General features: G+C 46.2%; 1 protein-coding gene across 1 annotated transcript; it reads right to left on the reverse strand.

The window, feature by feature from the left end:
• Window positions 1–43,848: 43,848 nt before the first annotated feature.
• LOC149461829 (uncharacterized) lies at window positions 43,849–109,621 on the reverse strand. The gene is made up of 3 exons (XM_089677694.1): window positions 108,169–109,621; window positions 91,683–93,053; window positions 43,849–45,726 (listed from the first exon to the last, which is right to left on the reverse strand). Exons 1-3 carry the CDS (start codon window positions 109,561–109,563, stop codon window positions 44,401–44,403), a joined length of 4,092 nt encoding a protein of 1,363 aa, XP_089533820.1. The 5' UTR covers window positions 109,564–109,621; the 3' UTR covers window positions 43,849–44,400.
• Window positions 109,622–144,179: the final 34,558 nt, after the last annotated feature.

Raw genomic sequence — 144,179 nt, forward strand, 5'->3', positions numbered from 1 at the left:
CGGCCTCCAACCGAGGACCGTGACAGTGAGACTCTCCCCTGTGGAAGTCATTGAATTATATTTTGTGGATACAAGGAAGTGAATTATGTTACTGTTTACACAAGGAGTAGGCAAATGTTTAAGCTCCTCCCACTGTGATTTTGCCACACCCACAATTCACTGCTGTGCCCCTCCTATTTATTCTCCTTTGGGTACCAAAGGATTAAATTCCCCCAGGAACAGACATAACTTTGGCCCTGTACTGTACTTCCTGGAGACCATTGGAGGATCTGATTGGACAGTAGAGATGTGAGGCCAGAAATCTGCTTCCTGATTGGACATGATATGGATCCTTCCTGGTTCTGGAAATCTCTGATCTCACCAGTCCGGTACCAGAGGATCGGCAAACACGAGGATTAGATATTTTACAGACATGGCCAATGGTGGGAATTTCCAAACACCAAATTATGATGTTCAGGGAAACCTTCCCCAACCTTCCTCCAATGGTGGAATCATTTGCCCCAGAGACCAGCAGGACCTTCTGGAACATTCTGGTGAAGAATAAGTGTGCTGTCAGACACCGTCACAGGAGGAGCTTTCCAAATTACCACTGGATGGCCCCCACAGACCCCCCGCCATGTATGTCAGGCTCTGCTATCACACCTTTGTGCCCAGCACTCACATAGTGGGTGCCACTGGGTAGAGGGGGAAGATCATAGAACAACCAATCGCTGATCACCCCTAGAAGTGATGTGTATTCAGCCACTTCCGGGGTCAGTGCCATCATTCCTGACCACTGTGACCGGAGAAGCTGTGAATGGAGCTCAATCTGCTCTCCATTATCTTCAGTGGAGGGCAGGAGACACATGAGGGGTCTGATAGACACCATGGAGGGCGGGAGACACACGAGGGGTCTGATAGACACCATGGAGGGCAGGAGACACACGAAGGGTCTGATAGACACCATGGAGGGCAGGAGACACATGAGGGGTCTGATAGACACCATGGAGGGCGGGAGACACACGAGGGGTCTGATAGATATCATGGAGGACAGGAGAAACACGAGGGGTCTGATAGACATCATGGAGGGTGGGAGACACACGAGGGGTCTGATAGACACCATGGAGGGCAGGAGACACATGAGGGGTCTGATAGACATCATGGAGGGTGGGAGACACACGAGGGGTCTGATAGACACCATGGAGGGCGGGAGACACATGAGGGGTCTGATAGACACCATGGAGGGCGGGAGACACACGAGGGGTCTGATAGACACCATAGAGGGCAGGAGACACATGAGGGGTCTGATAGACACCATGGAGGGCGGGAGACACATGAGGGGTCTGATAGACATCATGGAGGGTGGGAGACACACGAGGGGTCTGATAGACACCATGGAGGGCGGGAGACACATGAGGGGTCTGATAGACACCATGGAGGGCGGGAGACACACGAGGGGTCTGATAGACACCATGGAGGGCGGAAGACACACAAGAGGTCTGATAGACACCATAGAGGGCAGGAGACACATGAGGGGTCTGATAGACACCATGGAGGGCAGGGGACACATGAGGGGTCTGATAGACACCATGGAGGGCAGGAGACACATGAGGGGTCTGATAGACACCATGGAGGGCAGGAGACACACGAGGGGTCTAATAGACACCATGGAGGGCGGGAGACACACGAGGGGTCTGATAGATATCATGGAGGACAGGAGACACACGAGGGGTCTGATAGACACCATGGAGGGCAGGAGACACACGAGGGGTCTGATAGACACCATGGAGGGCAGGAGACACACGAGGGGTCTGATAGACACCATGGAGGGCGGGAGACACACGAAAAGTCTGATAGACACCATGGAGGGCGGGAGACACACGAGGGGTCTGATAGACATCATGGAGGGCAGGAGACACACGAGGGGTATGATAGACACCATGGAGGGCAGGAGACACACGAGGGGTCTGATAGACATCATGGAGGGCGGGAGACACACGAGGGGTCTGATAGATAGATAGGCACAGAAATACTGACATAATCAGACCGCTAGGGAGGTTAAAGAGAACCCGTCACCACAAAATGCGATCATATGGGGGCTATTGGTTCCTTATATGTTGGCATTATAGTGAAAAAATGAAAGGTGCACCCAAACACCTAAAACCCCGCCCCCTAATCATTGAGTTCCCACATACATACGAACCAATATTCCACCTGTGCCTACATACAAGATCATGGATTGCCCCACACATTACATCACGCCATGCATGCCGGAGTGAGAGCAATCATTCTCCATCCATGATTCAGGGTCACCTCTACACTGAGGACCTGGAAAGGCTTTTATAGCGCCCCCTAGGGGCCATTTCTGAGGACAAAGTTTGTGATGGTTTCATCATCACACCATTGTAGGGCTGGGCGTGTTGGGTATCTAGTTACTCAGCACAACCTCCTTTGTTTCCTGTTTTTGGGTAAAATATTACATTTGTTCACTAGATGACACTAATTCCTATAAAACGTTGTGCCATCTAATGGTGGAATGCACATTTTCAGCTGTAAATGAATGGTTGGTTTATTATTGCTGCTTGGATGACCTTCTATCCTTCAGTGTGTTCTGTACTCACAAGTGATGAGGATGACCTCAGTGATGGAGATGAATCCATGCCTGATGAAGGGAACTAAGGGCTCCACTTATAGACCATTCATTGGACGGAAGAGACAAGTGTCCATCCAGACATGACAAATTCTGGACCTATGTGATTTACAGTGATTTCCTTTGATTGTCGGCTCCATCTAGTGGTCATAATGCAGTATTTTCCTGAAATACCTCCATCAGTAAAAGTCGCGGAATATGAAATGATGGTCCCTATTTGGAGTCAATGATCACATGAAAAAAAATGTGGCCAAAAGATGTCACAGCCGGGTGAATGCCGGTCACATTTATTAAATAAAAGTTTAATAGATCTAAAAGTGTTTGTGAAATCTCCCACCACAAAATGTACTCAGCCAATCACAGGGCAGGACTCCATTTTTATTCTTCTCCTGCCATCAATGGCCGAACCGGTCCCACACTTCATCCATGTGTTTGGGGACCTCTGATCTCCTCATGAACTGTTTCTTCCATGATGAAGATCAGCCATGGAGTATATCTGAGGTGTATATCAGGGTGTGCTTCTTCTCCACATGAGAGCTGGGATGTCCAGCAACATTCATCTAGAAGACATTTCCCGCACTCAAGGCACTAATACACCTCCAGGGTTGTGTGGGATCCCTGATGTACAGGAAGACAGGACTTCAGTGAGGAACATTTCCCTCACTCAGGACAGGAAAGTGGCTTCTTCCCCGTGTGAGATCTCTGATGTCTTGAACGACTGAACTTGTCTGAAAAACATTTCCCGCACTCAGGACAGGAATATGGCTTCTCCCCCGTGTGAGATCTCTGATGTTTGGAAAGATGGGACTTCTGTGAAAAACATTTCCCGCACTCAGGACAGGAATAAGGCTTCTCCCCCGTGTGAGTTCTCTGATGTGTGTCAAGTTTTGATTTTCGTACAAAACATTTCCCACACTCAGGACAGCAATAAGGCTTGTCGCCTGTGTGAGATCTCTGATGTCTATGAAGATTGGACTTATATGAAAAACATTTCCCGCACTCAGAACAAGAATACGGCTTCTCCCCCGTGTGACATCTCTGATGACTGAAAAGATGGGACATCTGTGAAAAACATTTCCCGCACTCAGGACAGGAAAAAGGCTTCTCCCCCGTGTGAGATCTTTGATGTATGTAAAGACTGGACTTGACTGAATAACATTTCCCGCACTCAGGACATGAATATGGATTCTCCCCCGTGTGAGATCTTTTATGAACATTAAGTTTGTATTTAGAACAGAAACTCTTCCCGCACTTAGTACAGGAGAATATCTTCCCTGTTGGAAGGCCGGCCCGGTCCCGCACAGTCTGAGGTTCCTCAGGATACGAGGAATCCGATGGTCCATCTACACTGGGTGGTGCCGGATGGACATTGGAGGGAGCCGGGTTTTCTCCTGGACTATACTGTGTGATGTCCTCATCTTCTACTTTCCAGTCTGGAGACAAAGTGAGACAATCCTCGGAGGTTTTCCTCATCTCCCGGCCATGGACTAAAATACAAAGACAAAGAGGATTACTAGACAGGAGCCGATTGGTTCCCCCAAACCAGGACTCCGCCCACATCACGCAGCTTGGTCTCTGAGGAGCTTACAATTCCACCCTCAAGGGAACTAGGAAATGGCTCCTCTGATCTCCTACCAGGTCATTTCTTTATTCATGGACCTTAGTCAGAGAGTGAGGAAACAACCAGAACTGTCTTTTATAGGAGGGACAGTGATGAGGGGATTATAGGACGAGGGTCCCCACCCCCTCTATCACTCATCGCCATCTTCCCAACACAAGAAGTACTGCACTTCCTTATTTAGTCCATGATTTAGTCATGAAGAACAGCGGGGCTGAGCCCCACCAGAGGTCAGAGAGTGAGGATGGGGGAAGAACAACCAAGATGAAGACTGGACTGATCCTGAAGACCACCATCATTGGGGTATTGACTCCTCCCTCATTATCACTTTCTGTTTAAGGGTCCAAAGTTGGAGGATGTTATCACATTATTATCACCATGTAAAAGTCTGTGCTCCAATCACATCATCCGATATAAAATGTCCAGCTGGGAGGAAATGGGGGGAACAAAAGAGAATCCATATTATGTGTATATATAGCAGTGGGGGGAGGGGGGAGAGCAGAAGTCAGGACTATGTAATGTACAACATAGAGTATATAGTGCAGGGGTCAGGAGTATGTAATGTACAACATAGAGTATATAGTGCAGGGGTCAGGAGTATGTAATGTACAACATAGAGTATATAGTGCAGGGGTCAGGAGTATGTAATGTACAACATAGAGTATGTAGTGCAGGGGTCAGGAGTATGGAATGTACAACATAGAGTCTATAGTGCAGGGGTCAGGACTATGGAATGTACAACATATAGTATATAGTGCAGGGGTCAGGACTATGGAATGTACAACATAGAGTCTATAGTGCAGGGGTCAGGACTATGGAATGTACAACATATAGTATATAGTGCAGGGGTCAGGAGTATGTAATGTACAACAGAGTATATAGTGCAGGGGTCAGGAGTATGTAATGTACAACATAGAGTATATAGAGCAGGGGTCAGGAGGATGTAATGTACAACAGAGTATATAGTGCAGGGGTCAGGAGGATGTAATGTACAACATAGAGTATATAGTGCAGGGGTCAGGAGTATGTAATGTACAACATAGAGTATATAGTGCAGGGGTCAGGAGTATGTAATGTACAACATAGAGTATATAGTGCAGGGGTCAGGAGTATGTAATGTACAACATAGAGTATATAGTGCAGAGGTCAGGAGGATGTAATGTACAACATAGAGTATATAGTGCAGGGGTCAGGAGTATGTAATGTACAACATGGAGTATATAGTGCAGGGGTCAGGAGTATGTAATGTACAACATAGAGTATATAGTGCAGGGGTCAGGGGTATGTAATGTACAACATAGAGTATATAGTGCAGAGGTCAGGAGGATGTAATGTACAACATAGAGTATATAGTGCAGGGGTCAGGAGTATGTAATGTAAAACAGAGTATATAGTGCAGGGGTCAGGAGTATGTAATGTACAACATAGAGTATATAGTGCAGGGGTCAGGAGGATGTAATGTACAACATAGAGTATATAGTGCAGGGGTCAGGAGGATGTAATGTACAACATAGAGTATATAGTGCAGAGGTCAGGAGGATGTAATGTACAACATAGAGTATATAGTGCAGGGGTCAGGAGTATGTAATGTACAACATGGAGTATATAGTGCAGGGGTCAGGAGTATGTAATGTACAACATAGAGTATATAGTGCAGGGGTCAGGGGTATGTAATGTACAACATAGAGTATATAGTGCAGAGGTCAGGAGGATGTAATGTACAACATAGAGTATATAGTGCAGGGGTCAGGAGTATGTAATGTACAACAGAGAGTATATAGTGCAGGGGTCAGGAGGATGTAATGTACAACATAGAGTATATAGTGCAGGGGTCAGGAGGATGTAATGTACAACATAGAGTATATAGTGCAGGGGTCAGGAGTATGTAATGTACAACATAGAGTATATAGTGCAGGGGTCAGGAGTATGTAATGTACAACAGAGTATATAGTGCAGGGGTCAGGAGGATGTAATGTACAACATAGAGTATATAGTGCAGGGGTCAGGAGTATGTAATGTACAACATAGAGTATATAGTGCAGGGGTCAGGAGTATGTAATGTACAACATAGAGTATATAGTGCAGGGGTCAGGAGGATGTAATGTACAACATAGAGTATATAGTGCAGGGGTCAGGAGTATGTTTTGTACAACATACAGTATATAGTGCAGGGGTCAGGAGTATGTAATGTACAACATAGAGTATATAGTGCTGGGGTCAGGAGTATGTTTTGTACAACATACAGTATATAGTGCAGGGGTCAGGAGTATGTAATGTACAACATAGAGTATATAGTGCAGGGGTCAGGAGTATGTAATGTAAAACATAGAGTATATAGTGCAGGGGTCAGGAGTATGTAATGTACAACATAGAGTATATAGTGCAGGGGTCAGGACTATGGAATGTACAACAGAGTATATAGTGCAGGGGTCAGGAGTATGTAATGTACAACACAGAGTATATAGTGCAAGGGTCAGGAGTATGTAATGTACAACAGAGTATATAGTGCAGGGGTCAGGAGTATGTAATGTACAACAGAGTATATGGTCCATGGGTCAGGAGTATGTAATGTACAACATAGAGTATATAGTGCAGGGGTCAGGAGTATGTAATGTATAACATAGAGTATATAGTGCAGGGGTCAGGAGTATGTAATGTACAACATAGAGAATATAGTGCAGGGGTCAGGAGTGTGTAAAGTACAACATAGAGTATATAGTGCAGGGGTCAGGAGTATGTAATGTACAACATAGAATATATAGTGCAGGGGTCAGGAGTATGTCATGTACAACATAGAGTATATAGTGCAGGGGTCAGGAGTATGTAATGTACAACATAGAGTATATAGTGCAGGGGTGAGGAGTATGTAATGTACAACATAGAGTATATAGTGCAGAAGTCAGGAGTATGTAATGTACAACACAGAGTATATAGTGCAGGGGTCAAGAGTATGTAATGTACAACATAGAGTATATAGTGCAGGGGTCAGGTGTATGTAATGTACAACATAGAGTATATAGTGCAGGGGTCAGGAGTATGTAATGTACAACATAGAGTATATAGTGCAGGGATCAGGAGTATGTAATGTACAACATAGAGTATATAGTGCAGGGGTCAGGAGGATGTAATGTACAACATATAGTATATAGTGCAGGGATCAGGAGTATGTAATGTACAACATAGAGTATATAGTGCAGGGGGTCAGGAGTATGTAATGTGCAACATAGAGTATATAGTGCAGGGGTCAGGAGTATGTAATGTACAATATAAATTATATAGTGCAGGGGTCAGGTGTATGTAATGTACAACATAGAGTATATAGTGCAGGGGTCAGGAGTATGTAATGTACAGCATAGAGTATATAGTGCAGGGGTCAGGAGTATGGAATGTACAACAGAGTATATAGAGCAGGGGTCAGGAGGATGTAATGTACAACAGAGTATATAGTGCAGGGGTCAGGAGGATGTAATGTACAACATAGAGTATATAGTGCAGGGGTCAGGAGTATGTAATGTACAACAGAGTATATAGTGCAGGGGTCAAGAGGATGTAATGTACAACATAGAGTATATAGTGCAGGGGTCAGGAGTATGTAATGTACAACATAGAGTATATAGTGCAGGGGTCAGGACTATGGAATGTACAACATAGAGTATATAGTGCAGGGGTTGGAAGGATGTAATGTACAACATAGAGTATATAGAGCAGGGGTCAGGAGTATGTAATGTACAACATAGAGTATATAGTGCAGGGGTAAGGAATATGTAATGTACAACAGAGTATATAGTGCAGGGGTCAGGACTATGGAATGTACAACATAGAGTATATAGTGCAGGGGTCAGGAGGATGTAATATACAACATAGAGTATATAGTGCAGGGGTCAGGAGTATGTAATGTACAACAGAGTATATAGTGCAGGGGTCAGGAGTATGTAATGTACAACATAGAGTATATAGAGCAGGGGTCAGGAGGATGTAATGTACAACAGAGTATATAGTGCAGGGGTCAGGAGGATGTAATGTACAACATAGAGTATATAGTGCAGGGGTCAGGAGTATGTAATGTACAACATAGAGTATATAGTGCAGGGGTCAGGAGTATGTAATGTACAACATAGAGTATATAGTGCAGAGGTCAGGAGGATGTAATGTACAACATAGAGTATATAGTGCAGGGGTCAGGAGTATGTAATGTACAACATGGAGTATATAGTGCAGGGGTCAGGAGTATGTAATGTACAACATAGAGTATATAGTGCAGGGGTCAGGGGTATGTAATGTACAACATAGAGTATATAGTGCAGAGGTCAGGAGGATGTAATGTACAACATAGAGTATATAGTGCAGGGGTCAGGAGTATGTAATGTAAAACAGAGTATATAGTGCAGGGGTCAGGAGTATGTAATGTACAACATAGAGTATATAGTGCAGGGGTCAGGAGGATGTAATGTACAACATAGAGTATATAGTGCAGGGGTCAGGAGGATGTAATGTACAACATAGAGTATATAGTGCAGAGGTCAGGAGGATGTAATGTACAACATAGAGTATATAGTGCAGGGGTCAGGAGTATGTAATGTACAACATGGAGTATATAGTGCAGGGGTCAGGAGTATGTAATGTACAACATAGAGTATATAGTGCAGGGGTCAGGGGTATGTAATGTACAACATAGAGTATATAGTGCAGAGGTCAGGAGGATGTAATGTACAACATAGAGTATATAGTGCAGGGGTCAGGAGTATGTAATGTACAACAGAGAGTATATAGTGCAGGGGTCAGGAGGATGTAATGTACAACATAGAGTATATAGTGCAGGGGTCAGGAGGATGTAATGTACAACATAGAGTATATAGTGCAGGGGTCAGGAGTATGTAATGTACAACATAGAGTATATAGTGCAGGGGTCAGGAGTATGTAATGTACAACAGAGTATATAGTGCAGGGGTCAGGAGGATGTAATGTACAACATAGAGTATATAGTGCAGGGGTCAGGAGTATGTAATGTACAACATAGAGTATATAGTGCAGGGGTCAGGAGTATGTAATGTACAACATAGAGTATATAGTGCAGGGGTCAGGAGGATGTAATGTACAACATAGAGTATATAGTGCAGGGGTCAGGAGTATGTTTTGTACAACATACAGTATATAGTGCAGGGGTCAGGAGTATGTAATGTACAACATAGAGTATATAGTGCTGGGGTCAGGAGTATGTTTTGTACAACATACAGTATATAGTGCAGGGGTCAGGAGTATGTAATGTACAACATAGAGTATATAGTGCAGGGGTCAGGAGTATGTAATGTAAAACATAGAGTATATAGTGCAGGGGTCAGGAGTATGTAATGTACAACATAGAGTATATAGTGCAGGGGTCAGGACTATGGAATGTACAACAGAGTATATAGTGCAGGGGTCAGGAGTATGTAATGTACAACACAGAGTATATAGTGCAAGGGTCAGGAGTATGTAATGTACAACAGAGTATATAGTGCAGGGGTCAGGAGTATGTAATGTACAACAGAGTATATGGTCCATGGGTCAGGAGTATGTAATGTACAACATAGAGTATATAGTGCAGGGGTCAGGAGTATGTAATGTATAACATAGAGTATATAGTGCAGGGGTCAGGAGTATGTAATGTACAACATAGAGAATATAGTGCAGGGGTCAGGAGTGTGTAATGTACAACATAGAGTATATAGTGCAGGGGTCAGGAGTATGTAATGTACAACATAGAATATATAGTGCAGGGGTCAGGAGTATGTCATGTACAACATAGAGTATATAGTGCAGGGGTCAGGAGTATGTAATGTACAACATAGAGTATATAGTGCAGGGGTGAGGAGTATGTAATGTACAACATAGAGTATATAGTGCAGAAGTCAGGAGTATGTAATGTACAACACAGAGTATATAGTGCAGGGGTCAAGAGTATGTAATGTACAACATAGAGTATATAGTGCAGGGGTCAGGTGTATGTAATGTACAACATAGAGTATATAGTGCAGGGGTCAGGAGTATGTAATGTACAACATAGAGTATATAGTGCAGGGATCAGGAGTATGTAATGTACAACATAGAGTATATAGTGCAGGGGTCAGGAGGATGTAATGTACAACATATAGTATATAGTGCAGGGATCAGGAGTATGTAATGTACAACATAGAGTATATAGTGCAGGGGGTCAGGAGTATGTAATGTGCAACATAGAGTATATAGTGCAGGGGTCAGGAGTATGTAATGTACAATATAAATTATATAGTGCAGGGGTCAGGTGTATGTAATGTACAACATAGAGTATATAGTGCAGGGGTCAGGAGTATGTAATGTACAGCATAGAGTATATAGTGCAGGGGTCAGGAGTATGGAATGTACAACAGAGTATATAGAGCAGGGGTCAGGAGGATGTAATGTACAACAGAGTATATAGTGCAGGGGTCAGGAGGATGTAATGTACAACATAGAGTATATAGTGCAGGGGTCAGGAGTATGTAATGTACAACAGAGTATATAGTGCAGGGGTCAGGAGGATGTAATGTACAACATAGAGTATATAGTGCAGGGGTCAGGAGTATGTAATGTACAACATAGAGTATATAGTGCAGGGGTCAGGAGTATGTAATGTACAACACAGTATATAGTGCAGGGGTCAGGAGGATGTAATGTACAACATAGAGTATATAGTGCAGGGGTCAGGAGGATGTAATGTACAACATAGAGTATATAGTGCAGGGGTCAGGAGGATGTAATGTACAACATAGAGTATATAGTGCAGGGGTCAGGAGTATGTAATGTACAACATAGAGTATATAGTGCAGGGGTCAAGAGTATGTAATGTACAACATAGAGAATATAGTGCAGGGGTCAGGAGGATGTAATGTACAACATAGAGTATATAGTGCAGGGGTCAGGAGGATGTAATGTACAACATAGAGTATATAGTGCAGGGGTCAGGAGTATGTAATGTACAACATAAAGTATATAGCGCAGGGGTCAGGAGTATGTAATGTACAACATAGTGTATATAGTACAGGGGTCAGGAGTATGTAATGTATACTATAGAGTATATAGTGCAGGGGTCAGGAGTACGTAATGTACAACATAGAGTATATAGTGCAGGGGTCAGGAGGATGTAATGTACAACATAGAGTATATAGTGCAGGAGTCAGGAGTATGTAATGTACAACATAGAGTATATAGTGCAGGGGTCAGGAGTATGTAATCTACAACATAGAGTATATAGTGCAGGGGTCAGGAGTATGTAATGTACAACATAGAGTATATAGTGCAGGGGTCAGGAGTATGTAATGTACAACATAGAGTATATAGTGCAGGGGTCAAGAGAATGTAATGTACAACATAGAGTATATAGTGCAGGGGTCAGGAGTATGTAATGTACAACACAGAGTATATAGTGCAGGGGTCAGGAGAATGTAATGTACAACATAGAGTATATAGTGCAGGGGTCAGGAGAATGTAATGTACAACATAGAGTATATAGTGCAGGGGTCAGGAGTATGTAATGTACAACATAGAGTATATAGTGCAGGGGTCAGGTGTATGTAATGTACAACATAGAGTATATAGTGCAGGGGTCAGGAGGATGTAATGTATAACACAGAGTATATAGTGCAGGGGTCAGGAGTATGTAATGTATAACACAGAGTATATAGTGCAGGGGTCAGGAGTATGTAATGTACAACATAGAGTATATAGTGCAGGGGTCAGGAGTATGTAATGTACAACATAGAGTATATAGTGCAGGGGCCAGGAGTATGTAATGTACAACATAGAGTATATAGTGCAGGGGTCAGGAGTATGTAATGTACAACATAGAGTATATAGTGCAGGGGTCAGGAGTATGTAATGTACAACACAGAGTATATAGTGCAGGGGTCAGGAGTATGTAATGTACAACATAGAGTATATAGTGCAGGGGTCAGGAGTATGTAATGTACAACACAGAGTATATAGTGTAATGGTCAGGACTCATATTGTTATTCAGTAATTAAAGGTTCTTAACCACTTGCCGCACAGCCACTGTACATATACGGCGGCAGGGCGGCACTCACAGGCAAAACCACGTTTTAAAACGTGTGTTTTGTAAACAAATAGGGGGCACGCGCTAGGCGCCCCACTGCCCTATTTGTCCCACCGATCTCCGCCGCAGATGTCAGTCGCCGGGTCACAGCCGCTCCTTAGCAGCTATTTCCCAGCGATCGGCGGCAAACAGTGACAGAGAGCACAGCTGCAGTAGCTGTGCTGTCTGTCACTTCCCTGTCAGCTCGAGGATGAGCTGATCGAGAAAAAGAACAGTTTTTCTTTCTCGATCAGCCTTGTCCCGCCCAGTACACACCCCGCCCCCTAGTAAAACACTCCCCTCACTCCTATAACCCTTCCCTGCAAAGTAAAGTTAACCTCTTCCTCCCCAGTGCCATTAGTAGTGTCAGTGTTTTTTTTTTTGGACTGATCACTGTATTGGTGTCACTGGGGATGTCAGTGATCCCAAGTTAGTACCCCCCAATGTCAGAATGTCCGCCGCAGTCCCACCATAATTCGCTGATCGCCGCCATTATTAGTATAAAAAAACCCTAAAAATCCCAGTATCTTTCCCGCCATTTGTAAACGCTATAACTTTCACATAAACCAATTAATTTACACGTATTGGGTTTTTTTTTAGCAAAGACATGGAGCAGAATACATTTTGGCAGAAATTTATGACTAAATTTTATTTTTGCATTTTTTTTTTACTGGAAATGTTTTATAGCAAAAAGTCCAAAATATTGTTTTTTTTTCCTCAAAATTGTCAGCTTTTTTTTTTTATAGTGCAAAAAATAAAAACCACACAGGCGATCAAATACCACCGAAAGAAAGCTCAATTTGTGGGGAAAAAAAGATGTAAATTTAATTTATGTACCGTATTGCATGACCGCGCAATTGTCTGTTAAACTAGCGCAGTGCTGTATAGCAACAAAATGGCGTAAATTGCAGTATCTCTCCCATAGTTTGTAGACGCTATAACTATCACACAAAGCAATCAATATACACTTATTGGGATTTTTTTTACCAAAAACATGGAGCAGAATGCATTTTGGCCTAAATTTATAACCGACTTTGAGTTTACTATATATTTTTTATAGCTGAAAGTAAAAAATATTGTTTTTCTTCCAAATTTTTGGCCTTTTTTTGTTTATAGCATGAAAAATAAAAAACGCACAGGTGATCAAATACCACCGAAAGAAAGCTCTATTTGTGTAAAAAAAGGACATAAATTTTGTATGGGTGCAGCATTGCATGACTGCGCAATTATCAGTTGAATTAGTGCAGCGCCGAGTAGCAAAAAGAGGCCTGGTCATTAAGGGGGGTAAATTCTCAGGAGGGCAAGTGGTTAAAGGGTTGCTTGCCTCCCATCTCCTGAGACTGCACTCAGTGACTTGGGTCTGAGACACTACAGACATATCCCTCCACCCGGCACAGCCAGCAGACCACAGAGAAGGTCCCCTGGAAGAGTCAGGCACAAGGCAGGAGACCCCAGTCACATGTCCTGGGTGCCTACATTATGCAATGCTTAGATTAAAAAAATCAGAATTTTGCTTCCAGCTGAACCCCAGAACCTCCATAAATCCAGTCTAGAGACATAAATTGTGTCTGCAGCACAGAGAAGGAAGATTATCCGAGAGAAATCCAGGAATACAGGACGGGGAACACAGCTCAGGAAAGTGACCAGGGGATTACAGGCTGATATCACCCAGTCCCCGCCCTACTCTGGACCAATCAGTGAGCAGTATGGGTGGAGGAATGGATTTAGTGTTCATGACCCACCTGTGCTGATCTCTGTAGGAGTGTCCTCCTCTATAAATGTCCCCGTTATTCCATCCTCCTCCATAGACTGCTGATCATCCCTCACATACGCCTCTTCTTCTTCTGCTTTCACCTCAAATTCTATATCGATTGGATCTCCACTCTAAACCAAGGAAATGAGAGAAAATATCACATAAAAAAATTCACACATCTTTACAAGTCCATGTTCTAGATGCTCCGTCCCACCAACCTTGTAATAGTGAGGGATGGTGTGACCTTCCTGTGTGGAATCCCGGGAATACAGAGGACGGGGACATCTCTCTGGTGGGTTCCTGGTATTAGGTGGCTCCATCATATCCTTGTGTCCTTCTGAAAACTCCTCCATCACTCCATACTCCTCATCCTCCTCTTTATACTCTTCTTTAACATCAATATTCTCATCCCCGAGGATTCCACTCTGAAAGATATAATAAAACATTCATTGTAACAAACATGCTGTGTATAAATCACAACTACCAATAATTGTCATCACCTACCTGATGATGGTGAGGGATGGTGTGACCTTCCTGTGTGGAATCCCGGGAATACAGAGGACGGGGACATCTCTCTGGTGGGTTCCCATGACTGGATCCATCTGTAGGAAACACACACACTGAGTGAATCCATTGTTTCTATGTGTTTATCAGATGATGGGGGATCTAGGTGGATCCTCCGTACTGCTCTCTCCTTTACAATAAAGTCTCCTCTTACCCGGTGATGTGAGGGGCGGCTGATTGTCCATCATGACCTCCTTGTAGAGATCCTTGTGTCCTTCTAAATACTCCCACTCCTCCATGGAGAAATAGACAGTGACACCCTGACACCTTATAGGAACCTGACACACACAATGATACAGTCACCATCCAGACACATCCCTTGTCTGTTACTGGAGAATGTCCCAGAATTCCCGGCACCGCTCACCTCTCCTGTCAGCAGCTCAGTGATCTCTCTGGTGACTTCTAGAATCTTCTTCTTCTTTCTCTCTTCTATCAGGGAGGGAGGTGGAGGCAATGTGATGTCATATGATCTCCAGACTTCACAGGAGGAAAACTCTACATCTGAACACAAATAGTCACATCAAATGATATTCCCAGAATCCTCCTCACCTCTCCATTCAGGTCTCCATTTTATTAAAGCCCCACTTCAGGCCGAGGTATAATTTCCCCCCACAGGACCCCCACACTACGCAGGGTATAGGCTTGTTGCAGCATTCTGATGTCATTACATACAACGCAGGACCAATAGAACAAAAGCCAGATGGAGGGACATTGGGAGGAGGAGCTGTGTGGTCAGTGTGATGTCATAGGATTCTCTGACTCTGAATGGAGGAACATTGGGAGGAGGAGCTGTGAGGTCAGTGTGATGTCATAGGATTCTCTGACTCTGGATGGAGGAACATTGGGAGGAGGAGCTGTGAGGTCAGTGTGATGTCATAGGATTCTCTGACTGTGGATGGAGGGACATTGGGAGGAGGAGCTGTGAGGTCAGTGTGATGTCATAGGATTCTCTGAGTCTGGATGGAGGGACATTGGGAGGAGGGGCTGTGAGGTCAGTGTGATGTCATAGGACATATAGACTCTGGATGGAGGGACATTTGGATGGGGAGATTTGAGGGGTCCTCTATATGAGGCTCCCATGCAAACCAAATCCTTGTTCCTGGGTGCGTCCTACCTCTCCTAAACTGAAGAGTGAACTTTGACCTTTACCATCCAGAAATCTGTCCGGAATCTGTGGAAGTAAGCTGTCATGTGATCAGGTGACGTGCGGAGGAACGGAGTGTAAATAGCAGACAATTGTCTCCAGAGCCCCTAATGGTGGGGATGGATTTGGCGGCGTGCTGGTGCCAAGTTTCCTCCCCCCAGGGTCACTGCAGGTGTGGAGAAAAGCTGTGTAAGAGGATATGGAGGAGAGATGAGGAGGAGATCCAGGAATCAGGAGAAAGGTCAGGGCAAGCAACAGACGAGCGCATCCAAGAGACCAAGCCGGGGTCACTACACAGAAAATCAATCCAAGGAAACAACAGGCAGGACGAGGAATAGCAAGAAGGAGCTGAGAGACAAATGAGAATATTGCTCAGCCAATGGGAGATGATCTCAGCATGACTTCCATCATGAAGGAGATGAGGGGGAGGGGAGGAAGTCACTGAAGGTGACCATAGATCCATGGAAATTCAGCTGGTTCAGCAGGGATCGCTCACATTTCCATCCATGTGTGGCCACTGCCGGATAAAAGCCACTCCCCCAGCGGCTGCAGCCAATAGCTTCAGTGCTGATCCGTGTATTCTGAGAGCGGAGGAGTCCCCCCATTGTCAGAATACAAGAGTGCAGTGGGGAGGATTCCCCCATCCACCTCCAATGTGTGGATGGGGGAATCACTTTAGTTTTTATGGTCATCCCGCTGGCTGAACGATAAAACTGAACCATGTAGGCCAGCTTTGGGAGCAAATATATTATCATCAACTCCTCCCCCTGAAGGGGTTCATTTACATATTACCTCCTCTGCTGCCAGATCCAGGAATGACTTCTCTTTACTTCCTCATTCATGGAACTTCCTGTCTGTTCCTGACATCACTTCCTGTCTGTTCCTGACATCACTTCCTGTCTGTCTTCCATAGAGACTTCCTGTCTGGGTAGTAGTGAGATCCCCACCTTGTGGAGCTCAGAGGAACTGCAGCCCCGAGAAGCGTCTGGTAGTGTGACCCCGGCCTTGTGCTGGGTGTGTATGGACTGTAGATCCTTATAGAGGGGTCACCTCCACTCCCACCAAGGGGGACAGAAATATATGACTGCTCGGGGGAGGGGTTTTGGCCCCTTTGATTTTGCAGTAACATTGATTGCAGATTTAGTCCTGTAGAACATCTGGTATATGGATACAAAGCCCCCCAGCTGGGAGTAAAGGGTGGAAATGGCTGGTGACCCCCAGATTTGGGCAATGATGTCATCACTATAAATGGATAAAACCCGCGCTATGTGTAACAACTCCAAACCTACAAAAACCTTCTAGCGGACTGCTGCTGTAACAAAGGGAAGGATTCCCTGTCATCTAGAAGAGCATTATGTGTCACAGCGCTGTCCTATTGTGTGTGCACAGAAATCATCACAAATACACTACAAATATGTGGAGACATTCAGAGATAAAGAGCTCGGGGCTCCAAATCCTATTCTCTGCACATCCACTGCTTCCACTTTACACCCACTTCATTGGTCTTATGGGGTTTATCAATAAATGAAGGAAACTGAACCGTGTGCAAATCCATCCACAACATAAAGTGCTTTGTGCTCAAGATGCTGCTCCCTGCAGATCCACTGCTTCCACTTTACACCCACTTCATTCATCTCATCAGATTTGCTGCTATAGGAAATCATCTCAAATCCTGTGCAAATCCAAGGAGACCGACAATATTGTGTGCTCAGTATAGTGTTCTCTGCAAGTCCACCGCTTCCACTTTGCATCTACTTCAATCCACTTATTTTACTCCAAAAATCCAGCAATCAGTGAAAAGTTGATAAGGTGTGAAAGTGCTCCGCCCTCCAAACTGTGTCAGCTGTAGTGTAGCCCCGCCTTCTTCCACCTCTTGTACACGGGATGGTGAGGGCGCCCCCTAGTAGTGCTTCCCCCTCACCACACCAATAGGACTCCCAGCTTTTCAGCTCCCAGAGTCACAAACATCCTTCACACTCTCCTCATCTCCGATGGTAAAGGAACCGGATCCTCCTCGCTCACTCCTGCAAGTCTGCTGCGGGTTCTGTCAGTCTCCCTCCTAGACTCCGCCTCTGACCGCCATTCCAGCAGGAGCTCCGCCTCTAAATACACACTCAGGGAAGAGAGAAAGGGGAACCTGACATCATGTGACACCTTTTATTACATGGAAATACGAAAATCAACGGGACTAAAGGAATCACATTTACTGCAAAATCAGAGGGGCCAAAATGTGTCCCCCGAGCAGTCAGGCTGCAGGAGATCTGCTGAGACATAGAAAGGGAAATGGGAGCTAATAGGCTGCAGGAGATCCGCTGAGACATAGAAAGGGAAATGGGTGCTAATAGGCTGCAGGAGATCCGCTGAGACATAGAAAGGGAAATGGGAGCTAATAGGCTGCAGGAGATCCGCTGAGACATAGAGAGGGAAATGGGAGCTAATAGGCTGCAGGAGATCCGCTGAGACATAGAGAGGGAAATGGGAGCTAATAGGCTGCAGGAGATCCGCTGAGACATAGAGAGGGAAATGGGAGCTAATAGGCTGCAGGAGATCTGCCGAGACATAGAAAGGGAAATGGGAGCTAATAGGCTGCAGGGGATCTGCTGAGACATAGAAAGGGAAATGGGAGCTAATAGGCTGCAGGGGATCTGCCGAGACATAGAAAGGGAAATGGGAGCTAATAGGCTGCAGGGGATCTGCTGAGACATAGAAAGGGAAATGGGAGCTAATAGGCTGCGGGAGATCCGCTGAGACATAGCGAGGGAAATGGGAGCTAATAGGCTGCAGGAGATCTGCTGAGACAGAGAGAGGGAAATGGGAGCTAATAGGCTGCAGGAGATCTGCTGAGACATGAAATGTGTATGGAATGGATGGATGTGCAGACACTCCCAGAAGATGATGTCATTATGAGTGGATTGATATATATTTTGCATTGTCCCCCCAGAAGGATCAGGTTTGGCGGGATCGCTCTCATTAGCTATACATTTGTATTTTGTGTTCTGTGTTTGTAAGACTTTTCTATATGTAATAAGAGATGTTTGTTGAACAGTTGGTTACATAAGAGTTACATTTATTTCTTCTTCCTTTATTCAGTAATGTTTCATCTCCCGTAGTATCCCTGTAAGGTACATATTATACAGGAAGGGGGATTATGGGATGGATCTCGGGGCTGCAGTTCCTCTGAACTCCACAAGGTGCTGATCTCACCTATACTCACACAGGAAGTCTCTATGGAATGCAGACAGGAAGGGATGTCAGGTGCAGACAGGAAGCAGAGAGGAGACATTGGTGGAAGTGGCAGCAGAGGAGGTAATAAGATGTTATGTTCTATTTACACACAGTAACCCCCCATCATGTCCATCCTCTTCCTCCTTAGTCAAGTCCGTCCTCTTCCTCCACAGTCACGTCCGTCCTCTCCCTCCACAGTCACGTCCGTTCTTTCCCTCCACAGCCACGTCCGTCCTCTCCCTCCATAGTCACGTCCGTCCTCTTCCTCCATAGTCACGTCCGTCCTCTTCCTCCATAGTCACGTCCGTCCTCTTCCTCCATAGTCACGTCCGGCCTCTTCCTCCATAGTCACGTCCGTCCTCTTCCTCCATAGTCACGTCCGTCCTCCTCCTCCATAGTCACGTCCGTCCTCTTTCTCCATAGTCACGTCCATCCTCTTCCTCCATAGTCACGTCCGTCCTCTTTCTCCATAGTCACGTCCGTCCTCTTCCTCCATAGTCACGTCCGTCCTCTTTCTCCATAGTCACGTCCATCCTCTTCCTCCATAGTCACGTCCATCCTCTTCCTCCATAGTCACGTCTGTCCTCTTCCTCCATAGTCACGTCCGTCCTCTTCCTCCATAGTCACGTCCGTCCTCTTCCTCCATAGTCACGTCCGGCCTCTTCCTCCATAGTCACGTCCGTCCTCTTCCTCCATAGTCACGTCCGTCCTCCTCCTCCATAGTCACGTCCGTCCTCTTTCTCCATAGTCACGTCCATCCTCTTCCTCCATAGTCACGTCCGTCCTCTTTCTCCATAGTCACGTCCGTCCTCTTCCTCCATAGTCACGTCCGTCCTCTTTCTCCATAGTCACGTCCATCCTCTTCCTCCATAGTCACGTCCATCCTCTTCCTCCATAGTCACGTCTGTCCTCTTCCTCCATAGTCACGTCCGTCCTCTTCCTCCATAGTCATGTCCGTCCTCTTCCTCCATAGTCATGTCCGTCCTCTTCCTCCATAGTCACTGTGACGTCTTTTATCTCCAGCAGATGATGATACACACATATATAGTGTGGGAACCCAGATGAACCCCTTCAGGGGCAGAACATTTCCCCCACTTCCGGGGCCGGAACATTCTCCTCATTGTGGAGATAAATTCTAGTAATATGGTCCTCTAAACAAACAGCACTGACAATAAATAGACAAGACAAGGACCATCCTGACCATACATGGCCTACAAAGGGCAATGATGACTCTACACAGGCAGCCAATGGGCAATCATTACACTATGCAGCCAACACAATGATGGAGTGCCGGGGTCAGGAGTATGGAGCATAGAGCCCCTTACATTGCTGGGCAGGAGGAAGGAAACATTCCTTTGTAACAGAAAATGTATATAAATCTGAGGTGTTTATAGGAATGTCCGGGGGGGGGTAAAGAATGAAAGGAGCTTTATAGGGACTAAAACATTTCATATGTGTAACTTTGTGCTGTTTATCTCCTCTTCCCCTCCCCCGCCGGTCTCCAGAACCGCACCCGGGGACTAGCAGGGAGGGGAGAGACCTTGCAGTGTAATGAGAACCGATTGGCTGCTCCTCAGGAAAGGGGAGTGTCCTGCTTATCCTTTCTGCCTTTCACTCCCAGAGCTGTTTTTGCATTTTTTGCACGTTTAAAAATCATTTTAGGCCTGAAGATGACACAAAACCCCCAAAATATTGATTTTCTGAAAGTAGAGACTTTAGAGAATAAAATAGCAGCAGTTCTAATTTTTTATGTCACAAAATATTATCACAAAGTCTAGGAAATGCCAAATTTCAGTAAAAAATACACTTAAGTTAATTTCAGGGCACAAAAAAGCAATAAATGACCCATTTACAGTCAGGTCCATAAATATTGGGACATCAACACAATTCTAACATTTTTGGCTCTATACACCACAATGGATTTGAAATGAAACAAACAAGATGTGCTTTAACTGCAGACTGTCAGCTTTAATTTGAGGGTATTTACATCCAAATCAGGTGAACGGTGTAGGAATTACAACAGTTTGCTTATGTGCCTCCCACTTATTAAGGGACCAAAAGTAATGGGACAATTGGCTTCTCAGCCGTTCCATGGCCAGGTGTGTGTTATTTCCTCATTATCCCAATTACAATGAGCAGATAAAAGGTCCAGAGTTCATTTCAAGTGTGCTATTTGCATTTGTAATCTGTTGCTGTCAACTCTCAAGATGAGATCCAAAGAGCTGTCACTATCAGTGAAGCCATCATTAGGCTGAAAAAACAAAACAAACCCATCAGAGAGATAGCAAAAAATATTAGGCGTGGCCAAAACAACTGTTTGGAACATTCTTAAAAAGAAGGAACGCACCGGTGAGCTCAGCAACACCAAAAGACCCGGAAGACCACGGAAAACAACTGTGGTGGATGACCGAAGAATTCTTTCCCTGGTGAAGAAAACACCCTTCACAACAGTTGGCCAGATCAAGAACACTCTCCAGGAGGTAGGTGTATGTGTGTCAAAGTCAACAATCAAGAGAAGACTTCACCAGAGTGAATACAGAGGGTTCACCACAAGATGGAAACCATTGGTGAGCCTCAAAAACAGGAAGGCCAGATTAGAGTTTGCCAAACGACATCTAAAAAAGCCTTCACAGTTCTGGAACAACATCCTATGGACAGATGAGACCGACATCAACTTGTACCAGAGTGATGGGAAGAGAAGAGTATGGAGAAGGAAAGGAACTGCTCATGGTCCTCAGCATACCACCTCATCAGTGATCATGGTGGTGGTAGTGTCATGGCGTGGGCATGTATGGCTGCCAATGGAACTGCTTCTCTTGTATTTATTGATGATGTGACTGCTGACAGAAGCAGCCGGATGAATTCTGAAGTGTCTTGGGCAATATTATCTGCTCATATTCAGCCAAATGCTTCACAACTCATTGGACGCTTCACAGTGCAGATGGACAATGACCCAAAGCAGACTGCAAAAGCAACCAAAGAGTTTTTTAAGGGAAAGAAGTGGAATGTTATGCAATGGCCAAGTCAATCACCTGACCTGAATCCGATGGAGCATTTCACTTGCTGAAGACAAAACTGAAGGGAAAATGCCCCAAGAACAAGCAGGAACTGAAGACAGTTGCAGTAGAGGCCTGGCAGAGCATCACCAGGGATGACACCCAGCGTCTGGTGATGTCTCTGCGTTCCACACTTCAGGCTGTAATTGACTGCAAAGGATTTGCAACCAAGTATTAAAAAGTGAAAGTTTGATTTATGATTATTATTCTGTCCCATTACTTTTGGTTCCTTAATAAGTGGGAGGCACACATGCAAACTGTTGTAATTCCTACACCGTTCACCTGATTTGGATGTAAATACCCTCAAAAAAAAGCTGACAGTCTGCAGTTAAAGCACATCTTATTTGTTTCATTTCAAATCCATTGTGGTGGTGTATAGAGCCAAAAATGTTAGAATTGTGTCGATGTCCCAATATTTATGGACCTGACTGTATATGTAAAAATATAAAAGCCGAGGTTGCAGCGAGTAAATAGATATCCAACATGTCAAACCTTAAGTTGTGTGTGCTGAAATGGTGACAACCTTTAGTCCCCGGTATTATCTATAGGGGACACATTTATAGCCCCTTCTAGGTCATCAGTATAGAGTACGGAGGAGGTCTGCTCCTAGAATTATCCTCTCATTCTGGTGTGACCGGCGATATGTAACGTGTATCACAATCAATGTTATCACGTGTAGGAGCTCCAGCGTGTGCTCTTATGTTTGGGTGTGCATATATGTGGGGGTGGGGGGGAAGAGTTATGTACTTGGGTGTAACTTTCATTCTTTACAATTAAAAAAAACATTTTTACTTAAGGGGACAAAGTCCTCTATGAGATGACTTTTGATGACAGGTTCTCTTTATTGGGACATCCAGGGTCTAAAAGACCCCCAATGTCTCCCCTGTACTCCATTGGATGTAATGTAGAGCACATCGCACCACATTACATTCTTTGCCGGCCTCGATGGTCTGGAAATCTGTCATAACGTCATTTCTGGGTCAGGACTAGAAGGGAGTGAATGTGTCTGTTCTCCTTTGTTGTCACGTACCTGGTGTGAGAGGCCAGTGGAGAGAGGGCTTCCCTTGCAGTTAAGTTCCAGACTCCCCTGAGAGTGGGACAGCAGGAGTCAGGCCCAAAGTGGCACAGGTCACCTGTAGGAGTGCTTGTTGGTGGTCCACCCAGGAGCACAGCTGATGCACTGAGATGAGGTCTGCAGACAGGAGGTGCCTGTGCGAGGTATGCAAGCCCTTCCGGGGAACAGAGGATTACTGGATAGCCAGTTCAAAGCCAAGGTCCGGTACTGGGTGGAGATCAGAAGAGACGTAGTCAGATGGGATAACCAAGGTCATACACAGAGGGGCGAGAGAGAATATCCGATAGCCAAGCCGAAATCAGGTCAGGGTTTAAGCAGAGAAGACAGGTCCAGGAGCAAGCCGAGTCGGTAACAGGAAATCACAGATCACAGTAGCACAGGAACAGGAAATCACAGATCACAGTAGCACAGGAACAAGGTACCGGGGAGCCAGAGATCAACAGCACCTGAGAGTAGTGCAGGGCTACCTTATAAAGGCCGTTTGCTGCCAAATTTGAGCCAATGTGAACTGTAGCCATGCAAGGTACTGGCAGGGGTGTCAGGTCTCCTAACACCTCTGCCAAGGACATAGCCCTGACAGTGCCCCCCCCAAAGGGCAGCCTCCAGATGCCTACTTGGGCCATCTTGTCTGGATATTTGGAGTAGAACTCCTGGAGAAGTCTTGGGGCATGTATGTTGTCTTTGGTTCCCAGGAGCCTTCTTCAGGAGTTACCCCTTCCATTTGATCAAGAACTGAATCTGCCTTCCTCGCTTCTTGCAGTCCAGGATTGATTCTATCTCGTATTCTGCATCCTCCCCAACTGTTATTGGTGGCGGAGGAGGTTCTACTCTTCCCAGAAATGGATCATGAACTGCTGGCTTGAGCAGAAAAACATGGAAGACTGGGTGAATCCCATATGATTCGGGAAGAGATAGCTCATATGCCACTGGATTGATTACTCGTTTGATCTGAAAGGGCCCAATGTATCTTGGTCCCAACTTCCGCGATGGGCAAGGAAGTTTTAGGTTGGCTGTTGATAACCAAGCCTGGTCTCCAACCTACAGAGAAGGATTTCTCCTCCGTTTCTTGTCATAGTATCTTTTGTAGTCAGTTTGCAATCTTTGTACGGATTCCTGGAGAGCTCAATAGTTGTCCTGTATCCTGCTGATTCTGTCCTGAACTGCAGGTACCAATGTTTCGAGTATGGTATCTGGCAGGCATGAAGGGTGGAATCCGTAATTAGCCCAAAATTACTACTGATTCGTAGCGGAATGGACGGAATTATTGTATGCAAATTCTGCTAATGGAAGTAGAGATGTCCAGTCATCCTGGGAAAAGGCGGAGAGACATCGTAGATATTGTTCTAACGTTTGGTTAGTTTGTTCAGTTTGTCCATTACTTTGAGGGTGGTAGGCCGATGATAGGCAGAGTTCCACTTTCAGGGTTTTACATAAGGCTCTCCAGAACCTGGAGGTAAATTGAACCCCTCGGTCAGACACGATATTGCTGGGCAGTTCGTGTAGCCTAACGATTTCCTTAATAAAAATATGTGCCGTCTCAGGCGCCAACGGAGTTCCTATCATTGGCAGAAAGTGGGCCATCTTGGATAGCCGATCTATCACTACTAGGATGGTAGCAAACCCCTCAGAGGGCAGCAAGTCTACAATAAAGTCCATTGTGATAATTCCCCAGGGATGATTAGGAATGGATTGGGGCCTCAGAAACCCCCATGCCTTGGCTTTGTCTCCCTTGCTACGTAGACATACTGTGCAGGATTTTACTTAAGTTCTGCAGTCCTGACTTAAGTTGGGCCACCAAAATGATCGCTGGATCAGGTCCATTGTTTTTCAGCCAGTTGATGGTCGTGGAATGTCTTGAAAACTTGGGATCTTACCTCCTGGGGTACAAAGATCTTATCCTGGTGCCACAGAAAGCCATCCTGCCTTCTTAATGAGTTCTACTCAGGTTCAGCACACCGTGCAGATGCCTGTTCAATCAAAAGCTTCAGACTGGGCTGAATCAACAAAAAATTTTGGGCCGACAGGATGGTATCGGGGGCAAAGTTTCAACTGAATCTGGGAACATACGTGATAGAGCATCTGCTTTCCCATTCTTGGATCCTGAGCGGTAGGTCATGTGAAAATTGAAGATTGAGAAATATAGGACCCATCTAGCTTGCTGCGGTCTTAGGCGCTTGGCAGATCTTAAATATTCTCGATTCTTATGAACTGTGAAGATCATGATTGAGTGACTAGCTCCTTCCAAAAGGTACCTCTATTCTTTGAATGCCATTTTGATCTCCAAAAGTTCCCTGTTGCCTATGTCGTAGTGCCTTTCAGCTTGGCTTAGTTTCTTAGAGCAAAACGCTACCAGATGGAGCAGAGCTTTTGGGCCTTGGCTCCTGTAGCCACCTCTGATGCTTCCACCTCCAGGATGAAGGGAAGTGTTGGCTCTGGGTGTTGTAATACAGGAGCAGAAGTGAACTGCTTTTTTAACTGCTCAAAGGCTGTCTGTGCTTCTTGGCTCCAGAGAAAATGTGTATGCTGGCTAGTGAGTTAGGTAATGGGGGATATAATGGTTGAGAAGCCCTTGATGAACTTCTGATAAACGTTGGCAAATGTTGGCTGCCCCTGGAAGCTGCTCAATAGGACAATAATATGATTGATGAGATGGTAAAATGTCAGCTTTCTTTTTATCAAATACATCAAGGAAATGGTGGTAGGCAGGGGGAACGGATTGACTGGCATCTGATGTAGGCTGAACTGAGAGGCACACAGGGAAATTGGTGGGTGTGGGAGTGCCACAGTGCTGAATACAGTAATTTGATGTGGAGGTGACTTCTTTCTTGAGCCAGTTGATTTGTGGATTGTGAGCTTGCAACCAAGGTATTCCTAGGATGGCTGGAAACATGGGAGATCTCAGGATGTCAAAGCAGATGAATTCCTGATGGACAGAGTCAGTTGTGGCTAGGATGGGAATGGTTTCTTGGGTAACGGGTCCTGAGCTAGGAGCGGTGCCATCTGCTAGGAGTACATTAAACCTTTGTGTTTTAGGATGAAGAGGAATACCTAGGTTCTGGGCAAGGTTGATGTCCAAGAAAAAACTACAGGCTCCCGAATCAATGATTGCCCACAACTTGACTTCCTTTCCAGCCACCTGTAATGACATGGGTAGAACGACATGGGTGGTTAAGGTTCTGGATAACTGGAGATATGAAGGATGAGGCTGGCTGGACTTACTTGGTCGCACTGGGCAGTTGCCTAAGAAATGGCCCATGGCCCTGTGACATAAATGTAAGATTTGAGTAGTTGAGATGTGATCAGTAGAAATATGTCATTGTAAATTTTAGTTTCAGTCCATGTTATTAAAGATAAGTGTTCAGTATTCAGTAAGAGACATATGTTCACCAATTAGCATCTGAAAGGACAGAGCATGTCAATAAAACATTGTCACCTATGTAGCCAGAGATTGCCACCTTCTTGAAATCTAAAAGAAGAGCTCCAACCATTTCAGCTTCGGGAAGCAGCAGGAGACCAGGAGAGGGCTCCGCTTTGTCTGCTAGCTGTGATTTATATCCACAGATCAGAGGAATATATTTCATCTCTCATAAAAGATACAATATTAGTTGCAGAGAGATGAAAATACTTCCTTCTGATTGGACACACTGTAAGCTACATCTGCATGTAAAACTGTATTTATAGCCTCTGTAGAATCCCAGAGAAATGCATAAAACAGTTATATGGCACCTGATTGCAACAGCTGAACAGTGATTGGTACTGTCGCGATCAGATTGATGCGCTGGTGTCGGAAATTCTATCCCTGACTTGGTGATTCAAACCGTTCCTGGTCCAATCGACTTTGGGTACTTCAGTACCCAGAACGTCCTGTGGGCTGGTACAGGGTTGATTGGCCAAGGGCTAATGTCCAGCCTATGTCCATATTTCAATAAATTGAGGGCCATTTCTATTTTACTGGCGAATCGCGGACTTTCTCTAACTTGCTCCAGTCACAGGATAACTCTTAGCAAAAGTTTTATTTCTGTTTTTATTCCCTTTTATTTTATAGTCAATAGCCAATTGTGTGTCTTTTTGTATTTTCTGTATTATTTGTAACTTTTTATACTTTGTACATATTCTATGCACAGCCCACTTTCAGGATATTAAATCATAAAGTTAATAAGTGACTTCTGGATACTTAAGCTCGGGCTCATATCTCCGGAGAGATTATTGTATTACAGTGTCTATGTGCTCGGTCTAAGTTCATTGCCAATCTGTATGCAATTGCACTGTGTGTTGGCAAATTGCATGCAGATTGTAAAGTAGCAGATCTGCCAGACAGAGATCTGTGTGTGTGGTGGCCCAGCAGACCAGTCTGCCGACAAACTGTTGGATGGTGGCAAGCTACCGTTTGTTGTGTGACTGGTGTGGGGGGGTGTGGACAGTGGAATCGTCATTCACTCCGGGGTTCTAGCTTGTAGGATAGCTGGAGGAATGCTAGAAGTGTGTGCCAATTGCTAGACTGCTCCCCAACCCTAAGATTGCACCAGATTGTATATAAGATTTGTATCTGCCTGTGTGTGGTCAGCCAGCTGGATTGGAGTGGAGTCTCCCTCTAGTAGTGGCCAGATGCAGTGCGGGCTGTGAATGCGTATCATGGCCAGTCTTATATGCTCAAAGTAAGACCCCCTCATTCCCTCTTTATCCCAAGTCATGGCCGGAAGTGCATGCCCCAGTTAGCTAGGCGCCGTGGGCATGTGTGTGCGGTGTGGATCCATGACAGCCCCGCAGTAAAGGCATAGGTTGCCTTGCCGTCTGCGTAATCTTTCCTCTGGAGATAAGGCAGGTCAGAGAAGGCCAATTAGCATGGGTTCTACTTCAGGAGTGCTGATAGGCGGAGAAATAGGGACAGAATCCACTGGTCTTGGAACCCTTGGCAAAACCCTTGGCAAAGGGTCTGGGTATGTTCAGAATGTCTCTCCTGTAGCCGTTGATCCAATTAGGTAGCGAGTTGAATTAGATTCTCCAAGGAGGAGGGAGCCTCCACCCTAGCTAATTCGTCCTTGAGGGACTCAGACAGACCTAGATGGAACTGGTATTTTAGGGCTGTGTCATTCAACCCGGTATTGGCGGACCATTTGCAGAATTTCACAATGTAGTCCTCCACATGCCGTCGGCCTTGTTGTAGAGCATGAAGGGTGGATTCAGCAGTAGAGGTCCTCTGGGGGTCATCATAAAGAGCTGCCATGGCTTCAAAGAATGTGATCACTGAGTTTAGCGCTGGTTCTTTTTGTTCCAGTAAGCTGTGTGCCCATGATTGAGGTTCGTCAGATATGACAGAAATGATGAACCCCACTTTAACTGCCTCAAGTGAGAAGGTCCTGGGTTGCGGTGCAAAATACAACTCACAAGCATTCTTGAAGGCTCGGAATTTACGTCGGTCCCCAGGAAGCGTTCTGGAATGGTAACCCTGAGTAGTACCACAGCGGGTGTAACAGTGGAAAGTGAACTGGCTGGTGCCACTGTAGGGATAGGACTAGGCAATGGATTCTGGTCTGCAGAAGTCGCAGCAGTAGTGAGCGAATAAAGATGTCCCTCCAGCTGAAAATATTCCTCCTGCAGATCCATGACCACTTGCGTAAGTGCCGTCATCTGTTGGCACAAGGCCTCTAATGCAGAAGCACCTCTCTCGGCCTCAGACATATTGGCTGATTGATACTGTCACGTACCTGGTGAGAGATGCCAATGGAGAGAGGGCTTCCCTTGCGGCTAAGTTCCAGACTCCCCTGAGAGTGGGACAGCAAGGAGTCAGGACCAAAGTGGCACAGGTCACCTGTAGGAGTGCTTATTGGTGGTCCACCCAGGAGCACAGCTGATGCACTGAGATGAGGTCTGCAGACAGGTGGTGCCTGTGTGAGGTATGAAAGCCCTTCCGGGGAACAGGATTACTGGATAGCCGGTTGAAAGCCAAGGTCTGGTACTGGGTGGAGATCAGAACAGACATAGTCAGATGGGATAGCCGAGGTCAGGCACAGAGGAGCAAGAGAGAATATCCGTTAGCCAGCAGAGGTCAAGTCAGGGTTTAAGCAGAGAAGACAGGTCCAGGAGCAAGCCGAGTCAGGAACAGGAAATCACAGTAGCACAGGAACAGGAAATCACAGTAGAACAGGAACAAGGTACTGGGGAGCCAAAGATCAACCAGCACTTGAGAGTAGTGCAGGGCTTCCTTATAAAGGCCGTTTGCCACCAAATTTGAGCCAATGTGAACTTCTGCGGCCATGCAAGGTACTGGCAGGGTTGCCAGGTCTCCTAACACCTCTGCCAAGGACAGAGCCCTGACATCTGTCCCCTCTACCCTCTGGCACCCGCTGAACTGTGCCCACAGATGGGCAAGCAGAGCCGGAGAAGCATAGTAGGTACAGGGGAGGTTCACACACACGGGGTGGCAGAGGCTGGCACCTGAAAGGAGAGCCCTGTGGCTTGCCCACAGCAGGAATAAAGAATAAAAACAATACTTGCCCGGCCCCCAGAACTACATGTCCCGGGCGTCGGGTGATGTAAAGTGACCATCCCTGCATGATGAGCCAACATTGACCTCACAGCACTGCCTCAGAGCAAACTAGTCATAGGAAGGATCAGATTTATCATTCCTTGTCTGCAGATCTAAAGCTCATCAAAACCAGTTCAGAGACCAAACAAACCCAACAGAGAAAATGGGTCCCGGACCCCAAAATTGTAGTAAACACTAAACAGTCCAAACAAAATGTCATCCCATGGGGGGAGTAGTTCTTCAATGTCCAGCAACCCTCCTATTCCCCCCTCACATCCACATCCTATTATTGTGTGACCAATACCATCCAAATCATTCTTACTTTCATTTCCCAAAGTTATCCGTCTACAAGGAGACCTGTATAGATCACATGATGGCACCAATGAGGATGGAGGAGGACCGGAGTCACATGACTGAGAAGATACTAAATCTCACCCTGGAGATCATCTACCTGCTGACCGGAGAGGTGAGGAGGATTCTGGGAGGTCACATGACATCACTCTCATCTCTATTATTAAAACACAGACCTGACCGGAGAGGTGAGGAGGATTCTGGGAGGTCACATGACATCACTCTTATCTCTATTAATAAAACACAGACCTGACCGGAGAGGTGAGGAGGATTCTGGGATTCTAACATGATATTCCTATTGGTTCCTCAATACAGAGATTTCCTCTTCTGAAGTCAGGTGATCATATGACCATCACAGTGCCTCCATGTGACTCCCTAAACCCTGAGAGACACAACATGCAGAAGATTCTAGAAGTCACCAAGAAGATGATGGAGCTGCTGACAGGAGTGGTGAGCAATGCTGGGAATTCTGGGACATTCTCCAATCACTGATCATTATCAGTATCATTAGGATCTGTACATTATCTGCATTGTTATCATTGATGTCAGTTTTATTATATATTCAGAGTGGAAACCTGAGAGATCCTAAAGTTGAGGTTAAAGGAGAGATAAAAGAGGAGGAGGATGAGGATGGGGGGATGGAGGAGTCAGAGCTTCTAAGAGAACACAAAGATCTGTACCAGGACACCATGGTGGAGTCATCCAGCTACAGGAACCCACCAGAGAGATGTCCCCGTCCTCTGTATTCCCGGGATTCCACACAGGAAGGTCACACCATCCCTCACCATCATCAGGTAGATGAGGAACAATCACTGATAGTATCATTAGGATCTGTACATTATCTGCATTGTTACCATTGATAGGATTTGTATTATGCATTCAGAGTGGAATCCTCGGGGATGAGAATATTGTTGTTAAAGAAGAGTATAAAGAGGAGGATGAGGAGTATGGAGTGATGGAGGAGTTTTCAGAAGGACACAAGGATATGATGGAGCCACCTAATACCAGGAACCCACCAGAGAGATATCCCCGTTCTCTGTATTCCCGGGATTCCACACAGGAAGGTCACACCATCCCTCACCATTACAAGGTTGGTGGGATGGAGCATCTAGAACATGGACTTGTGGAGATAATATTTGGATTTTTCATGTTAACTTATATTTATATATTATGTGAAATTTCTAATTTTCTTGGTTTAGGGTGAAGATCTGATAGATATAAAAGTTGAGATTAAAGCAGAAGAAGAGGCGTATGTGAGGGATGATCAGCAGTCTATGGAGGAGGATGGAATAACGGGGACATTTATAGAGGAGGACACTCCTACAGAGATCAGCACAGGTGGGTCATGAACACTAAATACACTATATACTCTATGTTGTACATTACATACTCCTGACCCCTGCACTATATACTCCATGTTGTACATTAAACACTCCTGACCCCTGCACTATATACTCTATGTTGTACATTACATACTCCTGACCCCTGCACTATATACTCTATGTTGTACATTACATACTCCTGACCCCTGCACTATATACTCTATGTTGTACATTACATACTCCTGACCCCTGCACTATATACTCTATGTTGTACATTACATACTCCTGACCCCTGCACTATATACTCTATGTTGTACATTACATACTCCTGACCCCTGCACTATATACTCCATGTTGTACATTACATACTCCTGACCCCTGCACTATATACTCTATGTTGTACATTACATACTCCTGACCCCTGCACTATATACTCTATGTTGTACATTACATACTCCTGACCCCTGCACTATATACTCTGTGTTGTACATTACATACTCCTGACCCCTGCACTATATACTCTATGTTGTACATTACATACTCCTGACCCCTGCACTATATACTCTGTTGTACATTCCATAGTCCAGACTCCTGCTTTCCCCCCTCCCCCCACTGCTATATATACACATAATATGGATTCTCTTTTGTTACACCCATTTCCTCCCAGCTGGACATTTTATATCGGATGATGTGATTGGAGCACAGACTTTTACATGGTGATAATAATGTGATAACATCCTCCAACTTTGGACCCTTAAACAGAAAGTGATAATGAGGGAGGAGTCAATACCCCAATGATGGTGGTCTTCAGGATCAGTCCAGTCTTCATCTTGGTTTTTCTACCCCCTTCCTCACTCTCTGACCTCTGGTGGGGCTCAGCCCCGCTGTTCTTCATGACTAAATCATGGACTAAATAAGGAAGTGCAGTACTTCTTGTGTTAGGAAGATGGCGATGAGTGATAGAGGGGGTGGGGACCCTCGTCCTATAATCCCCTCATCACTGTCCCTCCTATAAAAGACAGTTCTGGTTGTTTCCTCACTCTCTGACTAAGGTCCATGAATAAAGAAATGACCTGGTAGGAGATCAGAGGAGCCATTTCCTAGTTCTCTTGAGGGTGGAATTGTAAGCTCCTCAGAGACCAAGCTGCCTGATGTGGGTGGAGTCCTGGTTTGGGGGAACCAATCAGCTCCTGTCTAGTAATCCTCTTTGTCTTTGTATTTTAGTCCATGGCCGGGAGATGAGGAAAACCTCCGAGGATTGTCTCACTTTGTCTCCAGACTGGAAAGTAGAAGATGAGGACATCACACAGTATAGTCCAGGAGAAAACCCGGCTCCCTCCAATGTCCATCCGGCACCACCCAGTGTAGATGGACCATCGGATTCCTCGTATCCTGAGGAACCTCAGACTGTGCGGGACCGGGCCGACCTTCCAACAGGGAAGAGCTTCTCCTGTACTGAGTGCGGGAAATGTTTCCAATCTAAATCTGATCTTAATGTGCATAAAAGATCTCACATGGGGGAAAAGCCATATTCCTGTCCTGAGTGTGGGAAATGTTTTTCACGGAAGTCCAATCTTCACACACATCAGAGATCTCACACGGGGGAAAAGTCATATTCCTGTCCAGAGTGTTGGAAATGTTTTTCAGTGAAGTCCAATCTTTACACACATCAAAGATCTCACACGGGCGAGAAGCCATATTCCTGTCCTGAGTGCGGGAAATGTTTTTCAGAGAAGTCTGGTCTTCATAAACATCAGAGATCTCACACAGGGGAGAAGCCATATTCCTGTCTTGAGTGCGGACAATGTTTTTCAGAGAAGTCCAGTCTTCATAAACATCAGAGATCTCACACGGGGGAGAAGCCGTATTCTTGTCCTGAGTGCGGGAAATGTTTTTCACAGAAGTCCAGTCTTCCTAAACATCAGAGATCTCACACGGGGGAGAAGCCGTATTCCTGTCCTGAGTGTGGAAAATGTTTTTCAGATAAGTCCAATCTTCACAGACATGAGAGATTACACACGGGGGAGAAGCCATTTTCCTGTCCTGAGTGAGGGAAATGTTCCTCGCTGAAGTCCTGTCTTCCTGTACATCAGGGGTCCCACAAAACCCTGGAGGTATATTAGTGCCTTGAGTGCGGGAAATGTCTTCTAGATGAATGTTGCTGGACATCCCAGCTCTCATGTGGGGAAGAAGCACACCCTGATATACACATCAGATATATTCCATGGCTGATCTTCATCATGGAAGACACAGTTCATAAGGAGATCAGAGGTCCCCAAAGACATGGATGAAGTGTGGGACCGGGTTGACCATTGATTGCAGGAGAAGAATAAAAATGGAGTCCTGACTTAGAGCACTGGGCTGACTTTTGGGGTGCAGCCTACAGTGAAGGAAATGTGTATTTGCTCCCCTGCTGATGTTGAATGTTCGCCCCTCACACAGAAATGATCGGTCTAACAATGGAATGTTCGGTGTAACACTGAGAGACAGAATACAACAACAAATTCAGCAGAAATGCGTCTAACAAATGATGACGGATCTGCATGTTCATGAGGGAAAGAAGGATTTGATCCCCTATCATTCAGCAGGATTTCTGGCTCCCAGGTGTCTTTCATACAGGTAACAAGCTGAGATTAGAAGCAGTCTCTTAAAGGGAGTGATGCTAATCTCATTGTGTTACCTGTATAAAAGACACCTGTCCACAGGAGCCATCAAACCATCAGATTCCAAACTCTCCACCATGGCAAAGACCAAAGAGCTGTCCAAGGATGTCAGGGACAAGATTGTAGACCTACACAAGGCTGGACTGGGCTACCAAACTATGGCCAAGCAGCTTGGTGAGAAGGTGACAACAGTTGGTGCAATCATTCACAAATGGAAGAAACACAAAACAAGTGTCAGTCTCCCTAGGTCTGGTGCACTATGCAAGATCTCACCTCGTGGAGTGTCAATGATCATGAGAACAGTGAGGAATTATCCCAGAAGTACACGTGAGGATCTTGTCAATGATCTCCAGGCAGCTGGGACCACAGTCACCAAGAAAACAATTGGTAACACACTACGCCGACAAGGACTGAAATCCTGCAGTGCCCGCAAGGTCCCTCTGCTCAAGAAAGCCCATGTCCAGGCCAGTCTGAAGTCTGCCACTGAACATCTGAATGATGCAGAGGAGGACTGGTGGGAAGTGTTGTGGTCAGATGAGACCAAAATCCACCTCTTTGGCATCAACTCAACTCGCCGTGTTTGGAGGAGGAGGAATGCTGCCTATGACCCCAAGAACACCATCCCAACTGTGAAACATGGTGGTGGAAACATTCTGCTTTGGGGGTATTTTTCTGCTAAGAGGACAGGACAACTGCACCACATCAAGGGGACGATGGATGGGGCAATGTACCATCAAATCTTGGGTGAGAACCTTCTTCCCTCAGCCAAGGCATTGAAAATGGGTGGTGGATGGGTGTTCCAGCATGACAATGACCAAAAACACACGGCCAAGGCAACAAAGGAGCGGCTCAAGAAGAAGCACATTAAGGTCCTGGAGTGGCCTAGCCAGTCTCCAGACCTTAATCCCATTGAAAAATCTGTAGAGGGAGCTGAAAGTTCGAGTTGCCAAACGTCAGCCACCAAACCTTAATGACTTGGAGAGGATCTGCCAAGAGGAGTGGGCCAAAATCCCTTCTGAGATGTGTGCGAACCTGGGGGCCAACTCCAGGATACATCTGACCTGATTGCCAACAAGGGATTGGCCACCAAGTACTAAGTCATGTTTTGCGAAGGGGATCAAATCCTTCTTTCCCTCATGAACATGCAGATCAGTCATCATTTGTTAGACGCATTTCTGCTGAATTTGTTGTTGTATTCTGTCTCTCAGTGTTACACCGAACATTCCATTGTTAGACCGATCAGTTCTGTGTGAGGGGCGAACATTCAGCATCAGCAGGGGAGCAAATACGCATTTCCTTCACTGTATATGCTAGAGATGGTCTGCATATAAATGGAAGGGGGTCTGCTGTGCTGGGGGAGGGGTTTATGGGAAGGCTGGATGAGTATATAAACTAGGATGGAGGGGGGAGGGAGAATTCAGTTTTAACGGGGTAGACAGATCAGACGGGGTCAGTACTTGTTGGTGTTACAACCAGTGGAATTGGTACCATTTGTATGAAAATAAAAAATACACAAAATCCGTGTGAACAAGGTGTCAGTGAATGGACAAGTTGTCCGTGAATGTACAAGGTGTCGGTGAATGAACAAGGTGGCGGTGAATGAACAAGGTGTCAGTGAATGAAAGTGTTTGTTCCCCAATGCCAGAAGTGTGCCCAGCACAATAGGTGAGTTGGAAGGTTTGGTGCATGAAGAGAACTAGGATTGAATTGGTATTGCTGAATCTTGGCTTCATTCCTCACATGACTGGGCCATTCATATTCCTGGCTAGGTTCTCTTTCGGAGAGACGGGGGAAATAGGAAAGGTGGTGGTGTCTGTCTCTATGTGAGAAGTGATCTCAGAGCGAGTGTGAAAGAGGACCTAGTTGATGGAGAGTGTGATGAGGCTGAAGTATTACGGGTGGAACTGCACATGGGGGGCGGTACTACAAAGGTCATCATTGGAGTTTGCTATAGGCCTCCCAGTGTTAATGAGGAGGTGGAGACTCAGCTCCTCCCACAGATGGAAAGGACTGCAAGGGCTGGGACAGTGATAATAATGGGGGGTGGTAACAACCCGGAAAGTGACTGGAGTACTGGTACTGCCGGTGTAAACACAAAACAACCCCTCCTGCCCTCTATGGCCCAGAACAAGGGTGGATAGATGGACCCGGAACTTGAAGAAATTCCCCACCAAGGCATCAAAGGTTGTGCGGCTCTAAACAAGGCTGGGGAAGTCCCACCAATACTGGAAAGTGAAACAAAAAGCGCACCAACCTTGTGCATTACCTCAGTAAAATGTGATTTTATTGGATGTGAAAATATCCTCACAAACAGAGAAGTATAACAAGCGTGTAAAGTCCTTAGTGAGACTTGACCAATCAGAGACCAGCCGAGTCTAAACACGAGGGAAGGTTCTCAGAGTCAGGCTGACGCGTTTCGAGTCCCTTCTTCATCAGAGCTGACTTGGCAATGACAGCCCTCTTCTATATATACCCTGGGACAGAGGTTGGACCCTCCCACTTGGGTTGGGCAGTCATGGAAAAGGAGGCGGGACAAAGGTGACATCACAACATGCTCACACAAGCAACAATACATTACACATCAAGAGGTATAGTAAGAGACATTAGAAACATTCACCGGCATTAAAGCTGTAAGAAACGCAGGGCAGTGTAATATATACATGAGGAGGTCATATAGTCTGTGTATATATATATATCCCCATATAATAAATAATGACATATTGGGAATGCTGCATTGGGGTTCATGGGGATAATATTGTTGGATCAGCAGAATGTATAAAAAGGAAAAATGAATGAATTGAATCCATAATTCCTTTGGATAAAAGCCTGCTGGTCCTCAATTGTTGGCTTCTTTCCATGGAGATAAATGTGAACACAAAGTAGGTATACACATACATTTCAATGGCAGCCAGAATGTCCTTGCTTTGTGTGGGCTGTCAGTGGGGTCATTGGGCAGATCGTTGTCTTTAGATGTATGGAGTATTCATGAGTAGTGTTACTATACTGGCAGCAGAGGGAGATCAAGTGCTGCCATTGCCAAATATGGCTTCTGGAGGTGAATTGGAATGCACGCCAATAGGTGCGTGGCTGTGGGGGCGCATGAGCAATGAGGCGGTGGCACGCTGGAGTAGTCATGGAGATGGGCCTCCGATGGGCTATCGCATACACGCAGTGAGGCGGCGGCACGCTGGAGTAGTCATGGAGACGGGCCTCCGACGGGCTATCGCACATGCGCAGTGAGGTGACGGCACGCTGGAGTAGTCATGGTAATGGGCCTCCAACGGGCTATCGCACATGTGCAGTGAGGAGACGGCACGATGGAGTAGTCATGGGGATGGGCCTCCAATGGGCTATCGTACATGTGCAGTGAGGAGACGGCAGGCTGGAGTAGTCATGGAGATGGGCCTCCGACGGGCTATCGCACATGCGCAGTGAGGAGACGGCACGATGGAGTAGTCATGGAGATGGGCTATCGCACATGCGCAGTGAGGAGACGGCACGATGGAGTAGTCATGGAGATGGGCCTCCGACGGGCTATCGCACATGCACGCCAAAGTCGGCTTATCATTTACCTAGTGGAGTGCACTCCGGACATCCCAGAAGGACGGCTGTGAGATGTGTTCCAGCCGTGACTGTAAAGTTGGACCTCTCCCTACAACTCTTAGAACAATTAGCCTGCATGTGACCTCGCTGTCTTCATCTACAGCATCAAGTCTGGGGTGCGCTTCCTTTATGTCTCCACCTGTTTTCCAAACCAAGAGATCCTCCCCTAAATCTTGGGGTGTTGGTGGGATTGACCTGAACCTTTACATAGTTAACAGGGTAGATCCTTGATGAATTTGCATCTTGCATCACGCCTGTCCCAGATTTGTGTTCTACTCCTAGCGCTCTGGGTCACACTCCTTAGAAACAGACTATTAAATTCTCACAGGTCATTCCTTTGGAGAATGTCAAAAGAAAGTCCTGCCATTACCCCAACAGAAGAAATTCCCTGTAGAATTCACCTCACAGGGATCAATGATGGTCAGGAAAGCACCTGTATCACAGAATCTAAGGACTTTTTGTACATCTATGCAGAGCTCCTGTAACTGCTGCTGCCTTACCTTGGGGTAAGTGGCTGGACTCCATAAACTCCTAGAAGGGCACCAGTTGTTGTTGGAAGCATCAATTCACTTTAAGATGGTGAAAGGCTCTTTCCTTCTGGCACCAGAGTTACACTGGGATCAGGGCAGGTGTTTTGAGGCTGGGGAGGGTGGAAGTTCCTTGGGCATCTAGCCTGGAGATGCCTGGGTTGTCCATATCCGTAGCATGGGTGGTCCAAGGGTGACCAGAGGGCTGGGGTTGGAGTGGCATTTCTTCAGAAGCTTGGTACATATCCACATAGTGCACCAGCTTGGGAGAGGTGGACCTGAGAGTCTTTTTCTAACAGGGCAGCTGGCCTGGCAGTGACCGGTTTGTCCGCAGCCAAAGCAGAGTCTCTCTGTAGAGATAATGTTAGTGGATCAAATTATCCTCCCAGCACAAGTGTGTCCCTAAGCCAACCGCTTCCATACCCCAAAGTGATGTCCTGCTGGAAAGAGCTTTAATAACCATGTGGCCCTCAGATGAAAAGCCATCCCATGGATACTTTTGTAGTTTTGCTGCTGAACTGGGACATGTACCTTGCAGAGGCATGTTGAGGCCTCTTGCTGGTACATGTTTGGAAGGGGCAGGGGTTGTAACAAAGGGCACAAATATTTTTTTGTGTTGTTTGTTGAAGCACAGACAGCATTGTGTCCTGTAGCTGGATAAATCCAGATGTGTCAGCAGCAGGTTTGGATGCTTAAGGCTTGGCTGAATTCAAAGGACAATATAATAACCCTATGCTGGCAGAAAGGGTCAGACGTTTCTGAGATTACTTCTGTGATGGACACACCGGACTGAGGGCTGCATGTCTTCCTAGAAAGAGGTTACCTGGTGCACAGAATTGCTGAGACAGATAGCTTCCTGGACACTGGGACTCTGCTCTACTCTCTGATCTTCTGGCAACTTCTGTCTGTGTGGCCCAAATGCTGCGGCAGGACACAGCCTTCTGAGGACCCGTGATGTGCATATGAAGAACCTCTGCCCACCAGACCTCCTGTTCCCTGCCAAGCTGCCTGGACTTCTGTTGACTGGTGAGTCCCTGAACCTATGTTGTGTCTATTGCTTCTCATCCCTCATAGTGTCTGGACTCTGGACTAAGTGGCTGCTGGATCTGATTGCTGCAGTTTGCCAGTCTATACCCTTGATGTGCCATACCATGCTGCCCTGGTCTCTGCCCTGTGCTTGAATCACCCCACTTGTCTGTCCAGTTCCCTATACTGTGCTGACTTAGTCCCTTGTCTGTCCAGATCGCTGCCCTGTGCTGGACTCAACCACTTGTCTGCCCGGATCCCTGCCCTGTGCTGGACTCAACCACTTGTCTGCCCGGATCCCTGCCCTGTGCTGGACTCAACCACTTGTCTGCCCAGATCCCTGCCCTGTGCTGGACTCAACCACTTGTCTGCCCGGATCCCTGCCCTGTGCTGGACTCAACCACTTGTCTGCCCGGATCCCTGCCCTGTGCTGGACTCAACCACTTGTCTGCCCAGATTCCTGCCCTGTGCTGGACTCAACCACATGTCTTCCCAGATCCCTACCCTTTGCTGGACTCAACCACTTGTCTGCCCGGATCCCTGCTGTATCAGCTGGATTTGACCCTTGCTACATCCTACCCTGGTCCGCGTAGATCCCTGCCTAGTGTGCTGGACTTAACCACTGCTATGCTGTATTCACCCTGTGGGCTGGGTACATTCCCCTTGCCATACCGTCCGGTGGCCTGGTGTACTGGTTCTCCATTTTGCTTGGCCATCCTACATGGACTATCTATGTGGTATTACATTGCTATCTGGTGGACTATTTTGTTGTGCTTTGTCTTGTTATCCATACTGTGTCCTCACATTCCCCAATATACTCCCGTATGTCGGGTTTTGTGTGATCTGCTCTGTGTGCTCTCTCTCTGCACTTCTAGTGTATCACTAGTGATGGGCTGAACACCCCCCGGTTCAGTTCATGGTAGAACATTTGAACAGACCAAAAGTTCGCAGCCAACATCGAACCTATGGGACTCAAACTTGAAAATTCAAAAATGCCCATTTAGAAGGATGATATGCTAGGTGTTAGCAATAAAAGTGGTATGGGGACTCGGGATCTGCCCTGATGGACATGAATCAGTGGAAAAAAAATTCTAATAGTACAGTTTTTAAAGGGGCAGTCATTTCTCATTGCTTAAAGTAAAAAAAAAAATATTAATTTAAATATCATGCCTGGGGGTCCCTTAAACTACCCGCAAAGTTGCACATCTGTACAATGTATAGAACCTGCTACAGCAGGACTGACACCGTAACCCTTCAGAGTTATTCTTGACAAGTGCAGGATTGGACCCGGCTCTAAAATGTCTAATTATATGTAATGCACCTCTCATACAGGTGTAGAAAAATGTGGCCTTCAGTGTTGATGGTGCCTGAACACTGTGTCCCCTCACAGTTACTATTGCTGGGTGCAGTCATGGGCCCTGCAGTTGAGAACTGTTAAAAATTATAGAAAAATTATCCAGGATTGATTCTTGTTGATAAATGCCAGCTGGTCAGCGGAGTGACGCACTCTTATCCGTCACAAAACCTCCAGCAGCACTGAATGTCCGTTCAGAAAGCACGCTGGATGCAGGACAGGTCAGTACCTTGATGGCATATTGAGCAAGTTCTGGCCAGTGATCCATCCTCAAGACCCAGTAACCCAGTGGATGATCAGTTGGAAAGGTCTCCAAGTCTACTCTTGCCCCTAGATAATCCTGCACCATATGATGCAGACCCTGCCGATGGGTGCTTAAACCTAACAGCCCCGAGTGCTGATAACTAAAGAACTGTTTAATCGGTCAGCTGACCGCCTTCTCCACCGCTCTTCCTTTGACAGAATGAAGCCTCAGAAACACGTTGTCCAGGAAATGGTGACCTCCCAGTGTCTGGAAAGGTGTTACACAATTTCAAGGCATCCTCAGGATGTTTCATCCTCTGCTCCCTCTGGGAAGACTGGATGAGCTCTGCACCTTGACCCTTGTAACGTGGATCAAGGAGGGTTGCCAACCAGTAAAGATCTCGCAGACACTTTGAGGAAATCTTGAAAATGAAAGATGTACACACAGTGCGCTGGTTATGCAGCAAAGTCGAGGCCTTGTGTGCTTTTCTGCAACACTGGAAGACAGTAGGGAGCCATTCTGAGCAGATATCATCTGAGGGATCATGTGACTGCTAAAGTTAAAGGCATCCTGAAAGACCTGAAACAGATGACGTTTGTGAAACTTTTGCATTTCCTATTCGATTTTTCTAGCAAGCTGAAACCTTTGTCAGAGAGTCTTCAGAACAAGGAACTTATGATCTGTCAGGTAAAAAACAAACTAGAACAAGCAGTTAAAACTCTTCAGGATCTTTCTGATGGGAAAGGAAAAAACAAACTTGAATTTCTTAGTAAGTTTACAGAAGATGGAAAACGACATGGACTGCAGCTGACCAACCTTCAAGGTGGTGACAGAATTTCAGTCTATACACCAATCTGTATTGGGCAAAGCAGAAAGAGATTTCATTTTGAGGCTTTCCTCGTTCTCCTCAGATATTGTACAATCTGTCCATATATTGAACAGCGTGTCTTGGCCAGACAAAGCTCACATCCCCAACTTTGGATGGACTGCGTTGCACAGAATTGCAAAACATGTTTTTGATAATCAGTTTGAAGACAAAATTGAGCTGTTAGAAGCAGAGTGGGCTGACCTCAAACTCTCCATTCAAAATGGACTCTTTTATTGAGACTCTGAAAAGACTGAATCAGCAGAAAGAAAGATTCAGCAACATACTCCCTCTGGTCAACTTCTGTGCCGTACTTCCCCCAACAACCGCCTCATGTGAACGTGGCTATAGCTACCAAATCAGAATAAAGACGGTCTATCGTTCATCACTGACACGGGAGACTTTGGATGATCTTCTGATGATTGCTGTTAATGGACCACCACTAAAAGATTACAATCCACACACAGCCATTGGAGTGGTATTTTGTATCAGAAAGGGGACGTTACACAAGTCTTGGTCCTGCTGTACAATGAAAACCATAGCAAATCTTGATGTGAAACTGGCTTCCTACTGCTTTTTGGCATCCAAATAATCATTTTTTTGGTGTTTTTTTTTTCTTAATTGAATAGAATGCAATCCACACACAGCCACTGAAGTGGTATTTTGCATCAGAAAAAGGGTATTACACAAGTCTTGGTCCTGCTGTACAACACAATCCATGGCTGCTCTATGTTACAATGGTTACTATTGTTATGCCCTGTTTTTTGGCATCTAAATAAGCACTTCTTTGTTTTTTCTTAATGCACTACTTCTCTAAGCTCTCTTTTAATAAGATGCTGGAGATAAAAAATGCAAAATGTTTACTATTGTTATTTATGTTTTTTGGCCATCAAAAGAGGCACTTTTTCTTTTTTCTTAATGCCGCACTTCTCTAAGGTCTCTGCTGGAGATAAAAAATACAACATGTTTACAGTAATTATTATTCCATGTTTTTTGGCATCAAAATAAGCACTTTTTCTTATGCTATACTTCTATAAACTAAACTTACATCTTTTAAAAGAGACTTTACTGCAGTTACTGAAGATGCAGGAGATAAACAAAAGAAATACAAAATGTTCACTGCAGGTTTAAAGCTGTAAAACTTGATGTTTTGATTGCACCCGATTGCTATTAAGCTATTGCTGTGATGTTTAAATTGACATAATAAAGTTATAATTGCAGTTTTTTTATATTTTGGACTCTTTATTCTAAAGAAAAATGTAATTTCATAAGCTTTAAGGGGGTGTGGTTGGGGGCAGGGCTAGGGACAGGGTTGGGGGATGGGCTGGGGGTGGGGTTGGAGGTGGACCTGGGCAAGGTTGGGTGGGGCAACTGGTGGAGAGTAAGGATTGTGCCTGGCTAGTAGGTCTAGACTCAAAATGGTTTATCCGGATGTATACAGTATATATATGACAAGGCAGACTACTTCATGTAACATTACATCTTCATCTCAGATTGTAAGCGGATTGGATTGGCCTGTGTATGGGATTCCAGATCAAGTCATGGCAAGGTACACGTTGAGCGTTGAATATCTGGGTGTAGAGAGATCACGGGGGGGATTTGTATATCTGTTGTCACATGTTGCTGAGTTACTGATTTCTTACACGACATTTCCAGACAGTTGGATGTAATTCATTAATATTTGGCAGTAATTGCTGGCTTGTATTTCTCCCCATTATTGTGGATTAGATCATTGTACTGTTATCTTGTATTGTTTATTATTTATCATCACCTATTATATTTCATCCCCATTTTGTACTGATTTATATTATTAATAAATATATATTTTTGCACATTATTGCGTTTTATTTTGTCTTCCAATTATCACAAATACAGAACTGGGATGTCGGTTACTTTGTGAGAATTAGTAGGGAATCTCCTTCATTCCAGATCCCGCCTGTTTCCATGAATTGTATACGGATTATTTCCTGACAGATAAAGTTCTGACAATTTGTACCGTTCTGGTGTTTTTGGTCCTCAGAAATGAGATCTGCCGTCATCAGACATGATGGATTTTCAGACATCTATCCCATAGTTTGTAGACTCTATAACTCTCCTACACACTGAATCATAGACACTGATTGGGGTTATTGTACCCAAGAAATGGCGCAGAATACACCTTTGTCTACATTTATAAGGAAAGACCATTTATTTGTAAAAACAAGAAACAAGAAAAAATGGTAAAAAGTGGTGTTTAATACCACCAAAATAAGTATCTATTTGTGTGAAAAAATTACAAAAATATAATTTGGGTACAATGTTGCATGACTGTGTAATTGTCATTCAAAGTGTGAGAGCGCTGATAGTTACCAGTCGGCCTGGGCAGGAAGGGGGGGAAGTGTCCGGTATACAGGAGGTAGAAATATTTATTTTTAAAACAAACCTCTAAGTGTTTGTGAAATCTCCCACCACAAAATGTACTCAGCCAATCACAGGTCAGGACTCCATTTTTATTCTTCTCCTGCCATCAATGGTCAACCCAGTCCCACACTTCATCCATGTCTTTGGTGACCTCTGATCTCCTTATGAACTGTTTCTTCCATGATGAAGATCAGCCATGGAGTATATCTGAGGTGTATATCAGGGTGTGCTTCTTCCCCACGAGAGCTGGGATGTCCAGCAACATTCATCTAGAAGACATTTCCCGCACTCAAGGCACTAATACACCTCCAGGGTTGTGTGGGATCCCTGATGTACAGCAAGAAAGGACTTCAGTGAGGAACATTTCCCTCACTCAGGACAGGAAACTTGCTTCTCTCCCATGTGAGATCTTTGATGTTTATGAAGACTGGACTTCTGTGAAAAACATTTCCCGCACTCAGGACAGCAATACGGCTTCTCCCCTGTGTGAGATCGCTGGTGTGTGTAAAGATTGGAAGTCTTTGTAAAACATTTCCCACACTCAGGACAGGAATAAGGCTTCTCTCCTGTGTGAGATCTCTGATGTGTGTAAAGATGGGACTTCACTGAAAAACATTTCCCGCACTCAGGACAAGAATACGGCTTCTCCCCCGTGTGAGATCTCTGATGTCTGTAAAGATTAGACTTATGTGAAAAACATTTTCCACACTCAGGACAGGAATATGGCTTCTCCCCCGTGTGAGATCTCTGATGTGTGTAAAGACTGGACTTATCTGAAAAACACTTTCCACACTCAGGACAGGAATATGGCTTCTCCCCAGTGTGAGATCTTTGATGTGTGTAAAGACTGGGCTTCTCTGAAAAACATTTCCCACACACATGACAGGAATGTGGCTTCTCCCCCGTGTGAGATCTCTGATGTGTGTAAAGACTGGACTTCTGTGAAAAACTTTTCCCACACTCAGGACAGGAATACGGCTTATCTCCCGTGTGAGATCTCTGATGTGTGTAAAGACTGGACTTCTGTGAAAAACTTTTCCCACACTCAGGACAGGAATGCAGCTTTTCTCCTGTGTGAGATCTCTGATGTGTGTAAAGATGGGACTTCCTTGAAAAACATTTCCCGCACTCAGGACAGGAATACGGCTTCTTCCCCGTGTGAGTTCTCTGATGTGTGTAAAAACTGGACTTCTGTGAAAAACATTTCCCGCACTCAGGACAGGAATACGGCTTCTCTCCCGTGTGAGATCTCTGATGTCTGTAAAGAAGGGACTTCCTTGAAAAACATTTCCCACACTCAGGACAGGAATACGGCTTCTCCCCCGTGTGAGATCTCTGATGTCTGTAAAGATGGGACTTCCTTGAAAAACATTTCCCGCACTCAGGACAGGAATACGGCTTCTCCCCCGTGTGAGATCTTTTATGCACATTAAGTTTGGATTTAGAACAGAAACCCTTCCCACACTCAGTACAGGAGAACCTCTTCTCTGTTGGAAGGCCGGCCCGGTCCCGCACAGTTTGAGGTTCCCCAGGATACGAGGAATCCGATGGTCCATCTACACTGGGTGGTGCTGGATGGACATTGGAGGGAGCCGGGTTTTCTCCTGGACTATACTGTGTGATGTCCTCATCTTCTACTTTCCAGTCTGGAGACAAAGTGAGACAATCCTCGGAGGTTTTCCTCATCTCCCGGCCATGGACTAAAATACAAAGACAAAGAGGATTACTAGACAGGAGCTGATTGGTTCCCCCAAACCAGGACTCCGCCCACATCAGGCAGCTTGGTCTCTGAGGAGCTTACAATTCCACCCTCAAGGGAACTAGGAAATGGCTCCTCTGATCTCCTACCAGGTCATTTCTTTATTCATGGACCTTAGTCAGAGAGTGAGGAAACAACCAGAACTGTCTTTTATAGGAGGGACAGTGATGAGGGGATTATAGGACGAGGGTCCCCACCCCCTCTATCACTCATCATCACAGAGGCATGCCTGTGTTAGCAACATCACGGGAACATAAGCCCAGCAATCGTCTTTGCAGTCATGGATTTTCTCCTGTTGCCCCTTTACTACACTTTCCAGTTTGGAACATTTTTCTTGGTAGGCTATAGCGGCCTCCATGTTTGGGTCAGATTTTTCTGTGCTGGTCAGAGCTCAGGCTCAGAGACCAGTATTTATAGCAGAAGACCAACCAACAGGATAGGTATACAGGCAGGTCACCCTGACAGATGACATGGGCTCACCTGAGGTGCGGGGTCTAAGCACTAACCATTATCACCAGAGCTCCAGATGGTGGGTATGGGTTTTGCTGCATGTTAGTACCAGGTCACAGTAGTAGTAGTCAATAAACAAGCCAAGGGTCAGTAACAAGTGGTTCCAGGTCAGTAGTGAAGGTACAGAAGGTAGCAGGAGAGACAAGGGCAAGATATTGGATGGAGAAGGCACAATAATCTGCCAACCAGGAAGTGCAGAGAAATGGCTTAAATCAGGAAGTTCATGGGAGGAGCAAAGAGTTCAAGGTTCAGCAGAAAACACAGCAATGGATTAAGCAAAGTGCCGTCCATTATATCAGGTAGCTCAGTGAGAAGAGTTACTACCACACACAGTAGACGTCCTGGGTTCAAGTCTAGGCTCTGACAGGTGTCTACGTTGAGCAGAGGCAATGAATTAATATTTAGCTTCCAGCTGAACCCCAGAACCTCCATAAATCCAGTCTAGATACATAAATTGTGTCTGCAGCACAGAGAAGGAAGATTATCCGAGAGAAATCCAGGAATACAGGACGGGGAACACAGCTCAGGAAAGTGACCAGGGGATTACAGGCTGATATCACCCAGTCCCCGCCCTACTCTGGACCAATCAGTGAGCAGTATGGGTGGAGGAATGGATTTAGTGTTCATGACCCACCTGTGCTGATCTCTGTAGGAGTGTCCTCCTCTATAAATGTCCCCGTTATTCCATCCTCCTCCATAGACTGCTGATCATCCCTCACATACGCCTCTTCTTCTTCTGCTTTCACCTCAAATTCTATATCGATTGGATCTCCACTCTAAATCAAGGAAATGAGAGAAAATATCATCTGTAAAATATAAGGTCACATACGCTTCCACATATCATCTCCACAAGTCCATGTTCTAGATGCTCCATCCCACCAACCTTGCAACAATGAGGGATGGTGTGACCTTCCTGTGTGGAATCCCGGGAATACAGAGGACGGGGACATCTCTCTGGTGGGTTCCCATGACTGGATCCATCTGTAGGAAACACACACACTGACTGAATCCATTGTTTCTATGTGTTTATCAGATGATGGGGGATCTAGGTGGATCCTCCGTACTGCTCTCTCCTTTACAATAAAGTCTCCTCTTACCCGGTGATGTGAGGGGCGGCTGATTGTCCATCATGACGTCCTTGTAGAGATCCTTGTGTCCTTCTAAATACTCCCACTCCTCCATGGAGAAATAGACAGTGACACCCTGACACCTTATAGGAACCTGACACACACAATGATACAGTCACCATCCAGACACATCCCTTGTCTGTTACTGGAGAATGTCCCAGAATTCCCGGCACCGCTCACCTCTCCTGTCAGCAGCTCCATCATCTTCTTGGTGACTTCTAGAATCTTCTGTGTCTTCTGTCTTGTAGGGATCAGGGATGGAGGTGGGGGGATGGTGATGGGATTCTGGATTCTCGAGGATCTTGTGGTCATACGATGAGATCTCCTTCTGGTGTCATTGTCGGTAGATTTCTTCATGACTCCTGTACAGTTCTGTGTGATACAAAGATAAATCTCACTCTCCCATAATCCCTCACTTCTATGGTCAGCTCTAGATTTATTCTCCAGGGATTGGCCACAATGTGCCGACTCAGCAAAGGACAGACATCTCCATCCAATGATATGATGACAATGGGGTCAGATTTATAGCTCCTTCTAGAAGTCATATAATAGAGTCACTAATGGTTTACTAGTAAGGCTCACTGACCCACCAGGAAATGTCACCCATGGATTTAGTGGTCAGTGGGCGTGGCATGCTGGTAATCATGGGTCTCTCTGATTGGACTAAAGCTGAGATTGTTCTCTTCTATAACCAATGCCGCCATCTTGTGCTATAACCAAATCTCATAGAGTCCGGACACTTTATGTATTCATAGTACTTGTGTGGATGTCGTTATTGATTACAGAACATCAGAAGACTTCAAGTGACTCTGAATACCCCCCAGTGTACAGCCGAGTCAGATTTAACCCCTTCATTACACTCACCTCTCCAGTCAGCAGGCTGAGGATCTCCAGGGTGAGCTTCAATATCGTCTCATTCTGGGAAAATTCCTTCCTTACAATCTTCACAAAACCCAAAGTCTGCTGATTGTCCATCATGACGTCCTTGTAGAGGTCCTTGTGTCCTTCTAAATACTCCCACTCCTCCATGGAGAAATAGACAGTGACACCCTGACACCTTATAGGAACCTGACACACACAATGATACAGTCACCATCCAGACACATCCCTTGTCTGTTACTGGAGAATGTCCCAGAATTCCCGGCACCGCTCACCTCTCCTGTCAGCTGATGGACCATCATGGTGGTCAGTTCCAGAATCTTCTGCTCTTTCTCCCTCTCAGGTATCAGAGAATGAGATGGAGGCACCATGGTGAGGCTCTGGGTTCTGCTCCATCCTCCTGAGATTGGCTCCCCACTAGACTTCTTCTTTACAACATAATCCTACAGATCAGGAGAAAAATAAAACAATATCAACCACCTGACATCATCTAAATGTGTGCAAAAATAAAATGGTCTATTGACCAGAATAGACAAGAGTGATGTCATGTGACCTCCCAGAATCCTCCTCACCTCTCCGGTCAGGTCTGTGTTTTATTAATAGAGATGAGAGTGACGTCATGTGACCTCCCAGAATCCTCACCTCTCCAATCAGGTCTGTGTTTTATTAATAGAGATAAGAGTGATGTCATGTGACCTCCCAGAATCCTCCTCACCTCTCCAGTCAGGTCTGTGTCTTATTAATAGAGATGAGAGTGATGTCATGTGACCTCCCAGAATCCTCCTCACCTCTCCGGTCAGGTCTGTGTTTTATTAATAGAGATAAGAGTGATGTCATGTGACCTCCCAGAATCCTCCTCACCTCTCTGGTCAGGTCTGTGTTTTATTAATACAGATCAGAGTGATGTCATGTGACCTCCCAGAATCCTCCTCACCTCTCCGGTCAGCAGGTAGATGATCTCCAGGGTGAGGTTTAGTATCTTCTCAGTCATGTGACTCCGGTCCTCCTCCATCCTCATTGGTGCCATCATGTGATCTATACAGGTCTCCTTGTAGACGGATAACTTTGGGAAATGAAAGTAAGAATGATTTGGATGGTATTGGTCACACAATAATAGGATGTGGATGTGAGGGGGGAATAGGAGGGTTGCTGGACATTGAAGAACTACTCCCCCCATGGGAAGACATTTAGCTTGGACTGTTTAGTGTTTACTACAATTTTGAGGTCCGGGGCCCCTTTTCTCTGTTGGGTTTGTTTGGTCTCTGAACTGGTTTTGATGAGTTTTAGATCTGCAGACAAGGAATGATAAATCTGATCCTTCCTATGACTAGTTTGCTCTGAGGCAGTGCTGTGAGGTCAATGTCGGCTCATCATGCAGGGATGGTCACTTTACATCGCCCGACGCCCGGGACATGTAGTTCTGGGGGCCGGGCAAGTATTGTGTTTAATCTTTATCCCTGCTGAGGGCAAGCCGCAGGGCTCTCCTTTCAGGTGCCAGCCTCTGCCACCCCGTGTGTGTGAACCTCTCCTGTACCTACTATGCTTCCCCGGCTCTGCTTGCCCATCTGTGGGTCCGGGTCAGCGGGTGTCGGAGGGTAGAGGGGGCGGAGGAGAGCGGACATGTTCACTCCCTTCTTGTCCTGACCCAGAAGTGACGTTATGACAGATTTCCCGACCATCGAGGCCAGCAAAGAATGTAATGCGGTGCGATGTGCTCTACATTACATCCAATGGAGTACAGGGGAACATTGGGGGTCTTTTAGACCCTGGATGTCTCAATAAAGAGAACCTGTCATCAAAAGTCATCACATAGAGGACTTTGTCCCCTTAAGTAAAAATGTTTTTTTTAATTGTAAAGAATTAAAGTTACACCCAAGTACATAACTCCTCCCCTTAAAACATGTTGAGGCTCCCCCACCCCACATATATGCGCACCCAAACATAAGAGCACACGCTGGAGGGCCTACACGTGATAACATTGATTGTGATACACGTTACATATCGCCGGTCACACCAGAATGAGAGGATAATTCTAGGAGCAGACCTCCTCCGTACTCTATACTGATGACCTAGAAGGGGCTATAAATGTGTCCCCTATAGATAATACCGGGGACTAAAGGTTGTCACCATTTCAGCACACACAACTTAAGGTTTGACATGTTGGATATCTATTTACTCGCTGCAACCTCGGCTTTTATATTATTACACATAAATGGGTCATTTATTGCTTTTTGTGCCCTGAAATCAGCTTAAGTGTATTTTTTACTGAAATTTGGCATTTCCTAGACTTTGTGATAATATTTTGTGACATAAAAAATTAGAACTGCCACTATTTTATTCTCTAAAGTCTCTACTTTCAGAAAATCGATAGTTTGGGGGTTTTGTGTCATCTTCAGGATAAAATGATTTTTTTAATGTGTGCAAAAAATGGCTCTGGGAGTGAAAGGGAGAAAGGATAAGCTGGACACTTCCCTTTCCTGAGGAGCAGCCAATCGGTTCTCATTACACTGCAAAGTCTCTCCCCTCCCTGCTAGTCCCCGGGTGCGGTGCTGGAGACAGGCGGGGGAGGGGAGGAGGAGATAAACAGAACAATGTTACACATATTACACATTTAAGTTGCTATAAAGCCCCTTTCATTTTTTTAAAGCCGAAAACATTCCTAAAAGAGCCTCAGATTTATATACATTTGTTGTAAATAGGAAATAACATCTTATTACCTCCTCTGCTGCCACTTTCACCAACGTCTCCTCTATACTTCTTCCTACCTCAACTCTCATCTGGAACTTTCTGTCTGTCCCTGACATCACTTCCTGTCTGTGCCTGACATCACTTCCTGTCTGCATTCCAGAGAGACTTCCTGTCTGGGTAGAAGTGAGATCCCCACCTTGTGGAGCTCAGAGGAACTGCAGCCCCGAGATCCAACCCATAATCCCCATTCCCGTATATTATGTACCTTACAGGGATACTACGGGAGATGAAACATTACTGAATAAAGGAAGAAGAAATAAATGTAACTCTTATATAACCAACTGTTCAACAAACATCTCTTATTACATATATTATTTTTACAGTATTTATAAAGCACCAATAGTTCGCTCAGCGCTGTACATTACAAAGGGGGACAGAACATGTGACAGAACAATACCAATACAATGCAAAACATGAGGGGTTTGAGGGCCCTGCTCTTTCGCGCTTACAATCTAGGAGGGAGGGGATGGAGGTACAGGAGGAGATAGCTGTGGGGGATGGAGTGGTAGGAAGAGCGGAGGAGATCGGCAAGTTAGCAGGGGGTGGGGTAGGCTTCCCTGAAGAGGTGGGTTTTCAGGGTGCGCCTAAAGGAGAGGAGAGTAGGTGATAGTCTGATGGGTTGGGGTAGGGAGTTCCAGAGGATGGGTAACACCCTGGAGAAGTCCTGGAGGCGGGCATGGGAGGAGGAGACCAGGGAACTAGAGAGAAGGAGGTCTTGTGAGGATTGGAGTGTGCGTGTTGGGTGGTACTTGGATATTAGGTCGGTGATGTAGTTCGGGGCAGTATGGTGGACAGCTTTGTACGTCAGTGTTAGGATTTTGAATTTGATACGTTGCGCAATCGGAAGCCAGTGGAGGGATTGGCAGAGGAGGGTGGCGGAAACGGAGCGGTTGGAAAGGTGAATGAGTCTGGCAAACGTGTTCAGGATCGACTGAAGCGGGGATAGCCAGCGGTGAGGAAGACCAGTGAGGAGGGAGTTGCAGTAATTGAGTCGTGATATGATGAGGGAGTGGATGAGCTGTTTAGTGGTTTCTGGGGTTAGGAACGTGCAAATTTTGGCGAGGTGGAGTCTGCATGAGTTACTTAATGATTGGACTTGGGGCTGGAAGAATAGGTTGGAGTCCAGAATGACACCAACTACTCTGGCCTGCGGGGCGGGTTTGATGGTGGCATTGTTGGATGTGATTGAGAAGTCAATGGGAGGTGGTGTCCAGGCTGGGGGGAAGACAAGAAACTCGGTTTTGGAGAGGTTCAGTTTAAGGAAGTGGAGCGACATCCAGTCTGATATGTCGCTCAGTAGGTGTGTGATTCGGGCAGAGACCGAGGGGGTGAGGTGGGGGGTTGAGAGATAGATTTGTGTGTCGTCAGCATAGAGGTGGTAGTTGAAGCCGTGAGAGTGTATGAGTTGGCCAAGGGAGGAGGTGTAGATGGAGAAGAGAAGGGGCCCGAGGACAGAGCCTTGAGGGACTCCAACAGAGAGGGGGAGTGAGGGGGAGGTGGTAGCATTATAGGTAACACTGAAAGAGCGTTGTGACAGGTAGGATGAGAGCCAGGAGAGAGCAGAATCTCTGAGGCCGAGGGAGTGTAGTTTTTTGAGGAAGAAGGGGAGTGGTGGACGGTGTCGAAGGCCGCAGAGAGGTCAAGGAGTAGGAGCACTGAATAGTGGCCATTAGCTTTGGCGATTAGCAGGTCGTTGGAGAGTTTGAGTAAGGCAGTTTCGGTGAAGTGTAGGGGACGGAAGCCAGACTGTAGGGGATCGAGGAGGTTGTTGTCATTGAGGTGAGAGCTTAGGTGGGTGTAGACTAAGCGCTGAAGGAGTTTGGATGTGAATGGGAGCAGGGAGATGGGTCTGAGGTTGTTCGGGTCATTGGGGTCCAGGGAGGGCTTTTTAAGTATGGGGGTGATGTGTGCATGCTTCAGAGGGGAGGGGAAAGTGCCGGAGGAGAGGGAGAGATTAAAGATGTGGGTGAAGGAGCGTAGGATAGAGGGGGAGGGAGGTCGTAGGAGTTGTGAGGGGATAGGGTTGAGGGGGCAGGTGGTGAGGTGGGCATCAGAGAGGACCTTGGAGACTTGCTCGATGGTAGTAAGGTCGAAGGTGTGGAGTGTTGAGAGGGCTTCAATATGAGGAATGTTGGGTGGGGTGGAAGTGGAGGTCAGAGCAGTGGTGGGGCTGTGGAAGAGGGGTGATGAGGGGGTAGCTGTGTGAGAGGGGACGGGGTTGGAGGGAGTTTGAGCAGTGATGAAGTCCCTGTGGGTTGTGTCGAGGGGTGATGAGGGGGTAGCTGTGTGAGAGGGGATGGGGTTGGAGGGAGTTTGAGCAGTGATGAAGTCCCTGTGGGTTGTGTCGAGGGAGAGGGGTGATGAGGGGGTAGCTCATATAGAAAAGTTTTACAAACACAAAATACAAATGTATAGCTAATGAGACAGATCCCACCAAACCTGATCCTTCCAGGGAAGAAAATGCAAAAATACATCCTAAAGTATAAAAATATATATCAATCCACTCATAATGAACATCATCTTCTGGAAGTGTCTGCAAATCCATCCATTTCATACACATTTAATTTTTCATTTTCTCAGCAGATCTCCTGCAGCTTATTAGCTCCCATTTCCCTTTCTATGTCTCAGCGGATCTCCTGCATCCTATTAGTACCCATTTCCAATTTCATACTAAAGTCAATAACCTCCAATAGGTACAGGTAGCATCCTAGCAACTGACAGATTAATATTCAGAATTATATTCCAAATGCAAAGATACCAAACATGGCAAACCCTTGTCACCCAGGAGGAAAGAGACTGCTTCTTCTGTCTTGTAGGCACTAACATAGTGATGTAAGGTCTTGTGTGACACATATTAAAATGATCTATACGAATATATACTTCATATTAATGTGCCCAGTTCCTGCTGAAGTTTATGAATTGTATGAAAAATGACTTGTGGAATGTACGTTTTATGGCACGCTCTATCTCTTATATCCTAACAGGTCATGACTGAGTTATTGTTTTGTGATCAGGCAGAGGAAAGTGGTTTTCCAGCAGACCCCCTGGAACCAGACTAATTAATGGTTTACAGCCCTGGAGATGATCTATCTGTGTTTTATTTACGATAAGAGATCCTGTTGACCTCCGTTCGACATACAGCTATGCATTCCATGGACAAAGGGAGGACAGGAGAGAATATGGCTGAGAACGAACAAGATGGCTGTCATGTACAACGTCCGTGTCTCTATTGCACACAATCATCACAGAAGGAGGTCCTGATTTCTCTATATAAATCTATTTTTCACTAGATGGGTCCACAGAAGGAGGAAGGAGGTCCTGATTCCTCTATATAGATCTTTATATCAATAGAGGGGTCCCCGTCAGGAGGAATGAGGTCCTGATTCCTATATATAGATTGTTATATCACTAGAGGGTCACCGGCGGGAGGAAGGAGGTCCTGATTCCTCTATATAGATCTACATATCACTAGAGGGGTCACTGGCGAGAGGAAGGAGGTCCTGATTCCTCCACAAAGATCTATATATCACTAGAGGGGTTACCAGCAGGAGGAAGGAGGTCCCGATTCCTCTATATAGATCTTAATATCACTAGAGGGGTCACCGGCAGGAGGAAAGAAATCCTGATTCCTCTATATACAGTTGCAAGAAAAAGTATGTGAACCCCTTGGGATTACGTGGAGTTTTGCATGAATTGGGCATAAAATGTGCTCTGAACGTCATCTAAGTCACAACAATAGAAGAACACAGTCTGCTGAACATAATACTACACAAACATTAGATGTTGCCATGGTTTAATTGCACATAACATGTAAACATTCACAGTGCAGGGAGGAAAAAGTATGTGAACCTTTGGACTTAATAACTGGTTGACCCTCCTTTGGCAGCAATAACCTCAACCAAACATTTCCTGTAGTTGCAGATCAGACCTGCACAACGATCTGGAGTCATTTTGGACCACTCCTCTTCACAAAACTGTTTCAGTGTAGCAATATTCTTGAGATGTCTGGTGTGAATCACTCTCTTAAGGTCATGCCACAGCATTTCAATCGGGTTGAGGTCAGGACTCTGACTGGGCCACTCCAGAAGGCGTATTCTGTGCTGTTGCAGCCATTTTTTTGTTGAATTACTTGTATGCTTTGGGTCATTGTCCTGTTGCATCACCCATCCTCTGCAGAGCTTCAGTTGGCGGACAGATGGTCATACGTTTTCCTGCAAAATGTCTTGATAAACTCTGGAATTCATTTTCCCATCAATGACAACAATCCGTCCAGGCCCTGAGGCAGCAAAGCAGCCCCAAACCATGATGCTCCCTCCGCCATGTTTCACAGTGGGGATGAGGTTTTGATGTTGGTGTGCTGTGCCTTTTTTTCTCCACACATAGTGTTGTGTGTTCTTCCCAAACAACTCAATCTTGGTTTCATCTGTCCACAGTATAGTTTGCCAGTAGTGCTGTGGAACATCCAGGTGCTCTTTTGCAAACTTCAAACGTGCTGCAATATTCTTTTTGGACAGCAATGGCTTCCTCCGTGGTGTCCTCCCATGTACTCCATTCTTGTTTAATGGTTTCCTTATTGTAGATGTGTCAACAAAAATGTTAGCATGTGCCAGAGATTTCTGTAGGTCTTTAGCTGACACTCTGGGATTCTTCTTTACCTCATGCAGCATTCTGCGCTGTGCTCTTGCAGTCATTTTTACAGGATGACCAGGCCTAGGGAGAGTAGCAACAGTGCTAAACTTTCTCCATTTGTAGACAGTCTGTCTTACCGTGGACACATGAACATCAAGGCTTTTGGAGATACTTTTGTAACCCTTTCCAGCTTCATGCAAGTCAACAATTCTTGATCGTAGGTCTTCTGAGAGCTCTTTTCTGCGAGGCATGGTTCACATCAGACAGTGCTTCTTGAAACCAGTAAACCCAAAACAGGTGTGTGTTTTTTAAGGGCAGGACAGCTGTCAGCAACACATCCAATATCATCACACTGATTGGAGTCAAGGTTGGCTCACTCCTGGCTCCAATTAGCTCTGGGAGAAGTCATTAACCTAGGGCTCACATACTTTTTCCTCCCTGCACTGTGAATGTTTACATGTTATGTGCAATTAAACCATGGCAACATCTAATGTTTGTGTAGTATTATGTTCAGCAGACTGTGTTCTTCTATTGTTGTGACTTAGATGATGTTCAGAGCACATTTTATGCCCAATTCATGCAAAATTCCATGTAATCCCAAGGGGTTCACATACTTTTTCTTGCAACTGTAGATCTTTATAACACTAGAAGGGTCCACAGAAGGAGGAAGGAGGTCCTGATTCCTCTATATTGATTTACATATCACTAGAGGGGTCACAGGCAGGAGGAAGGAGGTCCTGATTCCTCTATATAGATCTTTATATCACTAGAGGGGTCAAAGGTGGGAGGAAAGAGGTCTTGATTACTCTATATAAATATTTATAACACTAGAGGGGTCACCGGCAGGAGGAAGGAGGTCCTGATTCCTCTATATAGATCTTTATATCACTAGAGGGGTCACCGTCAGGAGGAAGGAGGTCCTGATTCCTCTATATAGATCTTTATATCACTAGAGGGGTCACCGTCAGGAGGAAGGAGGTCCAGATTCTTCTATATAGAACTTTATATCACTAGAGGGGTCACCATCAGGAGGAATGAGGTCCCGATTCCTCTATATAGATCTTTATATCACTAGAGGGGTCACCGGCAGGAAGAAGGGGGTCCAGATTCTTCTATATAGAACTTTATATCAATAGAGGGGTCACTGGTGGGAGGAAGGAGGTCCCAATTCCTCTATATAGATCTCAATATCACTAGAGGGGTCACCGGTGGGAGGAAGGACATCCCGTTTCCTCTATATCGATCTTTATATTACTAGAGGTGTCACCGGCAGGAGGAATCAGGTCCTGATTCCTCTATATAGATCTTTATATTACTAGAGGGGTCACCGGCAGGAGGAAGGAGATCCCGATTCCTCTATATAGATCTTTATATCACTAGAGGGGTCACCGACAGGAGGAAGGAGGTCCCGATTCCTCTATATAGATCTTTATGTCACTAGAGGGGTCACCGGCGGGAGGAAGGAGGTCCTGATTCCTCCATATAGATCTATATATCACTAAAGGGGTCACCGGCAGGAGGAAGGAGGTCCTGATTCCTCTATATAGATCTTTATATCACTAGAGGGGTCACCGGCAGGAGGAAGGAGGTCCCGATTCCCCCTATATAGATCTTTATATCACTAGAGGGGTCACCAGTAGGAGGAAGGAGGTCCCGATTCCTCTATATAGATCTTTATATCACTAGAGGTGTCACCAGCAGGAGGAAGGAGGTCCCAATTCCTCCATATAGATCTATATATCACTAAAGGGGTCACCAGCAGGAGGAAGGAGGTCCCAATTCCTCCATATAATCGATATATAATGGTGTAGCGCTAAATAAATACTAACATTCTGATGGATTTGGTAAAATGCCTATTCTGTTTCCTGTTTAAAATATACATTTTATACATATTTACTTTTATACTTTTTCATATTTCTAAATATATGTGTTCTGCGTATATATTTTTGTCTGCTGGGCTTTGCAGTCCTCCTTAACTTGTTTGCTCAGAGTGATGCTCTCAACCCCTCCCTTCGCACTGAGAGGATTTCACTTAGGCTTTGAGTATGTGAAGGGGAGTGAATAGATAACGGGATGAGAAGCAAGCATCAAGTTTCTACATTTCTCCCATATTTCAGCCAAGCAAAATGTGCCTTTTAGAATGTGACTGTATATACGTAATAGTGACGTATACTCTATTGTTTTCTATGTATAAAAGGTTAAGCACCGCCCTGCAATAAACAGAGATGAGATGATGTGAAAGTGGTTGTACTGGACAGTTGTCCGTGTAATTATTTTCCGGCACGCAATCCATATCTCAAAATTAGGAACAGCAGCAGAAATCCTACCCTGAGCCCGATTGTGGTTCTCACAACCTTTTTAACATAAGTGACCAAAATCAGGCTAAATATGATGAATAAACAATCATAAGTGAAAAAGTGTACCAATAATAAATTAGTGCACACACACAATCAATATAAAAGGATAACCCCAACTACAGGGACCAAACTAAGTGAATAACATAATTAGTGCATGTGTACAAAAACACTCTGTGAAAATATTATATATATATATATATCCACTAATAAAAAGTCCACAACAGTGACCACAAGGGCCAGCTCACTTTAGGGTAAGACACGCTTTCCCAGGAATAGGATCCTGGCTCTCAGGGTAGCTTGTACGGGGACTCTGAGTGCAGCCAGCAGTGGATCGGGAGTGCAGGTCGGTGATCGGAGGTGGAGTGACATGCTGTGGACCCTGTGCTCACCAAGCTCTCAGGTATGAGATCACAAATGAGTTATGATCCTGTGTGGGTGAACTACTATTACAAGTACCAGGGGATTGGAGGACTCAGGAGGATAAAAGCCTGTGGGATATCCAGGAGGGTCCATCCGGTGGTGACGAGGCTATTCCTGGGAAAGCGTGTCTTACCCTAAAGCGAGCTGGCCCTTGTGGTCACTTTTAGGAGTTGAGGGGGCACTTTGGATGTTTTTGGATTCACGAGTTGTTGGCACTGGATTCACATTTATTTAAATGCAAGTTATTGCTGTGGAGCACTAATCAACATTATTGGAACAGTGTGTGGACTTTTTATTAGTGGATATATATATAATATTTTCAGAGTGTTTTTGTACACATGCACTAATTATGTTATTCACTTAGTTTGGTCCCTGTAGTTGGGGTTATCCTTTTATATTGATTGTGTGTGTGCATTAATTTATTATTGGTACACTTTTTCACTTATGATTGTTTATTCATCATATTTAGTCTGATTTTGGTCACTTATGTTAGTATTTATTTAGCGCTACACCATTATATATCGATTATTTAGACTTTATGGTTGAAGGGAGGTGTTAGCAGCTTAGGGGTAGGGATTTTTCCATTCAAGCGCAGGGGATTGTTCTCTTTTTAATTCCTCCATATAGATCTATATATCACTAGAGGGGTCACTGGCGAGAGGAAGAGGGTCCTGATTCCTCTATATAGATCTTTATATCACTAGAGGGGTCACCGGCAGGAGGAAGGAGGTCCTGATTCCTCTATATAGATCTTTATATCACTAGAGGGGTCACCGTCAGGAGGAAGGAGGTCCTGATTCCTCTATATAGATCTTTATATCACTAGAGCGGTCACCGGCAGGAGGAAGGAGGTCCTGATTCCTCTATATAGGTCTTTATATCACTAGAGGGGTCACCGGCAGGAGGAAGGAGGTCCTGATTCCTCTATATAGATCTTTATATCACTAGAGGGGTCACCGGCAGGAGGAAGGAGGTCCTGATTCGTCTATATAGATCTTTATATCGCTAGAGGGGTCACTGGCAGGAGGAAGGAGGTCCTGATTCCTCTATATAGATCTTTCTATCACTAGAGGGGTCACCAGCAATCTCATGTAGAATACTGTGTCCAGTTCTGGAGACCTCACTTACATAAAGGTATTGATAAGATAGAACGAGTCCAGAGACGGGGAATACAAATAGTGATATCAGGAGAGACTTCAGGAACGTAACATGTCCAGTCTGGAGGAGAGAAGGGAAAGGGGAGACATGACTGAAACCTTTACATACAACAAGGGAGTGAATAAGGTTCAGGAGGGCAGGATTTTCAATATGAAACCAAAATGAAGAACACGGGACATGACCTCCAACTAACTGGAGGAAAGTTCACAGCTAATCTCAGAAAGTATTATTTTACTGAAAGAGTAGTTGATGCTTGGAGTAAACTTCCAGCAGAGGTAGTGAGCCAGTGACAAATCACAGAGATCATCACAATAGTACACAATGAATGGCTATGAATGCAAGCCATTCATTGTGTACAACTGTCATGTGATCACTGTGATTGGTCACAGCAATCACATGGTACTGGGCTGGCCTGGTACAATGATCTGTCATCTGGTGGACACAGCAGGTGACATATCAAGATACAGCAGAGCCACTAGACTTGGAGGACTTCATATGATGTCCACCCAGGATGGGAGAGATCCCTCTCAGCTGTCATTCTGCTATAGGCCTGGTGGGAAGCAGTTCATTACAGGGGACACTGTACAGGTTCTATATGTAGTCTCGGGGGTCCCTGTGGAAGTCCATGTGTGGACATTTCTACCTATGATAAATGGCAGGCTAAACCCACCTGGAGACTTTCTCCACACCTGGAGTGTGCTGAGTTCTTGGAGAACGTCTACACAGTGTTTCCAGATTGGCTTTATCACCCCAACGAGCTCGCTCCAGTTCATGGATGTCATCATTATGTTTGGAGGATCTCACCAGTCAGGAGCCTTTCCTGTCATCCTACATGTTCCCTTCTGAGGATTGTTCTATCCTTCCAAACAAATGTATGAAATCATGGATGAGTCCTCCTTCTATGTGATCTAGAAGATCTTCAATCACAATGTCTTTATGGATGAAGTGGATGGCCCAGTTTATATATTATTTATTGCTTTACAGCTTTATTCCCTCCAGGATTCATTCTTTATTTATAGAACCATTCAAGGAAGTGTTCTTACTGTGAGAGATCTCCACCACCATTCCTCTGTGACCATTACATCCTTGTCAATTATGTCTAACATCTTCATTATCAGTGGATTGATAGATATTTTTATACTTTAGGATGTATTTTTGCATATTTTACCCAAAAAGATCTGTTTTGGAGGTCTCTGTTTTATTATGTATTTTGTTTTTATCTTGTGTTCTGTGTCTTTAAGACTTTTCTATCTGTAGTAAAATATATTATATAAACAGTTGGTTGCATAAGAGTTAGGTTTATTGTTTCTTACTTTTTTAGTTCTTTTTGATCTTCCCTGGTATCTCTGTAAGGTAGATACAATGCTGGAATGTTATTAGGGGACGTTTCTCAGGGCTGCAGTTCCTATGAAATCCACAAGATGGTGATCTCATTTCTCCCCAGACAGGACTTCTCTATGGGATACAGACAGGAAGTGATGTCAGGTACAGGCAGGACATTCCGAGAGGTGAGTTGGGAGGAAGCAGATCGGAAACATTTGTGGAAGTGGCAGCAGAGGAGGTAATAAGTTGTTATTTCCTATTTACACCCAGTAACCCCCGTCATGTCTGTCCTCTTCCTCCATAGTCATGTCTGTCCTCTCCCTCCATAGTCACATCCGTCCTCTTCCTCCATAGTCATGTCCATCCTCTTCCTCCATAGTCACGCCCGTCCTCTTCCTCCATAGTCACGCCCGTCCTCTTCCTCCATAGTCACGTCCGTCCTCTTCCTCCACGGTCACGTCCGTCCTCTTCCTCCACGGTCACGTCCATCCTCTTCCTCTACAGTCACGTCCGTCCTCTTCTTCCACAGTCACGTCCGTCCTCTTCCTCCACAGTCACGTCCGTCCTCTTCCTCCACAGTCACGTCCGTCCTCTTCCTCCACAGCCACGTCCATCCTCTTCGTCCACAGTCACGTCCATCCTCTTCCTTCACAGTCACGTCCGTCCTCTTCCTCTACAGTCACGTCCGTCCTCTTCCTCCATAGTCACGTCCGTCCTCTTCCTCCATAGTCATGTCCGTCCTCTTCCTCCATAGTCACTGTGATGTCTTTTATCTCCAGCAGATGATGATACACACATATATAGTGTGGGAACCCAGATGAACCCCTTCAGGGGCAGAACATTCCCCCACTTCCGGGGCCGGAACATTCTCCTCATTGTGGAGATAAATTCTAGTAATATGGTCCTCTAAACAAACAGCACTGACAATAAATAGACAAGACAAGGACCATCCTGACCATACATGGCCTACAAAGGGCAATGATGACACTACACAGGCAGCCAATGGGCAATCATTACACTATGCAGCCAACACAATGATGGAGTGCCGGGGTCAGGAGTATGGAGCATAGGGCCCCTTACATTGCTGTATTTACTTTCCAGACCTCCTTACAGAACTCCTATCAGGAAAGGAAGACAACCTTCACCTTCTTACCATCTCATTGTTTTCCAGTATACCAAGTGGAATGAAGGAGGGCAGTCTTTCCCCCCTTGGTGGGTACTTGTTCTTAGAGGAGGTCTGTTGGTGTATTATCGACTAAAAGGTAGTCAGGGGTCAGTGCTGAACATCTTCAGGAGACACTTCAATACCTTCCCATGACACAGGCTCTGGCAGTGCCGGTGCTGGAATTCAAAGCCCCAGGAACCCACCACCACTCTGTACAATGTCCTGGATATCACAGTATACTTGGCAATGAATGAACTAACCCTTCCCTTATGTTGTTCTCTTCCTACCCACGATGGGCTGTCATTGGAGGGAAGAGAACAGACTCCTCCCCCAGAGCTCTCTATTACACCAGTAGGATCCTCCTGCTATCCCATCCAATCCCTTCTCTTACTGCAGAGAGTGACAGTGACATCACTCCTGTCAGTCAGCAGGCTGCTAGAGATTGGAGCCTTGCAGTCAGAGTTCTGGCTATTAAAGTCAGCAAATCCGGCCAAAAGTCAGCAAGTTCCCCTTCCTGGACATCATGATGAGCCGACATTGACCTCACAGCACTGCCTCAGAGCAAACAGGTTATAGGAAGGATCAGATTTATCATTCCTTGTCTGCAGATCTAATACTCATCAAAACCAGTTCAGAGACCAAACAAACCCAACAGAGAAAAGGGGATTTCTGATCTGGCAGGTCAAGATTGTCCCAGGACCTCCAAGATGTAGCAAACACTAAACAGTTCAGATTAAATGTCTTCCCATGGGGGGAGTAGTTCTTCAATGTCCAGCAACCCTCCTATTCCCCCCTCACATCCACATCCTATCATTGTGTGACCAATACCATCCAAATCATTCTTACTTTCATTTCCCAAAGTTATCCGTCTACAAGGAGACCTGTATAGATCACATGATGGCACCAATGAGGATGGAGGAGGACCGGAGTCACATGACTGAGAAGATACTAAACCTCACCCTGGAGATCATCTACCTGCTGACCGGAGAGTTGAGGAGGATTCTGGGAGGTCACATGACATCGCTCTTTTCTCTATTAATAAAACACAGACCTGACCGGAGAGGTGAGGAGGATTCTGGGAGGTCACATGACATCACTCTCATCTCTATTAATAAAACACAGACCTGACCGGAGAGGTGAGGAGGATTCTGGGAGGTCACATGACATCACTCTCATCTCTATTAATAAAACACAGACCTGACCGGAGAGGTGAGGAGGATTCTGGGAGGTCACATGACATTACTCTTATATTTATTAATAAAACATACCTGACCGGAGAGGTGAGGAGGATTCTGGGATTCTAACATGATATTCCTATTGGTTCCTCAATACAGAGATTTCCTCTTCTGAAGTCAGGTGATCATATGACCATCACAGTGCCTCCATGTGACTCCCTAAACCCTGAGAGACACAACGTGCAGAAGATTCTAGAAGTCACCAAGAAGATGATGGAGCTGCTGACAGGAGAGGTGAGCGGAGCCGGGAATTCTGGGACATTCTCCAGTAACAGACAAGGGATGTGTCTGGATGGTGACTGTATCATTGTGTGTGTCAGGTTCCTATAAGGTGTCAGGGTGTCACTGTCTATTTCTCCATGGAGGAGTGGGAGTATTTAGAAGGACACAAGGATCTCTACAAGGACGTCATGATGGACAATCAGCCGCCCCTCACATCACCGGGTAAGAGGAGACTTTATTGTAAAGGAGAGAGCAGTACGGAGGATCCACCTAGATCCCCCATCATCTGATAAACACATAGAAACAATGGATTCAGTCAGTGTGTGTGTTTCCTACAGATGGATCCAGTCATGGGAACCCACCAGAGAGATGTCCCCGTCCTCTGTATTCCCGGGATTCCACACAGGAAGGTCACACCATCCCTCACCATCATCAGGTAGATGATGACAATTATTGGTAGTTGTGATTTATACACAGCATGTTTGTTACAATGAATGTTTTATTATATCTTTCAGAGTGGAATCCTCGGGGATGAGAATATTGATGTTAAAGAAGAGTATAAAGAGGAGGATGAGGAGTATGGAGTGATGGAGGAGTTTTCAGAAGGACACAAGGATATGATGGAGCCACCTAATACCAGGAACCCACCAGAGAGATGTCCCCGTCCTCTGTATTCCCGGGATTCCACACAGGAAGGTCACACCATCCCTCACTATTACAAGGTTGGTGGGATGGAGCATCTAGAACATGGACTTGTGGAGACAATGTGTGGATTTTTATGTGACCTTATATTTTACAGATGATATTTTCTCTCATTTCCTTGATTTAGAGTGGAGATCCAATCGATATAGAATTTGAGGTGAAAGCAGAACAAGAAGAGGCGTATGTGAGGGATGATCAGCAGTCTATGGAGGAGGATGGAATAACGGGGACATTTATAGAGGAGGACACTCCTACAGAGATCAGCACAGGTGGGTCATGAACACTAAATCCATTCCTCCACCCATACTGCTCACTGATTGGTCCAGATGATAAAGTTCTCATTGGATCTCTCACTGTCTTTCTGGTATGGGGGAACCAATCAGCTCCTGTCTAGTAATCCTTTTTGTCTTTGTATTTTAGTCCATGGCCGGGAGATGAGGAAAACCTCCGAGGATTGTCTCACTTTGTCTCCAGACTGGAAAGTAGAAGATGAGGACATCACACAGTATAGTCCAGGAGAAAACCCGGCTCCCTCCAATGTCCATCCGGCACCACCCAGTGTAGATGGACCATCGGATTCCTCGTATCCTGAGGAACCTCAGACTGTGCGGGACCGGGCCGGCCTTCCAACAGGGAAGAGGTTTTCCTGTACTGAGTGCGGGAAATGTTTCCATTATAAATCCAACCTTAATTCACATGAAAGATCTCACGCAGGGAAGAAGCCGTATTCCTGTCCTGAGTGTGGAAAATGTTTTTCAAAGAAGTCGATTCTTTACAAACATCAGAGAACTCACACGGGGGAGAAGCCATATGCCTGTCCTGAGTGTGGGAAATGTTTTTCATTGAAGTTCAGTCTTTACACACATCAGAGATCTCACACAGGGGAAAAGCCATATTCCTGTCCTGAGTGTGGGAAATGTTTTTCACATAAGTCCAGTCTTTACACACATCAGAGATCTCACACAGGGGAGAAGCCGTATTCCTGTCCTGAGTGCGGGAAATGTTTTTCAGCTAAGTCCAATCTTTACACACGTCAGAGATCTCACACTGGGGAGAAGGCATATTCCTGTCCTGAGTGTGGGAAATGTTTTTCAGTGAAGTCCAATCTTTCCAAACATCAGAGATCTCACACGGGGAAGAAGCCGCTGTATTCCTGTCTTGAGTGTGGGAAATGTTTTTCAGATAAGTTCAATCTTTACACACATCAGAGATCTCACACAGGGGAGAAGCCGTATTCTTGTCCTGAGTGTGGGAAATGTTATTCACAGAAGTCCAATCTTTACATACATCAGAAATCTCACACCGGGGAGAAGCCATATTCCTGTTTTGAGTGTGGGAAATGTTTTTCAGATAAGTCCCATCTTTACACACATCAGAGATCTCACACAGGGGAGAAGCCATATTCCTGTTTTGAGTGCGGGAAATGTTTTTCAGATAAGTCCAATCTTTACACACATCAGAGATCTCACATTGGGGAGAAGCCGTATTCTTGTCCTGAGTGTGGGAAATGTTTTTCAGCTAAGTCCAATCTTTACACACATCAGAGATCTCACACGAGGGAGAAGTCGTATTCCTGTCCTGAGTGCAGGAAATGTTTTTCACAGAAATCCCATCTTATCGCACATCAGGGATGCCACATGGGGGAGAAGCCATATTCCTGTCCTGAGTGCGGGAAATGTTTTTCAGAGAAGTCAAGTCTTTCCAAACATCAGAGATCTCACATGGGAGAAGCCACATTCCTGTCCTGAGTGAGGGAAATGTTCCTCACTGAAGTCCTGTCTTCCTATACATCAGGGGTACCACACAACCCTGGAGGTGTATTAGTGCCTTGAGTGTGGGAAATGTCTTCTAGATGAATGTTGCTGGACATCCCAGCTCTCATGTGGGGAAGAAGCACACCCTGATATATACCTCAGATATACTCCATGGCTGATCTTCATCATGGAAGAAACAGTTGATAAGGAGATGAGAGGTCCCCAAAGACATGGATGAAGTGCAGTAAATGTCGGGGTGCAGAGTGGTCAGTAGATCCTGGAAATGAAGGACACAACTTCAGCCCTTCTTGGGTGTCGGAGTTGCGTTTCCTGATAATGATATAGCGGGTTACAGAGCTAGAAGCCGGGAGAGCCCAGATCTCGTTATCGGGGAACTTTACACAGACAACAAGAACTTCTGAAGTTGATGTCCTTCATTTCAAGGCTCTACAGAACAGTGGTGACCCCGAAGCGTCTCTCTGTCTTCAGTCCATCCTTCTCCCATCCCCCAACAGGAGGGAAGGAGAACTCTGCCCCAAACTAGGGGGGAACTTTCCTCTCATTATTTCCCTTTGCTTCTGTGTGGGTTTGGGTGGTTGGAGGAGTGCGGCACGAGAGGGAACACAGCTTGTTGTTCTATGTCTACATATGGGGTCTGGGTAGAGGGGATCCACCGGAAAATATTTCTACTCTTTGATTTTGTGCAAATCGTTTCTGTTTTCACTTTGAAGGGCGATATTATGTGTGGTTTGTAAAAGGGATTGGCCCAATAGATACCACCCCACTTAGAGAATAGATGAACTAATATGACCAGCATTCATTCAGCCATGTCACATGGTGTAATTTTATTTCACACAGTGATTTCCTATGATCATTGGCTCAATCTAGTGGCCATAATGTATTGAACTGTTTTTCCTGATTGATGTGTTTTTGAATAATACTTCATTATGGCCACTAGAGGGAGCTGATGATTATAGGAAATCAGTGTTTATTAAAATACAGCAGAATTTGTCACGGCTGGACACATGCTTGTCTCTCTCCCCCGACATATTTTTAGTGTACTATGTGAGGGGTGGTGTCATACAAGTATCGGAGATCACATTCATACATTTATGAGTATAGTAGACATTAAAGACATAAAACCTCAGGACTAAACCAACTATTTATTTAAAACAAAAAAAAATCCCTATTCATCCTTTAGGTGGCGCTAAGTATCATAGTAATTCGCTCCACCTACTATATGAAAGGGTTAATAGTTCACTCACTTTTGCTCTGTGCCTACTAACTGGTTTGTTGTACATACAAGATGTTCCCGTGGGATGTGAATGCTGGTATCTATGCACACATTTCTTGTTTATAGAAATCACAGAAGTCACTATCCTGTTGTATTTTTGTTATGACGTGCCATAGAGTAGTTTATTGAAATCTCTATTCTGTATTCTGATTGGTGCTTTATGGAAACCACCTGAAATATGCCGCATTCTCATTTATTATTAAAGCTTGATGAATAATAAAGAAGTCACATTTTGCATCACACATCCAGATGTCTGACTTGTATTATTCCCAAAGTACTTTGAACTGGATGTTTGTATGGAGGAGGAGGCCGGCATAAATTGATGTTCCTGACAGAAGTGGTGTCAGAAGTGGGATAGGATCGGCCATCGGAGGTAAGTGAGCATTTTTTGTCTTCCTTTGCCCTGATCGCCCCCTATCTCCACCAAGCCTCTGTGCTGCGGTAGCACGAGCAATTGTTCTCTGGAGCTTTGGGAGCTCGCGGGGTTAAACAGAACCTAGGTTGATGTATAAGAAATGTGTGTATGTCCTCCATACAATCATACAGAGCAGTGTGTTCAGTGATTATGTACGCTTGTAACTAGAGAAACTGTTCAGTAGATGTATTCTAAGTCTCTGTAGGACTGTGAGACGTCCCATCTACTCAGCGAGGAGATTTCTCCATTGACCTGGGATAGGTGAAAGCATGGTGACAGTCTGAAGGAGTCACAATAGGGGTGTATCTGTCCAGGGTATTTTCAGCCTTGAAGCACTTGTGCAGTTGAGAAAAAATTTGTCGGAGCTCTATGTGAGTTCAGTCCAGCTTCACCCGGCACAAAGAGTCATCACTGGGAGAGAAACACATAGGCCAGCTCACATACAGTGAAGGAAATGCGTATTTGCTCCCCTGCTGATGTTGAATGTTCACCCCTCACACAGAAATGATCGGTCTAAAAATCGAATGTTCGGTGTATTGTAACACTGAGAGACAGAATAGCAACACAAAATTCAAAAGAAATGCATGTCTAACAAATGATGACGGATCTGCATGTTCATGAGGGAAAGAAGGATTTGATCCCCTATCATTCAGCAGGATTTCTGGCTCCCAGGTGTCTCTCATACAGGTAACAAGCTGAGATTAGAAGCAGTCTCTTAAAGGGAGTGCTGCTAATCTCAGTGTGTTACCTGTATAAAAGACACCTGTCCACAGGAGCCATCAAACCATCAGATTCCAAACTCTCCACCATGGCAAAGACCAAAGAGCTGTCCAAGGATGTCAGGGACAAGATTGTAGACCTACACAAGGCTGGACTGGGCTACCAAACTATGGCCAAGCAGCTTGGTGAGAAGGTGACAACAGTTGGTGCAATCATTCACAAATGGGAGAAACACAAAACAAGTGTCAGTCTCCCTAGGTCTGGTGCACCATGCAAGATCTCGCCTCGTGGAGTGTCAATGATCATGAGAACAGTGAGGAATCATCCCAGAACTACACGTGAGGATCTTGTCAATGATCTCCAGGCAGCTGGGACCACAGTCACCAAGAAAACAATTGGTAACACACTACGCCGACAAGGACTGAAATCCTGCAGTGCCCGCAAGGTCCCTCTGCTGAAGAAAGCACATGTCCAGGCCCGTCTGAAGTCTGCCACTGAACATCTGAATGATGCAGAGGAGGACTGGTGGAAAGTGTTGTGGTCAGATGAGGCCAAAATCCAGCTCTTTGGCATCAACTCAACTCGCCGTGTTTGGAGGAGAAGGAATGCTGCCTATGACCCCAAGAACACCATCCCAACTGTGAAACATGGTGGCGGAAACATTCTGCTTTGGGGGTGTTTTTCTGCTAAGGGGACAGGACAACTGCAGCGCATCAAAGGGACGATGGACGGGGCAATGTACCATCAAATCTTGGGTGAGAACCTTCTTCCCTCAGCCAAGGCATTGAAAATGGGTCATGGATGGGTGTTCCAGCATGACAATGACCCAAAACACACGGCCAAGGCAACAAAGGAGCGGCTCAAGAAGAAGCACATTAAGGTCCTGGAGTGGCCTAGCCAGTCTCCACACCTTTCATCCGATTGAAAATCTGTGGAGGGAGCTGGAATTTTGAGTTGCCAAATGTCAGCCACCAAACCTTAATGACTTGGAGAGGATCTGCCAAGAGGAGTGGGCCAAAATCCCTCCTGAGATGTGTGCGAACCTGGTGGCCAACTACAGGAAACGTCTGACCTCTGTGATTGCCAACAAGAGATTTGCCACCAAGTACTAAGTCATATTTTGTGAAGGGGATCAAATACTTATTTCCCTCATGAACATTCAAATCAGTGCAGAATTTGTTAGACGCATTTCTGCTGAATTTGTTGTTGAAATTCTGTCCCTCAGTGTTACACCGAACATTCGATTTTTAGACTGATCATTTCTTTGTGAGTGGGCAAACATTAAAAATCAGCAGGGGATCAAATACTTATTTCCTTCACTGTAATATCGCATCTTTGCTTTGCAGTGATGATGGGAAACTCCCAAGGTAAGGGGAAGTACCCAGACCCTCCGGAGCCACCGTGTAAAGTATTCAGAGGAAGAAAACCTGTTAAAGAAATTTACTAAGGAAGATGGATCAGCTCTAGAAAAATCCCAACTACCAGCTAATGAAACATGTAAAGAGTATGTTGCCTGAGTGTCACTTTGGATTTTAATGTTGTCCAATGGGTGGACAGCCTGGTGGGGTGGAGTTCAACCATGGGGAGTGCCAGTCCTTTTCCCAGAGATGGGGACAATGATGATGATTTTCACATGGATATGATAAAGGGGATATATTTAGGGGACAAAACTGCCTTTCCCCTATATATGTGAGGGGGAGCATTGAATTGGTTGAAGTATGCCCCGGGATATAAATGCCTGAAACCAATCCCTGGTTCCCTTCTGCCCCAGTAGCTAAACAGACTAATTATTATACAGGATTTATATAGTGCCAACGCTATTTATGGCACTTGACGCCTGACACTGCGCTTCCTGATTATACTCAGCTGTATCCTCAGCTCCCTAAGGATGAGGATTATTTGTTGTCACATAATAGGAGGAGACATGCATTACATTCTGCCTCAAGAGTCTCCCACCAATGAAGGAGGCTGTTTGGCAGTGATCGGTGGTGATGGGGAAGGTTCTTCAGAAGAAGAGTCAGGTTCAAGTGTATCAATGCATGAAATTAATAAAGAGTGGAAAGAAACAAAAGTTACATTGGGAAGGACATTAGACCAGATGCAGCAAACTGGCTGCTCTGACACCCAGGACCAAGAAGGAGGAAAATAAAAAAGGCAAAGTAGTAAGCAAGGCAATGAAATCAGGAGGACAGACATCAATGGTAAAAGAGCAGACAGTACAGGAGAGGGACGCAGCAAGTGAGGAGTCAGAAGATTCAACAGGAGAGGTGAGTTGGCCGGAACAGGATAATTCAGAAGAACTCAGTAAGTATTATTTGAGGTCCAGAAAAGACGCTGAAGACGAGGGAGCCACCCAAGCTTACCCTTCCATCATTGTGGGAAATGATGTGGTGATAAAGCCAATGGTAATGAATGACGTTAATGGCATTATAAAGCATTGTCCTGATCCTCGGAAAAACCCCACTGCTGCCATTAACTACTTGAAAAGAGCAACTCAGGGACGACAATGTTCACAACAGGACATGAGGATAATCATCGATGGAATTTTGGGATATGATATGGAATCAGGTTGGGATTGGACCACCATGTTTCATGAGCCATTTGGACTGACTGTGGACTATGAGTGGAGAATTGCCGTAGGACAGAAACAGATGTGGAAGGAGTTAATTGCAGAAATTAACAGTCACTAGCTACAGTAGTTGCTTGTAAGCAGAGCAGTATGGAATCAATTATGGAGTTCCTAAAAAGATTTAAGAAGGTCTGAAAAGAAGAGGCAGGATGAAATCTGACAACACCAGAGTTAGGAATTATATATACAGGTGAAACTCGAAAAATGAGAATATGGTGCAAAAGTTCATTTATTTCAATAATACAACTTAAAAGGTGACACTAATATATGAGACTCATTACATGCAAAGCAAGATAGTTCAAGCCGTGATTTGTCATCATTGTGATGATTATGGCTTACAGCTCATGAAAACCCCAAATCCACAATCTCAGAAAATGAGAATATTCCATGCAATCAATAAAACACGGATTGTACATAGAACAATATCCGACCTCTGAAAAGTAGAAGCTGCATATGTACTCAGTACTTGGTTTGGGCCCCTTTTGCAGCAATTACTGCCTCAATGCGGCGTGGCATGGAAGCTATCAGCCTGTGGCACTGCTGAGGTGTTATGGAAGACCAGGATGCTTCAATAGCGGCCTTCAGCTCTTCTGCATTGTTCAGTCTCATGCCTCTCATCTTTCTCTTGGCAATGCCCCATAGATTCTCTATGGGGTTCAGGTCAGGTGAGTTTGCTGGCCAATCAAGCACAGTAATCCCACGGTCATTGAACCAGGTTTTGGTGCTTTTGGCAGTGTGGGCGGTGCCAAGTCCTGCTGGAAAATGAAGTCAGCATCCCCATAAAGCTCGTCTGCGGAAGGAAGCATGAAGTGCTCCAAAATCTCCTGGTAGATGGCTGCGTTGACCCTGGACTTAATGAAGCACAGTGGACCAACACCAGCAGATGACATGGCTCCCCAAATCAACACAGACTGTGGAAACTTCACTCTGGACTTCAAGCATCTTGCAGTGTGTGCCTCTCCATTCTTCCTCCATACTCGGGGTCCTTGGGCCTCTCCATTCTTCCTCCATACTCGGGGTCCTTGGGCCTCTCCACTCTTCCTCCATACTCGGGGTCCTTGTGCCTCTCCATTCTTCCTCCATACTCTGGGTCCTTGTGCCTCTCCACTCTTCCTCCATACTCGGGGTCCTTGGGCCTCTCCATTCTTCCTCCATACTCGGGGTCCTTGTGCCTCTCCATTCTTCCTCCATACTCGGGGTCCTTGTGCCTCTCCATTCTTCCTCCATACTCGGGGTCCTTGGGCCTCTCCATTCTTCCTCCATACTCGGGCTCCTTGGGCCTCTCCATTCTTCCTCCATACTCGGGGTCCTTGGGCCTCTCCATTCTTCCTCCATACTCGGGGTCCTTGGGCCTCTCCACTCTTCCTCCATACTCGGGGTCCTTGTGCCTCTCCATTCTTCCTCCATACTCTGGGTCCTTGTGCCTCTCCATTCTTCCTCCATACTCGGGGTCCTTGGGCCTCTCCATTCTTCCTCCATACTCGGGGTCCTTGTGCCTCTCCATTCTTCCTCCATACTCGGGGTCCTTGGGCCTCTCCATTCTTCCTCCATACTCGGGGTCCTTGGGCCTCTCCATTCTTCCTCCATACTCGGGGTCCTTGTGCCTCTCCATTCTTCCTCCATACTCGGGGTCCTTGTGCCTTTCCATTCTTCCTCCATACAATTGGGGTCCTTGTGCCTTTCCATTCTTCCTCCATACTCGGGGTCCTTGGTTTCCAAATGAGATGCAAAAGTTCCTCTCATCAGAAAATAGGACTTTGGGCCACTGAGCAACAGACCAAGTCTGTTTTTCCTTAGCCCAGGTAAGAAGCTTCTGACATTGTTTGCTGTTCAGGAGCAGCTTGACAAGAGGAATACGACATTTGAAGCCCATGTCCAGGATCCGTCTGTGTGTGGTGGCTCTTGATGCACTGACTCCAGCCTCAGTCCACTCCTTGTGAAAGTCCCCAACACTTTTGAATGGCCTTTTCCTGACAATCCTCTCCAGGCTGCGGTCATCCCTGCTGCTTGTGCACCTTTTTCTTCCACACTTTTCCCTTCCACATAACTTTCTATTAATGTGCTTTGATACAGCACTTTGGGAACATCCAACTTCTTTTGCAATGACCTTTTGAGGCTTTCCCTCCTTATGGAGGGTGTCAGTGATGGTGTCAGGTCAGCAGTCTTTCCCATGATTGTGATTCCTACTGAACCAGACTGAGAGACCATTTAAAGGCTCAGGAACCCTTTGCAGGTGTTATGGCTGAATGAGCTGATTAGAGTGGGACACTTTGAGCCGAGATTATTCCACCTTTTCACAAGATTCTCATTTTCTGAGATTGTGGATTTGGGGTTTTCATGAGCTGTAAGCCATAATCATCACAATGATGACAAATCACGGCTTGAACTATCTTGCTTTGCATGTAATGAGACTCATATATTAGTTTCACCTTTTAAGTTGCTGCACTGAAATAAATGAACTTTTGCACCATATTCTAATTTTTCGAGTTTCACCTGTATATACAGGCAGTTATTGTTAGGAATGGACTGGCCAGCAATGGTGGGACTCACCTGCCTTTTGATCTGCAGTACCAGGGCTGGCCAGCGGGTGCTCCCAGCAATCAGAGACTCAACCTTTCAGCCAGCTAACACCTGGAACTGATGATACTGGTGTATTTAAGGGATGGCCAGACTTGCAGACTCTGCCTTGGTGTTGTGTTTGTCCTGGGCCCTGTATCTTTCCTGCATCCTGTTTCTGTTCCTTTGCTGACTTCTCCTGCTCTGATCCTGGCTTGTGACCCTGACCATCCCTCTGTCTGAACCTCTGTACTACGCTGCTTGCTACCTGTTCTGATCCCTGGCTTGTGACCCGGACCATCCCTCTGCCTGACCCTCTGTACTATGCTGCTTGCTACCTGCTGAACCTGGCCTGTGACCCCGACCATTCTCCGCTTGCTCCCCCTGTACCTACCTGCCCAATTGATATTGACCCGGCCTGCCTGACGACGCTTGCTTGTATGTACTGTTATCTGTGGGTGGTTTGGTTTGGTTTGTTTGCACTGTATTGTGTTTTAGTATTGCACTGCGTTTATGTTTGTACTGTTAGTGTTAATAAATTATATTGTTTATAACATATCTGAGGTCTGCGTTTCCCTGCGTCAGTCACACACCTCTGGTCATACCTGGGAGCCCTGACATTACACCAAGGAGAATCCTGACCAGAAGTGGCTGCACAGGGAAGCCATCTTGGCTTGTTGATGGGAAGGATGGATCTTGATGAGGTTGTGTATTTATATCTGCTAGTGTTTGATGACAGGGAGTATGCTTATCAGACTCTGAAGGAGTATCCCCGGGATGAACTGCTAGAATGTATACGGCTCGCTCATGTTCTAGTAGATCAGGGCACAGAGTTCTCTGAGGTGCAGCCATTGATTGAGGTTTGTGCAGAGTTGGTTTCATCTGGTTCCCCCGAATGCAGGGATGAATTTTTGCCACCATTTAGTGCAGACCAGGTAGAGTCCCTGGTGTGGTTATTAGAGGATGATGTGGGTTACTTTCTGGAGCGTTATTCCACATGTTCACCACAGACACTAAGAGATTGTATAAACGCAGTGCAGTCATTGACCAGACAGGCTTTGTGTAAGCTCAGCTTTGTTCAACCCCTACTGCAGACATGGACAGACTTGTTGCACCCAGCCTCAGTCAGCTTACAAAGACCCAGTCCTGCTTCTAACTCTACTCCTGTATTCCCACCAGCTCCTCCAGTTACAGCCCAGTATACTTGGCTATCTACCGCATGTCAGTACCCTGTTCCCACTCGCTGCACCTATCCTGCCTTTAACCCTGTAAAAGAGTCCTCTGTAGCAACTGCTCCCTCTCCTGTTCCATCCTCCAGTTCTTCTCTGTCTCCAGCTGCTCCATTCGTTTGCAGACCTGCGTTTACTTGCAGTGCTCCAGTAGTTAAAACCAGAAAAAAGCGAAAATTCTTTCCAACCAATACCATCCTGCCAGTATCCAAACCGGTGAGCCTGCCTTCCGTGGTTCAGACTGATGCCTGTACGCAGCCTGATGCCTCTACTCGGCCTGAAGCCTCTCCTCAGCCTGAAGCCTCTACTCGGCCTGAAGCCTGTACTCGGCCTGAAGCCTCTACTCGGCCTGAAGCCTCTACTCAGCCTGAAGCCTCTACGCGGCCTGATGCCTGTACTCGGCCTGATGCCTGTACTCGGCCTGATGCCTGTACTCGGCCTGATGCCTCTCTTCAGCCTAAAGCCTCTACTCAGCCTGAAGCCTCTACTCGGCCTGAAGCCTCTACGCGGCCTGAAGCCTCTACTCGGCCTGAAGCCTCTCCTCAGCCTGAAGCCTCTACGCGGCCTGATGCCTGTACTCGGCCTGATGCCTGTACTCGGCCTGATGCCTGTACTCGGCCTGATGCCTCTCTTCAGCCTAAAGCCTCTACTCGGCCTGAAGCCTCTACTCGGCCTAATGCCTGTAGCGGTACCCCCGAAGGGGCTGCTTAAGTTTGTTCACTCCGCCACTCTTCCTTTCAACCCCAAGAACTGTCTCAGCCCACACTGGCACACCTGGCAATAGTGTAAGTGCAAGGACCAATGAAAAGCACACACTTTATAATAAAACACAGAGATCAGCTTTACTGTAGACCTCTATGGGAAATAATAAACATTAACAACAGGTATATGTTAGGAGAATCAAGAGAACAACAAATACTGTGACGGAAAGCAATATAACTCACTTTTACACTCGGGCTGCTTTCAGGGGATTCCAACCATGAATAACCCCAAGAGCAGAGGCAAACACTTAAATGGCAACCCCAAAGTGGATTTAACTCCTCTTCATAAATTTAGCCCCATGATGTCCAAGCAGAAGGAGAGCAGAAGAATGACTCTCTGTTGTGTCAGACTTCTCCCCCCTAACCCCCGACACCATGACTCCAATAGGAAAATACTGTACCCAACTGATGTTTAATAGCTATTCCCTCACACACCATGCAATATAGAGGCCTGACTACGCATGCGCGTGCTTGTATGGCACCAGTAACTTTAGTCTCTTTGTAACTGGATGAATGTTGGGATCTTCAGCTAGCCACTTTCGTTGGTGCACTTAAACTCCTTAAACACTTAAAGTGTAATTGTAATCCTGTGGCAGTATTTGTATAGCAAAGTGAACACGGTGTCTGTTCAGCAGGGCCATCTACACAACCCAGTGCCTGGTGAATATGAGCAAGGTATGATGTCTCTGTATGTGTGCAATGTTCCTGTCATCTGACAGTGGGAGAAATCCCTCTCACCAGATCCTGTGACAAAGGCCCAAACGATCGTCTTGGAAATGACAGGTTCCTCTGGTCACCTCACGATGAGCACTTCACACTGTCAGCGTAGGCACTGTACTGTAGACCACTTCTCTCAGTTTGGATGTTCCTTTGTCTGATGCAGATCACCAAACATGCAGTGCACTGCCCATCAGCACTTCTTTGCCAGGTCCAATCTCTCTCCTGCCACATGCAATCTCCCTCTCCCTCAGGAGAAAACCCAAGATGGCCCCTTCACTCTGCTCTCCCTAAGCATGATGGCTTTCGTGGTTCTTTTTTAATTCTATCTCCATATTAGCCTATAAGGCCGTTTCTGTTCAAAACTCCATCGTCCACAATGCTTTGCAGCTGCACTTCCTGCTTGAAAGAGCCCTTGTCATTGGCTCCTTTAATGGCTCTCATAATTGGCTCTCTCTCTCTTACAGTCTGAGAGGAGAAAGGGGGGGCTGAAATCCCTCACTGCTTTGTCTGTGTCAGGGCGAGGGTCAGGTTACACAGGAGAGGCCAGTCAGCAGATCACAGCCATGAAACAGGATTAATCTCTCCTGCTACATGCCTCTACCCAGCATGATGAACTGATCCAGCCTGACGATCCTATTAGGCCAGTTGACTCGATGCCCACTGTTGATCCAGATGATCCGGTACCTGATCCGGCGCCCGCCGCTCCGCCTGAGGGCCCGAGACCTGTCGCTCCACCTGGGGGTCCGGCGCCCGCCGCTCCGCCTGAGGGCCCGAGACCTGTCGCTCCTCCTGGGGGTCCGGCGCCCGCCGCTCCGCCTGAGGGCCCGAGACCTGTCGCTCCGCCTGGGGGTCCGGCGCCTGCCGCTCCGCCTGAGGGCCCGAGACCTGTCGCTCCACCTGGGGGTCCGGCGCCTGCCGCTCCGCCTGAGGGCCCGAGACCTGTCGCTCCGCCTGGGGGTCCGGCGCCCGCCGCTCCGCCTGGGGGCACGGTGCCTGTCGCCCCGCCTGGGGGCACGGTGCCTGTCGCCCCGCCTGGGGGCCCGGTGCCTGTCGCCCCGCCTGGGGGCCCGGTGCCTGTCGCCCCGCCTGGGGGCCCGGTGCCTGTCGCCCCGCCTGGGGGCCCGGTGCCTGTCGCCCCGCCTGGGGGCCCGGTGCCTGTCGCCCCGCCCGGGGGCCCGGTGCCTGCTGCTCCGCCCGGGGGCCCGGTGCCTGCTGCTCCGCCCGGGGGCCCGGTGCCTGTCGCCCCGCCCGGGGGCCCGGTGCCTGCCGCTCCGCCCGGGGGCCCGGTGCCTGCCGCTCCGCCCGGGGGCCCGGTGCCTGCTGCCCCGCCCGGGGGCCCGGTGCCTGCTGCTTCGCCTGGTAATCCGATGTGCCTCTGCCCGGAGTCCTGCCCGATGTGCCTCTGCCCGGAGTCCTGCCCGATGTGCCTCTGCCCGGAGTCCTGCCCGATGTGCCTCTGCCCGGAGTCCTGCCCGATGTGCCTCTGCCCGGTGTGCCTCTGCCCGGAGTCCTGCCCGATGTGCCTCTGCCCGGAGTCCTGCCCGATGTGCCTCTGCCCGATGGGCCTCTGCCCGGAGTCCTGCCCGATGTGCCTCTGCCCGGTGTGCCTCTGCTCGATGTGCCTCTGCCCGGAGTCCAGCCCGGTGTGCCGCTGCCCGGAGTCCTGCCCGGTGTGCCAGTCTTTGATATCCCGCCAGTTGCCAGACCCGGGCGGTGGAACATTTTGCCCAGCTAGGACTGTTTGGAGCGTCCTGAGGCCGCTCCTTGAGGGGGGGGTACTGTCAGGAATGGACTGGCCAGCAATGGTGGGACTCACCTGCCTTTTGATCTGCAGTACCAGGGCTGGCCAGCGGGTGCTCCCAGCAATCAGAGACTCAACCTTTCAGCCAGCTAACACCTGGAACTGATGATACTGGTGTATTTAAGGGATGGCCAGACTTGCAGACTCTGCCTTGGTGTTGTGTTTGTCCTGGGCCCTGTATCTGTCCTGCATCCTGTTTCTGTTCCTTTGCTGACTTCTCCTGCTCTGATCCTGGCTTGTGACCCTGACCATCCCTCTGTCTGAACCTCTGTACTACGCTGCTTGCTACCTGTTCTGATCCCTGGCTTGTGACCCGGACCATCCCTCTGCCTGACCCTCTGTACTATGCTGCTTGCTACCTGCTGAACCTGGCCTGTGACCCCGACCATTCTCCGCTTGCTCCCCCTGTACCTACCTGCCCAATTGATATTGACCCGGCCTGCCTGACGACGCTTGCTTGTATGTACTGTTATCTGTGGGTGGTTTGGTTTGGTTTGTTTGCACCGTATTATGTTTTAGTATTGCACTGCGTTTATGTTTGTACTGTTAGTGTTAATAAATTATATTGTTTATAACATATCTGAGGTCTGCGTTTCCCTGCTTCAGTCACACACCTCTGGTCATACCTGGGAGCCCTGACAGTTATGCAGGCATAGAAAATGGGAGTGGAGGCATCTATGGCTATGACATCGGGACATAATACCGTGTTACATACCACACATCACGTATTACAAATTCTGAAGAATCTTCCCACACAACACATGACAGCCCAAAGAGCCAGTGTGTACGAGGTCATTCTCACTTCCACTGTTCATGTATCTATTAAATACTCCTCTCCAAGTTCAGGGCCAATTGCTGTTTTAAATGGCATGCTTGGTTTGAAGTCAGAATCTGACATTCCTCCCGAGGAACATGATTGTGTTCCAGTTATACATGAAGACACTACTCCCAGAGCCGACATGTTGGAAGAGCCAGTAGAAGGGAATGTTGATATCTTTGTAGATGGTTCATGCACAAGACCTAATGACAATGTCTACTTAGCAGGTTATGCGGTCGTTCAACTCCCAGATAAGGTATGGGAAGCAAAGCCCTGCCTTATCTCAGCACAGACTGCAGAACTCATAGCCCTGACCTGTGTCTGTGAATTATTTGAAGGAAAGATGTTAACATTTACACAGATTCCAAGTACACATTTGATGTAGTGCAGGATTTTGGCAAGATTTGGCAGGGGATCTCATGCATCTTTAGTGAATGATCTTTTTGAAGCCATACACAAGCCCCGTACTATTGCTGGTATCACATGTAAAGCCCACACGTCTTCACATGACCCCATAGCTCTGGGTAATGCATTGGCTGACTGTATGGCCAAGGAAGCTGCTTTGCAGTCTTCACAGGAGTCTGCCAGCCTTGTTTTGACTATGTTAGAGCCGCCCATGCTCCCGGAACAGTTACTCACAGAATTACAGTACACAGCCACTAAAGAGGATATTCAATATTGGAAAGACAAAGGTTTGACATTGGACTAGAATGGTCTGATGTTCAAAGAGGGGATCATAGGGATACCTCAGCACAGTGCACCGGTGCTTATAGCAGTTTCATGGCATAGGGCACAGAGGATGGCAGAGGACTTTGCAGGAAATGAAAAAACATTTTGTATACATAATTTGTCACAACGGGTGCAAGATCAGTTAGGAAGGTGTGTTATTTGAGGAACAATAATACAGGACAACAGTATGGCCAACATGACCATCTTCCTCCACCACAGCGTCCTTTTGAGGAATTACAGATTGATTTTACACACATGCCTAACAAGAGAGGTAAGTATCTGCTGGTTATAGTGGATACATTTTCAAAATGGCCGGAGGTTTTTATCACTAACAAAGAGGATGCCTCCACTGTGGCCAAAATGTTGTGCAAGGAAATTATCTCAAGATGGGGATGCCCTCTGGTGATTCAGACAAGGGCCCAGCATTCACATCCAAAGTGACTCAACAGGTAGCCAAATGAATGGTTATTCAATGGAAATTTTACATCCCTTATCACCCACAGAGTTCAGGAATGGTAGAGAGGATGAACAGGATGATTAAGGAGAAGTTGAGGAAAGCTACTGGAGGTACATTTGTTAAGTGGGAGACTTATCTGCCCGCAGTGTTGGCTGAAATCAGGATGACACCAAACAAAACAACTAAATTGTCACCTTTTGAAATTTTAATGAGCAGACCATTTCCTACCCCATGGACCAAAGGTCTGCTGGTGATTATGCCTGGAGAATTAGAGCTGATCCAAGAAACATATGTGATGAATCGTATAAGGCTTTTGAATGGCATCTACGGTGATGTATCTCTTTCTTTTCCGCTTCCCTCACAGGAACCAACACATCCTTTCAAGCCTGGAGACCATGTGGTTGTTAAAGCCCTACATAAGCACAAGGTCCTGGACCCACCTTATGGGGAGCCCACAGTGATAACAGCCGTGACCCGTACAGCAGTTCTGACAGCAGATTCTCAGGCCTGGATCCATGTGTCAAGGGTAAAGAAAGTCCTGGACTCTCCTCCACCAGAGGTGTTGACTACAAAGAGGGTGAAGAAGGTGTCAAACACCCTGAAGCAGACGCGTTAGAGAGAGAAGAAGGTGATATAGTTCCACTAGAAGACAGACGGACCGATAACAATCAAGATGTCCATACTTTTGCATCCATAAACCTCTTGGAATATCTTCCTTTTAATAGGTTGTCTTACAGTGATTGTATTTCTCCCGATTTGGGTGATTAGTATGTTATTATCACCCGCAGGACTTGATGTACATTTTTCCATAGCCCAGGCCCGGATCTAGGGAGGTGCTGGGGTGGGCTTTGTACCCCCAGATTTTACTTGTACCCCCAGATCTCTGAGAGAGGATACAACTGATCCATGACACTTGATGGGGACAATTGATGTAAAGGGGCACTCTGATGAGGACATTTTATATAAGGGACACACTGGTAAGGACACCTGATGTAAGGGAGGACTCTCAAAAGAACCGTGATGTAAAGGGGGAACTCTGAGGACTCCTGATGTAAGTGTAGGGAACTGTTATTTTATACACTAGTTGCGGTTTGTTTACATCTATATACAGCCACTACCATAGAGGTCCCATTACAGACAAGTCCCTAGGTGTGCTTCCTGCCCCTGCTAAGAGGTCAAGAAACCCCAGGATGTGATATAGTTGGTTTTCCAGGAAGTATCAGGCAGAGGGTACCAGCCTGCCATGTGCTGTGTATCTGGGGGGAACTGTATGGGGATTCTGTGAGTAATGATCCAGATTAACAAGGCTGTTATCTATCTAGTTGTTACTGAAGCAGATTAGGTCTTCCTCTGTTATATTTCAACTTCTGTATAGGAACCCTAATATCTCTGTAAGAGAGAGATTTGTGGTTCATTATCATTATTCTACTTACACTGCAGAATCCTTATAGTTGTCTATATATATATATAGATCCGTGTTTTCACCTGCATAAGACTGTCAGGGGAACTTTCTGTTAATTGCAGTGTATCTTTGCAGCCTCTTTGCTTAAAGCCATAGCACCCTTATTGGTCTGGATCTCCCTTTAGCTAGGATTAGCATAGGGAGCGTTGGATAGATTAGGCTAGAGGTAGGTTAGGCATCCGACGGCCACTTAGACAGATAGAGGCCCGGTTGCAGTGACAGCCCAGTTTAGGGATAGGGACTAAGAGTAAGGATAGATAGGACATTTTATCCTTTTAGGTGATGCATCGCTGATCGTCAGACAAGCAGTGCAATCATCCGCATAGAACGTGTTACTTGGACGCCATCACAGCATCTAAAGTGGAAGCGTGCATCTTATTGACTCTCACCTCTCCAGGGGCCCCTGCAACCGGACTGCGCTATAACCCATGGTTGGAGGTATTCTGTATACTACATGCACATATACCCGGGTATAATTGCAACCTCCCAATTTATGGTAAATTGTAATTCCTGAATGTTATTCTTATGCATCCTGTTTTATGTGGCTGCTTTATATAAACTTTGCATTAATCTCATACAGGTGGGTGACATGTTTTCATGTTAGAAATATAAGCTGGGTGCATTAATACTGCTATGTATAGTTACTTTAAGTTGTCTACATGTTACAATCCTAGAAAGGGGTGAGTCTCCTCAATTGCAGGATCCCTATTCTAGGTGGAGGCACTGCCATTTGTATTATCACAACCCCCTCTTCCATATAGCAAAGGCTCAGGATTGCCTACTCATATACAGGTTAGCGCCATAGCTTGTTTGGTGTGGGCCATTTCACATAACCCCCCCCAAAACAGGGCTACATTTGGAGGCACTGCTGAGATCGAAGTGGGTTTAATAGTCAGTCATGGAGGAGCAACACGAAGAAAAGTGGCGCCCTCAACCTACTCCTAGAAGGAGGTACCTTCCCTCTGTCCCACAAAACATCAGTGTAAAAGAAGAACAAATGCCAGTTAACTATTCTTATCAGGAAGATGTCAATATTTCACAGTCTAGTGAGAATGCTGTTGGCACTTTAAATCAACTGACTGAGATGCTAGCACAAGGGTTACAGGCGGCACATTATAGAAAGCTAAAAGTGTTCTCTGGTAATGTTCCTGTACCACAAGGAGAAGAAGCTTTCGAAGTTTGGAAAGAGCACACCCTTCAATGCTTGAAAGAATGGTCCTGCTCAGAGGAAGGCAAGCGTCAGCGTGTTATGGAAAGTCTGCGATCTCCAGCAGCAGAACTAATCCGCTTGTATCGAGATACCCATGAGGGGGTAAGTGCAACAGACTATATACAAGTACTGTCTGACCATTTTGAACCATACTATGACCTTGAACAGATGGTTGCTGACTATCGTATGACCCGTCAGAAAGAAGGAGAGAGTGTTTCCACTTTCAATAATCGATTGCAGTTACTGTTGTCACGTCTGGTGTATCACACTGCTATACATCCTGATGCAGTGAATTCAATGAGAACTAGTCAAGTAGTACGGGGGTTGTTACCTCATCATCCTCTCGCACAGCTCCTCAAAGTGAAGTTATCTGATGATATTCTTCCTCTTCATGGACTAATGAAGTTAGTGAAGAAATTGGAAGCTGACATTCAGTTTAGCACCCCTAAGAAAGTGAAACAACCTTTTAAAGAGGACCTCCCTTCTCGTCCTGTTCAAACTGATCAACCTGAATTCACTTGGTCCAAGTCTTCCATTAACAAGCCCGTTGCATTACACAGAGGGAGAGACTCTAGAAAGTGCTTCAGGTGTGGTCAGACGGGCCATTCAGCTAGACAATGTCATGACGATTATGAGGGAACGGTGCAAAGTGTGTCATTCCCTGTACAAAAGCACAAAGGACGACTGAAATATTCAAAGTCAGGATCAAAACAGCCTATCATAGGCTCCAAGTCCATTGTTAACGTTACTGTCAACGGACTTAAAACTTCAGCTTTGTTTGACACTGGGTCTCAAGTTACCCTTATCTATCGTTCCTTCTATCAGAAGCATTTGAGCAACACACCACTTCAATCTACTGGACAGATGAAATTGTGGGGGTTGAACTCTAAGTCATACCCTGTTGATGGAAGCCTGCGCATAATTGTTACTGTACCTGGTTTAGAGGGCAAAGGTGTTCCTCCCATGGAGATCACTGCACTTGTGTGTCCTGACACTGGGGACTCCAATGCCGCTCCTGTGATATTAGGTACTAATTGTAAAGCAGTACACTGTGCTTTTCAGAAGTTTCTTGAAGGAGGTCGAACTGCTTCTTTAGATCAAATTGAACTGTCTTCTGATCTTAAAGAGCTTTGTAATGTCCTCTCTGTTGGCTATCAACACGGAGTGGTGTATCACATCGGTAGGCATGCAGTGTAAATTCCTCCAGGGGGAGAGAGAATACTAAGGGTTGCTTCCAGCATTGCTCCTGAGCTACTTGGAGATGGCAGTTACATCCTTATGGAAACACCTGAAGAGATGATCAACAAAGAGGGGTGGCAGGTGATTCCTGAAAGGAAAGACTGGAGGGCCAGAGTGGACCTATCTACAGTTGTGACTGTGAGAAACTGTTCACCTTACCCCATTGTAATTGATCCTTACCAAAAGGTAGCCCATTGCTATCCTGTGTTTGGTGTTAACCCCTATGCTGAAGTGTGCAAAGTGCAAGTTGAAGGTACCGCTCCTACTGTTGAATTTGATCTGACTGATCCAAACTTATCAGAGCTTTGGGTTCACAGATTGACACAGCAGTTATCAGGATTACCAGAAGTATTTTCTATGGATGAAATGAATGTAGGCTGTGCCAAAAGTGCTCAACACACTTTCAGGCTAACAGATGCCACTCCGTTCCGGGAAAGGCCCAGAAGGATAGCTCCAAAGGATGTTGATGAGCTCAGACAGACCTTACATCAGATGAAAGATCAGGGGATCATTGCGGATAGTAAAAGTCCCTATGCTTCACCTATTGTTGTGGTAAGAAAGAAGTGTGGATCTATTCGCCTATGTGTGGACTATCGAACCCTGAATCGAAGGACAATACCTGATCAGTATACACTACCCAGGATAGAAGAGGCTTTGGAAGCTCTGAATGGAAATCAGTGGTTCACAGTTCTTGATTTGCGGTCAGGGTACTATCAGGTTCCAATGGCTCCTGAAGACCAAGAGAAAACAGCCTTCATATGTCCTTTGGGCTTCTATCAGTTTACCCGCATGCCACAAGGCATAAGGGGTGCACCAGCAACATTTCAAAGATTAATGGAACGCGTTTTGGGTGATTTAGTGCCACGAGAGTGTCTTGTGTACCTCGATGACATTATTGTATTTGGAGCTTCATTGGAGGAACATGAAGAACGTCTCATGCGAGTGTTGCATCGTCTAAAGGAGGAAGGGCTGAAGTTGTCTTCAGACAAGTGTAAGTTCTGCCGTTCATCTGTTACCTATGTAGGCCACATTGTTTCTGCTGAAGGAGTGGCCACAGATCCTGCCAAAGTTGAAGCAGTTGTGAATTGGCCACGACCTCAGAATATCACAGAGTTACGTTCATTCCTTGGATTCTGTGGTTATTACCGCAGATTTGTAGAAGGATATTCCAAAGTGGCCAAGTCCCTACATGACTTGTTGAAGACTGATTCGAGCGGTCAAGAAAAACAGAAGAAATCCACCAAAAATCCTTTTGGCGATAAGTGGACTTCAGCCTGTGAGGATGCCTTCATTCAGTTAAAGAAGAAGTTAACAGAGGCACCCGTTCTGGCCTATGCTAATGCTCGAAAGCCGTATGTTCTCCATGTAGATGCTAGCTTTGAAGGACTGGGTGGAGTGTTGCACCAGGAGTATCCAGCTGGGTTGCGACCCGTCGCCTTCATCAGCCGAAGCCTCACAGTTAGCGAGCGCAATTACCCAGTTCACAAGTTGGAATTCTTAGCTCTCAAATGGGCTATTGTCGATAAGTTACATGATTATCTTTATGGAGCAGCTTTCGAAGTAAGAACGGATAACAATCCTTTGACATATGTCTTAACCACAGCAAAACTAGATGCCACTGGACATCGCTGGTTGGCTGCTCTATCAAATTATCAATTCACCTTGAAATACAAACCTGGTCAAAAGAACATTGGTGCAGATGCGTTATCCAGATGCCCTGGGTTAACGCCTGTCTCTGAAGACAATGAATGGGAGGAAGTCCCTGGTCCTGGTGTTGGAGCACTATGTTCTATGGCTGCAGTAGTGGATGATAACGTGGCTTTCTCAGAGATGCGGCTCATAGACTCCATAGGAAGTGGACCTGATGCTATACCAGACATGTTTGCTTACCCAGCAGCCCTTGGCTCATTTGAGAACTGTTCTATATCTCCTCAGCGGATGATTAAGAATCAAAAGGCTGACCCTTTGATTGGACCTTTATATAGAGCAGTTAGTGTTAATGATCCAGAGATATTGAAGAAAACCTTGCCTGCTGAATGTAGCTCATTTCTGAGAGACTGGGATAAATTCAGGATTGAAAAGGGTCTACTCTACCGTGTGACTCTGTATCATGACGACCCAGGGAGACGTCAACTGGTTCTCCCTTATTGTTTTCGAAAGATGGTTTTCAGAAGTCTACATGATCATCATGGTCATTTGGGGCCTGAGAAGACCTATGGCTTGATTCAGGACCGCTTTTATTGGCTCAGAATGAGAGAAACTGTGACTAGCCTTTGTAGAAGGTGCCTCCGTTGTCTGAGACGAAAAACCCTCCCAGTTCGAGCTGCCCCAATGGGACATTTACAGAGTTCAGGACCCATGGATTTGGTCTGTATCGATTTTCTATGCATTGACAATGATTCAAGAGGAATTGGGAACGTGTTGGTAGTGACTGATCACTACACCCGGTATGCACAAGCTTTTCCTACCAAGGATCAAAAGGCAGTGACAGTCGCCAGAGTGCTTTGGGAGAAGTATTTCATCCACTATGGCTTACCCCACAGATTGCATTCGGATCAGGGAAGAGACTTTGAGAGCAGACTAGTTAAGGAATTACTTCAACTGCTCAACATCCATAAAAGCCGGACTACACCTTATCACCCTGAAGGTGATGCTCTCCCTGAGAGATTTAACAGAACTTTGCTTGATATGTTAGGTACTCTACAGGTTGATGATAAACGCACTTGGAGTCGTAAAGTTGAAGCCATGGTTCATGCTTACAATAGCACAAGACATGAGACTACGGGATTCTCCCCTTATTTCTTAATGTTTGGAAGGGCGCCTAGACTGCCAATAGACCTCTTGCTAGGGGTCTCCACTGATGGTGTCGATCATCAAAGTCACTATCAGTATGTAGCTCGTCTGAAAGATACCCTTAAGTCAGCTTATCGTTTGGCTGAAGAAAATGCTGCCAAGATAAATGAAGGGAACAAAAGGAGGTTTGATCGTCGTGTGAGATACAGAGAATTGAAACCTGGTGACCAGGTATTGCTTAGAGACTTGGGCCCTTCTGGGAAGCATAAATTAGCTGACCAATGGAGGAATGAGATTTTTACAGTGGTGGGCAAATTACCTGGAATTCCTGTGTACAAAATAAAGGGACCAGAAGGTAGAGTAAAAGCTTGGCATCAAAACCATTTGCTCCCTATTCCTCAAGTCACTGATGATGATGACTCAGAAGATACTGTGGGAAGGGACTCCCCACAACCTCAGGCTAACATCACAACTGACCCTCCTGACTCTAATGAGAGTGACTGGACTGTAGTTCCTGAGATTCAGAGCCCAACAGCTTCTCCTCTTCCAAGAGAGTCACTGAACCCTAGATCTCCAGAGTTTGTGCCTGAATCAGTGAGTACGCCTAACCAAGGATCTAGTTCTACTCCACAATCAGTGCCATCTCTTCCCATGACACAAAGTCCTCATTCAGTACCTGAAAATCAGGGATTACTTCATAGGGAAGTGCATAGAGGAGGAAGGGTTAGACATCCACCACCTGTTTTGACTTATGATACTTTGGGAGATCCCAGCATCATTCCTCAGCCCCATCTATACCATGCCTGGGTAGGGGCAGTATCTAATCTGGTCAATATGCTACCTGTATTTGCATCACCTGGCATGTATTTATACTAATCTGTTGTTTTCTTTAGCAAACCATTGTAATGGAGAGAGGACAACGTTGTGTATTTGAAATTGAATTTCATTATTGTATATAATGTGACCTTCCTTTGACGGGACGTAAAGGTTTCACCAGGGGAAGAGTGTAGGGAACTGTTATTTTATACACTAGTTGTGGTTTGTTTATGTTCATATACAGCCACTACCATAGAGGTCCCATTACAGACAAGTCCCTAGGTGTGCTTCCTGCCCCTACAAGGAGGTCAAGAAACCCCAGGATGTTATATAGTTTGTTTTCCAGGAAGTATCAGGCAGAGGGTACCAGCCTGCCATGTGCTATGTATCTGGGGAGAACTGTATGGGGATTCTGTGAGTAATGATCCAGATTAACAAGGCTGCTATCTATGTAGTTGTTACTGAAGCAGATTAGGTCTGCCTCTGTTATATTTCAACTTCTGTATTGGAACCCTAATATCTCTGCAAGAGAGAGATTTGTGGTTCATTATCATTATTCTATTTACACTGCAGAATCCTTATAGTTGTCTATATATATATATAGATCCGTGTTGTCACCTGCATAAGACTGTCAGGTGAACTTTCTGTTAATTGCAGTGTATCTTTGCAGCCTCTTTGCTTAAAGCCATAGCACCCTTATTGGTCTGGATCTCCCTTTAGCTGGGATTAGCATAGGGAGCGTTGGATAGATTAGGCTAGAGGTAGGTTAGGCATCCGACGGCCACTTAGACAGATAGAGGCCCGGTTGCAGTGACAGCCCAGTTTAGGGATAGGGACTAAGAGTGAGGATAGATAGAGCATTTTATCCTTTTAGGTGATGCATCGCTGATCTTCAGACAAGCCGTGCAATCATCCGCATAGAACGTGTTACTTGGACGCCATCACAGCATCTAAAGTGGAAGCGTGCATCTTATGGACTCTCACCTCTCCAGGGGCCCCTGCAACCGGACTGCCTATAACCCATGGTTGGAGGTATTCTGTATACTACATGCACATATACCCGGGTATAACTGCAACCTCCCAATCTATGGTAAATTGTAATTCCTGAATGTTATTCTTATGCATCCTGTTTTATGTGGCTGCTTTATATAAACTTTGCATTAATCTCATACAGGTGTGTGACATGTTTTCATGTTAGAAATATAAGCTGGGTGCATTAATACTGCTATGTATAGTTACTGTAAGTTGTCTACCTGTTACATTCCTAGAAAGGGGGGAGTCTCCTCAATTGCAGGATCCCTATTCTAGGTGGAGGCACTGCCATTTGTATTATCACAACCCCCTCTTCCATATAGCGAAGGCTCAGGATTGCCTGCTCATATACAAGTTAGCGCCATAGCTTGTTTGGTGTGGGCCATTTCACATAACCCCCCCAAAACAGGGCTACAGACACAAATCAGAAATAAAGGACAGAGTGTTAGAAGGAATGTAGGGGTTCCCTTTGTGACCTGGTATAGTTCCCTGAGATTTGATGAGATTATCCAAGAGAAATGGAAGAATCCTTATTATGAGAGTGTCATGAATGGGGGTGCCAAAGATTTGGGTAAGAGGGAGGCCAGCTGACACCCAAGGTGTTGTCCTCCATTATGTGTCCTTGGCAATCAGTAGATTGTTGCTAGAACCCCCCCATGTTCCCCGGTCAAAACACAGGTAACACCAGTACAATAGCATGCACACTCTAATATCCCATGGCTACCACCAGGTGTCAAGGACACAAGCCTAGCTACCCAAGGCACGGACCTTGTTTGGTGTAGTAGGAAATGAAGGTAGAACTTGATTTTGGTAGGATAACCCTGCTGTGATATAGTATTCACAGCCTGCAGTACCTCTCTATACACAGGGCTGTATATGACATGTTCCTGACCACTGCACTCTATACACAGGGCTGTATATGACATGTCCCTGACCACTGCACTCTGTACACAGGGCTGTATATGACATGTTCCTCACCACTGCACTCTATACACAGGGCTGTATATGACATGTCCCTGACCACTGCACTCTATACACAGGGCTGTATATGACATGTTCCGGACCACTGCACTCTATACACAGGGCTGTATATGACATGTCCCTGACCACTGCACTCTATATACAGGGCTGTATATGACATACTCCTGACCAGTGCACTCTATACACTGGGCTGTATATGACATACTCCTGACCACTACATTCTGTACTCTGGGATGGAAATCACATACTCCTGACCACTACACTCTGTACTCTGGGATGGAAATGACATACTCCTGACCACTACATTCTGTACTCTGGGATGGAAATCACATACTCCTGACCACTACACTCTGTACTCTGGGATGTAAATCACATACTCCTGACCACTACATTCTGTACTCTGGGGTGTAAATCACATACTCCTTACCACTACACTCTGTATTCTGGGATGGAAATCACATACTCCTGACCACTAAACTCTGTACTCTGGGATGGAAATCACATACTCCTGACCACTACACTCTGTACTCTGGGATGGAAATCACATACTCCTGACCACTACACTCTGTACTCTGGGATGGAAATCACATACACCTGACCACTACATTCTGTACTCTGGGATGTAAATCACATACTCCTGACCACTACATTCTGTACTCTGGGATGGAAATCACATACTCCTGACCACTACACTCTGTACTCTGGGATGGAAATCACATACTCCTGACCACTACACTCTGTACTCTGGGATGTAAATCACATACTCCTGACCGCTACACTCTGTACTCTGGGATGTAACTCCTGAGCACTGCACGTTGTTTGCAGGGCTGTATGAAGTAGTCTCCTGACCCCTGCACTCTGGGCCATTATTCATGGTGAACCAGAAACTGGATGACCTGTAAAGGCTTGTAAAGTGTCTCCTGTGAGAAATATTTGGGCCCCAAAGATCCCCATCGTGGCCCCGACACACACAATTCTTTTCACTCAATAAATTCTTTATTATAGTTTTACTTCTAACAAGATTGTAATCATAGAATCAGGAAATAACAAAGGAAGGAATCTGATTGGTCAGGAAGATCCCTTGTCTGGAATGTGGGGGCGGAGTCATTATTATTGGTGTACAATACAATACACAACGTGTTCCATTATTATAACAAAGTATTGTAGAAAAGATCCCAACATGTGACATGGCTGAATGAATGCTGGTCATATTAGTTCATCTATTCTCTAAGTGGGGCGGTATCTATTGGGCCAATCCCTTTTACAAACCACACATAATATCGCCCTTCAAAGTGAAAACAGAAACGATTTGCAGAAAATCAAAGAGTAGAAATATTTTCCGGTGGATCCCCTCTACCCAGACCCCATATGTAGACATAGAACAACAAGCTGTGTTCCCTCTCGTGCCGCACTCCTCCAACCACCCAAACCCACACAGAAGCCAAGGGAAATAATGAGAGGAAAGTTCCCCCCTAGTTTGGGGCGGAGTTCTCCTTCCCTCCTGTTGGGGGATGGGAGAAGGATGGACTGAAGACAGAGAGACGCTTCGGGGTCACCACTGTTCTGTAGAGCCTTGAAATGAAGGACATTAACTTCAGAAGTTCTTGTTGTCTGTGTAAAGTTCCCCGATAACGAGATCTGGGCTCTCCCGGCTTCTAGCTCTGTAACCCGCTATATCATTATCAGGAAACGCAACTCCGACACCCAAGAAGGGCTGAAGTTGTGTCCTTCATTTCCAGGATCTACTGACCACTCTGCACCCCGACATTTACTGCACTTCATCCATGTCTTTGGGGGCCTCTCATCTCCTTATCAACTGTTTCTTCCATGATGAAGATCAGCCATGGAGTATATCTGAGGTGTATATCAGGGTGTGCTTCTTCCCCACATGAGAGCTGGGATGTCCAGCAACATTCATCTAGAAGACATTTCCCACACTCAGGACACTAATACACATCCAGGGTTGTGTGGGACCCCTGATGTACAGGAAGACAGGACATCAGTGAGGAACATTTCCCTCACTCAGGACAGGAAAGTGGCTTCTCCCCATGTGAGATCTCTGATGTTTGGAAAGACTGGACCTCTGTGAAAAACATTTCCCGCACTCAGGACAGGAATACGGCTTCTCCCCTGTGTGACATCTCTGATGTGTGTGAAGACTAGACTTGTCTGAAAAACATTTCCCGCACTCAGGACAGGAATACGGCTTCTCCCCTGTGTGACATCTCTGATGTGTGTGAAGACTAGACTTGTCTGAAAAACATTTCCCACACTCAGGACAGGAATACGGCTTCTCCCCTGTGTGAGATCTCTGATGTGTGTGAAGACTAGACTTGTCTGAAAAACATTTCCCGCACTCAGGACAGGAATACGGCTTCTCCCCCGTGTGAGATCTCTGGTGTGTGTAAAGATTGGACTTCTCTGAAAAACATTTCCCACACTCAGGACAGGAATATGGCTTTTCCCTCGTGTGACATCGCTGATGTCTGTGAAGACTGGACTTATCTGAAAAACATTTTTCACACTCAGGACAAGAATACGGCTTCTCCCCCGTGTGAGATCTTTGATGTGTGTAAAGACTGGACTTCTGTGAAAAACATTTCCCACACACAGTACAGGAATATGGCTTCGCCCCTGTGTGAGATCTTTGATGTTTGTAAAGACTGGCCTTCTCTGAAAAACTTTTCCCGCACTCAGGACAGGAATACGGCTTCTCCCCCGTGTGAGATCTCTGATGTGTGTAAAGACTGGACTTCTGTGAAAAACTTTTCCCACACTCAGGACAGGAATATGGCTTCTCCCCCGTGTGAGATCTCTGATGTGTGTAAAGACTGGACTTCTGTGAAAAACTTTTCCCGCACTCAGGACAGGAATATGGCTTCTCCCCCGTGTGAGATCTCTGATGTATGTAAAGATAAGATTTTCGTGAAAAACATTTCCCACACACAGGACAGGAATATGGCTTCTCCCCCGTGTGAGATCTTTTATGCACATTAACATGGTATGTAGAACAGAACCTCTTCCCGCACTCAGTACAGGAGAATCTCTTCCCTGTTGGAAGGCCGGCCCGGTCCCGCACAGTCTGAGGTTCCTCAGGATACGAGGAATCTGATGGTCCATCTACACTGGGTGGTGCCGGATGGACATTGGAGGGAGCCGGGTTTTCTCCTGGACTATACTGTGTGATGTCCTCATCTTCTACTTTCCCGTCTGGAGACAAAGTGAGACAATCCTCGGAGGTTTTCTTCATCTCCCGACCATTGGCTAAAATACAAAGAGGATTACTGACAGGAGCTAATTGGTTCCCCCAAACCAGGACTCCACCCACATCAGGCAGCTTGGTCTCTGAGGAGCTTACAATTCCACCCTCAAGGGAACTAGGAAATGGCTCCTCTGATCTCCTACCAGGTCATTTCTTTATTCATGGACCTTAGTCAGAGAGTGAGGAAACAACCAGAACTGTCTTTTATAGGAGGGACAGTGATGAGGGGATTATAGGACGAGGGTCCCCACCCCCTCTATCACTCATCGCCATCTTCCCAACACAAGAAGTACTGCACTTCCTTATTTAGTCCATGATTTAGTCATGAAGAACAGCGGGGCTGAGCCCCACCAGAGGTCAGAGAGTGAGGATGGGGGGAGAAAAACCAAGATGAAGACTGGACTGATCCTGAAGACCACCATCATTGGGGTATTGACTCCTCCCTCATTATCACTTTCTGTTTAAGGGTCCAAAGTTGGAGGATGTTATCACATTATTATCACCATGTAAAAGTCTGTGCTCCAATCACATCATCCGATATAAAATGTCCAGCTGGTAGGAAATAGATGTAACAAAAGAGAATCCATATTATGTGTATATATAGCAGTGGGGGGAGGAGGAGAGCAGAAGTCAGGAGTATGTAATGTACAACAAAGTATATAGTGCAGGGGTCAGGAGTATGTAATGTACAACATAGAGTATATAGTGCAGGGGTCAGGAGTATGTAATGTACAACATAGAGTATATAGTGCAGGAGTCAGGAGTATGGAATGTACAACATAGAGTATATAGTGCAGGGGTCAGGAGTATGTAATGTACAACATAGAGTATATAGTGCAGGAGTCAGGAGTATGTAATGTACAACATGGAGTATATAGTGCAGGGGTCAGGAGTATGGAATGTACAACATAGAGTATATAGTGCAGGGGTCAGGAGTATGGAATGTACAACATAGAGTATATAGTGCAGGGGTCAGGAGTATGTAATGTACAACATAGAGTATATAGTGCAGGGGTCAGGAGTATGTAATGTACAACAAAGAGTATATAGTGCAGGGGTCAGGAGTATGTAATGTACAACACAAAGTATCTAGTGCAGGGGTCAGGAGTATGTAATGTACAACATACAGTATATAGTGCAGCAAGCAGGAGTATGTAATGCACAACATAGAGTATATAGAGTAGGGCTCAGGATAATGTAATGTACAACAGAGTATATAGTGCAGGGATCGGGAGTATGTAATGTACAACATAGAGTACATAGTGCAGGGGTCAGGAGTATGTCATGTACAACAGAGTATATAGTGCAGGGGTCAGGAGTATGTAATGTACAACATAGCGTATATAGTGCAGGGGTCAGGAGTATGTAATGTACAACAGAGTATATAGTGCAGGGGTCAGGAGTATGTAATGTACAACAGAGTATATAGTGCAGGGGTCAGGAGTATGTAATGTACAACATGGAGTATATAGTGCAGGGGTCAGGAGTATGTAATTTACAATATAAATTATACAGTATAAGGGTCAGGACTGATAATATTGGTATTCAGTAATCAGTGGAACATTAAATGTTTACTGTAGACAAGTTGCAGAGGTCCCACACCGCTGCCTCCCATCTCCTGAGACTTCACTCAGTGACTTGGGTCTGAGACACTACAGACATATCCCTCCACCCGGCACAGCCAGCAGACAACAGAGCAAGGAACCCTGGGAGAATTGTTTTGTCAGAGATCTTACTAGACCCTGGCATGGGGAAGGAGACCAAAATCACATGTCCCAGGTGTCTATGTCAAGTAACGCCCATGAATCAGAATTTTCCTGCCAGCTGAACCCCAGAACCTCCATAAATCCAGTCTAGATACATACATTGTGTCTGCAGCACAGAGAAGGAAGATTATCCGAGAGAAATCCAGGAATACAGGACGGGGAACACAGCTCAGGAAAGTGACCAGGGGATTACAGGCTGATATCACCCAGTCCCCGCCCTACTCTGGACCAATCAGTGAGCAGTATGGGTGGAGGAATGGATTTAGTGTTCATGACCCACCTGTGCTGATCTCTGTAGGAGTGTCCTCCTCTATAAATGTCCCCGTTATTCCATCCTCCTCCATAGACTGCTGATCATCCCTCACATACGCCTCTTCTTCTTCTGCTTTCACCTCAAATTCTATATCGATTGGATCTCCACTCTAAATCAAGAAAATGAGAGAAAATATCATCTGTAAAATATAAGGTCACATAAAAAATCCACACATCATCTTTACAAGTCCATGTTCTAGATGCTCCATCCCACCAACCTTGCAATAGAGAGGGATGGTGTGACCTTCCTGTGTGGAATCCCGGGAATACAGAGGACGGGGACATCTCTCTGGTGGGTTCCCATGACTGGATCCATCTGTAGGAAACACACACACTGACTGAATCCATTGTTTCTATGTGTTTATCAGATGATGGGGGATCTAGGTGGATCCTCCGTACTGCTCTCTCCTTTACAATAAAGTCTCCTCTTACCCGGTGATGTGAGGGGCGGCTGATTGTCCATCATGACGTCCTTGTAGAGATCCTTGTGTCCTTCTAAATACTCCCACTCCTCCATGGAGAAATAGACAGTGACACCCTGACACCTTATAGGAACCTGACACACACAATGATACAGTCACCATCCAGACACATCCCTTGTCTGTTACTGGAGAATGTCCCAGAATTCCCGGCACCGCTCACCTCTCCTGTCAGCAGCTCCATCATCTTCTTGGTGACTTCTAGAATCTTCTGCATGTTGTGTCTCTCAGGGTTTAGGGAGTCACATGGAGGCAATGTGATGGTCATATGATCATCTGACTTCAGAAGAGGAAATCTCTGTATTGAGGAACCAATAGGAATATCATGTTAGACTCCCAGAATCCTCCTCACCTCTCCGGTCAGGTCTGTGTTTTATTAATAGTGATCAGAGTGATGTCATGTGACCTCCCAGAATCCTCCTCACCTCTCCGGTCAGGTCTGTGTTTTATTAATAGAGATGAGAGTGATGTCATGTGACCTCCCAGAATCCTCCTCACCTCTCCGGTCAGGTCTGTGTTTTATTAGTAGAGATAAGAGTGATGTCATGTGACCTCCCAGAATCCTCCTCACCCCTCCGATCAGGTCTGTGTTTTATTAATAGAGATAAGAGTGATGTCATGTGACCTCCCAGAATCCTCCTCACCTCTCCGGTCAGCAGGTAGATGATCTCCAGGGTGAGGTTTAGTATCTTCTCAGTCATGTGACTCCGGTCCTCCTCCATCCTCATTGGTGCCATCATGTGATCTATACAGGTCTCCTTGTAGACGGATAACTTTGGGAAATGAAAGTAAGAATGATTTGGATGGTATTGGTGACACAATAATAGGATGTGGATGTGAGGGGGGAATAGGAGGGTTGCTGGACATTTAAGAACTACTCCCCCCATGTTTAGGTTTTACTAAATTTTCAAGGTCCCGGGACCCTCTTGACCTGCCAGATCAGAAATTCCCTTTTCTCTGTTGGGTTTGTTTGGTCTCTGAACTGGTTTTGATGAGTATTAGATCTGCAGACAAGGAATGATAAATCTGATCCTTCCTATGACTTGTTTGCTCTGAGGCCGTGCTGTGAGGTCAATGTCGGGTCATCATGATGTCCAGGAAGGGGAACTTGATGATTTTTGGCCGGAGTTCCCTGTTAATCAGGATAATTGGCAGAACTCCGGCTGCAAGGCTCCAATCTCCAGCAGCCTGCTGACTGACAGGAGTGATGTCACTGTCACTCTCTGCAGTAAGAGAAGGGATTGTATAGCAGGAGGATGGTGCTAGTGGAGTAGAGAGCTGTGGGGGAGGAGTCTGTTCTCATCTCTTCTATGTGTGGGTAGGAGGAGGACAGCAGGGGGGAAGGGTTTGATCTCATAGTTGCCAAGTATTCTGACATTTCCAGGACATTGTACAGAGGGGCAGTGGATTTTTCTGGCTCTGAATTCCAGCACCGGCACTGCCAGATTCTGTGGTATGGGAAGGTATTGGACTGTCCGCCCATTAATCATTAATGCTATGCAAACAGACCTCCCCAAGGACCAAGTGTCCTTCTTTGTATCTTGCAATATAATTCTTGACCAGTGAGATGGAGAGGTGAAGACTTCCTACACGTGCTGGCAGGAGATCTTTAAGGAGGTCAGAAAAGTAAGAGAAGGTGGGGTGGGAGGACCATCAGAGACCAAGAGTTCCTATGAGACCTAAAGCCCCCTCTTACCTCAGAGCCTTGCAGCCTGAATACCCCCTCAGAGGCCCCCACAGTCCTTCAGCCCCACTAACCTCTCAGAGTTGTTCAGCCCTATTACCTCCTAACAGACTCCCAAAGTTCTTCAGCTACTCCTCCACCTCAGAGGTCCCAGAGTCCTTCAGATGCAGGAAACCCTCAGAGGATCCAGAGTTCTTTAGTCCCACTACCTCCTCAGAGACCCCTCAGTCCTCTACTTCCCTCAGACCCCTCAGTATTTCCCTCCCTCTGACACCAATGATGGAACATATTCTTCATGGCCGGCTGGGGAATGTTTTCTTCCTCCTGAGCAGCAATGTAAGGGGCTCTATGCTCCATACTCCTGACCCCGGCACTCCATCATTGTGTTGGCTGCATAGTGTAATGATTGCCCATTGGCTACCTGTGTAGTGTCATCATTGTCCTTTGTAGGCCATGTATGGTCAGGATGGTCCTTGTCTTGTCTATTTATTGTCAGTGCTGTTTGTTTAGAGGACCATATTACTAGAATTTATCTCCACAATGAGGAGAATGTTCCGGCCCCGGAAGTGGGGGAATGTTCTGCCCCTGAAGGGGTTCATCTGGGTTCCCACACTATATATGTGTGTATCATCATCTGCTGGAGATAAAAGATGTCACAGTGACTATGGAGGAAGAGGACGGACATGACTATGGAGGAAGAGGACGGACGTGACTATGGAGGAAGAGGACGGACGTGACTAAGGAGGAAGAGGACAGACGTGACTATGGAGGAAGAGGACGGACGTGACTATGGAGGAAGAGGACGGACGTGACTAAGGAGGAAGAGGACGGACGTGACTAAGGAGGAAGAGGATGGACGTGACTATGGAGGAAGAGGACGGACATGATAATGGAGGAAGAGGATGGACATAACTATGGAGGAAGAGGACAGCTGTGACTATGGAGGAAAAGGACGGACATGACTATGGAGGAAGAGGACAGACATGACTATGGAGGAAGAGGAGGGACATGACGGGGGGTTACTGGGTGTAAATAGTTAATAACATCTTATTACCTCCTCTGCTGCCACTTCTGGTAACGTCTATTTTATACTTCAAAACCACCTGGAACTTCCTGCCTGACATCACTTCCTGTCTTTACCTGACATCACTTCCTGTCTGTCTTCCATAGAGAAGTCCTGTCTGGGAAGAAGTGAGATCACCACCTTCTGGAACTCAGAGGAACTGCAGCCCCGAGAAACATCTGTAAGGCTCTGTTCACAGCTTTGTAGTTTGCTTTTTGTTCTTTTTGCAGTGCTTTTCGCAGTTCATTTTGAGTTTTTTATGTGTTTTTGATATGATTGCAAGGGAGAATGTCACCAGCACACCGAGGATCACCAATATGGGGCCAAACGTTTTAATGAACGATCACATAGTTACAGCAAGGCAATGTATCGGAGTCTCGCAGGACCCCTTCATCAGGCATGTGACGGAGGAGTCATGCGAGTCTCTGAAACATTGCCTTGCTGTAACTATGTGATCGTTCATTAAAACGTTTGGCCCCATATTGGTGATCCTCGGTGTGCTGGTGACATTCTCCCTCGCTGATTCTGTTCGGTTCCAGCCGACAGTCACTGCAGCACCCACTTTTACACACCGCCATTTGTAGCGCAGGAACATGTGCGTTTGGATTGTGCACTTGCATGTTGATACGTTTGTGATGCGTTTTTACTGTGTTTTGCGTTTTGTTCAGCTCTTTTTTTTTTTTTTTTTTTTCAAATGGGAATTTTTTTTTTGCTGGGCAGAATAAAAATGCAAAAACACACTACCATGTATTTTAGCAGATTCTCCATTGAACTCTATTGTAGCAAAATGCTGCTTTTTGCTTTTAAAAAAGTCCCTGACCCTTTCCAAAAACACAGCAACTCAAAAAAGCTTAGATGTGAACATGGCCCATAGGAAACCATGTTAAGTTGTTGTGCGATTCTGAAAATAAAAAGTACTAACATACACGTTGGTGTGAATGGAGCCTGAATAATCATTCCTGTAAAATATCTGCCTTACACGGCTACCAGGGAAATTCATATATAACACAAGATAAGGAAGAACAAATCATTCTAGCTCTTATGGAACCAACACTTTAACAAAGACATTTTATTACATATAGAAGACAAATTAAAACAGATTCCCTCTGAAATCAAATCTTTTTGGTGAAGAAAATGTAAAAATATTCTTTAAAGTATAAAAATATCTATCAATCCACTGATAATGAAGATGTTAGACATAAATGACAAGGATGTAATGGTCACAGAGGAATGGTGGTGGAGATCTCTCACAGTAAGAACACTTCCTTGAATGGTTCTATAAATAAAGAATGAATCCTGGAGGGAATAAAGCTGTAAAGCAATAAATAATATATAAACTGGGCCATCCACTTCATCCATAAAGACATTGTGATTGAAGATCTTCTAGATCACATAGAAGGAGGACTCATCCATGATTTCATACATTTGTTTGGAAGGATAGAACAATCCTCAGAAGGGAACATGTAGGATGACAGGAAAGGCTCCTGACTGGTGAGATCCTCCAAACATAATGATGACATCCATGAACTGGAGCGAGCTCGTTGGGGTGATAAAGCCAATCTGGAAACACTGTGTAGACGTTCTCCAAGAACTCAGCACACTCCAGGTGTGGAGAAAGTCTCCAGGTGGGTTTAGCCTGTCATTTATCATAGATACAAACACACTGTAACCGGGATGGATCACTCTGCCATTTGCTCTCTTTTTTAGTCTGCTGGCATAGCTGTGTCCAAATTCGATAGATCTGTACCTATGATCCGCTGTGCTTTATTTCTCCTCCCGAGACCAACACTTCCTATCCTCCATCCTACAGCCATCATACTACACTGCAGTGTGGATGGGAAGAATACTCTCCATGATGCAATGATAGAAACTGACCAGAATTCCTGGACACCATAACACCAATCATATGAATGTGGAACTCTTTGGCGTAATCCTCTTTGGACAGACTGCAAAAAGTTCTGCAATGCCTTCTCTTCTCACCTTGGAACTCCTATCTGAAGATATCCACCTGTAAACTTGTACACAAAGGGCATTGGCTCTGTCAAAGATCTGCTGAACAACACTTACATAAGAACGTTTCAGGATCCCAGCCTCACTTATTTTCTGGACCAGAAAGACTTCTACAAATTCCTCAGAATTAGACATATGCTACCTCACCTGCACTGGTGTGAGAACACTCAGCCCATGGGCCCCATAACACTCTTCAACAGCTCTACACCTTCCAGCTCCCATCTCTCTACCTTCTACCACCTACTCCAAAAATGAACTCATACAACCAAACTCCCAACGATGGGATTCTGGAAATCGGAACTTTAATTCTCTATCTTTTGGAAAAAAAACAATATTTTCTCATTTCTGTTATAAAAATATCCAATAAACTCAAATTTTGTCATAAATTTAGGCCAACATGTATTTTGCTATATGTCTTTAGTAAAAAAAATCCCAATAACTGCATAATAATTGGTTTGTGTGAAAGTTATATCATCTACAAACTATGGGATAGATAATGGAATTTACACAACTTATACTTTCTGACTGCCATCACATTTCTTGAGGTGCTAAAATACCAGGATAGTACAAACACCCCCAAATTACCCCTTTTCAGAAAGAAGACACCCTAAGCTATCTGCTGAAAGGCATGTTGAGTCCATTGAATATTATTTTTTTTCTACAAGTTTTTTTTTGTACACAAAATTGTCACTTTAATGACGTATTGCTCACACAAGCCATGGGTAAATGTGGAATTACACCCCAAATACATTCTGCTACTTCTACCGAGTATGGGGGTACCACATGTGAGAGACGTTTTGGGAGCCTAGCCACATACAGGAGTGTAACGGAAGTGTAGGCAGGCCAGAACACACAAAGAAGATGGGGAACACACAAAGCTTTATTGAACTCTGAAAGACACTCAATCAGGACAGTTCATGGCACTCCGTGGCATGCGGCTTGTAGGGACACCCACGGTAAACGAGCTCATGGGGACTCAACGGGACCTTGGCTTTGGCGTCTGGCCTCAACACAGCTCCCACACAGCGTACTAGGGACAACAGGCTCACGGGGACCCAATGGGACTTTAGCTGTGGAGTCTGGCCTAGCACAGCTCCCACCCAGCTTTCTAGGGACATCGGGCTCACGGGGACTCAACGGGACTCCATCTGTGGAGTCTGGCCTAGCATAGCTCCCACCCAGCTTTCTAGGGACATCAGGCTCATGGGGACTCAACAGGTAGCTATACTCTGGGCACGCCATGGGGCGGTTCAAGAAAGGGTAGTCTAGGCATGTAGTAGGGGCAGTTCATGACCCGGGTGGTCTGTGCACACAACAGGGACAGCTCAGGACACGGGTGGTCTGTGCACCCAACAGGGACAATTCATGGCTTCTAGGGACACTTATGATAGGCGTCTTGCCGGTGCTAAACAGCAGGCGGCTTCACGAGGGATAGGCAACTTGCGGACGCTCAGCAGCAGGCAGCTTCCAGGGACAAAGCGGTCAGCAGGATAGATGGCTTCCCAGGGGCCCAACGATCAGCAGACGGGATGGCTTCATAGAGGCCCAACGATCAGCAGACGGGATGGCTTCCCAGGGGCCCAGTGATCCGCAGACAGAATGGCTTCCCAGGGACCCACAGCAATGGACAGCAGCCCTCACAGCGGCAAGCTTCTCCAGAGCCCAGCAGTCAGCAGCAGGGGCCTTTGCAGCAGACAGGAACAGCAGAGGGAGTCATGGCTATGGGGTCTGACCTTTGAGGAGGGGGCTCATGCAGAGCACTCAGCGGGGATGCCTGCAGAGGCCTGGGCCCCACCTGGACCTTGCACGACCACGGTGGCCCCAGTGACAGCAGAGGGAGTCATGGCTATGGGGTCTGACCTGTGGTGAGGGGGCTCATGCAGAGTGCACAGCAGGGATGCCTGCAGAGGCCCAGGCTCCACCCGGACCTCCCATGACTGCAGTGGCCCTAGGGACAGCAGCGGGAGGAAGAGAGTGAGCCTGGTCTTGTGCCGGCCTTTTAAAAGCCACGTGGGATGCCGGCCCAGCACCATGTTTGCCGGGCAATGAGGCACACCCCTTGACAGGGGCCATGCTCTCGAGAGCGCGGCCTTTGTCTGTCAGAGAGTGCAGGTGTGGGAAACTCTTGTGCCCTGTGCTGCACTCACCAGGGTCATGCAGAGCCAGGTTGGTGGCCCCATGTTGGAATCCCTCAGCGGGGTGTCACTCCTCTTCATCTATAGGGCCATAGAGGTGTGAGGTCCGCCACAGAGGTCACTTCCCTCTCATCCTGATGCAGCCCGTGATGAGGGGCAGGGGGGTGAGGTGACCCCCCTCATCCTGTGCAGCCCATCTTCAAAGGCTGCAACAGGATGAGGAGAGGGTGAGGGGACACGGGAAAGACACAGGCACGGGGGGGGGTTGAACAAGGAGCAGGCACTCCGTGACAGGGAACCCAAAATCCAATGACCACTTTGAAAGCCTGAATTTGCATAACTTCCTCATTTCACTTCCTCACTACCTATCAGTTTCGGAGGCCCTGAAATACCAGGATAGCACCAACCCCCCTGAAAATCACAGGTCTGATATACAGGTTTGACCCCATATCTGACCAGCTTATTGGGGAGAAATAGTTTGAATGCAAGGTGGCCTAAAAAAATGAATGAGGGACTCATCAACGCAGATTTTTTTGGTGGGGAGTATAGACATCTGCACATTTTTGGTTAAGGTGATTTACAAGGGGATGAATTTTGTGGAGCCGGTCAAATTCAGGGTCACCCCGAGGATGACAGAGTGTATTGTCATTGAAATGCGTAAATCGCATTATACTCTCATATCTATGCCTGGCCATGACAGCAGAGAACACGGCATATGATGAATCGGGTCTGTGGACAAATACAACTGCAATTCATTTTTCTTAGTAATGCCCATGTGGAGGCTTAGGCCCAAAAAAACCTTAAATTCAGAAACTATAATAGGTTTCCATGCGAACAGTCTGGCAAGGTTTGAATTCGGGTTGGTGGTGATAAACTGTTGTGCATATAAAATGCTTTTATCCGCAATCAATTCATACAGATTTTCCGTAAAAAACAGCTCCAAAAAATCAAGGGGAGGAGTTAAATTTGCTGTGTCCACCTGAATTCTGGGTTGGGCAATGAATGGGGGAAGTACGGGTGCTGCAGAATTTGTGGGCTGCCAATTGGATTTGCAAGAACATCTGGAAGGATACTAGGGGCTCTATGGGCCTGTGTGCGAATTTTTGGTGGCTGCGGGACAATACTTGTGCTCACCACCGCACCAGCTTGTACTGTACTTATGGGACTCGCCACGTCACCAAGTCATACTGCAGTGCTGGTATGTGAAAGACCAGGATGTACTAGGCCGCTGGTGATCGCCATTTCACCAAAAGGTAGCGCGGCACTAGTACTGGCACTCTGCTGCATATAAGAGTCATCATGCAATTGTAACACCTCAGCAGCCTGGGAATGGGGACCTTAGCAGGGACCTCTTCTCCATCATCTGAGCGATCTGTCAGGGTACCACTGTTGTCTACAGGTTCATTTTCTGAGGCTGATTGTGTCAGTGAGTCTTCCCCTTCACTCTCATCTGACATGCTCAGAATCCTGTAGGCCTCTTCACTAGAATACCTTTCATTGGATATTTAGGCCACTAAATTTATAGGTACCTAGTGCGATTCATAGGAAAAAGAGCACCTGGCTGTCAGGGACTGCTTGAACCGCTCAAAAAAATTTACTTGCAAGTGCTAGCAGAGATCAGGCCTGATTCTGTGAACACTGCGATTTTGTGTGCAATGTATCCTGTGACAGTGACCTACTGACACTGCACTTGCTGGGGGAGAAGTGGGGAGGGGAAGTTAAGTGTAGGGGATAAACACAGGTGCTGGCAGGTTGCCGGGGCTGATCCTGCTAACGCTGCATTTTTGGGGACACTATACTAATGTGAACGTGGCATATTTCTGATCTGATCAAAGATATTGATCCGCTCAGACACTATACTAGCAATGGAGGTTTATTGTGTATGTGAGCGTGTTCCTGGCAATCAAGGGGTTAAATGTGATGACTGATGTACTGACGGGCAATCTGATGCTATCTGGGAGGGATACTAACTGACACTAATGCTATCTGAAGCCGCTGGCGACACTAATACAGTGATCAGCAAAAAATCTGTGCACTGTACTAATGACACTGGTGACAGGGCAGTGAAGGGGTTAACTGGGGGGTGATCAAAGGGTTAAATGTGTCTTAAATGTGATTTTACTGTGTGTAGTGCTTTTACTCACATGGATCTGCTTTCTTCTCTCTCTGGGACAGAATGCGCCCAGAGAGAGAAGATGTCATCATTTCCTGTACCTGTGTAATGTAAACACAGGTACAGGAAGATCTCTGATAGGGCAGGGATCGATCATCAGATCCGAACATCACTGGCCTGAACATGATGATTGATCGGTCAGGAACTGAATCACAGCAATGGCATGTTGGTGCGTGCACGTGCGCCCCCGGCCCATGGTCACCGCAGGAGCATGAACCACATACATATATACACGATTTTGTGCAGTATTTCTGCTATAGGGCAGACTTAAAGCAGTTAAAGAAAGCGCGGCTCTGTATTTCTAATTATTGACATTTTTGGCACATTTATATGAGTATGTTCAGGTGTGGGCAGAGTTTTTTTAGTTTAATTCACTGATAAGTTGGTTTGTTGATTATTGATCACCTTTTTTAGCTGCTTGTGGGAATACTTTGTATTATTTGTGCTCCTCTTCACTAGTGTACCTTTCCAGTTCCTGTGTTTATAAATATGGACACAGGAAGATCTCTGATTGGGTACAGGTGATCAGCAGGTCCAAGTGATCAGCAGGTACAGGCCAGAAATCATTGGCCTGGTCCTGATAATCGGCTTGTGTTGTACTGAATGACAGCACAGTCAGGGCGGTGGGCTCACACGTGTACATGTACTGTATGTGATCTGGAACAGAGGGACTGCCCTGCCGCAGTGTAAGTGTGGTGGTCGGTCCTGAACTGGGTAAAGTCAGATTTTTTTGCCGATGATCTTTTGCCAACCCAACACCTCCCTGCCAGTCCTGTTCTCTGTACGCCATACATTTCCCTTTCCAATGCAGCGCTCGCCTCTGTAAAACAGAATGATGGTTTCCTTGGCCCACCTCCTACCTGGATTATTTGGGCATTCATCTCCCTCTCTCGTACAACACACTCCATGAGGCCAACTACATCACCACTTTCAAATACTTGAGAGTCCTACTTCTGTCCTGGACTCATCTTCACCTCTCCTGGATGGGGAGGATCAGTGATGGAAAATTGGCAATTTTACCAAAACTCCTTTACTTGTTCTGTACTCTTCCCCATCCCCACCCCCACCGATCCCCATCAACTCCTATACTCTGAAATTTTTTTTATAAATTCAACTGAGCAGACAAAGGGCCACGAATCCCAAGACATGCTATGTTTATACATAAGGAACAAGGAGGTTTGGGTGTTCCAAATGTTACTAAATATTTCTTGGTGCCCAGATTACCCCACTAACCCCCCTTTACACCACAATACATGGCTCCTTATGGGCTGACTTAGAAGCATTGCTCTGTTCTCAAACTTCTCACCATTCACTCCCATGGAGTCCTCCTAAATCCAGACCTACGTCTATCAGCCTCTTGATGGGTCACACACTCTGCACCAGGAACTCTGATAAATATTCCAGAAACTTCATATCCCCTCACTTGCCTCTCTTTCCTCTTTTGGGTGATCCTAAAAAGGTCCTAAAATGGCTACAAACATTACTAACCTGCCACCTTCCCAGGAACCCTTGGTACATCTTATGGCATTTGAAGCCCCCCAGACCTCACAAGTTCCCAATTTAAAATTGGCTATAAATGTTCTACTAGCAGCAAAACAAAGGCTTGGAAACAAGAGCTTGGCTCCCTCATGGAAGTCCATCTTAGCAAAGATGTCATCCAAGATGTCTAATAAGAAATTCTTAGAAACCTGGGCCCCGTTTATACATTACACTCACCCCCCCCCCCCATGTCCCCTGACACCTACACACTGCTATAGCATTGAGGCCCCAGGTTTCTGGTAAGGGGGTCCCCGATGTCCTCCATCTGTTCTTCATCTTACCACCTTGTTCTAGTTCCTTCCCTCTTCCTTTTCTCTCGGCCCCCTGACCTGGGAGGCCTTGGTTACTGGGTATCTTGCCTATCCTCTGTGCAGGACCCGACTCTCACACCCAGTCCAAGAGTGTCTCCCGAATTATGGCTAACTCAAGATTTCCCCTCCCCCTCATTTTATTCTCTTCTCCTTCCCTAATTATCCTCTTGTTGTCATTCTTACAATGTGTATGGTTACTGTAAACCCGATCTTGTAACACGCCGCGCTCATTGATCTTTATATCCATCACTTGTATTCTCTTGTATGATTTACGGATGCACGCTGGAATTGTTTTCATGGGTTGGTTACTTCTGAACATTTGTACGAGTTGCACAATGTATCCTACAAAACGTTAATAATAAAAACTTACTGCAAGTGAAAGTTAGTTGGACAAATGTGAGGAGCATTTCCCCCGCCGAGATACATTCTGCCCATCATTTATTTTACACAATGATTTCCTATGATGTCAGCTCCATCTAGTGGCCTCAATGCAGTATTTTCCTGAAATCCCTCTGTGATATGGGGGTTTGTTAGCTCCTGTGGTAGATGTTTGTAAGTTAGTCCACGTCAGTCAAGACTTGCGGTTTATCGGCACGGCAGCCCACTTTTATTAAGAAGGAAAATGAAAGTCTTTACACCATAAGGTTTCCCACGCAGGGGATTTCCCAGCTTTGTCAATACATCAGATCACTGAAAATGCTAGCTCACCTGGCTACACTTCAGCAGCACCACTGATCTGTACACTGGTCCCCCAGACTAGGACTTCTTCAGGATTACTCAGCCTTGGTTACAGCCCCTCACTACACAGGTCCACTCCTGGCCTCTACATAGGGTTCCCCAGCCCCCCTCAAGCTTGATCTCTCCTCCATTGACTTCTGGACTCCCTCCAGCCCCTGGGATTCCCTCCAGCCCCCTGCACTCACAAGCCACTTCAGGTCCCCCAGACTCTTGGAGCTGTCCTGACTTTCCCAGTCCTTGGGCAAGGAATCCCACCTCACAAGGGATGCAGTCTCCAGCAGGAACCCCCAGCTCTCCTGACAGGGTCCTGTCTCCAAATGGCAGAAGGCCTGGCCTATAACAATCCTGTCCACCTATGTACTCACACAGGCTGCAGGCATCTAGCAAAGCCTGGACATGGGACTGAAGGTCTTGTCCCCACCAAGAATCTCTGGAACCTTCAAGCTCCAGGTCCCGACCCGGAACTACCAAATCCATTGACAACCTAGAACACAGTTTTCTCTGCTCACAAAATACATGTTGGAGCTTCTCAAACAGCAGCCAGGAGGACCCGGTGTCATTGTCACAGTGGCAGGACCTCACACTTCCACACCTCCATCAGACCTCCAAGTGTTTGTGAGAGCTTCTGCTAGAACATTGACTCCATTTTTATTCTTCTCTTATCAATGGCCGACCCGGTCCCACACTTCATGCACATCTTTGGGGGCCTCTCATCTCCTTATCAACTGTTTCTTCCATGATGAAGATCAGCCATGGAGTATATCTGAGGTGTATATCAGGGTGTGCTTCTTCCCCACATGAGAGCTGGGATGTCCAGCAACATTCATCTAGAAGACATTTCCCGCACTCAAGGCACTAATACACCTCCAGGGTTGTGTGGGACCCCTGATGTACAGAAAGACAGGACTTCAGTGAGGAACATTTCCCTCACTCAGGACAGGAAAATGGTTTCTCTCCGTGTGAGACCTCTGCTGTCTGTAAACACTGGACTTGTCTGAAAAACATTTCCCTCACTTAGGACAGGAAAGTGGCTTCTTCCCCGTGTGAGATCTCTGATGTCTGTAAAAACTGGACTTGTCTGAAAAACATTTCCCGCACTCAGGACAGGAATACGGCTTTTCCCCTGTGTGACATCTCTGATGTATAACAAGTCCTGATTTGTATACAAAACATTTTCCACACTCAGGACAGGAAAGTGGCTTCTCCCCAGCGTGAGATTTCTGATGTCTGTAAAGAATAGACTTGTCTGAAAAACATTTCCCGCACTCAGGACAGGAATACGGCTTTTCCCCTGTGTGACCTCTTTGATGTACAACAAGTTTTGATTTTTGTACAAAACATTTCCCACACTCAGAGCAGGAATATGGCTTCATTCCCTTGTGCAGTCTCTGATGATTATAAATACTAGACTTAGCTGAAAAACATTTCCCGCACTCAGGACATGAGTATGGTTTTTCACCCGTGTGAGACCTCTGATGTTTGCCAAGATCTGATTTTTGTACAAAACATTTCCCACACTCAGAACAGGAAAATGGCATCTTCCCCGTGTGAGATCTCTGATGTCTGCAAAGACTGGACTGCTGTGAAAAACATTTCCCGCACTCAAGACAAGAAAACGGATTCTCCCCTGTGTGCATTCTCAGATGTTTGTGAAGACTGGACTTCAGTGAAAAACATTTCCCACACTCAGAACAGGAAAACGGCATCTCCCCAGTGTGCATTCTCCCATGGTTGTGAAGACTGGACTTCACTGAAAAACATTTCCCACACTCAAAACAGGAAAATGGCTTTTCCCCTGTGTGAGATCTCAGATGTTTGTGAAGATTGGACTTCTCTGAAAAACATCTCCCGCACTCAGGACATGAATACGGCTTCTCTCCTGTGTGAGATCTCTGATGTGTGTAAAGATTGGACTTAGCTGAAAAACATTTCCCACACTCAGGGCAAGAATGTGGCTTCTCTCCTGTGTGAGATCTTTTATGATCATCAAGTTTGGATTTATAATGGAAACATTTCCCACACTCAGGACAGGAATATGGCTTCTCAGCTGTGTGAAGGCTTTGGTGTGTTTTAAGATTAGACTTTTGTGAAAAACATTTCCCGCACTCAGGACAGAAATATGGTTTTTCACCTGTGTGAGATCTTTTATGCTCATTAAGATGGAATTTAGAAGGGAAAAATTTCCTGCACTCTGTACAGGAGAACCTCTTCTCTGTTGGAAGGCCGGCCCGGTCCCGCACAGTCTGAGGTTCCTCAGGATACGAGGAATCCGATGGTCCATCTACACTGGGTGGTGCCGGATGGACATTGGAGGGAGCCGGGTTTTCTCCTGGACTATACTGTGTGATGTCCTCATCTTCTACTTTCCAGTCTGGAGACAAAGTGAGACAATCCTCGGAGGTTTTCCTCATCTCCTGGCCATGGACTAAAATACAAAGACAAAGAGGATTACTAGACAGGAGCTGATTGGTTCCCCCAAACCAGGACTCCACCCACATCAGGCAGCTTGGTCTCTGAGGAGCTTACAATTCCACCCTCAAGGGAACTAGGAAATGGCTCCTCTGATCTCCTACCAGGTCATTTCTTTATTCATGGACCTTAGTCAGAGAGTGAGGAAACAACCAGAACTGTCTTTTATAGGAGGGAAAGTGATGAGGGGATTATAGGACGAGGGTCCCCACCCCCTCTATCACTCATCGCCATCTTCCCAACACAAGAAGTACTGCACTTCCTTATTTAGTCCATGATTTAGTCATGAAGAACAGCGGGGCTGAGCCCCACCAGAGGTCAGAGAGTGAGGATGGGGGGAGAACAACCAAGATAAAGACTGGACTGATCCTGAAGACCACCATCATTGGGGTATTGACTCCTCCCTCATTATCACTTTCTGTTTAAGGGCCCAAAGTTGGAGGATGTTATCACATTATTATCACCATGTAAAAGTCTGTGCTCCAATCACATCATCCGATATAAAATGTCCAGCTTGTAGGAAATGGGAGCAAAAGAAGTAATGCCAATGTAATGTACAACTTATTATATCGGAAACAAAAGTTAGGTCTATACAGTCAGATAATGTAATGTACAAAACAGAGTACATAGTGCAGGGGTCAGGAGTATGTAATGTACAACAGAGTATATAGTGCAGGGGTCAGGAGTATGTAATGTACAACATAGAGTATATAGTGCAGGGGTCAGGAGTATGTAATGTACAACAGAGTATATAGTGCAGGGGTCAGGAGTATGTAATGTACAACATAGAGTATATAGTGCAGGGGTCAGGAGTATGTAATGTACAACAGAGTATATAGTGCAGGGGTCAGGAGTATGTAATGTACAACATAGAGTATATAGTGCAGGGGTCAGGAGTATGTAATGTACAACATAGGGTATATAGTGCAGGGGTCAGGAGTATGTAATGTACAACATAGAGTATATAGTGCAGGGGTCAGGAGTATGTAATGTACAACATAGAGTATATAGTGCAGGGGTCAGGAGTATGTAATGTACAACAGAGTATATAGTGCAGGGGTCAGGAGTATGTAATGTACAACATAGAGTATATAGTGCAGGGGTCAGGAGTATGTAATGTACAACATAGGGTATATAGTGCAGGGGTCAGGAGTATGTAATGTACAACATAGAGTATATAGTGCAGGGGTCAGGAGTGTGTAATGTACAACATAGAGTATATAGTGCAGGGGTCAGGAGTATGTAATATACAACATAGAGTATATAGTGCAGGGGTCAGGAGTATGTAATGTACAACATAGAGTATATAGTGCAGGGGTCAGGAGTATGTAATGTACAACATAGAGTATATAGTGCAGGGGTCAGGAGTATGTAATGTACAACAGAGTATATAGTGCAGGGGTCAGGAGTATGTAATGTACAACATAGAGTATATAGTGCAGGGGTCAGGAGTATGTAATGTACAACATAGGGTATATAGTGCAGGGGTCAGGAGTATGTAATGTACAACATAGAGTATATAGTGCAGGGGTCAGGAGTGTGTAATGTACAACATAGAGTATATAGTGCAGGGGTCAGGAGTATGTAATGTACAACAGAGTATATAGTGCAGGGGTCAGGAGTATGTAATGTACAACATAGAGTATACAGTGCAGGGGTCAGGAGTATGTAATGTACAACATAGAGTATATAGTGCATGGGTCAGGAGTATGTAATGTACAACATAGAGTATATAGTGCAGGGGTCAGGGGTATGTAATGTACAACATAGAGTATATAGTGCATGGGTCAGGAGTATGTAATGTACAACATAGAGTATATAGTGCAGGGGTCAGGAGTATGTAATGTACAACATAGAGTATATAGTGCAGGGGTCAGGAGTATGTAATGTACAACACAGAGTAAATAGTGCAGGGGTCAGGAGTATGTAATGTACAACACAGAGTATATAGTGCAGGGGTCAGGAGTATGTAATGTACAACACAGAGTATATAGTGCAGGGGTCAGGAGTATGTAATGTACAACATAGAGTATATAGTGCAGGGGTCAGGACTCATAATATTGGTATTCAGTAATCAGTGGAAGATGAAATGTTTACTGTAGAGAAGTTGCAGAGGTCCCACACCGCTGCCTCCCATCTCCTGAGACTGCACTCAGTGACTTGGGTCTGAGACACTACAGACATATCCCTCCACCCGGCACAGCCAGCAGACCACAGAGCAAGGAACCCTGGGAGAATTGTTCTGTCAGAGATCCTGTTAGCCCCATGATAAGGGGTAGAAGACCCAATATACATGTCCCAGGTCAATCCACACTTATTGTGAACATCAACATTTTGCTGCCGGCTGAACCCCAGAACCTCCATAAATCCAGTCTAGAGACATAAATTGTGTCTGCAGCACAGAGAAGGAAGATTATCCGAGAGAAATCCAGGAATACAGGACGGGGAACACAGCTCAGGAAAGTGACCAGGGGATTACAGGCTGCTATCACCCAGTCCCCGCCCTACTCTGGACCAATCAGTGAGCAGTATGGGTGGAGGAATGGATTTAGTGTTCATGACCCACCTGTGCTGATCTCTGTAGGAGTGTCCTCCTCTATAAATGTCCCCGTTATTCCATCCTCCTCCATAGACTGCTGATCATCCCTCACATACGCCTCTTCTTCTTCTGCTTTCACCTCAAATTCTATATCGATTGGATCTCCACTCTAAATCAAGGAAATGAGAGAAAATATCATCTGTAAAATGTAAGATCACATAAAGAACTCCACACATTGTCTCTATGAGTCCATGTTCTAGATTCTCCATCCCACCAACCTTGTAATAGTGAGGGATGGTGTGACCTTCCTGTGTGGAATCCCGGGAATACAGAGGACGGGGACATCTCTCTGGTGGGTTCCTGGTATTAGGTGGCTCCATCATATCCTTGTGTCCTTCTGAAAACTCCTCCATCACTCCATACTCCTCATCCTCCTCTTTATACTCTTCTTTAACATCAATATTATCATCCCCGAGGATTCCACTCTGAAAGATATAATAAAACATTCATTGTAACAAACATGCTGTGTATAAATCACAACTACCAATAATTGTCATCATCTACCTGATGATGGTGAGGGATGGTGTGACCTTCCTGTGTGGAATCCCGGGAATACAGAGGACGGGGACATCTCTCTGGTGGGTTCCCATGACTGGATCCATCTGTAGGAAACACACACACTGACTGAATCCATTGTTTCTATGTGTTTATCAGATGATGGGGGATCTAGGTGGATCCTCCGTACTGCTCTCTCCTTTACAATAAAGTCTCCTCTTACCCGGTGATGTGAGGGGCGGCTGATTGTCCATCATGACGTCCTTGTAGAGATCCTTGTGTCCTTCTAAATACTCCCACTCCTCCATGGAGAAATAGACAGTGACACCCTGACACCTTATAGGAACCTGACACACACAATGATACAGTCACCATCCAGACACATCCCTTGTCTGTTACTGGAGAATGTCCCAGAATTCCCGGCACCGCTCACCTCTCCTGTCAGCAGCTCAGTGATCTCTCTGGTGACTTCTAGAATCTTCTTCTTCTTTCTCTCTTCTATCAGGGAGGGAGGTGGAGGCAATGTGATGTCATATGATCTCCAGACTTCACAGGAGGAAAACTCTACATCTGAACACAAATAGTCACATCAAATGATATTCCCAGAATCCTCCTCACCTCTCCATTCAGGTCTCCATTTTATTAAAGCCCCACTTCAGGCTGAGGTATAATTCCCCCCCACAGGACCCCCACACTACGCAGGGTATAGGCTTGTTGCAGCATTCTGATGTCATTACATACAACGCAGGACCAACAGTCCCACTTTACATGTGAGGATACCAAGGGGCCCCACATCCTAAGAGCATCAGAAAAGTCAGGTGGAGGAACATTGGGGGAGGAGCTGTGAGGTCAGTGTGATGTTTCCTCCCCCCAGGGTCACTGCAGTTGTGGAGAAAAGCTGTGTAAGAGGATATGGAGGAGAGATGAGGAGGAGATCCAGGAATCAGGAGAAAGGTCAGGGCAAGCAACAGACGAGCGCATCCAAGAGACCAAGCCGGGGTCACTACACAGAAAATCAATCCAAGGAAACAACAGGCAGGACGAGGAATAGCAAGAAGGAGCTGAGAGACAAATGAGAATATTGCTCAGCCAATGGGAGATGATCTCAGCATGACTTCCATCATGAAGGAGATGAGGGGGAGGGGAGGAAGTCACTGAAGGTGACCATAGATCCATGGAAATTCAGCTGGTTCAGCAGGGATCGCTCACATTTCCATCCATGTGTGGCCACTGCCGGATAAAAGCCACTCCCCCAGCGGCTGCAGCCAATAGCTCCAGTGCTGATCTGTGTATTCTGAGAGCGGAGGAGTTCCCCCATTGTCAGACTACAAGAGTGCAGCGGGGAGGATTCCCCCATCCACCTCCAATGTGTGGATGGGGGAATCACTTCAGTTTTTATGGTCGTCCCGCTGGCTGAACAATAAAACTGAACCATGTAGGCCAGCTTTGGGGGCAAATATATTATCATCAACTCCTCCCCCTGAAGGGGTTCATCTACGTATTACCTCCTCTGCTGCCAGATCCAGAAATGTGGACTCTCTACTTCTTCCTGATTCACCTCTCTCCTGAAACTTCCTGTCTGTACCTGACATCACTTCCTGTCTGTACCTGACATCACTTCCTGTCTGTACCTGACATCACTTCCTGTCTGTCTTCCATAGAGACTTCCTGTCTGGGTAGAAGTGAGATCACCACCTTGTGGAGTTCAGAGGAACTGCAGCCCCGAGAAGCGTCTGGTAGTGTGACCCCGGCCCTGTGCTGGGTGTGTATGGACTGTAGATCCTTATAGAGGGGTCACCTCCACTCCCACCAAGGGGGACAGAAATATATGACTCCTCGGGGGAGGGGTTTTGGCCCCTTTGATTTTGCAGTAACATTGATTGCAGATTTAGTCCTGTAGAACATCTGGTATATGGATACAAAGCCCCCCAGCTGGGAGTAAAGGGTGGAAATGGCTGGTGACCCCCAGATTTGGGCGATGATGTCATCACTATAAATGGATAAAACCCGCGCTATGTGTAACAACTCCAAACCTACAAAAACCTTCTAGCGGACTGCTGCTGTAACAAAGGGAAGGATTCCCCGTCATCTAGAAGAGCATTATGTGTCACAGCGCTGTCCTATTGTGTGTGCACAGAAATCATCACAAATACACTACAAATATGTGGAGACATTCAGAGATAAAGAGCTCGGGGCTCCAAATCCTATTCTCTGCACATCCACTGCTTCCACTTTACACCCACTTCATTGGTCTTATGGGGTTTATCAATAAATGAAGGAAACTGAACCGTGTGCAAATCATCCACAACATAAAGTGCTTTGTGCTCAAGATGCTGCTCCCTGCAGATCCACTGCTTCCACTTTACACCCACTTCATTCATCTCATCAGATTTGCTGCTATAGGAAATCATCTCAAATCCTGTGCAAATCCATGGAGACGGACAATATTGTGTGCTCAGTATAGTGTTCTCTGCAAGTCCACCGCTTCCACTTTGCATCTACTTCAATACACTTATTTTACTCCAAAAATCCACCAATCAGTGAAAAGTTGATAAGGTGTAACAGTGCTCCACCCTCCAAACATGGCGGCTGTAGTGTAGCCACGCCTTCTTCCACCTCCTGTACACGGGATGGTGAGGGCGCCCCCTAGTAGTGCTTCCCCCTCACCACACCAATAGGACTCCCAGCTTTTCAGCTCCCAGAGTCAGAAACATCCTTCACACTCTCCTCATCTCCGATGGTAAAGGAACCGGATCCTCCTCGCTCACTCCTGCAAGTCTGCTGCGGGTTCTGTCAGTCTCCCTCCTAGACTCCGCCTCCAACCGCCATTCCAGCAGGACCTCTGCCTCTAAATACACACTCAGGGAGGAGAGAAAGGGGAACCCGACATCGTGTGACACCTTTTATTACATGGAAATACGAAAATCAACGGGACTAAATGAATCACATTTACTGCAAAATCAGAGGAGCCAAAATGTGTCCCACGAGCAGTCAGGCTGCAGGAGATCCGCTGAGACGTAGAAAGGGAAATGGGAGCTAATAGGCTGCAGGAGATCCACTGAGACATAGAAAGGGAAATGGGAGCTAATAGGCTGCAGGAGATCTGCTGAGACATAGAGAGGGAAATGGGAGCTAATAGGCTGCAGGAGATCCACTGAGACATAGAAAGGGAAATGGGAGCTAATAGGCTGCAGGAGATCTGCTGAGACGTAGAGAGGGAAATGGGTGCTAATAGGCTGCGGGAGATCCGCTGAGACATAGAGAGGGAAATGGGAGCTAATAGGCTGCAGGAGATCTGCTGAGAGATGAAATGGGTGTGAAATGGGTGGGTTTGCAGACACTCCCAGAAGATGATGTCATTATGAGTGGATTGATATATATTTTTGCATTGTCCCCCCAGAAGGATCAGGTTTGGCGGGATCGCTCTCATTAGCTATACATTTGTATTTTGTGTTCTGTGTTTGTAAGACTTTTCTATATGTAATAAGAGATGTTTGTTGAACAGTTGGTTACATAAGAGTTACATTTATTTCTTCTTCCTTTATTCAGTAATGTTTCATCTCCCGTAGTATCCCTGTAAGGTACATATTATACAGGAAGGGGGATTATGGGATGGATCTCGGGGCTGCAGTTCCTCTGAGCTCCACAAGGTGGGGATCTCACCTCTACTCACACAGGAAGTCTCTATGGAATGCAGACAGGAAGTGATGTCAGGCACAGACAGGAAGTGATGTCAGGCACAGACAGGAAGTGATGTCAGGGACAGACAGGAAGTGATGTCAGGAACACAGGAAGCAGAGAGGAGACATTGGTGGACATGGCAGCAGAGGAGGTAATAAGATGTTATGTTTTAATTACACCCAGTAACCCCCCGTCATGTCAGTCCTCTTCCTCCATAGTCACGTCGGTCCTCTTCCTCCATAGTCACGTCCGTCCTCTTCCTCCATAGTCACGTCCGTCCTCTTCCTCTATAGTCACATCGGTCCTCTTCCTCCATAGTCACGTCCGTCCTCTTCCTCCATAGTCACGTCGGTCCTCTTCCTCCATAGTCACGTCCGTCCTCTTCCTCCACGTTTACGTCCGTCCTCTTCCTCCATAGTCACGTCCGTCCTCTTCCTCCATAGTCACGTCCGTCATCTTCCTCCATAGTCACATCCGTCCTCTTCCTCCATAGTCACGTCCGTCCTCTTCCTCCATAGTCACGTCCGTCCTCTTCCTCCATAGTCACCTCCGTCCTCTTCCTCCATAGTCACGTCCGTCCTCTTCCTCCATAGTCACGTCCGTCCTCTTCCTCCATAGTCACGTCGGTCCTCTTCCTCCATAGTCACGTCCGTCCTCTTCCTCCATAGTCACGTCCGTCCTCTTACTCCATAGTCACGTCCGTCCTCTTCCTCCATAGTCACGTCCGTCCTCTTACTCCATAGTCACGTCCGTCCTCTTACTCCATAGTCACGTGCGTCCTCTTCCTCCATAGTCACGTCCGTCCTCTTCCTCCATAGTCACGTCCGTCGTCTTCCTCCATAGTCACGTCCGTCCTCTTCCTCCATAGTCACATCCGTCCTTTTCCTCCATAGTCACGTCCGCCCTCTTCCTCCATAGTCACGTCCGTCCTCTTCCTCCATAGTCACGTCTGTCCTCTTCCTCCACAGTCATGTCCGTCCTCTTCCTCCATAGTCACTGTGACGTCTTTTATCTCCAGCAGATGATGATACACACATATATAGTGTGGGAACCCAGATGAACCCCTTCAGGGGCAGAACATTCCCCCACTTCCGGGGCCGGATAATTCTCCTCATTGTGGAGATAAATTCTAGTAATATGGTCCTCTAAACAAACAGCACTGACAATAAATAGACAAGACAAGGACCATCCTGACCATACATGGCCTACAAAGGGCAATGATGACACTACACAGGCAGCCAATGGGCAATCATTACACTATGCAGCCAACACAATGATGGAGTGCCGGGGTCAGGAGTATGGAGCATAGAGCCCCTTACATTGCTGCTCAGGAGGAAGGAAACATTCCTTTGTAACAGAAAATGTATATAAATCTGAGGCGCTTTTAGGAATGTTGGGGGGTTTCAAAAATGAAAGGGGCTTTATAGCGACTAAAACATTTCATATGTGTAACATTGTGCTGTTTATCTCCTCCTCCCCTCCCCCGCCTGTCTCCAGCCCAGCACTGCACCCGGGGACTAGCAGGGAGGGCAGAGACCTTGCAGTGTAATGAGAACCGATTGGCAGCTCCTCAGGAAAGGGGAGTGTCCAGCTTATCCTTTCTCCCTTTCACTCCCAGAGACGTTTTTGCATTTTTTGCACACGTTTAAAAAATCATTTTAGGCCTGAAGACGACACAAAACCCCCAAAATATCGATTTTCTGAAAGTAGAAACTTTAGAGAATAAAATAGTGGTAGTTCTATTTTTTATGTCTCAAAATTTTATCACAAAGTCTAGGACAGCAGGAGTCAGGGCCAAAGTGGCACATGTCACCTGTAGGAGTGCTTGTTGGTGGTCCACCCTGGAGCACAACTGATGCACTGAGATGAGGTCTGCAGACAGGTGGTGCCTGTGTGAGGTATGCAAGCCCTTCCGGGGAACAGAGGGTTACTGGGGGTCATCATAAAGAGCTGCCATGGCTTCAATGAATGTGATCACTGAGTTCAGCGCTGGGTCCTTTTGTTCCAGTAAGCTGTGTGCCCATGATTGAGGTTCGTCAGATATGAGAGAAATGATGAACCCCACTTTAACTGTCTCAAGTGAGAAGGTCCTGGGTTGCAGTGCAAAATATAACTCACAAGCATTCTTGAAGGCTCGGAATTTACGTCGGTCCCCAGGAAGCGTTCCGGAATGGTAACCCTGAGTAGTACCACAGCGGGTGTAACAGTGGAAAGTGAACTGGCTGGTGCCACTGTAGGGATAGGACTAGGCAATGGATTCTGGTCTGCAGAAGGTGCAGTGGTAGTGAGCGAATGAAGATGTCCCTCCAGCTGAAAATATTCCTCCTGCAGATCCTTGACCACTTGCGTAAGTGCCGTCATCTGTTGGCACAAGGCCTCTAATGCGGAAGCACCTCTCTCGGCCTCAGACATAATGGCTGGTTGATACTGTCACGTACCTGGTGAGAGACGCCAATGGAGAGAGGGCTTCCCTTGCGGCTAAGTTCCAGACTCCCCTGAGAGTGGGACAGCAGGAGTCAGGACCAAAGTGGCACAGGTCACCTGTAGGAGTGCTTATTGGTGGTCCACCCAGGAGCACAGCTGATGCACTGAGATGAGGTCTGCAGACAGGTGGTGCCTGTGCGAGGTATGAAAGCCCTTCCAGGGAACAGGATTACTGGATAGCCAGTTCAAAGCCAAGGTCTGGTACTGGGTGGAGATCAGAACAGACATAGTCAGATGGGATAGCCGAGATCATACACAGAGGAGCAAGAGAGAATATCCGTTAGCCAGCCGAGGTCAGGTCAGGGTTTAAGCAGAGAAGACAGGTCCAGGAGCAAGCCGAGTCGGTAACAGGAAATCACAGATCACAGTAGCACAGGAACAGGAAATCACAGTTCACAGTAGAACAGGAACAAGGTACTGGGGAGCCAAAGATCAACCAGCACTTGAGAGTAGTGCAGGGCTTCCTTATAAAGGCTGTTTGCCACCAAATTTGAGCCAATGTGAACTTCTGCGGCCATGCAAGGTACTGGCAGGGTTGCCAGGTCTCCTAACACCTCTGCCAAGGACAGAGCCCTGACATCTGTCCCCTCTACCCTCTGGCACCTGCTGAACTGTGCCCACAGATGGGCAAGCAGAGCCGGGGAAGCATAGTAGGTACAGGGGAGGTTCACACAGACGGGGTGGCAGAGGCTCGCACCTGAAAGGAGAGCCCTGCGGCTTGCACTCAGCAGGGATAAAGATTAAACACAATACTTGCCCGGCCCCCAGAACTACATGTCCCGGGCGTCGGGCGATGTAAAGTGAACATCCCTGCATGATGAGCCGACATTGACCTCACAGCACTGCCTCAGAGCAAACTAGTCAAAGGAAGGATCAGATTTATCATTCCTTGTCAGCAGATCTAATACTCATCAAAACCAGTTCAGAGACCAAACAAACCCAACAGAGAAAAGGGGTCCCGGACCTCAAAATTGTAGTAAACACTAAACAGCCCAAACAAAATGTCTTCCCATGGGGGGAGTAGTTCTTCAATGTCCAGCAACCCTCCTATTCCCCCCTCACATCCACATCCTATTATTGTGTGACCAATACCATCCAAATCATTCTTACTTTCATTTCCCAAAGTTATCCGTCTACAAGGAGACCTGTATAGATCACATGATGGCACCAATGAGGATGGAGGAGGACCGGAGTCACATGACTGAGAAGATACTAAACCTCACCCTGGAGATCATCTACCTGCTGACCGGAGAGGTGAGGAGGATTCTGGGAGGTCACATGACATCACTCTTATCTCTATTAATAAAACACAGAGCTGACCGGAGAGGTGAGGAGGATTCTGGGAGGTCACATGACATCACTCTTATCTCTATTAATAAAACACAGAGCTGACTGGAGAGGTGAGGAGGATTCTGGGAGGTCTCATGACATCACCCTTATCTCTATTAATAAAACACAGACCTGACCGGAGAGGTGAGGAGGATTCTGGGAGGTCACATGACATCACTCGCATCTCTATTAATAAACACAGACCTGACCGGAGAGGTGAGGAGGATTTTGGGAGTCTAACATGATATTCCTATTGGTTCCTCAATACAGAGATTTCCTCTTCTGAAGTCAGGTGATCATATGACCATCACAGTGCCTCCATGTGACTCCCTAAACCCTGAGAGACACAACATGCAGAAGATTCTAGAAGTCACCAAGAAGATGATGGAGCTGCTGACAGGAGAGGTGAGCGGTGCCGGGAATTCTGGGACATTCTCCAATCACTGATCATTATCAGTATCATTAGGATCTGTACATTATCTGTATTGTTACCATTGATGTCATTTTTATTATATATTCAGAGTGGAAACCTGAGAGATCCTAAAGTTGAGGTTAAAGGAGAGATGAAAGAGGAGGAGGATGAGGATGGGGGGATGGAGGAGTCAGAGCTTCTAAAGGAACACAAAGATCTGTACCAGGACACCATGGTGGAGTCATCCAGCTGCAGGAACCCACCAGAGAGATGTCCCCGTCCTCTGTATTCCCGGGATTCCACACAGGAAGGTCACACCATCCCTCACCATCATCAGGTAGATAATGACAATTATTGGTAGTTGTGATTTATACACAGCATGTTTGTTACAATGAATGTTGTATTATATCTTTCAGAGTGGAATCCTCGGGGATGATAATATTGATGTTAAAGAAGAGTATAAAGAGGAGGATGAGGAGGATGGAGTGATGGAGGAGTTTTCAGAAGGACACAAGGATATGATGGAGCCACCTAATACCAGGAACCCCCCAGAGAGATGTCCTCTGTATTCCCGGGATTCCACACAGGGAGGTCACACCATCCCTCACTATTACAAGGTTGGTGGGATGGAGGATCTAGAACATGGACTTGTGGAGATAATATTTGTATTTTTCATGTTAGCTTATATTTATATATTATGTGAAATTTCTAATTTTCTTGGTTTAGGGTGAAGATCTGATAAATATAAAAGTTGAGATAAAAGCAGAAGAAGAAGAGGCGTATGTGAGGGATGATCAGCAGTCTATGGAGGAGGATGGAATAACGGGGACATTTATAGAGGAGGACACTCCTACAGAGATCAGCACAGGTGGGTCATGAACACTAAATACACGATATACTCCATGTTGTACATTACATACTCCTGACCCCTGCACTATATACTCTATGTTGTACATTACATACTCCTGACCCCTGCACTATATACTCTATGTTGTACATTACATACCCCTGACCCTGCACCATATACTCTATGTTGTACATTACATACTCCTGACCCCTGCACTATATACTCTATGTTGTACATTACATACTCCTGACCCCTGCACTATATACTCTATGTTGTACATTACATACCCCTGACCCTGCACCATATACTCTATGTTGTACATTACATACTCCTGAACCCTGCACTATATACTCTGTGTTGTACATTACATACTCCTGACCCTGCACCATATACTCTATGTTGTACATTACATACTCCTGACCCCTGCCCTATATACTCTATGTTGTACATTACATACTCCTGACCCCTGCACTATATACTTTGTTGTACATTACATACTCCTGACCCCTGCACTATATACTATGTTGTACATTACATACTCCTGACCCCTGCACTATATACTCTATGTTATACATTTCATACTCCAGACTCCTGCTTTCCCCCCTCCCCCCACTGCTATATATACACATAATATGGATTCTCTTTTGTTCCCCCCATTTCCTCCCAGCTGGACATTTTATATCGGATGATGTGATTGGAGCACAGACTTTTACATGGTGATAATAATGTGATAACATCCTCCAACTTTGGACCCTTAAACAGAAAGTGATAATGAGGGAGGAGTCAATACCCCAATGATGGTGGTCTTCAGGATCAGTCCAGTCTTCATCTTGGTTGTTCTCCCCCCATCCTCACTCTCTGACCTCTGGTGGGGCTCAGCCCCGCTGTTCTTCATGACTAAATCATGGACTAAATAAGGAAGTGCAGTACTTCTTGTGTTGGGAAGATGGCGATGAGTGATAGAGGGGGTGGGGACCCTCGTCCTATAATCCCCTCATCACTGTCCCTCCTATAAAAGACAGTTCTGGTTGTTTCCTCACTCTCTGACTAAGGTCCATGAATAAAGAAATGACCTGGTAGGAGATCAGAGGAGCCATTTCCTAGTTCCCTTGAGGGTGGAATTGTAAGCTCCTCAGAGACTAAGCTGCCTGATGTGGGCGGAGTCCTGGTTTGGGGGAACCAATCAGCTCCTGTCTAGTAATCCTCTTTGTCTTTGTATTTTAGTCCATGGCCGGGAGATGAGGAAAACCTCCGAGGATTGTCTCACTTTGTCTCCAGACTGGAAAGTAGAAGATGAGGACATCACACAGTACAGTCCAGGAGAAAACCCGGCTCCCTCCAATGTGCATCCGGCACCACCCAGTGTAGATGGACCATCGGATTCCTCGTATCCTGAGGAACCTCAGAGTGTGCGGGACCGGGCCGGCCTTCCAACAGGGAAGAGCTTCTCCTGTACTGAGTGCGGGAAGGGTTTCCATTTTAAATCCCATCTTAATGTGCATAAAATAACTCACACAGGAGAGAAGCCATATTCCTGTCTTGAGTGCGGGAAATGCTTTTCACGAAAGTATGATCTTTACAAACATCAGAGATATCACACGGGGGAGAAGCCATATTCCTGTCCAGAGTGTGGGAAATGTTTTTCACAGAAGTCTCATCTTTCCAGTCATCAGAGATCTCACACGGGGGAAAAGCCGTATTCCTGTCATGAGTGCGGGAAATGTTTTTCACAGAAGTCCAATCTTAACAGACATCAGAGATCTCACATGGAAGAGATCCGTGTTCCTGTCTTGAGTGCGGGAAATGTTTTTCAGTGAAGTCAAATCTTTGCATTCATCAGAGATGTCACACAGGAAGAAGCCACTTTCCTGCCCTGAGAGGGAAATGTTCCTCACTGAAGTCCTGTCTTCCTGTACATCAGGGGTCCCACACAACCCTGGAGGTGTATTAGTGCCTTGAGTGCGGGAAATGTCTTCTAGATGAATGTTGCTGGACATCCCAGCTCTCATGTGGGGAAGAAGCACACCCTGATATACACCTCAGATATACTCCATGGCTGATCTTCATCATGGAAGAAACAGTTCATAAGGATATCAGAGGCCCCCAAAGACATGGATGAAGTGTGGGACCGGGTTAGCCATTGATGGCAGGAGAAGAAGTTTTCAATGTATTTTCCATCAATGGAAGACATTCCAGCAGCTCAGATGTGATCCTAATAACATTGGTTCCCCCATTCACACAGGAGGAATGGACATGAACTCTCACTGAGGGAATTGCTATACAAACATTCTATGAATAGACCCCCAAATGTCAGGAGACGTTCCTATAAAGACGGGAAGTATGGAGCAGAGAAATGAATAGACCTCCCAGCAATGTTATTACCAGGCTGCAGCTAGGGGGAGCTCTAATGTCACCCCAGCAGAGGGATCCCATCTAGCCCACATTAACCCTCTCACTGCCAGAGCTGTTTCTGCACAAATGTTAAAATGCTAATTTTGGACCTGAAGATTAGTTTGTTAGTTTGTACACCAATAATAATGACTCCGCCCCCACATTCCAGACAAGGGATCTTCCTGACCAATCTGCTTCCTTCCTTTACTATTTCCTGATTTTTATGCTTCAATCTTGTTAAATGTAAAATTATAATAAAACATTTATTGAACAAAAACTATTGTGTGTGTCGGTGCAATGATGGCAAACTTCAATATAGAACATTGCTCCTCGGTGACACCTCACACCCTTCAATAACGGCGCAGAGTGCGGGGGTCAGCAGTATATCATATACAGCCCACCATACAGAGTGCAGAGGGGGGCTGTAGTGTGCCCCCCTCCTGATCTATACCAGGCCACATGTCCACAACATGGGGGTCACCTTACCGGGGGGGTCACCTTACCAGGGGGGATTAAATCAACCAGAAAATGTCTGTGTTTATATGGCAAGGAGAGTGATGAATGTTCCCAATTTCCATCTGTCAGATATGCTGCCGATCATTTAACTACGTGTTTGATGGCCATTCCCACCCCAACCTCGGTTTTGTTGGACATTTTCAGAGTAATGACTGATACTGATGTAAGAATGGATGATGGACCATCTATGTCATTGTATGAGGACTGTCAGAACTGTCCAGGTCCATATAAAGGCTGGGAATATATGACTGGTATGAAAACGTTGAATGTTCCCCCAGGAGATGTGTTACAATATGACATGTGATTCTGAAGAGATTCCCCGGTGTTGGGATCTCAGATTTCCATATGGCCCACATCACACAACCCGATCTCCTCAGGACAGGATTTTCTGTACGTCTAATAGAACATGTAGTTCAGTACATAACCCAATGAGCTGTCATCATGTTCTATCACAGCCCAGCCACAGTCACAGGTCACACTACCTTTAGGATGGTTGTTTTCTTGTGGAAATCCCACATATTCATATATTCCAGGAATATTACTGGAGGGCCTTGTACTTGGAGCCGTCTGAGTATGATATTGCCTGAGCATCCTAAAGCTATGGAGAAGGATCTAAGATCAAGAAGGAGGACCGAGATTGTATCAGAAGATTGTATATCAGACATCACACTGCTTTCCAAAGCTGAATACACTAGTTTAGTTGGATCTATTGTAGGAGGACCAGCATTACCATTATATAACACAAGAACATAGTTACATAGTTGGCTGAAAAAAGACAAAAGTCCATCCAGTTCAACCATTAAAATAAAAAAAGTTATAATCCGACACCCACAGTTGATCCAGAGGAAGGAAAAAATTCCTTCCTGATCCCCCGAGAGGCAATCGGATCAACTTTCCCTATAAATGTTAGTAGAACTGTTAATCCTTTAGCATGTAGTCTGGGAAGAAGTCTGAATCGTACTTCTATGGCTTTGCAGGAACTGTTGCTCAACCTCCAAGGAACCCGTAAAGCTGTTCTTCAGAATCCAGTGACTATAGATTGACACAGTGCACCACCCGCTCCTCCTCAGTACACTCCACTCCATTGTTCTCCATGACTCTGCTCTCTCCTGGTTCTCCTCTTACCTTTCTCAGTGCACTTTCAGTGTCACATACAACTCCTCCTCCGCCGCTCCTCTCCCTTGTTGGGGTACCCAAAGACTCTGTTCTTGGACCCCTCCTTTTCTCTCTCTATACCTCCTCCCTGGGCCAACTGATAACCCCCCATGGCTTCCAATACCACCTCTATGCTGATGACACCCAGATCTATGTCTCCACTCCCCAGCTCACCCCCTCAATCTCCTCACGTATCACAAATCTACTGAGCGACACATCAGCATGGATGTCACACCACTACCTTAGACTCAATCTTTCCAAAACTAAGCTGTAATATTACCTCCCCCCGATCCCCCACTCATGACTTTACCACTAAGATCAACAGCACTACCATTGGTCCTTCCCCTCATGCCAGGGTGCTAGGCGTAATCCTAGACTCTGACCTCTCCTTTGGGCCCCATATCCACTTACTGGCTAAATCCTGCCGCCTCAACCTCCGGAACATTTCCTGAATCCGCCCCTTCCTGACCAATGACATCACAAAACAACTTATCCACGCCTTGGTTATATCCCACCTCCATTACTGCAACTCCCTCCTCACTGGTCTACCGTTACACAGGCTATCCCCCCTTCAGTCTATTATGAATGCTACTGCTAGACCCATACAGCTTACCAACCGATCAGCGACTGCTGCTAGACTCATACATCTTACCAACCGATCAGCGACTGCTGCTAGACTCATACAGCTTACCAACCGATCAGCGACTGCCGCTAGACTCATACACCTTACCGACCGATCAGGAACTGCCGCAAGACTCATACACCTTACCAACCGATCAGTGACTGCTGCTAGACTCATACACCTTACCAACCGATCAGAGACTGCCGCTAGACTCATACACCTTACCAACCGATCAGAGACTGCCGCTAGACTCATACACCTTACCGACCGATCAGGAACTGCCGCAAGACTCATACACCTTACCAACCGATCAGTGACTGCTGCTAGACTCATACACCTTACCAACTGATCAGCGACTGCTGCTAGACTCATACACCTTACCAACCGATCAGCGACTGCTGCTAGACTCACACACCTTACCAACCGATCAGTGACTGCTGCTAGACTCATACACCTTACCGACCGATCAGCGACTGCCGCTAGACTCATACACCTTACCCACCAATCAGCGACTGCTGCCCCTCTCTGCCAATCCCTTCACTGGCCTCCATTCACTGTCCTCCACCCCTCTCTGCCAATCCCTTCACTGGCCTCCATTCAGTGTCCTTCACCCCTCTCTTCCAGTCCCTCCACTGGCCTCCACCCCTCTCTGCCAATCCCTCCACTGGCCTCCATTCACTGTCCTCCACCCCTCTCTGCCAATCCCTTCATTGTCTTCCACTAACCCAACATATAAAATTCAAAATACTAACCGCAGCTTACAAAACCATCCACAACACTGCCCCGGCTACATCACCAACCTCATCCACAGATATCCCTGGCTCCACTCCTCCCAAGACATCTTGCTCTCTAGCTCCCTTGTCACCTCCTCCTACACTCAACTCCAAGACTTCTCCAGAGCCTCTCCCATCCTCTGGAACTCCCTACTGAAGTATGTCAGGTCAGCCCCCACCCTCGCTGCCTTTAGGCGATCTTTGAAAACTCACTTATTCAAGGAAGCTCACCCCACCTCCACCTAAGAACTGTACTTGAATCATCTCCATCAGATCACCCCCCCCAGCTATCACCTTTTGTATCCCCTCCCCCTTCCTTCATATTGTAAGCTCCACGAGCCGGGCCCTCCTATTCCTTCTGTACTGAAATGTGTTGTAATTGTACCGCCCCCCTTATATTGTACAGCGCTGCACAGACTGTTGGCGTTATATAAATCCTGTATAATAATAATAATAACCCCAGCTGGGAGTAAAGGGTGGAAATGGCTGGTGACCCCCAGATTTGGGCAATGATGTCATCACTATAAATGGATAAAACCCGCGCTATGTGTAACAACTCCAAACCTACAAAAACCTTCTAGCGGACTGCTGCTGTAACAAAGGGAAGGATTCCCTGTCATCTAGAAGAGCATTATGTGTCACAGCGCTGTCCTATTGTGTGTGCACAGAAATCATCACAAATACACTACAAATATGTGGAGACATTCAGAGATAAAGAGCTCGGGGCTCCAAATCCTATTCTCTGCACATCCACTGCTTCCACTTTACACCCACTTCATTCATCTCATCAGATTTGCTGCTATAGGAAATCATCTCAAATCCTGTGCAAATCCATGGAGACAGACAATATTGTGTGCTCAGTATAGTGTTCTCTGCAAGTCCACCGCTTCCACTTTGCATCTACTTCAATCACTCTCCACCCTTTACTCTGGGCTGGGGGGCTTTGTATCCATATACCAGATGTTCTACAGGACTAAATCTGCAATCAATGTTACTGCAAAATCAAAGGGGCCAAAACCCCTCCCCCGAGGAGTCATATATTTCTGTCCCCCTTGGTGGGAGTGGAGGTGACCCCTCTATAAGGATCTACAGTCCATACACACCCAGCACAAGGCCGGGGTCACACTACCAGACGCTTCTCGGGGCTGCAGTTCCTCTGAGCTCCACAAGGTGGGGATCTCACTTCTACCCAGACAGGAAGTCTCTATGGAAGACAGGAAGTGATGTCAGGTACAGACAGGAAGTGATGTCAGGTACACTCAGGACATTCTAGAGGAAAGGTGAATCAGGAGGAAGCAGAGTTGACATTCCTGGATGTGGCAGCAGAGGAGGTAATATGCAGATGAACCCCTTCAGGGGGAGGAGTTGATGATAATATATTTGCCCCCAAAGCTGGCCTACATGGTTCAGTTTTATCGTTCAGCCAGCGGGATGACCATAAAAACTGAAGCGATTCCCCCATCCACACATTGGAGGTGGATGGGGGAATCCTCCCCGCTGCACTCTTGTATTCTGACAATGGGGGGACTCCTCCGCTCTCAGAATACACGGATCAGCACTGAAGCTATTGGCTGCAGCTGCTGGGGGAGTGGCTTTTATCCGGCAGTGGCCACACATGGATGGAAATGTGAGCGATCCCTGCTGAACCAGCTGAATTTCCATGGATCTATGGTCACCTTCAGTGACTTCCTCCCCTCCCCCTCATCTCCTTCATGATGGAAGTCATGCTGAGATCATCTCCCATTGGCTGAGCAATATTCTCATTTGTCTCTCAGCTCCTTCTTGCTATTCCTCGTCCTGCCTGTTGTTTCCTTGGATTGATTTTCTGTGTAGTGACCCCGGCTTGGTCTCTTGGATGCGCTCGTCTGTTGCTTGCCCTGACCTTTCTCCTGATTCCTGGATCTCCTCCTCATCTCTCCTCCATATCCTCTTACACAGCTTTTCTCCACACCTGCAGTGACCCTGGGGGGAGGAAACTTGGCACCAGCACGCCGCCAAATCCATCCCCACCATTAGGGGCTCTGGAGACAATTGTCTGCTATTTACACTCCGTTCCTCCGCACGTCACCTGATCACATGACAGCTTACTTCCACAGATTCCGGACAGATTTCTGGATGGTAGAGGTCAAAGGTCACTCTTCAGTTTAGGAGAGGTAGGACGCACCCAGGAACAAGGATTTGGTTTGCATGGGAGCCTAATATAGAGGACCCCTCAAATCTCCCCATCCAAATGTCCCTCCATCCAGAGTCTATATGTCCTATGACATCACACTGACCTCACAGCTCCTCCTCCCAATGTCCCTCCATCCAGAGTCAGAGAATCCTATGACATCACACTGACCTCACAGCTCCTCCTCTCAATGTCCCTCCATCCAGAGTATCCTATGACATCACACTGACCTCACAGCTCCTCCTCCCAGTGTCCCTCCATCCAGAGTCAGAGAATCCTATGACATCACACTGACCTCACAGCTCCTCCTCCCAATGTCCCGCCATCCAGAGTCAGAAAATCCTATGACATCACACTGACCTCACAGCTCCTCCTCCCAATGTCCCTCCATCCAGAGTCAGAGAATCCTATGACATCACACTGACCTCACAGCCCCTCCTCCCAATGTCCTTCCATCCAGAGTCAGAGAATCCTATGACATCACACTGACCTCACAGCTCCTCCTCCCAATGTCCCTCCATCCAGAGTCAGAGAATCCTATGACATCACACTGACCTCACAGCCCCTCCTCCCAATGTCCTTCCATCCAGAGTCAGAGAATCCTATGACATCACACTGACCTCACAGCTCCTCCTCCCAATGTCCCTCCATCTGGCATTTTTCTGATGTTCTTAGGATGTGGGGCCCCTTGGTATCCTCACATGTAAAGTGGGACTGTTGGTCCTGCGTTGTATGTAATGACATCAGAATGCTGCAACAAGCCTATACCCTGCGTAGTGTGGGGGTCCTGTGGGGGGGAATTATACCTCAGCCTGAAGTGGGGCTTTAATAAAATGGAGACCTGAATGGAGAGGTGAGGAGGATTCTGGGAATATCATTTGATGTGACTCTTTGTGTTCAGATGTAGAGTTTTCCTCCTGTGAAGTCTGGAGATCATATGACATCACATTGCCTCCACCTCCCTCCCTGATAGAAGAGAGAAAGAAGAAGAAGATTCTAGAAGTCACCAGAGAGATCACTGAGCTGCTGACAGGAGAGGTGAGCGGTGCCGGGAATTCTGGGACATTCTCCAGTAACAGACAAGGGATGTGTCTGGATGGTGACTGTATCATTGTGTGTGTCAGGTTCCTATAAGGTGTCAGGGTGTCACTGTCTATTTCTCCATGGAGGAGTGGGAGTATTTAGAAGGACACAAGGATCTCTACAAGGACGTCATGATGGACAATCAGCCGCCCCTCACATCACCGGGTAAGAGGAGACTTTATTGTAAAGGAGAGAGCAGTACGGAGGATCCACCTAGATCCCCCATCATCTGATAAACACATAGAAACAATGGATTCAGTCAGTGTGTGTGTTTCCTACAGATGGATCCAGTCATGGGAACCCACCAGAGAGATGTCCCCGTCCTCTGTATTCCCGGGATTCCACACAGGAAGGTCACACCATCCCTCACCATCATCAGGTAGATGAGGAACAATCACTGATAGTATCATTAGGATCTGTACATTATCTGCATTGTTACCATTGATGTCATTTTTATTATATATTCAGAGTGGAAACCTGAGAGATCCTAAAGTTGAGGTTAAAGAAGAGATAAAAGAGGAGGAGGATGGGGGGATGGAGGAGTCAGAGCTTCTAAAAGAACACAAAGATCTGTACCAGGACACCATGGTGGAGTCATCCAGCTACAGGAACCCACCAGAGAGATGTCCCCATCCTCTGTATTCCCGGGATTCCACACAGGAAGGTCACACCATTCCTCACCATCATCAGGTAGATGATGACAATTATTGGTAGTTGTGATTTATACACAGCATGTTTGTTACAATGAATGTTTTATTATATCTTTCAGAGTGGAATCCTCGGGGATGATAATATTGATGTTAAAGAAGAGTATAAAGAGGAGGATGAGGAGTATGGAGTGATGGAGGAGTTTTCAGAAGGACACAAGGATATGATGGAGCCACCTAATACCAGGAACCCACCAGAGAGATGTCCCCGTCCTCTGTATTCCCGGGATTCCACACAGGAAGATCACACCATCCCTCATTGTTACAAGGTTGGAAGGGAAGAACATCTAGAACATGGATTTGTAAAGATGAATTGTGGATTGTTTATGTGACCTTATATTTTACAGATGATATTTTCTCTCATTTTCTTGATTTAGAGTGGAGATCCAATCGAATTTGAGGTGAAAGCAGAAGAAGAAGAGGCGTATGTGAGGGATGATCAGCAGTCTATGGAGGAGGATGGAATAACGGGGACATTTATAGAGGAGGACACTCCTACAGAGATCAGCACAGGTGGGTCATGAACACTAAATCCATTCCTCCACCCATACTGCTCACTGATTGGTCCAGAGTAGGGCGGGGACTGGGTGATATCAGCCTGTAATCCCCTGGTCACTTTCCTGAGCTGTGTTCCCCGTCCTGTATTCCTGGATTTCTCTCGGATAATCTTCCTTCTCTGTGCTGCAGACACAATTTATGTCTCTAGACTGGATTTATGGAGGTTCTGGGGTTCAGCTGGCAGCAAAATGTTCATTTCACCATAGACATTACTAGACCTAGGCACCTGGACATGTGACTGGGGTCTCCTGCCTTGTGCCTGACTCCTCCAGGGGACCTTCTCTGTGGTCTGCTGGCTGTGCCGGGTGGAGGGATATGTCTGTAGTGTCTCAGACCCAAGTCACTGAGTGCAGTCTCAGGAGATGGGAGGCAGCGGTGTGGGACCTACATAGTTACATAGTTAGTCTGGCTGAAAAAAGACATTCCATCTAGTTGAACCATTAAAAATAAAAGTGATAATCCGACACCCACAGTTGATCCACCAGAAGGCAAAAACCCAGCAAAGCATGATCCGATTTCCTCCTGCAGGGGAAACAATTCCTCTCTGACCCCCCGAGAGGCAATCGGATATCCCCTGGATCAACTTTCCCTATAAATGTTATATCCAGTTATATTCTGTGTGTCCAAGAAAGAATCCAGGACTTTCCTACAGCAACCCCCCCTTATGTATTATACATGGAGATCATATCCCCCCTTATGTATTATACATGGAGATCATATCCCCCCCTTATGTATTATACATGGAGATCATATCCCCCTTATGTATTATACATGGAGATCATATCCCCCCCTTATGTATTATACATGGAGATCATATCCCCCCTTATGTATTATACATGGAGATCATATCCCCCCTTATGTATTATACATGGAGATCATATCCCCCCTTATGTATTATACATGGAGATCATATCCCCCCCTCCTTATGTATTATACATGGAGATCATATCCCCCCCTTATGTATTATACATGGAGATCATATCCCCCCCCCCCTTATGTATTATACATGGAGATCATATCCCCCTTATGTATTATACATGGAGATCATATCCCCCCTCCCCCCTTATGTATTATACATGGAGATCATATCCCCCTTATGTATTATACATGGAGATCATATCCCCCCTTATGTATTATACATGGAGATCATATCCCCCCCTTATGTATTATACATGGAGATCATATCCCCCTTATGTATTATACATGGAGATCATATCCCCCTTATGTATTATACATGGTGATCATATCCCCCCTTATGTATTATACATGGAGATCATATCCCCCCTTATGTATTATACATGGAGATCATATCCCCCTTATGTATTATACATGGAGATCATATCCCCCTTATGTATTATACATGGTGATCATATCCCCCCTTATGTATTATACATGGTGATCATATCCCCCCCTTATGTATTATACATGGAGGTCATATCCCCCTTATGTATTATACATGGAGATCATATCCCCCCTTATGTATTATACATGGAGATCATATCCCCCCCCTTATGTATTATACATGGAGAACATATCCCCCCTTATGTATTATACATGGAGATCATATCCCCCTTATGTATTAACGTCCGCCGCCACCCCTCTGTCCAAGTGTACCACGTCCCCCTCACCCCTCTGTCCAAGTATACCACGTCCACCGCCACCCCTCTGTCCAAGTATACCACGTCCACCGCCACCCCTCTTTCCAAGTATACTACGTCCACCGCCACCCCTCTGTCCAAGTGTACCACGTCCACAGCCACCTCTCTGTCCAAGTATACCACGTCCACCGCCACCCCTCTGTCCAAGTATACCACGTCCACCGCCACCCCTCTGTCCAAGTTTACCACGTCCACCGCCACCCCTCTGTCCAAGTTTACCACGTCCACCGCCACCCCTCTGTCCAAGTATACCACGTCCACCGCTACCCCTCTGTCTAAGTATACAACGTCCACCTCCATCCCTCTTTCCGAGTACACCACATCCACCGCCACCTCTCTGTCCGAGTATACCACGTCCACCGCCACCCCTCAGTCCAAGTATACCACATCCACCGCCACCCTTCTGTCCAAGTATACCACGTCCACCGCCACCCCTCTGTCCAAGTATACTACGTCCACCACCACCCCTCTGTCTAAGTATACCACATCCACCGCCATCCCTCTGTCCAAATATAGCACATCCACCGCCACCCCTCTGTCCGAGTATACCACGTCCACCGCCACCCCTCTGTCCAAGTATACCACATCCACCGCCACCCCTCTGTCCGAGTATACCACGTCCACCGCCACCCCTCTGTCCAAGTATACCACATCCACCTCCACCCCTCTGTCCAATTATACCACGTCCACCACCACCCCTCTGTCCAAGTATACCACGTCCACCCCTATGTCCAAGTATACCACGTCCACCGCCACTCCTCTGTCCAAGTATACCACGTCCACCCCCACCCCTCTGTCCAAGTATACCACGTCCACCACCACCCCTCTGTCTAAGTATACCACGTCCACCGCCACCCCTCTGTCCGAGTATACCACATCTGCCGCCACCCCTCTGTCCGAGTATACCACATCCACCGCCACCCCTCAGTCCGTGTATACCACGTCCACCGCCACCCCTCTGTCCAAGGATTTTAGTACCTCCAATCTAACCTTTTTCATGATGGTTCAATCTCAGCTCACCTCTACATGTTTTCTACAGTAAACATTTAAGTTTCCACTGATTACAGAATACGAATACTGTGAGTCCTGACCCTTATACTATATAACTTGTACATTACATACTCCTGACCCCTGCACTATATACTCTATGTTGTACATTACATACTCCTGACCCCTGCACTATATACTCTATGTTGTACATTACATACTCCTGACCCCTGCACTATATACTCTATGTTGTACATTACATCCTCCTGAGCCCTGCACTATATACTCTATGTTGTACATTACATATTCCTGACCCCTGCACTATATACTCTGTTGTACATTACATACTCCTGACCCCTGCACTATATACTCTATGTTGTACATTACATACTCCTGACCCCTGCACTATATACTCTGTTGTACATTACATACTCCTGACCCCTGCACTATATACTCTATGTTGTACATTACATACTCCTGACCCCTGCACTATATACTCTATGTTGTACATTACATACTCCTGACCCCTGCACTATATACTCTATGTTGTACATTACATACTCCTGACCCCTGAACTATATTCTCTATGTTGTACATTACATACTCCTGATCCCTGCACTATATACTTTGTTGTACATTACATCCTCCTGACCCCTGCACTATATACTCTATGGTGTACATTACATACTCCTGACCCCTGCACTATACACTCTATGTTGTACATTACATCCTCCTGACCCCTGCACTATATAATCTATGTTGTACATTACATACTCCTGACCCCTGCACTATATACTCTATGTTGTACATTACATACTCCTGACACCTGCACTATATACTCTATGTTGTACATTACATACTCCTGACCCCTGCACTATATACTCTATGTTGTACATTACATACTCCTGACTTCTGCTCTCCCCCCTCCCCCCACTGCTATATATACACATAATATGGATTCTCTTTTGTTACACCCATTTCCTCCCAGCTGGTCATTTTATATCGGATGATGTGATTGGAGCACAGACTTTTACATGGTGATAATAATGTGATAATTTTCTCCAACTTTGGACCCTTAAACAGAAAGTGATAATGAGGGAGGAGTCAATACCCCAATGATGGTGGTCTTCAGGATCAGTCCAGTCTTCATCTTGGATGTTCTCCCCCCATCCTCACCCTCTGACCTCTGGTGGGGCTCAGCCCCGCTGTTCTTCATGACTAAATCATGGACTAAATAAGGAAGTGCAGTACTTCTTGTGTTGGGAAGATGGCGATGAGTGATAGAGGGGGTGGGGACCCTCGTCCTATAATCCCCTCATCACTGTCCCTCCTATAAAAGACAGTTCTGGTTGTTTCCTCACTCTCTGACTAAGGTCCATGAATAAAGAAATGACCTGGTAGGAGATCAGAGGAGCCATTTCCTTGTTCCCTTGAGGGTAGAATGGTAAGCTCCTCAGAGACCAAGCTGCCTGGTGTGGGCGGAGTCCTGGTTTGGGGGAACCAATCAGCTCCTGTCTAGTAATCCTCTTTGTCTTTGTATTTTAGTCCATGGCCGGGAGATGAGGAAAACCTCCGAGGATTGTCTCACTTTGTCTCCAGACTGGAAAGTAGAAGATGAGGACATCACACAGTATAGTCCAGGAGAAAACCCGGCTCCCTCCAATGTCCATCCGGCACCACCCAGTGTAGATGGACCATCGGATTCCTCGTATCCTGAGGAACCTCAGACTGTGCGGGACTGGGCCGGCCTTCCAACAGGGAAGAGGTTCTCCTGTACTGAGTGCGGGAAGAGGTTCCGTTCTACATACCATCTTAATGTGCATAAAAGATCTCACACAGGGGAGAAGCCATATTCCTGTCCTGAGTGCGGGAAATGTTTTTCACAGAAGTCCAGTCTTTACACACATCAGAGATCTCACATAGGGGAAAAGCCGAATTCCTGTCCTGTGTGCGGGAAATGTTTTTCATTGAAGTCCAATTTTCACACACATCAGAGAAACCACACGGGGGAAAAGCCATATTCCTGTCCTGAGTGTGTGTTAGGTTTTTCAGAGAAGTCCCATCTTTCCAGTCATCAGCAATCTCACACAGGGGAGAAGCTGTATTCCTGTCCTGAGTGCGGGAAATGTTTTTCAGAGAAGTCCAATCTTCACACACATCAGAGATCTCACACAGGGGAGAAACCATATTCCTGTCCTGAGTGCGGTAAATTTTTTTTAGATAGGCCCAGTCTTTCCGAACATCAGAGATCTCACACAGGAGAGAAGCCGTATTCCTGTTCTGAGTGTGGAAAATGTTTTTCAGGCAAGTCCACTCTTAATATGCATCAGAGATCTCACACGGGGGAGCAGCCATATTCCTGTCCTGAGTGTGGGAAATGTTTTTCACAGAAGTCCCATCTTTATACACATCAGAGATCTCACACAGGGGAAAAGCCATATTCCTGTCCTGAGTGTGGGAAATGTTTTTCACAGAAGTGCAATCTTTACGCACATCAGAGATGTCACACGGGGGAGAAGCCATATTCCTGTGTTGAGTGTGGGAAATGTTTTTCAGGTAAGTCCAGTCTTAATAAACATCAGAGATCTCATACGGGGGAGAAGCCGTATTCCTGTTTTGAGTGCGGGAAATGTTTTAAACAGAAGTCCCATCTTTGCAGTCATCAGAAGTCTCACACGAGAGATGATTTATTCTTGTCCTGAGTGCGGGAATTGTTTTTCACAGAAGTACTATCTTTCCAGACATCAAAGATCTCACACTGGCAGAAGCCATATTCCTTTCCTAAGTGTGGGAATGTTTTTGAGCTAAGACCAATCTTTCCATTCATCAGAGATCTCACACGAGTGAGAAGCCACTTTCCTGTCCTGAGTGCGGGAAATTTTTTTTACAAAAGTCCAGTCTTTAAAACTATCAGAGATCTCACATGCGGAAGAAGCTACTTTCCTGTCCTGTTTGCGCAAAATGTTTTCCACGGAAGTTCAATCTTTACACACATCAGAGATGTCACACGGGAGAAGCCATATTCCTGTCCTGTGTACGGGAAATGTTTTTCACAAAAGTCTGATCTTTACAGACATTAGAGATCTCACACGGGGGAGAAGCTGTATTCTTTTTTTGTGTGCGGGAAATGTTTTTTTTAGAAATCTGATCTTTCCAAACATCAGACATCTCACACAGGGAGAAGCCATACTCCTGAGTGTGGGAAATGTTTTTCATATACAGGTGAAACTTAAAAAATGAGAATATGGTGCAAAAGTTCATTTATTTCAGTGCAGCAACTTAAAAGGTGAAACTAATATATGAGACTCATTCCATGCAAAGCAAGATAGTCCAAGCCGTGATTTGTCATCATTGTGATGATTATGGCTTACAACTCATGAAAACCCCAAATCCACAATCTCAGAAAATGAGAATATTGTGAAAAGGTGGAATATTCTCGGCTCAAAGTGTCCCACTCTAATCAGCTCATTCAGCCATAACACCTGCAAAGGGTTCCTGAGCCTTTCAATGGTCTCTCAGTCTGGTTCAGTAGGAATCATAATCATGGGAAAGACTGCTGACCTGACACCATCACTGACACCCTCCATAAGGAGGGAAAGCCTCACAAGGGAATTGCAGAAGAAGTTGGATGTTCCCAAAGTGCTGTATCAAAGCACATTAATAGAAAGTTATGTGGAAGGGAAAAGTGTGGAAGAAAAAGGTGCACAAGCAGCAGGGATGTCTGCAGCCTGGAGAGGATTGTCAGGAAAAGGCCATTCAAAAGTGTTGGGGACTTTCACAAGGAATGGACTGAGGCTGGAGTCAGTGCATCAAGAGCCAACACACACAGACGGATCCTGGATATGGGCTTCAAATGTCGTATTCCTCTTGTCAAGCCGCTCCTGAACAACAAACAACGTCAGAAGTGTCTTACCTGGGCTAAAGAAAAACAGACCTGGTCTGCTGCTCAGTGGTCCAAAGTCCTCTTTTCTGATGAGGGCAACTTTTGCATCTCATTTGGAAACCAAGGACGCCGAGTATGGAGGAAGAATGGAGAGGCACAAGGACCCCGAGTATGGAGGAAGAATGGAGAGGCCCAAGGACCCGGAGTATGGAGGAAGAATGGAGAGGCCCAAGGACCCGGAGTATGGAGGAAGAATGGAGAGGCCCAAGGACCCGGAGTATGGAGGAAGAATGGAGAGGCCCAAGGACCCCGAGTATGGAGGAAGAATGGAGAGGCCCAAGGACCCCGAGTATGGAGGAAGAATGGAGAGGCCCAAGGCCCCCGAGTATGGAGGAAGAATGGAGAGGCCCAAGGACCCCGAGTATGGAGGAAGAATGGAGAGGCCCAAGGACCCCGAGTATGGAGGAAGAATGGAGAGGCCCAAGGACCCCGAGTATGGAGGAAGAATGGAGAGGCACACACTGCAAGATGCTAGAATTCCAGTGTGAAGTTTCCACAGTCTGTGTTGATTTGGGGAGCCATGTCATCTGCTGGTGTTGGTCCTCTGTGCTTCATTAAGTCCAGGGTCACCGCAGCCGTCTACCAGGAGATTTTGGAGCACTTCATGCTTCCTTCCGCAGACGAGCTTTATGGGGAGGCTGACTTCATTTTCCAGCAGGACTTGGCTCCGCCCACACTGCCAAAAGCACCAAAACCTGGTTCAATGACCGTGGGATTACTGTGCTTGATTGGCCAGCAAACTCACCTGACCTGAACCCCATAGAGAATCTATGGGGCATTGCCAAGAGAAAGATGAGAGACATGAGACCGAACAATGCAGAAGAGCTGAAGGCCGCTATTGAAGCATCCTGGTCTTCCATAACACCTCAGCAGTGCCACAGGCTGATAGCTTCCATGCCACGCCGCATTGAGGCAGTAATTGCTGCAAAAGGGGCCCCAACCAAGTACTGAGTACATATGCAGCTTCTACTTTTCAGAGGTGCGATATTGTTCTATGTACAATCCTTGTTTTATTGATTGCATGGAATATTCTCATTTTCTGAGATTGTGGATTTGGGGTTTTCATGAGCTGTAAGCCATAATCATCACAATGATGACAAATCACGGCTTGAACTATCTTGCTTTGCATGGAATGAGTCTCATATATTAGTTTCACCTTTTAAGTTGCTGCACTGAAATACATGAACTTTTGCACCATATTCTCATTTTTCGAGTTTCACCTGTATACCTCATGGCTGATCTTCATAATGGAAGAAACAGTTCATAAGGAGATCAGAGGTCCCCAAAGACATGGATGAAGTGTGGGACCGGGTCGGCCATTGATGGCAGGAGAAGAATAAAAATGGAGTCCTGCCCTGTGATTGGCTGAGTACATTTTGTGGTGGGAGATTTCACAAACACTTGGAGGTGTATGGAGAACAATGTTGAACGGATGTGACCGGCATTCTCCAGCTGGGAGGAGTTTTGGCCCTATTTTATTTCTTATGATCATTGGCTCCATCTAGTGGCCATAATATCATATTGGGCTAGTTTTACTGATGGAGATATTTCAGAAAAATCACCTCATTGTGGCCACTAGATGGAGCCGGCGATCATAGGAAATCACTGTGTTACTTAACATATGGCAGGATGTTGTCACAGCTGGAGGAATGATTGCCTCATTGGTCCAATGAATGTTCTATAAATAGAGCCCTTGGTTTCCTTCCTCAGACACGCCCCCATACTAATCGCTGAGGTCACACTCCCGCACCCTGAGGTCACACTCCAGCACCCTGAGGTCACACTCCCGCACCCTGAGGTCACACTCCCGCACCCTGAGGTCACACTCCCGCACTCTGAGACCGGTAAAACTTTATTTTGATGGTATTTATTCACCGCTGGAATTTTTATCTTTTTGCTATATAAATGAAAATGTCCAAACATTTTGAAAAAAAGTGTTTTTCTTATAACATTTTGCAAATAAATAATCTTTCTTCATAAATCTTGGCCAAAATGTATTCAGATATCTTTTTAGTAAAAAAAAAAAAAAATTAGTTTTTAACCAAAAATTATAATTTTTCCAAATAAAATTTACATTTTTGTTTTTTTGCACCCTTAAAGGCTGTAAAAGCAATAATTTCTCCTTCTCTCCGGCTGCATTCCTGCAGCCATTGAGAAATACTGTGAGAGCTGTGATTGATCACAGCTTGTCACATGGTACAAGTCTGTTGGGAATAGCCCTGTACCATGTGACCTCGGTGATCATTCACAGATTTCACTAGTAGTAAGCAATGATATCAGGAAGTGACATTCTCCTTACTACTATTCATGTGATCACTTGTCTTCAGTTCACTGGTCTTCCCAGTGAATGGCTGTGTAGGGAGGGGGGTGTCAGGACAAGTCTGATGATTGGAGGAGAGCAGACCGAGCTCCCAGCACAGCTACAGAACTGACCACACTGAGCTGTCATGCCTAGTGTGGTCAGGTTTAATAGGAAATCAGAGGGACTGTCAGGATCACCGGGGATCTCACACAAAGGAAGATATACAGAGAGAAGAGGAGACGTCTTCATACCAGGACATGGGACAGCCGGCACAGATCAGGAATAGGACATGTTGGAGGAACATATTCTTTGAAGGAGAAGTTCAGGCAAAGCTCTTTTGTCTGTACTTCTCCTGTGGATCAGAGGAGTGCAGTTCATTCTGATCTCCTGTGACCTGTTTTCAGGTGAAGCCCGCTGTCAGCTGACGTCACTCAGCCGGTCCAGTCTGGGGAAAGATCCCGACATCAGAGTCTGGACCAGCTGCACCCTCCCCCTCCACAGCCCAGTGAGTGTGGGGGGGGGCAGGGCAGAGAGCGGTGACTGATAGTCACCACCCTCTGCTCAGAACGGCTGTGAGAACTCATGGTCAGCAATCACGTGATCGCTGAGTTCTCACACTTGGACCCAGCGGGGGATGGGTGCAGCATCCACCTAGGGGCAAGGATGATTTTACAAAGTCAATAAATAAATGCCATACTTTTCTGGCCTTTAGATGGCGCTAAGTATCATAGAAATTAGAACCATCTTATTGCCAAATGTGGTATTCTCCATTTTATATCCATGGAAACCATTCACCCCGCTCAGCACAGAGCCTACTCCCTCTACTCCCCCCATCCCATTCACACAGAGGGAATGACAGGCACATTCACCGGGTGTATTGCTGTGCAATTGTTTTATGAACAGACTCCTAGATGATTACAGCTACTTATATAGGGCCATCAATTTACATATTACCCATCAGTCCCCGCCCCCGAGGAGCCTACAGTCTCAGGTCCTAACTCACATTCATACATACACATACTAGGGGCCAATATAGACAGGAGCCAATTACCTTCCAGCATATCTTTGGAGTGTGGGAGGAAACTGGAGTACCCAGAGGAAACCCACGCAGGCACAGGGAGAACATGCATACTCCAGACAGGTAGGGAAGTGGTTGGGATTCAAATCAATGACTAGAGCTGCTAGGAGGAAGTGCTAACCACTGAGCCACTGTGCTGCAGAATATGTTTCTATAAAGGTGGGAAGTATGTAGCAGTGAATAGACCTCCCAGCAATGTTATTACCAGGCTGCAGCTAGGGGGCGCTCTAATGTGTACAGTGTGACCCCAGCAGAGTGATCCCATCTAGCCCACATTAACCCTCTCACTGCCAGAGCTGTTTCTGCATGATTTTGCACACATGGGAAAATGCAGATTTTGGTCCTGAAGATGAGATAAACCCCCAAACATCTATTCTGTGACATCAGAGGCCCTGGAGAATACAATGGTGAGAGTTCTGATTTTTTTATGTCACATGATATTCACTCCATCAGTACAAAATACACTAAATGTAATGTTTGAGAACACAAATACATTATTTTACCAATTTGTTTGTAAAATATAAAAGATGAGGTTGTGCCAAGTCAATAGATAGCCAACATGTGCAGCCCTACAATGGGGTGTGCCATTGAGATGATGGAAAACGTTGTTACTGAACAATGGCCCCTAGGTGGCACTTGAACCCTTTCCCTGCCATGGATGTACTGATGTCCTACTGACCTACAGAACTGCCTCCAGCTGGTCAGGTGACTACAACATACTGTCATGGCTTCCCCCCTTCTGCTATGAGCGCCTGGTCTGCTGAGCTTCCCTCACCTCCACAGCCCATCTGCCTGTCCTCCAAGATGGCTCCCTGCAGCTCTAACATCCCCTTGCAGCACTTATCCCCCCACAGCACCCATCCCCCACAGCACTGATCCTCCCTCTGCTGCACTGATCCCCCCACAGCACCCGTCCCCCCTCCTCCCATCACTGTTCCATCTGTGGCTCCCCTGCATCTGGTTTCTTCTCTCCCCTCCCACTGGCTTCAGCTGCTGCAGGGGAGCCACAAGGAGATCAAAATGTCCAAATACTTCCCCATCACTAAAACTCCCTTCCTGTGCTGGGACCCCCTACCGATGCCCCAGCCCCCCTCTGTGCAGTGCTGCTGTCTGACTTCCCCTCCTGCCCCCCACACTGGCTGCTGCTGGGGTTGGAGATCAGTGTGGTGTTCCGGATGGAGAGTGGGGGGTTGGCATATCATGTTTACCAGCCCCTTCCTGAATGAACACAGTGAGTGATTGGTACTGATCACTCCTGTGGTCATTCACTGAAGCATAGTAAAGGGTGTTTCCTGGGCTTCAGTTTTGTGAATGAATAGGAGCCTCTGTACAGAATCTTCCTACAAATCCCACCCATAGAACAATATTGGAGATAACAGCAGTATTGTCCTCACCAATCACAGCCCGGATATTTCCCAGTACATGTCAGGAGGGGGAGGGGTTATAGTACAATAAGGGGCCCATAGACATGACATGACAGAGACCCTCATAGATATGACTGTGTCATCTGATCTATCAGGAAATGACCAGATTGGAGGACAGTCTCATGTCTGGGGGGTACCTGCACACAGTGGGGGCTCCTCAGGGGATATTGTGACTGGACGGGGCAGAATACCCTATAGGTCCCCCTCATAAACCAACACTGGGAGGAGTCTGTGTACTCCTCCCCCTCCCCTCTGCATACAATTAAAGTAGACCTGTCATGAGAGCAATATGTAGAAATCCTCCAAACCATCAGGAGACGGGTAAAGAGGATAAAAGACCATGGGAGAGATGGGACTGAGTGTAGTGATGGATTCCAGAAGGTGGGAGATGGTTCTAGAAGATGGGGAGAAGTACGGTGCATGTACTCACATCTGGGAGGTTGTGGGAACCCATCCAGGGATCAGACAACCTATCTGAGGACTTGTGGAGAATATGTCCCTCTCCTCACTGAAGTCAATGGGTGGTCACCCTCCATGGTCATCGGGGAATTCCGGATCATCATATACTAAGCAGGATTTGGATCCCGGGGAGAACTTTCACCCCAAGAAAAAATGAGGGTGAGGTCAGCAGAGGAGCCCATAGTAAAGGAGGAAACTCTGAAATGTTTTCTTCAGAAGGTCGGAGTTTACTGGACAAGTGAATGTAAAATACACCATCAACGCGTTTCATGGCTTCAAAGTGTCACTTCATCAGGACAGGTGTAAGAAGACGATATAAAAATAGGGAATGAAGTAACAGTCCAGTATATGGTATTATAAAGACCCGAGTCACATACAATTCATGGACAGGACTGAGATTTATAGCATTCAGGATTTGTATGATGTTAGACAAGGTGAAGAGATATATGGAGAGGATGATCAATACATGGAGAAATCAATCTATTCTATCATAGAAGGGAATCAATAGATCAATAAATGACATCAACCAATCAATAAGATCAAAATGAAAAAAACACTCTCCTAAAAAATTAAATACAATTCCCCACAGCACTACCAACACCTTCACCCCCAAAGATGTACAAAAAATCAAAAACAGAAAATGCTGTACAATAAACCCTCAAAAGCTATGTGCAGTCCAAAACCCACAAGTCCCTTAGGGAAGTGACGTCAACGCGCACACGAGAACCGGAAGTTGACCGGCGGCCATTTTGGATGAGGGCGGATCGTCTGATTTCCCCTGGGCACTTCCTTGTTTGCTGCAAAACTTTTCCTAATACCTTTTAAAGCGGTTTTTATACTGTCAAAATGTGAGCACCTTAATTAAAGTTATTTTTAAGATTGGTT

This window comes from Staurois parvus, unplaced genomic scaffold (genome assembly GCF_062004578.1).
Source record: "Staurois parvus isolate SC_StPar_1 unplaced genomic scaffold, SC_StPar_1.0 ptg000191l, whole genome shotgun sequence".
Taxonomy (NCBI): Eukaryota; Metazoa; Chordata; class Amphibia; order Anura; family Ranidae; genus Staurois; species Staurois parvus.

What these genes read in the sequence shown, in the direction of transcription:
- LOC149461829 (XM_089677694.1), bottom strand. Translation starts at nt 109,563, where the DNA reads ATGAGGAAAACCTCCGAGGATTGTCTCACTTTGTCTCCAGACTGGAAA. An exon ending in AGAAGCCACTTTCCTGTCCT is followed by an intron (nt 93,054 to 108,168) that starts AAGTGAGGGAAA and finishes TTTCCTAGTTCC; the next exon opens with CTTGAGGGTGGAATTGTAAG. An exon ending in GTGAGGGAAATGTTCCTCAC is followed by an intron (nt 45,727 to 91,682) that starts TGATGTCCTGTC and finishes ATTTTAGTCCAT; the next exon opens with GGCCGGGAGATGAGGAAAAC.